Source organism: Pseudophryne corroboree, chromosome 2 (assembly GCF_028390025.1).
Source record: "Pseudophryne corroboree isolate aPseCor3 chromosome 2, aPseCor3.hap2, whole genome shotgun sequence".
Lineage (NCBI taxonomy): Eukaryota > Metazoa > Chordata > Amphibia > Anura > Myobatrachidae > Pseudophryne > Pseudophryne corroboree.
Genome location: NC_086445.1, coordinates 1,000,707,172 through 1,000,851,350, shown reverse-complemented (window position 1 = coordinate 1,000,851,350; position 144,179 = coordinate 1,000,707,172). Strand labels below are relative to the sequence as shown.

Below are 144,179 nucleotides of genomic sequence, written 5' to 3'. Positions count from 1 at the left end.
AAATTTACTAAGATGGGAGTTCTGTTTAAGATGGGATGTTGCCCATAGCAACCAATCATATTCTACTTCTCATTTACCTAGCACCAATCTAGAAGATACTGGGCCTCATTCAGTAAGGATAGCAGATGCTGCTAATCAGAGAATTTGCTATCCTTTGTATCGCATGGTGGGGGCTGCCATGCTGACCGGCACCTCCCCCAGTTGAACAAGCAGAAATTGCAAGGCGTTCACAGAAACTGTGGGAGCCTCCTGCCGGCGCAGCTTAGCTGCGGCCAGTGACTCCCCGCCAGTTTCCTGATCGCGGCGGCTGCGTGTGATGTCACGCAGCCGCCGTGATCACTCCACCGACACGCCCCCGTTCGTCCGCCTCTGCCCCCCATTCACGTCACCCCCCCCCGGCAATGCTCCGTCTCTCCTCCCTGGAAATGGAGCGTTGTCGCCCCCCCCCCCCCCCCCGCCCCCCGCCCCGTGGCCCCCTCTGCCTGATTGACAGGCAGAGGTGATCGCATTCTCTGCGCATCCCAGCAGAAAATGCGGGCTCATGTGCAGGACGGGTGCTGCGCATGTGCCCGCATCTTTTCAGCAAAAATTCCGGTTGGATCGCACACTGTGATCCAAACTGAATTAGCCCCAATACCTGGAATCTGATTGGTTGCAATGGGCAACATCTCATCTTAAATAGAACTCCCATCTTAGTAAATTTACCCCTATGTACCCAGCCTAAGTCTGTAGATTTAAAGTGGCAATAATTTAAAAGGCGAAATCAACATGGATCTGTCTTTCATATTATTACTGCTTTAAATCTGTGGTCTTATTCACAGAGATTGTGCCAGTTCACGGAACTCACACCCTGGGACAGTTGTATTAACCTGGAGAAGGCATAAGGAAGTGATAAAGCAGCCAGTCAGCTCCAATATTCTAAATGACAGTTAGGAGCCGATTGGCTGGTGTGTTTATCACTGATTACATCTGCCCCAGTATCTTGTATGTAGGACAGATGCACAGTAAGGTTACTCTAGTTCTACATGCTAAAATGGACTTCTAAATCTGCGTACATACAAGATGATCTGTGCACGTGTTTCTGTGAGGCAACTGAGTCCTGGAGAAGTAATAGACCTCAAACTGATGATATTGGCCTAACCCAGTGGTTTCCAAACTTTTTTGAATCACTGCGCCCTAGAATATTAGAATTTTTTTCACGGCACCCCTAGGCCAAAAGTTTGTTATTGAGAAATTTAGAAAGAAATATTACATTAAGTAGATCATGTTTATATATCATCCTTAGGGTCAGTTGTGTGGTGAGGGACAAGATTTGCTTCTGTTTGGCCACATATTTTATGACTGACAGCCACCAGCACTGGTTTTGCCTATTTATTGACCATGAATAATTTGAATTGGTCCTGGACCACCAACCCAGGGCACCCCTGCAAGTGTCCCGAGGCACCCCAGGGAGCCACGGCACACAGTTTGGGAACCTCTGGTCTAGCCTACAACACTGCCATGTGCATTCCTTACTGTACGACGGTGATCTCATATATTGGATATTACATCCCACGTGTCTCTTCCATGTTGTAAGAGATATCTGTATCCCACTTTACTCACTGCAGCAACATGTATTCAGGCACAAACGGTTTAATCAACACAACTTTTATTCCTTAACAACAATAACATATGAAAGACATGAATAATGTGCAAGAGGTATCAAACACAAAACTATATCAATGCATCCGCTAAAATCAGAGGTTCTTCAAGTACTTCCAACAGGCCATGTTTTGTGGATGTCTTTCATCCTGCACAGGTGGGTTACTCTATTTTGTTGGGTTAGTAATTATCCCACCTGCTCCCACAGGCAGACATCCTGAAAACATGACCTGCTGGGAAAACTTGAGGGTCGATGTTGAGAACTGCTGTGCTAAACGTCAGGTGGTTTGGGCGCCAGTCTAGATTTTTTTACTACCAAGTTACGATCTTCTTTTCACTGACAATCTCTCCATTGGGTGAATCAGTTCCAGGTGGGAGGAGAGCCAGATATACTGGTGTCACGGCTCCTTCATCAGGAGACTTGGTAGCTTTGGGACCAGCCATGTCGGTCCTCACCCACCCTGGGCAGCAGGCATTGAGGACAATGCCCTCTCCTTTCCTGGTCTCCTTTAGCCTACGAGCTTGGATTTTGGATAGAACCGTTACGCCAATTTTGGACACCCCATAAGCAGTGTTCGGCCAGCCTTGTTCTTGGTGGATGCCCTTCTTGGCGTCTTCTACAAACTTCTCCATGAGCGTCACCAGCTCCTCCTCTGTGATGGTCTCACTGCGGAATTTCTCCTGTAGTTCCGGGCTGCACTTTGGGAGGCTCATATAGCTGACCATACTGGACACATTAACCACCCTCCCTAAGGGAAAAATAAATAAAACCAACTGCATTAACATAAACATAATGTAGGGAAATTAACTTGAGGTGACACCAATTCCAGGGTGTACAAGCAGAATCATTCTCACGCCCACTATTGATTTACATTCCCTTCTTTATACATTATCCATGTACCTAGATGGACTACAGTTAAAAAGCTTAAACTGACAAGTTGTGTGTTATAAAGCTGTGCATGTACTGTCCTACAACTGGCCCGATCAGCCAATAATCATCTGATCGGGACAATATTTCTGCGACTGATCAGTAATTAACGGTCTTTGGACATGATGAAATAGTCCAACAAGTTCGATTGGTCAGACAATTGGTCGGCCGCATCTGGCAGTGTCCTTCAGTGTGGAGGAATGGGGAAATGTCTCCTCCCCAGAAGAGGATCCCAGATTTCGTGTGGCCAAACACTGTAAGACATCAGTCTGAGTCTCAGTGTTTGCTCAGCATTGGCCAACCTTGGGTTGTTTTGGTTATAGGCAAAGGAGTAACTAGAAGTGACTTGCCCTCGCCCTGACTGTAACTGTAACCACATAGCAACCTTTGTAAGAGGCCGACATTCCACTAAACTATGTCACAGGTCAATACCTTCTTTACGGTCATGCATGACTTTCATCAGGATCCGGTCAGGGGCGGAGGCTAGGTTTAGGTTGCGGGGGGACGGTTAGGATTAGGCTACGGGAAGGGCAGTGGGGGTTAGGTTTAGACTGCGGGGTGGGGGGGGGGGGGTTTATGTTAAGGCACCATCGGGGAGAGGTGGGGGGGGGTAAGATTAAGCTGCAGGGTGAGGGTTAGGCTTAGGCTGCTATAAGGGAGGGTTAAAGTTATTGGGTTCTAAATAGCGGGATGCTGCAGTCGGTATTCTGACCGCTGGGATTTCAGCCCCAACCTCTTCCAACACGTGCAAAATTCCAAACTGGGGGAACTATAAAATAACTTTGCAAATGGCTGGATTTTACAGGCAGTGTAAGTTTGCATGTTCCAGCGCGATGTAAGGGCGATTTGCAGTACGTATAAATTCCCTACATGCGATAGGCTTACATTGTGCATTTTCCAGGGATGCTGTGCCCAATTGGCAAGAATAAGTTATTTCCACCTTCTAGCTACAAGTCAACCTGCCACGGCTGTAGTCTGTATTTTACACCCAACTTCCCAAACTCCTTCACACACCCTATGGGCATGGCTGCTCCATTACACCATAAATTAGGAAAACACCTTAAAAGAATAGGATACCGTGTAACCTTGCCGCTGTATTTATAAAGGGGACAATTAAACAAACTGCTGGATCCTGTGAAACGCTTATATCAAATATGTGCTCTGCGGACCAAACGTTCACTTGAAATGCAATATGATCATTTTTACTGACTAAGGAAAAGTATGTGTAAGACTAAGCAAAACTTATATGGAAAATAAAATATTTATTACCAGTCATTTACATAGTGCACACATATTCTGCAGCTCTTTACAGGGAATATTTGGCCATTGACATTAGTCCCTGACCCAGTGGAGCTGACAATCTTATGGGCCTGATTCGTGTTTCTAAGTAAAGCAAATCTCTAAATCTCTCTGCACATGTTACATCTGCCCCACCTGCAGTGCAACATGGTTTTGCCCAATTGCTTGATAATTTGCTTTAATTACATAAATGTACATGAATCAAGTCCTATATTCCCCACCACATGTACACACACACACACACACACACACACACACACACACACACACACACACACACAAAGGTCAATACTTGTCGGGAGTCATTAATCTACAGCACCAGTATATTTTTGGATGAGTTCATTGACATCAACTTACCATTTGGTTTAATGAGTGGAAGTAGCTCATTGCAAATATCTCTTGTGGCAAAGAAGTTGGTTTTCAGCGTTACTTCAGCTTGTGTGCCAAAAGGGGTTGTGTCAGCAGCTGGAAATACCCAAAAACAGGACATTATTAGAACATGGTCTAACAGTACGTGAACTGAATGTAAAAATGTAAATTGGTATTAATAAAACATCAGTTACAAGCTGGTTGGTTGCTTTTGGCAACTTCTCCACGGCTTGATACATCCCCCCCATCGAGATGTAAATAGGACACAAGACAGATGGAGACAACAGGACAGGAGATGACCAGAGTCGGCCACAGAGGAGAGAAACTACAGAACAGGAGATAACAGGATTGCGCAAAGTAGGAATAGGCTCAAGGAAGGCAGGACAACGTTGGGCTGGAGACGGCAGGACAGGATAACGTTGGGCTGGAGAAGGCAGGACAACGTTGGGCTGGAGACGGCAGGACAGGATAACGTTGGGCTGGAGAAGGCAGGACAGGATAACGTTGGGCTGGAGAAGGCAGGACAGGATAACGTTGGGCTGGAGACGGCAGGACAGGATAACGTTGGGCTGGAGACGGCAGGACAGGATAACGTTGGGCTGGAGAAGGCAGGACAGGATAACGTTGGGCTGGAGAAGGCAGGACAGGATAACGTTGGGCTGGAGAAGACAGGACAGGATAACGTTGGGCTGGAGAAGGCAGGACAGGATAACGTTGGGCTGGAGAAGGCAGGACAGGATAAAGTTGGGCTGGAGAAGGCAGGACAGGATAAAGTTGGGCTGGAGAAGGCAGGACAGGATAAAGTTGGGCTGGAGAAGGCAGGACAGGATAACTTTGGGCTGGAGAAGGCAGGACAGGAAACGTTGGGCTGGGGAAGGCAGGACAGGATAACGTTGGGCTGGGGAAGGCAGGACAGGATAACGTAGGGCTGGAGAAGGCAGGACAGGATAACGTTGGGCTGGAGAAGGCAGGACAGGATAACGTTGGGCTGGAGAAGGCAGGACAGGATAACGTTGGGGTGGAGAAGGCAGGACAGGATAACTTTGGACTGGAGAAGGCAGGACAGGAAACGTTGGGCTGGAGACGGCAGGACAGGATAACGTTGGGCTGGAGAAGACAGGACAGGATAACGTTGGGCTGGAGAAGACAGGACAGGATAACGTTGGGCTGGAGAAGGCAGGACAGGATAACGTTGGGCTGGAGAAGGCAGGACAGGAAACGTTGGGCTGGGGAAGGCAGGACAGGAAACGTTGGGCTGGGGAAGGCAGGACAGGATAACGGGCTGGGGAAGGCAGGACAGGATAACGTTGGGCTGGAGAAGGCAGGACAGGATAATGTTGGGCTGGAGAAGGCAGGACAAGATAACGTTGGGCTGGAGAAGGCAGGGCAGGATAACGTTGGGCTGGAGAAGGCAGGGCAGGATAACGTTGGGCTGGAGAAGGCAGGACAGGATAACGTTGGGCTGGAGAAGGCAGGACAGGATAACGTTGGGCTGGAGAAGACAGAACAGGATAACGTTGGGCTGGAGAAGGCAGGACAGGATAACGTTGGGCTGGAGAAGGCAGGACAGGATAACTTTGGGCTTGAGAAGGCAGGACAGGAAACGTTGGGCTGGGGAAGGCAGGACAGGATAACGTTGGGCTGGGGAAGGCAGGACAGGAAACGTTGGGCTGGGGAAGGCAGGACAGGATAACGTTGGGTTGGGGAAGGCAGGACAGGATAACGTTGGGCTGGAGAAGACAGAACAGGATAACGTTGGGCTGGAGAAGGCAGGACAGGATAACGTTGGGCTGGAGAAGGCAGGACAGGATAACTTTGGGCTGGAGAAGGCAGGACAGGAAACGTTGGGCTGGGGAAGGCAGGACAGGATAACGTTGGGCTGGGGAAGGCAGGACAGGATAACGTTGGGCTGGAGAAGGCAGGACAGGATAACGTTGGGCTGGAGAAGGCAGGACAAGATAACGTTGGGCTGGAGAAGGCAGGTCAGGATAACGTTGGGCTGGAGAAGGCAGGGCAGGATAACGTTGGGCTGGTGGAGAAGGCAGGACAGGATAACGTTGGGCTGGTGGAGAAGGCAGGTCAGGATAACGTTGGGCTGAAGAAGGCAGGACAGGATAACGTTGGGCTGGAGAAGGCAGGACAGGAAACGTTGGGCTGGGGAAGGCAGGACAGGATAACGTTGGGCTGGGGAAGGCAGGACAGGATAACGTTGGGCTGGAGAAGACAGAACAGGATAACGTTGGGCTGGAGAAGGCAGGACAGGATAACGTTGGGCTGGAGAAGGCAGGACAGGATAACTTTGGGCTGGAGAAGGCAGGACAGGAAACGTTGGGCTGGGGAAGGCAGGACAGGATAACGTTGGGCTGGGGAAGGCAGGACAGGATAACGTTGGGCTGGAGAAGGCAGGACAGGATAACGTTGGGCTGGAGAAGGCAGGACAAGATAACGTTGGGCTGGAGAAGGCAGGTCAGGATAACGTTGGGCTGGAGAAGGCAGGGCAGGATAACGTTGGGCTGGTGGAGAAGGCAGGACAGGATAACGTTGGGCTGGTGGAGAAGGCAGGACAGGATAAAGTTGGGCTGAAGAAGGCAGGACAGGATAACGTTGGGCTGGAGAAGGCAGGGCAGGATAACATTGGATAGAACAGGACATGTGAATATCATATAGGAGACAACAGAGCAATAAAAGAGAAGGGAGGAGATGATGATGTAGGATGGTGCAAACAAGAGGAGTGAATAGGACAAGATATTGCGGGTACATAGGGCCTAATTCAGCCCTGATCACAGTACAAAATGTGTTAGCTTTTGGACAAAACCATGTGCACTGCAGGGGAGGCAGATATAACATGTGCAGAGAGAGTTAGATTTGGGTGGGGTATGTTCAAACTGAAATCTAAGTTGCAGTGTAAAAACAAAGCAGTCAGTATTTACCCTGCACAGAAACAATATAACCCACCCAAATCCAACTCTCTCTGCACATGTTACAATGCCCCCCTGGTTTTGCCCATTAGCTAACAAATTTGCTGCTGCGATCAGGTCTGAATTAGGCCCAGAGTGCGCAATAAAGTAGGTAACAGTGGAGGAGCATGTAGGAGCAGGCTGGGGTGTACGATACAGAAGTGAGATAGATTTCCCTGCGTTGTGTGCAGCATCCAGTTATGACGAGAACAGTTACGTTATATGGGCAGTATATTTCACTTTGTATTATACAAAATGTATTATGATGTCTCAGCAAAACAAACAAAAAAAGATTTTAGAAAGGTGCAGAGCCTTCCTAAGCTAGTTTGGTCAACAGCCCGGTGCACCTAACTGCATGGGGTACCAAAACGCCTTGTGTCTGCGACTCTTGTTAGTTTAGCATACTTATGTCTGTGCAATGCTGCATGTTTAGCAGAGCAAATTAACAGGGAAATACCTGCTACACGTTGCTGCAAGAGTTACTTGTCCAGCAGCATGACCACCAGGATGCCCCGGTTACAGGGCAGGAGTGACCGGTGATATACAGTAGGTATGCAGGGCGGGATGAGTAGCAGTAGGGGTGGTTTGGCAGGAGATGGGAGGGTAATACTATTACACTGCTCATATATCACAATCAGAGGTGAGCTACATGTAACCGCCTCACACCAGGCTGCCAGGAGCGGTCACCACTGAACACAGTGCACCCAGCTTCCAGCACAGCACGTCTGACAGACCGGGTTGTGCTATCGGATCTGGGTGTGGTACAGCAGATAAGACAGTGTCTAGTAACCAGTCAATAGATACACACCACGTGTAAGATAATCAAAAAGGTAGACAGGGTCAAAAGGTAGACATGAAAATGGTCGACATAAAAAAAGGTAGGTACCATTTTTTTTATTTTTCATTTTTGGGGCTTGTTTGGATAATTTTGTCATCTGTGACCCCCAATTGTAGAATGGCATCCGCTGGCCAGAAGGTTTATAACCAACTCTATGCCGACATGGATAGAGGAGGTATGAAAAAGTCCAAAAACATGAAAATTAAAAAAAACTGTCTACCTTTTTTTTTTTTTATATATCAACAATTTTCATGTCGACATTTTGTCCCTGTCTACCTTTTTACCCAGTCGAGTTTTTGTACTGTCTACCTTTTTTCATGTACCTTTTGAAACTGTCGACCTAATGTCTGTCTAACATATAGGGTGGAATGTAGTAGGGTGTGAGAATCAGAAAGTGAGATTTTGTGAGAGTTCTGTTTTTTTTTTAAAGTGGCAATCGTTTACATGGCAAAACCAGGTTGACTGTGCCCTGTAAATGATTGTTACTTTTTTTAAAAACAGGAGAACTCTCGCAAAATCTCTCACGTTCTGAATCTCACACCCCATTACATTCCCCCTATGGTGTCTATCTATTGACTGTCTAATTAGACACTATCTATCTAACATCCGGACACCATGGGATCTTAGACAATCTGTCCTAGGTAAAAAAAAAAAAAAAAAAGTCCTGTAGTAGCCGTGGGCAGATCACACGGATTAATAAATCCAAGACTCAAGGTCCATACACACTTAACGATAAAATGAGCGACGTCGCTCATTTTCCCCCTCCTTGAGCGACGTCGCTCATTTTATCGTCAAGTGTGTATGCCGCCAGCAACAACCGATGTGCGGCCCCGCGGGTCGGCAACGATCGTCGCTGTCGGTAGGGCATGCATGAAGGATGTGGACTGTCGTCCACGACCTTCATGCAGGGCTGGCGGGGGCGTGACGTCACCGAGCGATATGAGCGGTCATATCGCTCAGTGCGTACAGGCGGCCGCCGACCGGCCGGCCCGGGAGGGGGAAACATTAGACGATGTCGCTCACAGAGCAACATCGTCTAATGTGTATGGGCCTTTAGTTGTTTTGATTCTAACAATATTTACTGTAAATTCCAACCCCATATAAACCTAATTATATAACAGATCCTTATATTCAGGTCAGTTACTGACAGTGATTGCTTATTTTTCTCAGATCAAGTCGCAGAAATTACAACTGCAGCTTCAGCATAGGATGGTTCACCTATTGTTGTTGAACTACAAGTACAATCATCCTTTGTTAGCCAATGTCTGTTGTCCCGTCTGATAACAAGTCACATAGTTGCGATGGCAATTCAGCGGATCCTCATTTCATACGGGGTAGGGCATGCTGATACGAGTAGTTCACCAGCGGCTGGATAGCCACAGGACATCTGTGCTTACGTGAGTTGTAAAATTAAATTTCATTGTATGGGGGCAATAAAATAATAAGTCTAGTGCTTTACATAATGTGATAGATTATTGTAAGATTTGAATTGTTTTTTTACTAGTTTTGCGCAATACTGTACATATAACTTCACATAAGTAGAATGTGTTGCAGTGTTGTGCATCGTGCATAGGGGGAGATGTATCAAGCCTTTTATCTCTTTCCAAGGGGTAAAATTACTAAAAATAAAGTGTCATTGCTGCACATGGCAACCAATCATATTCTGTATATGATTTATTGGGTGCAATAGAGAAATGATAGGTAGAATATGATTAGTTACTAAGGGCAACATCACCACTTATCATTTTTTTTTAAGCTTTAGTAAATCTACCCCCAAGGCTTGATAAAACTCCTCTATAATGGGTAATTACCCCTGCCAGGCAGTGCACAACACATGGCACAGGACAGTGAGTGGGTAAGACACCAGACCCGTGGGGACTTACCTTTAAATGCAATGCCAGCATTATTGATGAGGACATCCAGACCTCCATACTTTCCTTTCAGAAAGTCGCGGAGAGCCCGGATACTGCTCAGGTCATTGATGTCCAGCTGGTGGAAGTGAGCGGATAAACCTTCCTTCTCCTTTAGTGCCCTGATAGCTTCCTCCCCCAGCTGGGGGTTCCTGGCGGTCAGATACACGTCTCCCTGGAACTGCTTGCACAAGGCTCTCACTACAGCCAGGCCGACCCCTTTATTGCCCCCTGTGACTACTGCCACCCGTACCCCAGCCATGCTGTCAGTCAGTGTGTACTGCACAAAACCTGGAGATGATCTGACACAGCCAGTACATTACACAGGAGCCTGGTATTTATTAGTCTAGCTCCACCCAACAAAGGTACATGACAGATCAAACCCACCCCCAAGCACAGGGAGAAACTGGGTAACAGGATAAACTGCTAATTATGCAACCACATATGAATACTTAGATTGCCATCTAGTGGTAAGAAAGAGAACTGCTCAAAAGTACTGTTTTGTTCCTTGCAGCACTAAGCAAACCATCAATACGACACTTCTCTTCAAGCTAAATAATCTGTACCTGAGAGCCGAGCAGAAAAAGGGTATCTTTGCACCTTGGCAAAACCATGTTGCACTGCAGGTATATACTATCAGTGGTGATACAGTGTTCACACATGATATAGTTACAGTATAATCAAAATAATTCAGTGCCACATTTCATTTACTAGTTACCAACCCATCAAAATGACAGAACAACATAACAGTAACGTCAGCGCCAACGGGGCAACACTTGAATTGTTCCGTCGGGCGCCATCCAGTGGCCGCCAGCGCTCAAAACACTTGAATTCCCCCCACAGAGGTGAGGAGCAGTGTTAGCCTATTATATACACTAATCTGCTCACGGCTGCCACAGGCTATTTTTGTACACTAGTCAGAGGGCCCGATTCAGATGTATGATTTCGCCCACTGTCTACTTGCAAAAATGTGCTAATGACACCCACCCGTCGCACCTGGGACCTCAGGGCAACCCAATGCTGTCACAGACTGAGCCGCTCTTCTAAGACTCCGGGGCCTCTCCAGTTGCAAACAAATTTGCAGTAGCTGACTAGGGAACACCCAGAAAACAGTTCTCACACGCCTGCGTTTCCATTACCTCCCCCAAACGCTGACCGCCTCATGCTGCACTACAGATGGGGGAGATTTAAAAAGTGCACAGACGTTTAGATGTGAAAGGGCTGTGCCCAAACTCAAATTGCAGTGTATAAAAAAGCTGTGCAGCATGTGTGGGCTACATGCAAATGCAGCCAGTATTTACCCTGCGTGCAAACATAATAACTATATTCATTGCACCACTTGAAGTACAGCATGGTTTGCCCAGTAGCACAGTTACTATTTTTTCGCTCTCTTTCATCCACCCGGGGACAGTCCAAACCACAACTTGTGTCACGATATTCAGTCCCTCTCCTGTTCCCGTAGTTTCCATCTCTATTAGACCATTATTCTCCCTAACATTACCAAACACTTACCCGTATATCCTTATAATTGCCTTTTGTAATTCAACTTTATTACATTATACCCGTTCCACACAATTAACCCGGTATCGACCTGTGGTGTGAAAGGGGCATAGCCGAAATCCCGGGTCGCCTGACCCGGCAATTCAAGTGGGGGATAAGGCAGTGTTATACCCGGGTTGAATACCAGGTCAGTGGCTGCGTAAATGGGCTCCCGGGTCGATGCGTCCCGGGACCCGTTTACTACAGCAGGGAGAGGCGGCGCAGAGATGATCTCATCCGTCAGCGCCGCCTCTACCCCCGCTGCCGGCTCCGCCCCCGTTGCTACGGCAACCCGCCCGGCATATTGCCGGGTCGGGGAAGCCAGCAGCAGCGGCCAATGCCGGATCCCACCTGGGAAAGACCCGTTTCCTATTCCCGGATGGGATCCGGCATTGGCGGTGTGAAAGGGGTATCATTGTTACCTTGCTTGCATCATCACTTGTAATTGCTTTTTTAAATTCTATTTTTATTGTGTTTTAGTTTATGTGATTTAGGTCTACCCTGTTTGTACTACTGTTCTGTACGGCATTGTAGAAGTTTGTGACCCCTATAAACCCTAGTAAAAATAATACTCTGGAAAGAAAACCACTTATTTAAGCAAAGTAACTTTATTTATACACAAGTATGACAAAGGGACATTAACTCAGGATAACAGTAAAGGCTTCCATAGGTTAAGGCTGAATGTGGGCATAAAGTTTTGTCAGGCTGGAATCTCACAAACACTAATTGGGATTTCGCATCTACCAGGCCAAGACTTTCTTTTCACTGACCAGTTCCCCATAGGGTGATTCAGCTCCTGGTGGGAGGAGAGCCAGATATACCGGTGTCTCTGCCCCTTCATCAGGAGACTTGGTAGCATTAGGACCAGCCATGTCGGTCCTCACCCACCCTGGGCAGCAGGCATTGAGGACAATGCCTTCTTCTTTCCTGGTCTCCTTTAGCCGACGAGCTTGGATTCTGGATAGCACCGTTACCCCAATTTTGGTCACCCCATAAGCAGTGTTCGGCCATCCTTCTTTTTGGTGGATGCCCTTCTTGGCGTCTTCTACAAACTTCTTCATGAGTGTCACCAGCTCCTCCTCTGTGATGGTGTCACTGCGGAATTTCTCCTGTAGTTCCGGGCTGCACTTAGTTAGAGCCATGGAACTGGCCACACTAGATACATTGACCACTCTCCCTAGAAGTACAGGACATACAGAGTCAACAGATAGTTACAGTCTCATAGGTAACACAGAAAACCTTGTATCTCAGCATAGCCTATTATTGTGCAGGGAATAAGTTTAAGTTTAGACTGCAATCTCTTTAGGAAACATGTATCTCTGGTGGGTATTTAATTACAGGAATGTTATTCCATATTAAAGAACCCAAAATGATGTCTTTATATATTTTATTCAATTAAAAAGTGGGCGCTACAGATTTTAGATAAAATAATTATATAATGAATTAATAAACGGCAGCTCACACAGCGAGGATCTGGATATCCACAAATTATAGGACACGAGGTCCAAAAAATTGATATATCAAGTGTGAGCGCACTAGTATAATTGCGAACATAAAATTTGATCAAAGGCTGCTGGTTTAATAAAAATACCTTTATTTATCTCCTAAAAACAATGAATTATAAACACATCTCAATATGATAACAATCAAGACTGAGAAAAAAATAATAAATGTAGTATAAAATATATGAGCTCTAGCCAATTGGACTTTTAGGTTAATAAATAACATGCATACCGGTATGTTAGTTTGTTAGAAAAGACACAGCACAGTTCTTATCATATAGTCCTGCTGGCTAATATAGCTGTTATTTCCCTCCAGGGGACTTGTCAGTATCAGCGTTGGAAAGCTGTTAAATAACCATGACTTGTATTAAGAAAAAGAGTTACAGTCCCGTACTGTTTACTGCTGGGATAATTATTCACTTTGGCAGTTTTGTTCAAGTAATGATGCTAGCAGCAGTTGAATAATTTCGTAATGTGATGCTGGTGTTTACTTATTCCCCGGCATGACACTCCTGCGGGCAATGCTTACCCCTCCACACTGCGGCGGTTCTGGTGTCTTAAGCCTGACTTGGGGTACCGGCTTAGTGCAGCTGTCTCCGGCTGAGCAAGAGACGCTGTAGCGTGTGGTATAGCAGGGAGCGCTTGGTCGCGGACCGCGACTTACGGGTTTTTCGGAGCTTCCGTGTTCCGGTGCGTTCCACCTGACGTTTTCTATCACCTGACGCGTTTCTCCACCTTCAGTGGGTGGCGGTTTCCTCAGAGGTTATTTTGCATGTTATTTATTAACCTAAAAGTCCAATTGGCTAGAGCATTTATTATTTTTTTCTCAGTCTCGATTGTTATCATATTGAGATGTGTTTATAATTCATTGTTTTTAGGAGATAAATAAAGGTATTTTTATTAAACCAGAGCCTTTGATCAAATTTGATGTTCACAATTATACTAGTGCGCTCACACTTGATATATCAACTTTATATATATTGCTGTGTGTGCATCAATTGACCCTTTTATTACGACACAAGTAATACAATATATGACAGTGAACAGTCCATGACCACCACTATAAACTTACCATTTGGTTTAATTAGTGGTAGTAGCTCGTTACAAATGTCTTGAGTGCCAAAAAAGTTTGTTCTCATGGTTACTTCAGCCTGGGTACCAAACGGGGTGGTGTCAGCCACTGGGGAAATACAATTTCGAAGGAAACATCAATGATCAAATAATAATAATAACAACTAAGTTTCATAGGTGTAATAAACAGGTGTGTTTCAGCGTTACCGCTCGATGTGAGTTTTAGTAAATGATACATGACCTCCTAACCCCCGGTAGTTTTTGTTTAAAACACAATACTGCGCTATTCCACCTACAACGGTCAGCCCTCATCTTCTTTTGGCAACAGATCTAGTAATACAGTAAATATTTATCTTCCGGTTGATCTGGTTACACTTGGTGCCTCACAGGAATGATCCATTAAACTTAAAAAATGCACAAAATTTCAAAAGTTTAAGTGTCAGGTCCCCTTTGAGGTGTTAAAGTGGCAAAGTTATTTTCTCTTTGCCTTGAAGGTAAAAGCGGCAGTGCTATTTTCATACATCATTTGCTATTATGAAGCATATTTATCACAGTCCGCATTTTTAATACAAATGTGAGTTTTAATGTAAATTTGCATCATGAAAATACACCGCAAATACTGTATTAATTGATAAATAGGTCCCTAAGTATTAATATTCTGAAGTTTACCATTATTACACCTGCAATTCCAATGATAAGGGAATAGTAATAGGATAATACAGTATTTCACCTATATAATATTCATTCTAGCACCCTGCACCTGTCACAACCCGTGCAGTTCCTCTTTCCTGCCTGGAGTGATGCTCTCTGCTCTGGTGCTTCTAGCACACTCTGGTCTGTATCTCAGCGCTGACAAGCAGAGAGTGGCACATCAAGCAGCACAGAGGAACTGCAGGGGTGGTGACAGGTGCAGGCTGCTAAAATGAGCACTACTTAGGTGAAAGTTGCCAAAAGGCGGAAATATTAAACTTGGGAAACCCAGTAAGGTGGGTTAGTCCCAATTGTACGAATAGGTGATTAGGGTGTAATAATTTGTTCAGGGTTTAGAGAAAGGGAGTTTGTGATGTTGTAGTTTAGGGCAGGCATGTCCAAACTGCGGCCCTCCAGCTGTTGTGAAACTACATATCCCAGTATGCCCTGACCCAGTTTTGCTGTCAGAGAATGCTAAAGTTGTGTCAGGGCATGCTGGGATGTGTAGTTTCTCAACAGCTGGAGGGCCGCAGTTTGGACATGCCTGGTTTAGGGAAACTGGTTGGAAGTCTACAAGAGTCAGAAAGAAGCAAGCTGTGTTATGTACCCATCACCTACTGCACCCCCTACTGGTGAGCGGGTGTCACACCTATTACCAACAGAGAGAGCAATCTATTTCCCAATATAAGATGCAGGGTGAAGCAATGACATACAAAGTGCAGATGGCACAGACCCCCCAAAAATGTCTGACCGTGTTACTGTAGCTGAACACTGCCCCCGTATGCCTAATCCTCACCCACCCATATCTCTGGCAAAGCCAACAAAACAAGCAGAGGTCTGATGTGGCCATATAGTATAATCACCCCCTCCTATGGCTAGCCGCTGTCTCTGCCTGTGGTAGGGGAAGCCCAGTTATGTGACGACGCCATCATACCCACTATATGCCAACTATTAAATACAGGCCTGGGGGAGGGGATGTTTTTAGCCTTGCTGGCATTGCTTCATTTTGTGTCAAAACAGGTCTGGTGTACACTGCATATACAGAACATCATAATAATAATACTTTCATACAATAATTACAGGGTATTGTGCAGACAGACGGGTCAGCATGACTGAAATCTACAATGGACCATGTACACTGTGCCCATACTCCAATCACCAAATATATCAGCAGTTTATATATACAGCACATTTACTGTGTGACACCGACCTTGTTTCCCTCACCTCACCCTATTCCCACATTGCATGTTAATTTACACTTATTTCACATGATTTGTAGCCCCATGCAACATTACTTAAGTCTATCTATGGTCCGTTACGTGTTTTGTTCTTGGTACTTTGCTGGAACTTTCTAACTTCATAGACAGACATGCAGAGTTGTAGAAGTGTGGCACACTGTATATCAATCCCAGGGCAATTCACACACTTAAGGTGGGAATTCGATTGCTGGTGAAGGGTGTGAATTTCCGTTGCCGCAGTGGTTAAACATCGGCTACGAAACCCCATCTCGCACCCTTCGCCAGGTCAACCGAATGCCAGATTTGCACGTAGTGCTAATTACCCTATGAAGCGATTCAGCTGTAATTGAATTCCCCCCCTAAGGAATAGATACAATTAGTCGCAGGTTGAGTCGCACAGTCTATTCCCACGGCAGAAGTATCCTGGGATATTTAACTGCAGGACCACAATCAACCTGCGAGCACATAACATTCCAGGCAGCTGTTAACGCTAATTTCTGCATGTACCTCCAGAGGGCGCTGTACAGGCTGCATAACTTAATGGCTAATTGAATCTGCACACATGTGGGGTGACCCTACTGAGATAAGCCCTTCTTCCTGAGCTTTCACTGGGGAAAGTCTAATCTCAGCTTCTCACAGTTTGAGCGTTAACCTGCAGAGAAATCACAGACGCCTCCTGTGCTAGCTCTCTGTCTGCCCCCATATACCTCTATGAGGATGGAGTCAGTGTCACAATCACTGAACAGCATTGTACCGCCGCTAGCTAACGCCATCTCAGGATGACATTAGTTACGCCATACAAGGCATTGAAATGTGCGTCAGGCTCCAGGGGGTTGATTCAGATGTGGACGGAGGTGCAATCGCCGCTGCTTACATAGAAGCAGCGGCGATAGCTTAAATATGGTAATGGGGAAGGAGGCATCACGTCTCCTGCTTACATTACTGATCTGTGCTGCGTCCTAGACCACCACAGATCCAACAGGGAGGCCAGGAAATGTCTGTCTTCCAATGGAGATCCTGGCTTTAAGGTTAGGCTGCGGGAGGGGAGGTTAGGGTTAGGCTGCCTGGAGGGGAGATTAGGGTTAGGCTGCCTGGAGGGGGGATTAGGGTTAGGCTGCGGGAGGGGAGGTTAGGGTTAGGCTGCGGGAGGGGAGGTTAGGGTTAGGCTGCCTGGAGGGGGGATTAGGGTTAGGCTGCGGGAGGGGAGGTTAGGGTGCCTGGAGAGTGGGTTAGGCTGCGGGAGGGGAGGTTAGGGTTAGGCTGCGGGAGGGGAGAGTTAGGGTTAGGCTGCGGGAGGGGAGGTTAGGGTTAGGCTGCGGGAGGGGAGGTTAGGGTTAGGCTGCGGGAGGGGAGGTTAGGGTTAGGCTGCGGGAGGGGAGAGTTAGGGTTAGGCTGCGGGAGGGGAGAGTTAGGGTTAGGCTGCGGGAGGGGAGAGTTAGGGTTAGGCTGCGGGAGGGGAGGTTAGGGTTAGGCTGCGGGAGGGGAGGTTAGGGTTAGGCTGCGGGAGGGGAGGTTAGGGTTAGGCTGCCTGGAGGGGGGATTAGGGTTAGGCTGCGGGAGGGGAGGTTAGGGTGCCTGGAGGGTGGGTTAGGCTGCGGAAGGGGAGGTTAGGGTTAGGCTGCGGGAGGGGAGAGTTAGGGTTAGGCTGCGGGAGGGGGGATTAGGGTTAGGCTGCGGGAGGGGAGGTTAGGGTGCCTGGAGGGTGGGTTAGGCTGCGGGAGGGGAGGTTAGGGTTAGGCTGCGGGAGGGGAGAGTTAGGGTTAGGCTGCGGGAGGGGAGGTTAGGGTTAGGCTGCGGGAGGGGAGGTTAGGGTTAGGCTGCGGGAGGGGAGAGTTAGGGTTAGGCTGCGGGAGGGGAGAGTTAGGGTTAGGCTGCGGGAGGGGAGGTTAGGGTTAGGCTGCGGGAGGGGAGGTTAGGGTTAGGCTGCCTGGAGGGGGGATTAGGGTTAGGCTGCGGGAGGGGAGGTTAGGGTGCCTGGAGGGTGGGTTAGGCTGCGGGAGGGGAGGTTAGGGTTAGGCTGCGGGAGGGGAGAGTTAGGGTTAGGCTGCGGGAGGGGAGGTTAGGGTTAGGCTGCGGGAGGGGAGAGTTAGGGTTAGGCTGCGGGAGGGGAGAGTTAGGGTTAGGCTGCGGGAGGGGAGAGTTAGGGTTAGGCTGCGGGAGGGGAGGTTAGGGTTAGGCTGCGGGAGGGGAGGTTAGGGTTAGGCTGCCTGGAGGGGGGATTAGGGTTAGGCTGCGGGAGGGGAGGTTAGGGTGCCTGGAGGGTGGGTTAGGCTGCGGGAGGGGAGGGGAGGTTAGGGTTAGGCTGCGGGAGGGGAGAGTTAGGGTTAGGCTGCCGGAGGGGAGGTTAGGGTTAGGCTGCGGGAGGGGAGGTTAGGGTTAGGCTGCGGGAGGGGAGAGTTAGGGTTAGGCTGCGGGAGGGGAGAGTTAGGGTTAGGCTGCGGGAGGGGAGAGTTAGGGTTAGGCTGCGGGAGGGGAGAGTTAGGGTTAGGCTGCGGGAGGGGAGAGTTAGGGTTAGGCTGCGGGAGGGGAGAGTTAGGGTTAGGCTGCGGGAGGGGAGGTTAGGGTTAGGCTGCGGGAGGGGGGTTAGGGTTAGGCACTTAGGGTCAAGCACCACTTTAGGTTTAGGCACTAAGAGGGAGGGTTAGGGTTAGGCTGCTGAAAGGGGGAAGGTTAGGGTTTGGCACTAAGGGGGGAGGTTAGGGTTAGGAACTGAGGGGGGAGATTAGGGTTGGGCACTAAGGGGGAGGTTAGGGTTAGGCTGCAGTAAAGGGTTAGGGAGGTCTGTGGGTGGTGATAGAATACTTACAGTACCTCACCCCTGTAGGAATCATGACCTTCGGGATGAAAGTGTCGGTATTGTGACCGCCAGCATCCCGTCCGCCGGTCACATTAACACTCAATGGAACCTTTCAGCTAGCTACAGTGACATTGCACCCTGGGAAAGCTGCTTCTGTGAGGTAAACAGAGAGACTTGGTTATGGCTGAACAGGCCAAAGCTCTGGTAAAGGAAACCAGTGGGGGGCGTGTTTCCTCAGCCACCCTTCTCAATGGCTTCTGGAGGATAATCCCTATAGTAGCAGAACTACGAGGGTGACAAAGCACCAGTCCAGACACAGCAAGCATTGTGCATTTCCACCAGTGTATCAGCGGCGACCATCCCTATCCATGTAAACTGGAATGAGCGGCGTTGTTTAGCTTCCAAGCTGTGTCCTATCTGTGAGTTATCTTAGTGTTTAATATCCTGTTTAGCTGTACGGGTGGGATCGCATTTCATGCTGCAGGGAAACTGATAGGAATCCCAAGCTGCTAAAGAGTTTTCCCTATATCTGATTCTGCCTCTTATTTCCCTCACGGTGCGGGCACTCACCTGGGCATCTTATATTTATATCACGTATTTGTCCTTCACTTTACACCATCCGTGGGGCAGCACAGATGGCGTAGTGGTTAGCGTTACTGCCTCACAGCACTGAGATCATGGTGCATTTGTGTGCAGTTTGTATGTTCTCCCTGTATTTCCTCTGGGTGTTCCAGTTTCCTCTCCCAGACCAAAAACATACTGGTACAGTAGGTTAACTGGTATCTGATAAGAATGAACCCTAGTGTGCATGTGATAGGGACTATGGATTGTAAGCTCTGCTGGAGCAGGGGCTGATGTGAGTTATACCCCTTTCAGACAGAAAGTGAAATTACCGGGTGAATCAGTTCCACCCGATAATTTCATGAAACACACGGGTCCTTTTTCTGTATGAAAGGGTCAACCAGTGTTGTAATTCCCGGGACTTCAACCCTGGAATTTACCAGGGTCGGAGACACGGGTTGACCCTTTCACACAGGCAAAATACCCGTGTTTATCTGCAAATTACCGTGTCGAAATTCTCGACCTGGTAACTTGCATGTCTGTGTGAAAGAGGGGGGGGGGGGGGGGGGGGGGGGTCAGGCAGGTTACGGCAAAACTACTGGGACATTTCTGTCTGAAAGGGGTATGACTGAGATATTACCTGTACAGCGCTACGGAATATGTGTACGCTATATATAAATGAAATAATAAACAGATGAAACCAGCTAGAGAGTTAGGGTGTGTACACACGGTTCGTTTTAAACTAATAATAATGATGGTTATATCTCTTTATACAAAATGTAAAATGTTACCGTAATAGAAATCACCATTGCAGCACACATGATAACATATACTGTAACGTTCCGCTGGGATAAGACGGACTCCTTGCCTGGCATGCTGCAACACAGGGCCGGCTCCAGGCATGTTCGAATAGAGCGGCCGCGCAGGGCGCCACCCTTAATGGGCGCCGAGCGCTGGCGCCGCCATATTCGTACCTGGAGCCGACCCTGCTGTGCAGCTCTCCCCAAGTCCCCGGCCTTTAACTGTTGTGCGCGATATGTGTGCCGCGCAGCGCGCATACAGCACACCGACCACCGCCTGCAGACAGCCACACTCCCCCTCCCCGCAGATCACACCACCATTGGAAGAGTCCTCCGGTCCCGGCCCGCGCCCTCTGACAGCAGCAGTGCCTCCCTCCCGCGCCGCAGGTATTGTGGGGGGCATTTATTTATCTGGCACTGTGGGGGGCATTTATTTATCTGGCACTGCGGGGGGCATTTATTTACCTGGCACTGTGGGGGCATATCTGGCACTGGGGGCATTTAATGTATCTGGCACTGTGGGGGAATATCTGGCACTGGGGGCATTAATGTATCTGGCACTGTGGAGGCATATCTGGCACTGGGGGCATTTAATGTATCTGGCACTGTGGAGGCATATCTGGCACTGGGGGCATTTAATGTATCTGGCACTGTGGAGGCATATCTGGCACTGGGGGCATTAATGTATCTGGCACTGTGGGGGCATATCTGGCACTGGGGGCATTAATGTATCTGGCACTGTGGGGGCATATCTGGCACTGTGGGGTCATCTGCACTGTGGGGGCATTTATGGATCTGTCACTGTGGGGGCATTTACGGATCTGTCACTGTGGGGGCATATCTGGCACTGTCGGGTCAGCTGCACTGTGGGGGGCATTTATGTATCTGGCACTGTGGGGGGCATATCTGGCACTGGGGGCATTTAATGTATCTGGCACTGTGGGGGCATATCTGGCACTGGGGGCATTAAGGTATCTCTCACTGTGGGGGCATATCTGGCACTGGGGGCATTAATGTATCTATCACTGTGGGGGCATATCTGGCACTGGGGGCATTAATGTATCTGGCACTGTGGGGGAATATCTGGCACTGGGGGCATTAATGTATCTATCACTGTGGAGGCATATCTGGCACTGGGGGCATTAATGTATCTGGCACTGTGGGGGCATATCAGGCACTGGGGGCATTAATGTATCTGACACTGGGGGGGGGGGGGGGCAATAATGTATCTGGCACTGTGTGGGCACTTATGCATCTGGCACTGGGGGCATTTATGTATCTGAACTGTGGGTGCATATCTGGCACTGTGTGGCAATTTATGTAGCTGGCACTGCTGGGAGGCATGTCACATGTAGCTGGCACTGCTGGGGGGGGCATATCACGTGTAGCTGGCACTGCTGGGGGGCATGTCACGTGTAGCTGGCACTGCTGGGGGGCATGTCACGTGTAGCTGGCACTGCTGGGGGGCATGTCACGTGTAGCTGGCACTGCTGGGGAGCATGTCACGTGTAGCTGGCACTGCTGGGGAGCATGTCACGTGTAGCTGGCACTGCACATTATGTGTATCTGGCACTATACTGGAGACATTGTGTGTAAGGAACACTACTGTGGCTATGTGTAGCTGGCACTGCTGGGGGGCATGTCACGTGTAGCTGGCACTGCTGGGGGGCACTGTCCATGCTTTGGCATATAGGTATGGAAACAACAAGCAGTATGTACATCATTTTGCCCTCCTAACTTAAAAATGTGCCCTCCCTGTGATCAGCACCCTGCCCTAAAAAGTGAACACTATCATGTGTAGCTGGCACTGCTGGGGGGCATATTGTGTGTAGCTGGCACTGCTGGGGGGCATGTCATGTGTAGCTGGCACTGCTGCGGGGCATGTCATGTGTAGCTGGCACTGCTGCGGGGCATGTCATGTGTAGCTGGCACTGCTGCGGGGCATGTCATGTCTATCTGGCACTGCACATTATGTGTATCTGACACTATACTGGAGACATTGTGTGTAAGGAACACTACTGTGGCTATGTGTAAGGCTGCTAATTGTGATCATAGAGGGGGTGTGAAAACATATTTACAGTTTGATGATATGAAGGTACGAGGTCACGCCCACTTTTCCAGAGGCCACGCCCACTTTTCCGGAAGCGCGCGCATGGGGGGGGGGGGGGGGGGGGGGGGGGGGGGGGGGGCGCTTTTACATTTTCTCGCTCAGGGTGCTAGTAGGCCTGGAGCCGGCCCTGCTGCAACATATACTGTATACTAACTCAGTGACTGCCAGGCAGTGCAGCAAGACATGGCACAGTACAGTGAGTGGGTAAGACACCAGACCCCGGGGGGACTTACCTTTAAATGCAATGCCAGCATTATTGATGAGGACATCCAGACCTCCATACTTCTCTCTCAGGAAGTCGCGCAGAGCCCGGATACTGCTCAGGTCATTGATGTCCAGCTGGTGGAAGAGGGGGCACAAACCTTCCTTCTCCTTTAGTGCCCTGATAGCTTCCTCCCCCAGCTGGGGGTTCCTGGCTGTCAGATACACGTCTCCCTGGAACTGCTTGCACAAGGCCCTCACTACAGCCAGGCCGACCCCTTTATTGCTCCCTGTGACTACTGCCACCCGTACCCCAGCCATGCTGCCAGTTCTGGAGACGATGTGACACTGGCAGAGCCACTAGTCCTAAGGATTGTTATGGAAGAAGCACTGTATGGGCTCACAGCTCCTCCCTATAAGGCTGGGACTAGATGCAACATCACTCACAAACAGGCAGCATGTAATGTCCCCCCACCACATACCCAGACATGCTTCCTCCCTCTCATAACAAACTGTGCAATGCTCCTGCCATCTAGTGGTCACAAGAAGAACTGCTGCAACTCTTTCCCTGTTACACACTGTGGGGGTTATTCAGAATTGTTGACAAACCAAAAAAGCACACTAATGAGCAAAACTATGTTATACTGCATGTGGGGCAGATGTAACATGTGTAGCGAGATTTAGATTAATGATGGCCATCAATGATTTCTAATCATCAATGGTTTATGGCCGATCTTGAATGCTTTTTCCATCGATGGGACAGAATCATATGGTTTCCATCCATCAATGGCACAGCATAAACGAATATATATATTTTGTTTTTCAAGGTGGCGGGACTTGAAGCATAGCTCCGCCCCCAACACCCATGAAGCCCCACCCCCGGGCTGGCCCACAGGTCATTCACAGAAGTGTCAGGGATTACCACCGATAGGTGAAACTATCGATGGTCTCCCATAGCATATTTTAGTGACCATCGATTCCCACTTACAGTTTCACCGTCGATTGCAACCATCGATGGTGAACACACCGATAACCATCCCCAATTTAGATTTGGGTGGGTTATATTGTTTATGTGCAGGGTAAATACTGGCTGCTTTATTTGTACACTGCAATTTAGATTTCTGTTTGAACATACCCCACCCAAATCTAACTCTCTCTGCACATGGTTTTACTCATTAGTGTGCTTTTTTGGTTTGATAACAAACCCCTGAATCATAGTTGCCTACCCTCCCTCATTCTGCAGGAGACTCCCTGAAATAGCAGCAATCCCCCTGACTCCCTGAATAGACCAGCAAGATTGTTCCTTACCCCCATTATGTAGCTGTTACATTCTTTAGGGTGGGGAAATAAATCATATATATATATACACATTCAAATGGGCCATTTCCCTGCATTGGTTATAAGGCACAATGATCCCTATGGCTACATGCATTTTAAATAAGGTTCCTCATGGCCACTTACAGCACAGGTTCTCAAACTCGGTCCTCAGGACCACACACAGTGCATGTTTTGCAGGTCTCCTCACAGAATCTCAAGTAAAATAATTAGTTCCACCTGTGGACCTTTTAAAATGTGTCAGTGAGTAATGACTACACTTGTGCACCTGCTGGGTGACCTTCAAAACATGCACTGTGTGGGGTCCTGAGGACAGAGTTTGAGAACCTGTGACAGTTACAGTATATGTGTATACCACCAGTGGTAGCCAACCCTGGTCCTCGAGAGCTACCAACAGTTCACGTTTTCCAGGTCACCCAGCAGGGGCACAGGTGCAGTCATTACTCACTGACACATTGTAAAAGATCCGTAGATGGAATTAATCACTTAACTTGTGATTCTATGGAGACCTGGAAAACATTAATGGGCCCTACACACTACGTGATTTCAGTGGAAGATATGAACGATCTCGTTCATTAATGAACGAGATCCCGTTCATATCTTTCAGTGTTGAGGCACCAGCGATGAACGATGCGCGGCCACGCGCTCGTTCATCCCTGGTGCCCCGTCGCATGTGCATGCAGGCCAATATGGACGATCTCGTCCATATTTGCCTGCACTTCTATGAAGTCGGGTGACGGGGGGAGTGAAGAAACTTCACTCCCCCCGTCACTGCCCTCCCGCCGCCGGGTCGCCCGTATCCGCCGTCGGGCAGCTCGGCGGCGGATAACTCAATGTGTAGGGCCCATAACTGTTGGTAGCTCTCGAAGACCAGGGTTGACTAACTCTGGTGTACAGTATATTTACTTTGGGGCTCATTATTTTCATGACACGCCTCTCAAATGTAGCAGAACATGTCCGTGCTGATACTTTCACAATCGCCCTGAAAAGCTTTTTCAAAAGTAGGCAAGTGTGCCCTGAATAAGGCAGTGTGTAACTGGGATCAGTATGAAAAACCGGCGGAACGCATACCGTGTAACTGATACAGAACTAGGAGGAGCACAGCACAAAAAGGAGTAAAGGGGCCCACACATCAGAAATTGAATGGGGCAATTTTCCTTTCTGCCCAGGGGCGTAACTCCCAGAGGCAATGGAGGCGCCTGCCTCCGGGCTCCAAGCCCTGAAGGAGCACCTGCATGTACAGCAGCACCTGTGTGGTTCACAGCAGGATCCAAGTGTGACCGCTGCTCTTCCAGCGGAACTCTGCGGTGCACCCGCTGCTGCATAGACAATTGGCTCTATCCATGGAGCCCTGCTAACACCTGCAATATGGGACAGGAGGGCTCCCACCTAGTACCATTCAGCCTGCACTGCAGAGGCAACGGTGCGCCCGCCTCTGCTGCCGGACTGTGAGATGGGACCAATGGCGCCGAGAGGGGGGGTATTCTTCACCCAGGCCCGGGTCCCGCTGCCCCCCCTTCCTTCCCTGTTGTGGGCAGCAGCACTAGGAGTGGGGAGAGAGAGGAGTGACTGATGCAGCAACAGCCTCTCTCCCCAGCCCAGCACACATGCTGCTGTGTGCTGCGCTGGGGAGAGAGGCAGCTGCAGAAGCAGTGTCCTCTCTCTCCTTGCGTGATGTGGATGTCGCCCATTTTTCTCCCATGCCGGCGGTTGCACAAAACTAAAACTTTTAGTATTTCCAATGGAAGGGGGCTGAGCAGACTCACCTGCAATGGACACGTTCCCTCCGATCACCTGGGCCTGGAAGGGACCCACCGGTGAATGCTGATTTTGCATGCTGCAGACGACTGAATCTCGGGTACAAAGTGGATTGCCGCTCAGCGATGGATTTGTGCGAAGGATCCGTTTCCATGGGCGATCGCAAGGAGATTGACAGGAAGAGGGCGTTTGTGGGTGGCAACTGACCGTTTTCTGGGAGTGTTTGGAAAAACGCAGGCGTGTCCATGCATTTGCAGGGAGGGATCCTGACGTCAATTTCGTTCCTGAACAGCCTGATGTGATGGCAGCGGCTGAGTAAGTCCTGGGCTGTGCAGGGACTGCACAAGGTCTGTTTGTACAGCTCTGCTACACATGCGTTCGTACACTTGCACAGCGAAAATACACTCCCCCTGTAGGCGGCGTCTATCTGATCGCAGCAGTGCAAAAATTGCCTGCTAGCGATCAGGTCTGAATTAGGCCCAATGATTGTATTGAATGATTTGCGAACGCCAATATGTTGGACAATTTCACATTGCCAATTCCCACCCAATAATGATAGGTATAGCCAAGTGGGGGATTTATAACACATTGGATTTTTCCTATAACCCTGCGATCAGTGAATTGGGAATTTGCCCGATTGATGTATGCGCTATATAAATTCATACCTTGGCGGAACCATGTTACACTGCAGGCGGGGAAGATTTAAAATATGCAGAGAGATTTAAATAGGGGGGCAGGGGGGGTATCTGAAATCTTAATTGCAGTGCAGATAATAAGAATTTACTTACCGATAATTCTATTTCTCGTAGTCCGTAGTGGATGCTGGGGACTCCGTCAGGACCATGGGGATTAGCGGCTCCACAGGAGACAGGGCACAAAAGTAAAAGCTTTAGGACTAGGTGGTGTGCACTGGCTCCTCCCCCTATGACCCTCCTCCAAGCCTCAGTTAGGATACTGTGCCCGGACGAGCGTACACAATAAGGAAAGATTTTGAATCCCGGGTAAGACTCATACCAGCCACACCAATCACACTGTACAACCTGTGATCTGAACCCAGTTAACAGCATGATAACAGAAGGAGCCTCTGAAAAGATGGCTCACAACAACAATAACCCGATTTTTGTAACAATAACTATGTACAAGTAATGCAGACAATCCGCACTTGGGATGGGCGCCCAGCATCCACTACGGACTATGAGAAATAGAATTATCGGTAAGTAAATTCTTATTTTCTCTGACGTCCTAAGTGGATGCTGGGGACTCCGTCAGGACCATGGGGATTATACCAAAGCTCCCAAACGGGCGGGAGAGTGCGGATGACTCTGCAGCACCGAATGAGAGAACTCCAGGTCCTCCTCAGCCAGGGTATCAAATTTGTAGAATTTAGCAAACGTGTTTGCCCCTGACAAAGTAGCAGCTCGGCAAAGTTGTAAAGCCGAGACCCCTCGGGCAGCCGCCCAAGATGAGCCCACCTTCCTTGTGGAATGGGCATTTACAGATTTTGGCTGTGGCAGGCCTGCCACAGAATGTGCAAGCTGAATTGTACTACAAATCCAACGAGCAATCGTCTGCTTAGAAGCAGGAGCACCCAGCTTGTTGGGTGCATACAGGATAAACAGCGAGTCAGTTTTCCTGACTCCAGCCGTCCTGGAAATATATATTTTCAGGGCCCTGACAACATCTAGCAACTTGGAGTCCTCCAAGTCCCTAGTAGCCGCAGGCACCACAATAGGTTGGTTCAGGTGAAACGCTGACACCACCTTAGGGAGAAACTGGGGACGAGTCCGCAGTTCTGCCCTGTCCGAATGGAAAATCAGATATGGGCTTTTGTGAGACAAAGCCGCCAATTCTGACACTCGCCTGGCCGAGGCCAGGGCCAACAGCATGGTCACTTTCCATGTGAGATATTTCAAATACACAGATTTAAGCGGTTCAAACCAATGTGATTTGAGGAATCCCAGAACTATGTTGAGATCCCACGGTGCCACTGGAGGCACAAAAGGGGGTTGTATATGCAGTACTCCCTTGACGAATGTCTGGACTTCAGGAACTGAAGCCAATTCTTTCTGGAAGAAAATCGACAGGGCCGAAATTTGAACCTTAATGGACCCCAATTTGAGGCCCATAGACACTCCTGTTTGCAGGAAATGCAGGAATCGACCGAGTTGAAATTCCTCCGTTGGGGCCTTCCTGGCCTCACACCACGCAACATATTTTCGCCAAATGCGGTGATAATGTTGTGCGGTCACCTCCTTCCTGGCTTTGACCAGGGTAGGTATGACCTCTTCCGGAATGCCTTTTTCCCTTAGGATCCGGCGTTCAACCGCCATGCCGTCAAACGCAGCCGCGGTAAGTCTTGGAACAGACAGGGTCCTTGCTGAAGCAAGTCCCTTCTTAACGGCAGATGCCATGGGTCCTCTGTGAGCATCTCTTGAAGTTCCGGGTACCAAGTCCTCCTTGGCCAATTCGGAGCCACGAGTATAGTTCTTACTCCTCTCCGTCTTATAATTCTCAGTACCTTGGGTATGAGAGGAAGAGGAGGGAACACATACACTGACTGGTACACCCACGGTGTTACCAGAGCGTCCACAGCTATTGCCTGAGGGTCCCTTGACCTGGCGCAATACCTGTCCAGTTTTTTGTTGAGGCGGGACGCCATCATGTCCACCTTTGGTTTTTCCCAATGGTTCACAATCATGTGGAAGACTTCCGTGTGAAGTCCCCACTCTCCCGGGTGGAGGTCGTGCCTGCTGAGGAAGTCTGCTTCCCAGTTGTCCACTCCCGGAATGAACACTGCTGACAGTGCTATCACATGATTTTCCGCCCAGCGAAGAATCCTTGCAGCTTCTGCCATTGCCCTCCTGCTTCTTGTGCCGCCCTGTCTGTTTACGTGGGCGACTGCCGTGATGTTGTCCGACTGGATCAGCACCGGCTGACCTTGAAGCAGAGGTCTTGCTAGGCATAGAGCATTGTAAATTGCCCTTAGCTCCAGTATATTTATGTGGAGAGAAGTCTCTAGACTTGACCACGTTCCCTGGAAATTTCTTCCCTGTGTGACTGCTCCCCAGACTCTCAGGCTGGCATCCGTGGTCACCAGGATCCAATCCTGAATGCCGAATCTGCGGCCCTCTAGTAGATGAGCACTCTGCAGCCACCACAGAAGAGACACCCTTGTCCTCGGAGACAGGGTTATCCGCTGATGCATCTGAAGATGCGATCCGGACCATTTGTCCAGCAGATCCCACTGAAAAGTTCTTGCGTGAAATCTGCCGAATGGAATCGCTTCGTAAGAAGCCACCATTTTTCCCAGGACCCTTGTGCAATGATGCACTGACACTTTTCCTGGTTTTAGGAGGTTCCTGACTAGCTCGGATAACTCCCTGGCTTTCTCCTCCGGGAGAAACACCTTTTTCTGGACTGTGTCCAGAATCATCCCTAGGAACAGCAGACGTGTCGTCGGGATCAGCTGCGATTTTGGAATATTTAGAATCCACCCGTGCTGTTGTAGCAGTACCCGAGATAGTGCTACTCCGACCTCCAACTGTTCCCTGGACTTTGCCCTTATCAGGAGATCGTCCAAGTAAGGGATAATTAAGACGCCTTTTCTTCGAAGAAGAATCATCATTTCGGCCATTACCTTGGTAAAGACCCGGGGTGCCGTGGACAATCCAAACGGCAGCGTCTGAAACTGATAATGACAGTTCTGTACTACGAACCTGAGGTACCCTTGGTGAGAAGGGCAAATTGGGACATGAAGGTAAGCATCCTTGATGTCCCGGGACACCATATAGTCCCCTTCTTCCAGGTTCGCTATCACTGCTCTGAGTGACTCCATCTTGAATTTGAACCTTTGTATGTAAGTGTTCAAAGATTTCAGATTTAGAATAGGTCTCACCGAGCCGTCTGGCTTCGGTACCACAAATAGTGTGGAATAATACCCCTTTCCCTGTTGTAGGAGGGGTACTTTGATTATCACCTGCTGGGAATACAGCTTGTGAATTGCTTCCAATACTGCCTCCCTGTCGGAGGGAGACATTGGTAAAGCAGACTTCAGGAACCTGCGAGGGGGAGACGTCTCGAATTCCAATCTGTACCCCTGGGATACTACCTGTAGGATCCAGGGGTCCACTTGCGAGTGAGCCCACTGCGCGCTGAAACTCTTGAGACGACCCCCCACCGCACCTGAGTCCGCTTGTAAGGCCCCAGCGTCATGCTGAGGACTTGGCAGAAGCGGTGGAGGGCTTCTGTTCCTGGGAAGAGGCTGTCTGCTGCAGTCTTTTTCCCTTTCCTCTACCCCGGGGCAGATATGACTGGCCTTTTGCCCGCTTGCCCTTATGGGGACGAAAGGACTGAGGCTGAAAAGACGGTGTCTTTTTCTGCTGAGAGGTGAGTTGGGGTAAAAAGGTGGATTTTCCAGCTGTTGCCGTGGCCACCAGGTCCGAAAGACCGACCCCAAATAACTCCTCCCCTTTATACGGCAATACTTCCATATGCCGTTTGGAATCCGCATCACCTGACCACTGTCGTGTCCATAAACATCTTCTGGCAGAAATGGACATCGCACTTACTCTTGATGCCAGGGTGCAAATATCCCTCTGTGCATCACGCATATATAGAAACGCATCTTTTAAACGCTCTATAGTCAATAAAATACTGTCCCTGTCCAGGGTATCAATATTTTCAGTCAGGGACTCCGACCACGCCACCCCAGCGCTGCACATCCAGGCTGAGGCAATCGCTGGTCGCAGTATAACACCAGTATGTGTGTATATACTTTTTAGGACATTTTCCAGCTTCCTATCAACTGGCTCCTTGAGGGCGGCCGTATCAGGAGACGGTAACGCCACTTGTTTTGATAAGCGTGTGAGTGCCTTATCCACCCTAGGGGGTGTTTCCCAACGCGCCCTAACTTCTGGCGGGAAAGGGTATAATGACAATAATTTCTTAGATATCAGCAATTTTTTATCGGGGGAGACCCACGCATCATCACACACTTCATTTAATTCTTCTGATTCAGGAAAAACTACGGGTAGTTTTTTCACACCCCACATAATACCCTTTTTTGTGGTACTTGTAGTATCAGAAATATGCAAAGCCTCCTTCATTGCCGTGATCATGTAACGTGTGGCCCTACTGGAAAATACGTTTGTTTCTTCACCGTCGACACTGGAGTCAGTGTCCGTGTCTGTGTCGACCGACTGAGGTAATGGGCGCTTTAGAGCCCCTGACGGTGTTTGAGACGCCTGGACAGGCACTAACTGACTTGCCGGCTGTCTCATGTCGTCAACAGTTTTTTGTAAAGTGCTGACACTATCACGTAATTCCTTAAATAAGACCATCCAGTCAGGTGTCGACTCCCTAGGGGGTGACATCACTAATACAGGCAATTGCTCCGCCTCCACACCATTTTCCTCCTCATACATGTCGACACACGCGTACCGACACACAGCACACACACAGGGAATGCTCTGATAGAGGACAGGACCCCACTAGCCCTTTGGGGAGACAGAGGGAGAGTTTGCCAGCACACACCAGAGCGCTATATATGTATAGGGACAACCTTATAAATAAGTATTTCTCCCTTATAGCTGCTATATATGTTTTTATATGCCAAATTAGTGCCCCCCTCTCTTTTTTACCCTGTTTCTGTAGTGCAGGACTGCAGGGGAGAGTCAGGGAGACGTCCTTCCAGCGGAGCTGTGAAGGAAAATGGCGCTTGTGTGCTGAGGAGATAGGCTCCGCCCCCTTCACGGCGGCCTTTCTCCCGCTTTTTATGAGGTAAAATGGCAGGGGTTAAATACATCCATATAGCCCAGGAGCTATATGTGATGTATTTTTTTACCATAAATAGTGTTTTCATTGCGTCTCAGGGCGCCCCCCCCCAGCGCCCTGCACCCTCAGTGACCGGAGTGTGAAGTGTGCTGAGAGCAATGGCGCACAGCTGCAGTGCTGTGCGCTACCTTTCTTGAAGACAAGATGCCTTCTGCCGCCGATTTCTGGACCTCTTCACTCTTCTGGCTCTGTAAGGGGGCCGGCGGCGCGGCTCCGGGACCCATCCATGGCTGGGCCTGTGATCGTCCCTCTGGAGCTAATGTCCAGTAGCCAAGAAGCCCAATCCACTCTGCATGCAGGTGAGTTCGCTTCTTCTCCCCTTAGTCCCTCGATGCAGTGAGCCTGTTGCCAGCAGGACTCACTGAAAATAAAAAAAACTAAGTCTATACTTTTATTCTAAGCAGCTCAGGAGAGCTACCTAGATTGCACCCTTCTCGGCCGGGCACAAAAACCTAACTGAGGCTTGGAGGAGGGTCATAGGGGGAGGAGCCAGTGCACACCACCTAGTCCTAAAGCTTTTACTTTTGTGCCCTGTCTCCTGCGGAGCCGCTAATCCCCATGGTCCTGACGGAGTCCCCAGCATCCACTTAGGACGTCAGAGAAATAAAGCTGCCCAATACTTATGAGTTGCAGGCAAAAGCAGCCAGTATTTACCCTGCATCAGTGTCCGCTCTTCCATTAGGCAGCTGCCTAAGGGTGCCAGGACCTGAGCGGTCAATCTGCTGAAGACATACCTCCCAACATCAGTGTGAAAGGAGGAGGGACATCAACCTCCGGTGCGCGTCCGAAATTCGGGGTGCGGCCTTGTGGTAAGGGGGCGTATCCTCGTGGTAAGGGGGCATGGCCTTGAAACAAGTTCCGCGATCGCAAGCCATGCCCCAGTTTTAGTCATTATGTGTGGGCATGGGCAGTACCCAGTGAGCTGCTACCCAAGCCCCCTGTCCCTCTCTGTCGGGTAATAGACACTGTGCGCATGCGCAGAGCATATATTTGCCTCTGCTCTGCTCAGAGCAGCGAGTGACAGGGGGGATCTCCAAACTCCCCCCCACCCCCACCGTGAGACACTGCGGCACACGGCTGGGACAGCGGGACAGATCGTGAAAAAGTTACGGGACCGTCCCACCAAAATCGGGACAGTTGGGATACCTGTGAGAAAGAAGTATTATGCTTACTGCTGGCGCAGCCGCACAAGTTATCCTTTATATATACCTGTTGAAGCCTGCCCCTCTGGCCATCAGTGTTATCAGCCGGGTGCTGCAGGCAGACAGCAGAGCGGGCATCACATTCCCATCCCTCCCCTTCCCCCTCACACAGCCGATTATACAAGCACTGCGTCCCAGGGTGTGCACCTGGAAAATGACTCATCCTATTGTCACAGAGGGCTAGATGCATCATCGCTTGGAAAGTGATAAAATGGAGAGTGAAAAAGTACCAGCCAATCAGGTCCTAACTTCCATGTCACATGCTGTGTTTGAAAAATGGCAGTTAGGAGCTGATTGGCTGGCACTTTTTCACTCTCCATTTTATCAGTTTCCAAGCAATGATGCGTCTGGCCCAGGCTTTGTTAAGTGTGGTTTTATGTATATGGATGGAAGGAGTGCTTTGGGGAATTAGGGGTGGTGATGTGCAGCTTTGCCTAGGGTGCCTAGGAACCTGGCACCGGCCCTGCCCTGCGTGCAAACAAAATAAATCCATTTGCAATCGGCTTTCATTACAGCATTGTGTGTTCAGGTGGAAACTTGCTACTTGGTTCGTTTTTTCTTGTTCTGTCTTGTGTGTGACAGTGTGTATCCACCTCATAAACATGAATACATTGGTGGTTATTGCACTGCAGCTGTGTATAGACGGGTTTATGATCATATTAGGGCTCTAACGCAGTGGTGTTGCATCGGGATACGATGCACGAAGAGCAGACCTCCTGATAAATACAGGGGTGTGGATAATTAGACCTACACTAAAAAAAGGTCTACAGTCAATAGGTCGACCACTACATTAGGTTGACTGGGTCAAAAGGTCAACATGGAATAGGTAGACAGTAGAAAAGGTTGATAAGGTCAAAATGTCTACATGAAAATGGTCGACACAAAAAAAGGTTGACACAATTTTTTTTATTTTGGGGGTGTTTTGTCACTTTTCGGCAATAAAGGGACCCCATTAGTGTACCGCGTTCCTTTGCATGGCTCGCTTTGTCACACCACCTGCTTGCATTACTGATCTGTGCTCTACGCCCTGGGGCTGCCACCAGCCCAACAAAGAGGCCAGGAAATCTCCATCTTCCGACAGAGATCCTGGCCTCATCACTCCCCCGCAACGGTGATGACACGTCTCAGTTTTGGGAAACGGAAGGCTGTCGCCGGCCCCGAACGGCATCAGACTGTCAGTCACCGACAGTCTGCTGCCATTCAGCGCCCAACATCGCAGGTCCGTACTGCGCATGTGCTGCATGGGTCCTGAACATGCGCAAACTGCCGAACATCGGTACTTTGTGTCATGAGCCGCAGCTACGTCGGTGGTAGGGTATATATACTGTAAGCTCCACTGGAGCAGGGTCTGATGTGAGTGACTGAGAGATTATCTGTACAGCCCCGCAGAATATGTGTGTGTTATAAAAATAAATAAAACTAGTAGTAGTGGAAAGCCATCGAAATCGACAGAATACTCTTCCTTCCCTCTTGTCTGAGACGTATAGTTGCAACTCATCGATCGATCACGCCTTCCAGTAAGGCTCTTACGTTTTTTTTGCTGTGGAGAAGACATTCTGCTAAGGGTAAGTATGTAATAAAGTATTTACTTTAGGGATGAGCGGGTTCGGTTCCAGAGGAACCGAATCCCCCCGTTGCGATTCGAGCCAGGATCAGAGTCCGGCTCGAGACTTTTCGCCTTACTCGGATCCCAAAGTGAGGTCGAACGTGATCTTCCCACTGCGGATTCTCATGGGTTTTGGATTCTAAACAAGTCCCGTGCATCGGCGCCATCTTCACTGCGGCTGTGGAGAGTGTACTGGACGGACGTGTCCGTCTCCAGTACTGTGTCTGGCGCGGTGTGGGGCCGGTGCTCTGACTGCTGTTTCTGAAAGGGTGTCCTGTCTGCTGTATCTGAAATGGGTGCTTTCTCTGCCTGCTGTATCTGAGAGGGGTGCTCTCTCTGCCTGCTGTATCTGAATGGGGTGCTCTCTCTGCCTGCTGTATCTGAAAAAGGGGTGCGCTATCTGTCTGCTGTATCTGAAAGGGGTGCTCTCTCTGTCTGCTGTATCTGAAAAAGGGGTGCGCTATCTGTCTGCTGTATCTGAAAGGGGTGCTCTCTCTGCCTGATGTATCTGAAAGGGGTGCTCTCTCTGCCTGCTGTATCTGAAAGGGGTGCTCTCTCTGCCTGCTGTATCTGAAAAAGGGGTGCGCTATCTGTCTGCTGTATCTGAAAGGGGTGCTCTCTCTGCCTGCTGTATCTGAAAAAGGGGTGCGCTATCTGTCTGCTGTATCTGAAAGGGGTGCTCTCTCTGCCTGCTGTATCTGAAAAAGGGGTGCTCTCTCTGCCTGCTGTATCTGAAAAAGGGGTGCTCTCTCTGCCTGCTGTATCTGAGAGAGGTGCTCTCTCTGCCTGCTGTATCTGAAAAAGGGGTGCGCTATCTGTCTGCTGTATCTGAAAGGGGTGCTCTCTCTGCCTGCTGTATCTGAAAGGGCTGCTCTCTCTGTCTGCTGTATCTGAAAGGGGTGCTCTCTCTGCCTGCTGTATCTGAGAGGGGTGCTCTCTCTGCCTGCTGTATCTGAGAGGGGTGCTCTCTCTGCCTGCTGTATCTGAAAAAGGGGTGCTCTCTCTGCCTGCTGTATCTGAAAGGGGTGCTCTCTCTGCCTGCTGTATCTGAAAAAGGGGTGCGCTATCTGTCTGCTGTATCTGAAAGGGGTGCTCTCTCTGCCTGCTGTATCTGAAAGGGGTGCTCTCTCTGTCTGCTGTATCTGAAAGGGGTGCTCTCTCTGTCTGCTGTATCTGAAAGGGGTGCTCTCTCTGCCTGCTGTATCTGAGAGGGGTGCTCTCTCTGCCTGCTGTATCTGAAAGGGGTGCTCTCTCTGTCTGCTGTATCTGAAAGGGGTGCTCTCTCTGCCTGCTGTATCTGAAAAAGGGTTGCTCTCTCTGCCTGCTGTATCTGAGAGGGGTGCTCTCTCTGCCTGCTGTATCTGAAAAAGGGTTGCTCTCTCTGCCTGCTGTATCTGAAAGGGGTGCTCTCTCTTTCTGCTGTATCTGAAAAAGGGTTCCTCTCTCTGTCTGCTGTATCTGAAAAAGGGGTGCGCTATCTGTCTGCTGTATCTGACAAAGGGTTGCTCTCTCTGCTGTATCTGAAAGGGGTGCTCTCTCTGCCTGCTGTATCTGAGAGGGGTGCTCTCTCTGCCTGCTGTATCTGAAAAAGGGGTGCGCTATCTGTCTGCTGTATCTGAAAGGGGTGCTCTCTCTGTCTGCTGTATCTGAAAAAGGGGTACGCTATCTGTCTGCTGTATCTGAAAGGGGTGCTCTCTCTGCCTGCTGTATCTGAAAGGGGTGCTCTCTCTGCCTGCTGTATCTGAAAGGGGTGCTCTCTCTGCCTGCTGTATCTGAAAAAGGGGTGCGCTATCTGTCTGCTGTATCTGAAAGGGGTGCTCTCTCTGCCTGCTGTATCTGAAAAAGGGGTGCTCTCTCTGCCTGCTGTATCTGAGAGGGGTGCTCTCTCTGCCTGCTGTATCTGAAAAAGGGGTGCGCTATCTGTCTGCTGTATCTGAAAGGGGTGCTCTCTCTGCCTGCTGTATCTGAAAAAGGGGTGCTCTCTCTGCCTGCTGTATCTGAGAGGGGTGCTCTCTCTGCCTGCTGTATCTGAAAAAGGGGTGCTCTCTCTGCCTGCTGTATCTGAGAGAGGTGCTCTCTCTGCCTGCTGTATCTGAAAAAGGGGTGCGCTATCTGTCTACTGTATCTGAAAGGGGTGCTCTCTCTGCCTGCTGTATCTGAAAGGGCTGCTCTCTCTGTCTGCTGTATCTGAAAGGGGTGCTCTCTCTGCCTGCTGTATCTGAGAGGGCTGCTCTCTCTGCCTGCTGTATCTGAAAAAGGGGTGCTCTCTCTGCCTGCTGTATCTGAGAGGGGTGCTCTCTCTGCCTGCTGTATCTGAAAAAGGGGTGCGCTATCTGTCTGCTGTATCTGAAAGGGGTGCTCTCTCTGCCTGCTGTATCTGAAAGGGGTGCTCTCTCTGTCTGCTGTATCTGAAAGGGGTGCTCTCTCTGTCTGCTGTATCTGAAAGGGGTGCTCTCTCTGCCTGCTGTATCTGAAAGGGGTGCTCTCTCTGTCTGCTGTATCTGAAAGGGGTGCTCTCTCTGTCTGCTGTATCTGAAAGGGGTGCTCTCTCTGCCTGCTGTATCTGAGAGGGGTGCTCTCTCTGCCTGCTGTATCTGAGAGGGGTGCTCTCTCTGCCTGCTGTATCTGAAAAAGGGGTGCTCTCTCTGCCTGCTGTATCTGAGAGGGGTGCTCTCTCTGCCTGCTGTATCTGAAAAAGGGTTGCTCTCTCTGCCTGCTGTATCTGAGAAAGGGTTGCTCACTCTGCCTGCTGTATCTGAGAGGGGTGCTCTCTCTGCCTGCTGTATCTGAAAAAGGGGTGCTCTCTCTGCCTGCTGTATCTGAGAGGGGTGCTCTCTCTGCCTGCTGTATCTGAAAAAGGATTGCTCTCTCTGCCTGCTGTATCTGAGAGGGGTGCTCTCTCTGCCTGCTGTATCTGTATAAGGGGTGCTCTCTATGCCTGCTGTATCTGAAAGGGGTGTTCTCTCTGCCTGCTGTATCTGAAAAAGGGTTCCTCTCTCTGTCTGCTGTATCTGAAAAAGGTGTGTTCTCTCTGCCTGCTGTATCTGAAAAAGGGGTGCTCTCTCTGCCTGCTGTATCTGAAAGGGGTGCTCTCTCTGCCTGCTGTATATGAAAAAGGGGTGCTCTCTCTGCCTGCTGTATCTGAAAGGGGTGCTCTCTCTTTCTGCTGTATCTGAAAAAGGGGTGCTCTCTCTGCCTGCTGTATCTGGAAGGGGTGCTCTCTGTCTGCTGTATCTGAAAAAGGGTTGCTCTTCCTGTCTGCTGTATCTGACAAAGGGGTGCTCTATCTGTCTGCTGTATCTGAAAGGGGTGTTCTATCTGTCTGCTGTATCTGAAAGGGGTGCTCTCTCTGCCTGCTGTATCTGAAAAAGGGTTCCTCTCTCTGTCTGCTGTATCTGACAAAGGGGTGCTCTGTCTGCTGTACCTGTAAAGGGGTGCTCTCTCTGCCTGCTGTATCTGAAAGGGGTGATCTGTCTGTCCATCCAAGGGCTTTGACCCGGTATAAAATCAAAATAATAAAAGCTAAGAACAAAAGCCTAAAATTATAATTATAAAGAAAAAATGATGTTTGTTTTTGTGCTGTAACCCAGTGTACTATACAATTTTTATTTTATTTTCATAAGTACTGTGACACTGCCAGTCAGACCGCAGTATATTATTTCCTACTCATAAACGTATCGTGCGACGCTGTCGGTGAAGTCAACCGCAGTGTGTAATTATTATATATATTTCTGACTCATTTGTGCGACACTGTAACTGCCGGTGTGTGATATAAAAAAATAATACATATTTTTTACTCATTTGTGTGACACTGGAACCGCAGTGTGTGATATAAAAAAATAATATATATATATATCTTTTTATTTAAATTAATATTTTGTGCTGCTCCGTCCATCTAGGGGTGTTCTGTCAGTCCACCCAAAATAAAAAAACATCCTTTTTTTTAATATATTTTGTGCTGTATCCTCCGAGTATACATCCAGGTGTGCTCCATCCATTTCAGGGTGCTGTATCCATAGCTCATATTCTTACTGTATGTTAGAACTTATTGTCCTATTTTCATAATTCTTCTTATCACCACATTGTGAGTAATTAAAATTAATAATAATTATATATTAACTAAATGTAAAAAAAAAAAAATAACTAAACCCTCCACACTTGTATAGAGAACCTTCTGAATATCAAAGATGTTTTCGAGGAACAGAAGAACTTGATAAAAAATAAATTAAAATCATGATTACAGCATCTAAAATATTGTCTTATTTTTATTCTTCTTTGCCTTAATCATCTTTTTGTGAACTAAAATCTTGAGGCTTGCCTAATGCGGTTTTTTAAATACATTAATTTTTTTTTTATATTTGTGCTGTATCCTCCCAGCATACATCCGGGTGTGCTCCGTCCATTTCAGGGTGCTGTGTCGGCATTTAAAAATATATTGTTAACTGCCAGGTGTTTGCTGCCCACTGCTGACGCTTAGCTTAGTCATCCAGCTACCTCAGTGCAACCTTGTGGCCTAAACTGGATATAAGCGATATTGTGAGCTGTGAGGTGTTCAGAATAGACTGGAAATGGTTGGAAATGAATGCTATTGAGGTTAATAATACTGTAGGAACAAAAACACCCCCAAATTCTGTTATTTTAGCTGTTTTTATGAATTAAAAAAAAAAAATACAGGTCCAAAACCAAAACCAGCAAGGGCGGTTTTGGCAAAACCAATACAAATCCAAAACACGAAGGCGATCCAAAACCAAAACACTAAACCCGAAAAATGGCCCGACACACACACACACCCCCTACTTTATGACTGATCACAGAACACCATGCACACACCAAGCCTGACACTGCACTGAGTGCCTTATGTAGATAAAGGCAACGATCCCCTTCTCAAGGTAAACATATAAACTGGATATATTAAATCTAATGGTAGAGCAATGTTTACATTACTAGCGCACGCGTCTCCCATAGTCTTTATATGGGAACTTTGGTGCTACGCAACGCCCGAACCGTTGCCCCAATCTCATTTTTCTCTTTGACTGGCACATCTAAATGGTAAGACCTTTATTTTAATACCTCAACCATATTTTTACGTTCAACCGTTCTATCAAAATAGGTCTCACGGTAAAACCTTATAGAATTAATATATGCTGTAGATTATAAATGGATGGAACCAGCTAGAGAGATAGGGGTACATTTACTAAGGTGGGAGTTTTTTAGAACAGGTAATGTTGCCCATAGCAACCAATCAGAATCTTTTATCTTCTAGAAGCAGCTAGTTAAATGTTACGTAGAATCTGATTGGTTGCTATGAGCAATATCCCTAGTTCTAAAAAAACTCCCACCTTAGTAAATTTACCCCATAGTATCTGCAGCTTTAACATTTATTCCAAGAAAATGAATAGTTATTTCTGTGCCAGTGGTCCCCGCAGGAAATACAGCAGATATCAGCGATAACTTTCTCCAGGGTTCATTTTAAACTAATACTAATGATGGTTATATCTCGTTATCTGCATTAGAAATGTCACCGTAACATAAATCACCATTGCAGCACACATGATAACATATACTGTAACGTTCCGCTTGGATAAGACTAGTTCCATACCCGGCATGTTGCAACATATACTGTATATTAACTCAGTGACTGCCAGGCAGTGCAGCAACACATGGCACAGTACAGTGAGTGGGTAAGACGGTTCCGGTATGAATGGTCGACCATGTTATGGTCGACAGTCATTAGGTAGACCACTATTGGTTGACATTGACATGGTCGACACATGAAAGGTCGACACATGAAAGGTCGACACGTGAAAAGGTCGACATGAGTTTTTTAACTTTTTTTTGTGTCGTTTTTTTGCGTAAAGTGACTGGGAACCCCAATTAGTGCACCGCGTCCCCTCGCATGGCTCGCTTTGCTCGCCATGCTTCGGGCATGGTGCCTTCGCTCAGCTACCGCTTCGCTCGGCACACTTTACCGTTCCAATCGTAGTCCATGTGGATCGTAAAGTATGGAAAAGTTCCCCAAAAGAAATAAAAAAAACAAACAAACTCATGTCGACGTTTTCATGTGTCGACCTTTTCATGTGTCGGCCATTTTCATGTGTCGGCCACGTGTCCATGTCGACCATGTCAATGTCGACCAATAGTGGTCGACCTAATGACTGTCGACCATAACATGGTCGACTATGTGAACGGATACCGGGTAAGAGACCAGACCCCGGGGGTGGGGGGGGGGAACATACTTGTAAATGAAATGCCAGCATTATTGATGAGGACATCCAGCCCTCCATACTTCTTTCTCAGGAAGTCGCGCAGAGCCCGGATACTGCTCAGGTCATTGATGTCCAGCTGGTGGAAGAGGGGGCACAAACCTTCCTTCTCCTTTAGTGCCCTGATAGCTTCCTCCCCCAGCTGGGGGTTCCTGGCGGTCATATACACGTCTCCCTGGAACTGCTTACACAAGGCCCTCACTACAGCCAGGCCGACTCCTTTATTGCTCCCTGTGACTACTGCCACCCGTACTCCAGCCATGCTGCCAGTCAGTGTGTGCCGCACAAAAGCTGGAGACGATCTGCAGGATCTGATACAGCCAGTACACTACACAGGATACACTGGTCCTGCAGGTATTTATTATAATAGCTCCACCCAACAAATGTAACTGTAAGATTTTCCCCATCCTCCACGCACAGAGAGAATAAACTGCTGCCTGTACAACCAGACATGAATGCTTATATTGTCACCTAGTGGTAAAAAATAAGAATTTACTTACCGATAATTCTATTTCTCGTAGTCCGTAGTGGATGCTGGGGACTCCGTCAGGACCATGGGGATTAGCGGCTCCGCAGGAGACAGGGCACAAAAGTAAAAGCTTTAGGACTACCTGGTGTGCACTGGCTCCTCCCCCTATGACCCTCCTCCAAGCCTCAGTTAGGGTACTGTGCCCGGACGAGCGTACACAATAAGGAAGCATTTTGAATCCCGGGTAAGACTCATACCAGCCACACCAATCACACTGTACAACCTGTGATCTGAACCCAGTTAACAGCATGATAACAGCGGAGCCTCTGAAAAGATGGCTCACAACAATAATAACCCGATTTTTGTAACAATAACTATGTACAAGTATTGCAGACAATCCGCACTTGGGATGGGCGCCCAGCATCCACTACGGACTACGAGAAATAGAATTATCGGTAAGTAAATTCTTATTTTCTCTGACGTCCTAAGTGGATGCTGGGGACTCCGTCAGGACCATGGGGATTATACCAAAGCTCCCAAACGGGCGGGAGAGTGCGGATTACTCTGCAGCACCGAATGAGAGAACTCCAGGTCCTCCTCAGTCAGGGTGTGCCCCTGACCAAGTAGCTGCTCGGCAAAGTTGTAAAGCCGAGACCCCTCGGGCAGCCGCCCAAGATGAGCCCACCTTCCTTGTGGAATGGGCATTTACATATTTTGGCTGTGGCAGGCCTGCCACAGAATGTGCAAGCTGAATTGTATTACACATCCAACTAGCAATCGTCTGCTTAGAAGCAAGAGCACCCAGTTTATTGGGTGCCTACAGGATAACAGCAAGTCAGTTTTCCTGACTCCAGCCGTCCTGGAAACCTATATTTTCAGGGCCCTGACAACATCTAGCAACTTGGAGTCCTCCAAGTCCCTAGTAGCCGCAGGTACCACAATAAGCTGGTTCAGGTGAAACACTGACACCACCTTAGGGAGAAACTGGGGACGAGTCCGCAGCTCTGCCCTGTCCGAATGGACAATCAGATATGGGCTTTTGTGAGACAAAGCCGCCAATTCTGACACTCGCCTGGCCGAGGTCAGGGATAACAGCATGGTCACTTTCCATGTGAGATATTTCAAATCCACAGATTTGAGCGGTTTAAACCAATGTGATTTGAGGAATCCCAGAACTACGTTGAGATCCCACAGTGCCACTGGAGGCACAAAAGGGGGTTGTATATGCAGTACTCCCTTGACGAACTTCTGGACTTCAGGAACTGAAGCCAATTCTTTCTGGAAGAAAATCGACAGGGCCGAAATTTGAACCTTAATGGACCCCAATTTGAGGCCCATAGACACTCCTGTTTGCAGGAAATGCAGGAATCGACCGAGTTGAAATTTCTTCGTGGGGCCTTCCTGGCCTCACACCACGCAACATATTTTCGCCACATGTGGTGATAATGTTGTGCGGTCACCTCCTTCCTGGCTTTGACCAGGGTAGGAATGACCTCTTCCGGAATGCCTTTTTCCCTTAGGATCCGGCGTTCAACCGCCATGCCGTCAAACGCAGCCGCGGTAAGTCTTGGAACAGACATGGTACTTGCTGAAGCAAGTCCCTTCTTAGCGGCAGAGGCCATGAGTCCTCTGTGAGTATCTCTTGAAGTTCCAGGTACCAAGTCCTTCTTTTTGGCCAATCCGGAGCCACGAGTATAGTTCTTACTCCTCTACGTCTTATAATTCTCAGTACCTTGGGTATGAGAAGCAGAGGAGGGAACACATACACTGACTGGTATACCCACGGTGTTACCAGAGCGTCCACAGCTATTGCCTGAGGGTCTCTTGACCTGGCGCAATACCTGTCCAGTTTTTTGTTCAGGCGGGACGCCATCATGTCCACCTTTGGTCTTTCCCAATGGTTCACAATCATGTGGAAGATTTCCCGATGAAATCCCCACTCTCCCGGGCGTCGGAATGAACACTGCTGACAGTGCTATCACCTGATTTTCCGCCCAGCGAAGAATCCTTGCAGTTTCTGCTATTGCCCTTCTGCTTCTTGTGCCGCCCTGTCTGTTTACGTGGGCGACTGCCGTGATGTTGTCCCACTGGATCAATACCGGCTGACCTTGAAGCAGAGGTCTTGCTAAGCTTAGAGCATTGTAACTTGCCCTTAGCTCCAGTATATTTATGTGGAGAGAATTCTCCAGACTTGATCACACTCCCTGGAAATTTTTTCCCTGTGTGACTGCTCCCCAGCCTCTCAGGCTGGCATCCCTGGTCACCAGGACCCTTCCTGAATGCCGAATCTGCGGCCCATTAGTAGATGAGTACTTTGCAGCCACCGCAGAAGAAACACCCTTGTCCTTGGAGACAGGGTTATCCGCTGATGCATCTGAAGATGCAATCCGGACCATTTTTCCAGCAGATCCCACTGAAAAGTTCTTGCGTGAAAACTGCCGAATGGAATCGCTTCGTAAGAAGCCACCATTTTTCCCAGGACCCTTGTGCAATGATGCACTGACACTTTTCCTGGTTTTAGGAGGTTCCTGACTAGCTCGGATAACTCCCTGGCTTTCTTCTCCGGGAGAAACACCCTTTTCTGGACTGTGTCCAGAATCATCCCTAGGAACAGCCGATGTGTCGTCGGAAACAACTGCGGTTTTGGAATATTTAGAATCCACCCGTGCTGTCGTAGAACTACTTGAGATAGTGCTACTCCGACCTCCAACTGTTCTCTGGACCTTGCTCTTATCAGGAGGTCGTCCATTTTCTTTGAAGAAGAATCATCATTTCGGCCATTACCTTGGTAAAGACCCGGGGTGCCGTGGACAATCCAAACGGCAGCGTCTGAAACTGATAGTGACAGTTCTGTACCACGAACCTGAGGAACCCTTGGTGAGAAGGGCAAATTGGGACATGGAGGTACAGTAAGTATCCCTGATGTCCCGGGACACCCTATAGTCCCCTTCTTCCTGGTTCGCTATCACTGCTCTGAGTGACTCCATCTTGATTTGAACCTTTGTAAGTGTTCAAATATTTCAGATTTAGAATAGGTCTCACCGAGCCTTCTGGCTTCAGTACCACAACATAGTGTGGAATAATACCCCTTTCCTTGTTGTAGGAGGGGTACTTTGATTATCACCTGCTGGGAATACAGCTTGTGAATTGTTTCCAATACTGCCTCCCTGTCGGAGGGAGACGTTGGTAAAGCAGACTTCAGGAACCTGCGAGGGGGAAACGTCTCGACTTTCCAATCTGTACCCCTGGGATCCTACTTGTAGGATCCAGGGGTCCTGTACGGCCCCAGCGTCATGCTGAGAAACTTGGCAGAAGCGGTGGAGGCTTCTGTTCCTGGGAATGGGCTGCCTGCTGCAGTCTTCTTCCCTTTCCTCTATCCCTGGGCAGATATGACTCTTATGGGGACGAAAGGACTGAGGCTGAAAAGACGGTGTCTTTTTCTGCAGAGATGTGACTTAGGGTAAAAACGGTGGATTTTCCAGCAGTTGCCGTGGCCACCAGGTCCGATGGACCGACCCCAAATAACTCCTCCCCTTTATACGGCAATACTTCTTTGTGCCGTTTGGAATCTGCATCACCTGACCATTGTCGTGTCCATAAACATCTTCTGGCAGATATGGACATCGCACTTACTCTTGATGCCAGAGTGCAAATATCCCTCTGTGCAACTCGTATATATAGAAATGCATCCTTTAAATGCTCTATAGTCAATAAAATACTGTCCCTGTCAAGGGTATCAATATTTTTAGTCAGGGAATCCGACCAAGCCACCCCAGCTCTGCACATCCAGGCTGAGGCGATCGCTGGTCGCAGTATAACACCAGTATGTGTGTATATACTTCTTAGGATATTTTCCAGCCTCCTATCAGTTGGCTCCTTGAGGACGGCCCTATCTGGAGACGGTACCGCCACTTGTTTTGATAAGCGTGTGAGCGCCTTATCCACCCTAAGGGGTGTTTCCCAACGCGCCCTAACTTCTGGCGGGAAAGGGTATACCGCCAATAATTTTCTATCGGGGGAAACCCACGCATCATCACACACTTCATTTAATTTATCTGATTCAGGAAAAACTACAGGTAGTTTTTTCACACCCCACATAATACCCTTTTTTGTGGTACTTGTAGTATCAGAATGATGTAACACCTCCTTCATTGCCCTTAACAAGTAACGTGTGGCCCTAAAGGAAAATACGTTTGTTTCTTAACCGTCGACACTGAAATCAGTGTCCGTGTCTGTGTCGACCGACTGAGGTAAATGGGCGTTTTAAAGCCCCTGACGGTGTTTGAGACGCCTGGACATGTACTATTTTGTTTGCCGGCCGTCTCTGTTGACATTATCACGTAATTCCTTGAATAAGCCATCCATTCCGGTGTCGACTCCCTAGAGAGTGACATCACCATTACAGGCAATTGCTCCGCCTCCTCACCAACATCGTCCTCATACATGTCGACACACACGTACCGACACACAGCACACACACAGGGAATGCTCTGATAGAGGACAGGACCCCACTAGCCCTTTGGGGAGACAGAGGGAGAATTTGCCAGCACACACCAAAAACGCTATAATTATACAGGGACAACCTTTATATAAGTGTTTTTCCCTTATAGCATTTTAATATATATATAGTCATATCGCCAAATAAGTGCCCCCCCTCTCTGTTTTAACCCTGTTTCTGTAGTGCAGTGCAGGGGAGAGCCTGGGAGCCTTCCCACCAGCATTTCTGTGAGGGAAAATGGCGCTGTGTGCTGAGGAGAATAGGCCCCGGCCCCTTTTCGGCGGGCTTCTTCTCCCGTTTTTCTGAGACCTGGCAGGGGTTAAATACATCCATATAGCCCCCAGGGGCTATATGTGATGTATTTTTAGCCAGAATAAGGTACTATCATTGCTGCCCAGGGCGCCCCCCCCAGCGCCCTGCACCCTCAGTGACCGCTGCTATGAAGTGTGCTGACAACAATGGCGCACAGCTGCAGTGCTGTGCGCTACCTTATGAAGACTGAAAAGTCTTCTGCCGCCGGTTTCTGGACCTCTTCACTTTTCGGCATCTGCAAGGGGGTCGGCGGCGCGGCTCCGGGACGAACCCCAGGGTGAGACCTGTGTTCCGACTCCCTCTGGAGCTAATGGTGTCCAGTAGCCTAAGAAGCCAATCCATCCTGCACGCAGGTGAGTTCACTTCTCTCCCCTAAGTCCCTCGATGCAGTGAGCCTGTTGCCAGCAGGACTCACTGAAAATAAAAAAAACCTAACAAAACTTTTACTCTAAGCAGCTCTTTAGGAGAGCCACCTAGATTGCACCCTTCTCGGCCGGGCACAAAAATCTAACTGAGGCTTGGAGGAGGGTCATGGGGGGAGGAGCCAGTGCACACCACCTGATCCTAAAGCTTTTACTTTTGTGCCCTGTCTCCTGCGGAGCCGCTAATCCCCATGGTCCTGACGGAGTCCCCAGCATCCACTTAGGACGTCAGAGAAAAGGGAACTGCTCAAAAGTACTATATTGCACCTTGCTACACAAATCTAACTCTCTTTGCACATGTTACACCTGCCGCACCTGCAGTGCAATATAGTTTTGTCCAATTGCTAACTTTTTTGGTTCGCTAACGAACCTTGGCAGATGGTCTAAAACCCGATATGTGAAAATAAACCCATACTATCAGATGAATTGTCTGTGCTGGAAGCTGGCCTCACTACAGGTGCAGGAGATTAAAAAAGTACAGAGAGATTTAGGTTAGATACAAGCTATACTATAAACCCTTGCAGAGTGCATTAATGACGTGGTGGCTGGTTGCGTTATATCTGCACTGGCCCGTGCTATGCAGCCCCGCGCTGACAGCGGGTCACCCCAACATTGTTTTCAACTAAAACTGGTAGCCAAAGGCAGTCCAATGTGGGACCAACCTGTGGGGGCACACACCCCCAGGCTCAGCCCGCCCCTGTTGACATCATAAATGTCAACATAAAACACAATACAATTATATTGAGTTCATCTGTGAAGAAATCAAATCAATTTGCACTTAACAAATGAATTGAGCAATGTTTTAAGATGACGGCTTGATTGGTTAGACCCCAGGTAGGGGATGTGGTCATGTGACCACCACTTGGGATCCCAAGCGATCAAACGCCCGACAGTCCGCATGCCAACTAACAGGGACTATTCCCACTTGTGGGTGTTCATGACACCCATGGAGTGGGAATTGAACCAAACCCACAAGGGGCTCTGTTGCATTCTGCGGTCGGGATTCCGGGGTCGGTATGCTGACCTCCGGGATCAGTGGCGTCGAGAGAGGGGGAGGGGGGGGAGATGGTACAAATTACCTGGGCCCAGGTCTGACAGAGGGGCCCAGAGGGGGCCCAAGTTCACACCTCCTTTGATTAGGCCATTCCCCCTGAAAAGTACCTGGGCCCAGCCAGGCTCTATACTACCTTGGCTGGGAGTCATGCCATGCTTCTGTGAGTGGGTGCTTCTCATGTGCTAGACACGCCACCAAAGTGGGGGCAGGGGGGCCCAGGAAGTTGTTGTACCGGGCAGAGACGGCCATAGGCATAGGCAAACTAGGTTAAAATGATATGCGGCATACCTGTAGTCTGTGTGTAGCATTTCATATGCAGATACAGCCAGTCTCACACAGTATATAGGCATGCTGCATATCATTTTAATCAGTAGAAGCTGCTTGTGCATCCTAGCCACATAGCAATGCAAATAAGATGCATTTTCATTAAAAAAATGTACCAGATGTTAACATTGAGGCAGTATTTATTTATTTATGAGGACACATCTGTATCCAAGGGTGGTATTCAGTATGCCGGCTGTCGGGATCCCGGTGCACAGTATACCGGCGCCGGAATCCCGACAGCTGGCATACCGACACTTATTCTCCCTCATGGGGGTCCACGACCCCCCTGGAGGGAGAATAAAATAGCGTGATAGCGCGCCACCGTGCCCGCAGCGCGGCGAGCGCAGTGAACCCGCAAGGGGCTATTTTGTGCTTGCCACACTGTCGGTAAGCCAGCGGTCGGGCTCCCGGCGCCGGTATGCTGGTATCTGTACTTTATTCCATTTCACATTAAAACAACAAACATGCCACTTCTTGGTTCAAGCAACATAACATATTGGAAACACAAAAAGGATGCACCTTAGCATACAATGTAACAAAGATAAATTGCATCAATTAGTATTTTATCAATTGTAACAGAACATTACTTTCATTGGGCGAGATTCAAATCTTCTTGACGTCTGCACCCGCTAGATGGCGGCGAACGGAGATATTCAAATGTAGCTCCATTCGGGAGCAATTGGCTGCTGGTGTCTACATTTCAGCTCGCACCCACCTGGGGTGGCGAGCTGAAATGTGTGAAAAGTGATCCGCCACTTTTCCCGATCGCGCCTATTAGTTTAGCCGGGTTTAGCCGCTTTGCGCTGTTAATCTCGACACTAATGGGCGCGATCAGCGTGTTAGGTGGCATCAAATGAATATCGCCCCCTGCAATTTCCCATCACAGAAGATCGGGGGCGATGACATTTGAATCCCCCCCATCGTGTATCAATCTCCTCCATAAATTCATTTATCTTGGTAGATTCCCCTGTAAGTCTTGTACAGAATATTGAATCAATAAATATAAAAGAATGTTCCAGCCAATGATCTTTAGGATTTCAGATTTGGATAATAAATGTACCCTCAATCACGTATTGTCAAGGCTGTGTTTATTTGGCAATGTATATAAAGATTCTAGGGTGGTATTCAATTCTTTTCACCCCCTTACACACCCGTTCTGTTTCTGCTGACGGGGTAGTGAGGGCACCCAACCCTTTATGCAGCTAAACTTGATTACTATGGGCGTGATATGCGCGATAACAGGGATCACTTATCTTGGGCATGATATATCATTTGAATACCGCCCATAATTTGCAACAAGACATAAAAAACTAAAATTTAGGCAAAAGTATATAAATATATATAGATGAGAGAGTTAATGATATAAAGCGAGGAATCTGCTTTTATGCAGTAAATCTCACCCTCAGCCCTGTTGGGTATACCAGCACAGGTAAATGGGGGGGAATATCGCACAATGAGAGTTCCTCAGAAATAAGAAGTAATCGGTAACTAGACAAAGGATAAAATGTTTACAGCAAAAAAATGAAAAACTTATGCAATATTGGCCCTCATTCCGAGTTGTTCGCTCGGTAATTTTCTTCGCATCGCAGCGATTTTCCGCTAATTGCGCATGCGCAATGTTCGCACTGCGACTGCGCTAAGTAAATTTGCTAAGAAGTTTGGTATTTTACTCACGGCATTACAAGGTTTTTTCTTCGTTCTGGTGATTGTAATGTGATTGACAGGAAGTGGGTGTTTCTGGGCGAAAACTGGCCGTTTTATGGGTGTGTGTGAAAAAACGCTACCGTTTCTGGGAAAAACGCGGGAGTGGCTGGAGAAACGGGGGAGTGTCTGGGCGAACGCTGGGTGTGTTTGTGACGTCAAACCATGAACGAAACTGACTGAACTGATCGCAGTGGCAGAGTAAGTATCGAGCTACTCAGAAACTGCAAAGAAATTTCTATTCGCAATTTTGAGAATCTTTCGTTCGCAATTTTGATAAGCTAAGATTCACTCCCAGTAGGCGGCGGCTTAGCGTGTGCAATGCTGCTAAAAGCAGCTTGCGAGCGAACAACTCGGAATGAGGGCCATTATGTAGTTCTATATTGTATCCCATGGTTTGGATCCTCTATCTGGGAGTTTGAGAGTTAGTAAGCTGTATGTAGTCTAATTGTATTATGTAAACCCTAAATATTTTAACAAAGGCAAAATTTCTGTCTCCAGTAATATGTGCTATGTGAGGTCATACCTCCTTATGTAATTATATTTGGGAATACACATCTTAAGGATAGGCAGAGCTAATTGCATACAATAGGAATGGTTTCATACCAGTAAAAAAAAAAAAAAAAAGAGAATGTCTCTAGAGAATGGAATAGAAAAAAAGGAGAGATTAGATTTTAGAAGAAAATTATATGATACTTAGTTATCAGACAGTCAGGGCTCCGATCTGGTCCTGTGCACAAAGACCAGTGATGCCCGGGTAGGTTGCAGGACGTGCGTTTTGCCCAGTAAGGCTTGTTCACTGAGGTAGCCATTTCACTACCTCCTCCCAAATTTCCGGGGGTTGGAGCAGCAGACACGGAGGCATTGGATATGACCAGCGAAACCCCAGCTGGCTGCGGTTGCATCACAGGTGACTACGCCAATTAAGTGGTCAATGCAAACCAGTACTGAACACAATATACACATTATCCACATCTTATCTATATGGCTAATCAATGGCACACACTACGTAATCAATCAATCAATCAATCAATCAATCAATCAGAGATGCCATAATGAATGCATCTTGCACCAGTAATAGCCATGTCCTCAGGATATCGCTAAAAGCACAGCTACGCCATATGGACGTGTCATATTCTCCTACCCAGTGGAGGCAGCCATATTGTGGGAGGAACCAAGTGTTTAAAATTCATACAATCAATTAACGAGGAAGCAATGACATCACTGAGACATGAAGTTAGAATGCATCCTGATGTCATCGGGTACTAATAAATGGTTAGCTGCAATTTAGAAATATTGGTTCAGTACAGAACATTGACGTCTCCGTTGTGAGTAGGGGAGGGGCACCCTTTAAGGCTAAATAAGATTTTCTTTTTCCCCCAAAAATCTTATTTATTGAAATAACATGTATTAAAACAAAAGGTGAGAGTGAGATATTACAATGAATGATGCAAACTAAGAAAGATCAAGATAGACTGAGAATACAAATTATATGATCACCAAACACAGGATATAAGCAGCAGGCACTAATGGCTTATAGAAGTATGAATGTACTGAACAATAATCAGAAAAACAGTAACTATAACAAATAAAAAGTCCCGCTTCCACTTTGCTCCACCCACAATGTAAAACAAGAACATTCCCCTACTCAAGTCCCACCCTAATGTGATACCAATCACCAAGAGTAGCAAAGACTAACAGGGAGATTTATCAAAGCTTAGAGAGAAATAAAGTTACCAACCAACCAGATCCTGTTATTTTTCAATCACAGCCTGTAACATGGCAGTTAGGAGTTGATGGTTGTTGCCTGGTCTCTCCCCACATTATCTCTCTCCAATCTTTGATAAATCTCCCCCTGAGAATGGAACATATTTCATATCTGATGCTTCACCCCCTCTTTCCCCCCCCCCCATGACCTTTGTCGCTGTATATTGTCCGTGGCTTCCTCACTTGGCAAACTAATCTGCCCATCCCTCCTTAGAAATTCCGATTATCTCTCTGGCAACCCATCCTGGATGCTTCAAAATGTTCAAAAGCTAAATATGTACAAAATCAAGTTTATTGTCCTCTACCTCAATGATGATAACACCACAATCTCATCATAGGTTACCCAAGTCTGCAGCCTGGACTTCACCCCCCCAATATTTAGCCCATCTCCCTTTGTCTCCATCTCTGGATCATCACCAGGAGTAGACCCTTCTTCTCCCTCAATGCTGCCAAAACACGTATTCCATATATCAGGGCTGGCCAAACCGGTCCTCGAGATCTACCAACAGTTCATGTTTTCCAGGCCTCCCGGACATCTGTAGAATTGTCAGTTAGGAATTAATGCAGCACATCTTAATTAGTAATGACTACACCTGTGCACCAGCTAGGTGGTCTGGAAAATGTGAACTGTTGGTAGATCTCGAGGACTGGTTTGGCCAGCTCTGCCATATATCCTTAGAATTGCCTTTTTGTTATTCTATTACATTATTGTTACCTTGCTTGTGATTGCTTTTATGAAATTTATATTTTTATTGTATTGTAGTTTATGTTATTTAGGTTTACCCTGTTTATACTACTGTTCTGTATGGCATTGTTGAAGTTTGTGGCACTTATAAACACCAGTAATAAAAAAAAAAGAAAACCACTTATTATTTAAGCAAAGTAACTCTTTATTTCTATAACAAAGAATGACAAGGATAACAAAGGGATGTTAACTCAGAATATCAGTAAAGGCTTTCATAGGTTAAGTCTGAAAGTGGGCATACAGTTTCGGCAGGTTGGGATCTCACAAACACTAAAATGCCAAGACTTTCTTTTCACTGATCAGCTCCCCATAGGGTGAATCAGCTCCTGGTGGGAGGAGAGCCAGATATACTGGTGTCACGGCACCTTCATCAGGTGACTTGGTAGCATTGGGTCCAGCCATGTCGGTCCTCACCCACCCTGGGCAGCAGGCATTGAGGATAATGCCTTCTCCTTTCCTGGTCTCCTTTAGCCGACGAGCTTGGATTTTGGATAGCACCGTTACGCCAATTTTGGACACCCCATAAGCAGTGTTCGGCCATCCTTCTTTTTGGTGGATGCCCTTCTTGGCGTCTTCTACAAACTTCTCCATGAGTGTCACCAGCTCCTCCTCTGTGATGGTGTCACTGCGGAATTTCTCCTGTAGTTCCGGGCTGCACTTAGCTAGAGACATAGAGCTGACCATACTGGACACGTTGACCACTCTCCCTTGAAGTACAGGACATACAGAGTCAATAGATTGTTACAGGACAGTAATTACATGTTCAGAGCTCATTCCTTCATACTGAAAATCCTAAGCTGCTCTGTAGGGTGTAGTATGAGTGTCTGGTGGCCGGGATCCCAGGGACCAGCATACCAGCGCCGGGATCCCGACCGTCGGCATACCGATAGCTGGCTGAGCGCTAATGAGCCCCTTGCGGGCACGGCGGCACGCTATTTATTCTCCCTCCCTCCCTTGTGGACCCCCATTTCACAACACAAAGAAACTACCACATTACAGATCAGATACCCACACTTTAGTGACACGGGTTTAATTGCGAACAGAGCGCAGGAATCCAGCGACCCATTTGAATTCTGCGTTGGGTATGCGTTACCGGTCGCTGGGATCCCGGCGGTCAGAAATTCAACCCGGGATTCTGGCAGCGCAACAAAGCCCCTTGTCGCGGACACCCACGAGTGGGAATAGAGGCTGTGTGTCGGCATTCCGTGTGGCCGCATTTCGAACATTCGGAATTCCGGTGTTCGCACGCTGATTGCCAGGATCCCAAGCGCCGGTCAGATAAACGCATCCCTGAATTCTAACCTAATAACATACAGTATATGTTGCAGGATATGTATATATAATGTAATATAAACCAGATGTATGCTTGCATTGCCTTTGAATGAATGTATTAGTGTAGCAGCGTGTAAGGACAGTGGATTTCCATCACTGTGTGTATTTAGGCTCACCGTACAAACTTGCACCTGCCCTATGACAAGCGCAGTTTCTCCGTCCTAGTACGGCCTAATGTGTGAGCGGCGGTGCGTCTTTGAATGCAGAACTATGAGCGTCACCCCCACATCAGCCTCGCCACCCCCATTACATCCCCAAACGCCCACTAAAATTCTCAGACCATGCATCAGATTCTGTGCTGCGTCTCTGTGTGCGGATAAGTGTGACGCATTCGCCGTGCAACTCGGATGCATGCACAGCCTTAACACATTGGGGGGTCATTCCGACCCGATCGCAGGCTGCACTTCTTCGCATCCGTGCGGTCGGGTCAGAACTGCGTATGCGCGGCGTCCGCGCTGTGCAGGCGCGGCGTTGCCGTCGCCGGGCAGCGACGCCACTAACGAAGAAAGCAGTCGCACCGGCGACCGAAGAAGATTGACAGGAGGAAGGCAGAATCGGGCGTAAAAATACCGCTTCCTGGGTGTGGAGATTCAAACGCAGGCGTGTCGAGGTGTTTGGAGGATGGATGTCTGACGTCAACTCCGGAACCTGTAACGCTGGGTTCATCGCACAGGGTAAGTAACTCTTACCCTGGTCTTGTTCTACACAAAACTTTTTTTGCATAGCAGGGCTGCACAAGCGATCGCAGCCCTGCTATGCAAAAATACACTCCCCCCATAGGTGGCGTCTAGTTGATCGCACGGGCAGCAAAAAGTTGCTACGTGCGATCCACTCGGAATGACCCCCATTGGCCATTTGCGGGTGTTGGTGTTATCTCTTGTTTAGAGACCCCAAATTAAATCTTTACATATTTTGCTGCGTGTGCATCAACTGGCCCTTTATTCCGAGGGTGGTTCAGTAAGCGAGAAAACCTCTCACGTGTGTAATGTTCTCATTTTCAGGCAAATTTCCTGCCAGGCCAGAGCAGGTAGGCCGCTTCTTCCCCTCACGGCATTACACTGCGCCTCATATCAGTCATACTGTCCCAACAACAGCTGTAAGATGGCGGGGGCTGGCGGAAACATGGTCACACATTGAGGTGCGTAGTGTGATCAGATTTCTGCATCTAAAGGGCACTTCAGCAGCTGAGATTCATCGCTGATTTGTCCAGGTGTACGGCGATAGCGTCATGTGACGGACACAGGTTTGGGTTTGGTGGACTTTGATAACGGCAGGACAGACGTTCAAGATGAGCGGCGCTCCAGCCGGCCAAGCACGCCCAGCACAGGTGGCAATTTGTGCCGCACTGAAGATCGGATGCAGGAGGACAGACACTTTGGTGATATTGCTGATTAAGGGGCCATTTGAGTAAGGATAGCGGATGCTGCTAATCAGCAGAATTTGCTAACCTTTAGCACGCATGCTGGGGGCCGGCCAGCGCTGGGCAAGGCCTCCCAGCATGCTGACCGGCGCCTCCCCCCTGCTACAAGCAGAAATTGCGTTCGCTTCGCAATTTCTGCTTGTTAGCAGAAATTAAGGATGACTCCTGCCGGCTCAGCTTAGCTACGGCCACAGGAGGCCCGACGCCATTTTTCCTGTCGCATCGGCTGCGTGTGACGTCACGCAGCCACCGCCCCCCGACCCCCCCCCCCCCCGATTGTGCGTACCAGCCCACCGTTTTGGCTGGCACGCCCCCGCAACGCTCTGTTTCCTCCCAGAAAACGGAGCGTTGCCGCTCCCCTCCCGCAGAAAATGTGGGCGTATGCGCAGTAGGGCCCGTTGCGCATGCGCCCACACAACCTCAGCAAAAATTCTGTACGAATCGCTACTTGCGATTCCTACTGAATTTGCCCCTAACTGAACATCTCAGAGGCTGCTGTGTATAACATCTGGCTTCAGGAGATGACACGGATTTCTTCTATGCCGGGATAGATGTCTCGGTGTATCCTTGGAACAAATGCTTAGACCAGTATGGGGACCATGAGGAAAAATAATCTGTACCAAGGACATACTATTAATGATATATATTTGTATGAGTTGGATCAGTTTACGCAGTCGTTACCTTATTTACTGAACCACCCTCGTACAACACTGGTAATATATGACAGTAGACAGTCCGGGACCACCGCTATAAACTTACCATTTGGTTTAATTAGTTACTATGAACAGACCATGGGGGGTCATTCCGAGTTGATCGCACGCTAGCTATTTTTTGCAGCGCTGCAATCAGATAGTCGCCGCCTATAGGGGAGTATATTTTCGCTTTGCAAGTGTGCGATCGCATATGCAGCCGAGCGGTACAAAAAAGTTTTGTGCAGTTTCTCAGTAGGTCTGAACTTACTCAGCCGCTGCTATCACTTCAGCCTGTCCGGTCCCAGAATTGACGTCAGACACCCGCCCTGCAAACACCTGGACACGCCTGCTTTTTTCCAAACACTCCCAGAAAACGGTCAGTTGCCACCTATAAACGCCCTCCATAAACGCCCTCTTCCTGTCAATCTCCTTACGGTCAGCTGTGCGAATGGATTCTTCTTTAAATCCATCGCACAGCAACGAACCGCTTTGTACCCGTACGACACGCCTGTGCATTGCGGTATATACGCATGCGCAGTAGTGACCTGATTGCACGCTGGCGTTTTTTTTGCAGCGCAGCGATCAGGTCGGAATGACCTCCCATGACCACCGCTATAAACTTACCATTTGGTTTAATTAGTGGAAGTAGCTCATTACAAATGTCTTGAGTGCCAAAAAAGTTAGTTCTCATGGTTACTTCAGCCTGGGTACCAAACGGGGTGGTGTCAGCCACTGGGGAAATACAAGTTTATGAAAACATCACCGATCAAATAATCAAATTGTTTAACAAAGTTTTATATATTTAATAACAGGTGTATTTCAGCTTTGCTGATCACTGTTAGTATTAAGTAAACCATACATGACCTCCGACCCCGGCAGTTTGTACGCAGCATATAAAGAATGAGAGTTTATATATAATTATCTCGCTCGCACTATGTTATAATCGCGGGTCCATTTAGATTTTGCTGCCGAACTGTGTTTCCTGCGCTTTGTATTCTACAAATGCATCCTCATACATCCAGCATCAATACGCCATGCAGCGCGAGAAGCCTGGCGTGAGTCGCCGGGCGAGGGGGGTGCAGCAGGCTGCCCGATCACTGCTGGTCACAGTAACCGGGATGCGGCTGTTGAAATAAAATAATAATAAATAAATTAAGTGCAGCGTTTGAAGAGCCGTTGTGAGATGACGTTATATAAAATAATATTTAAAGGAGTTTTTATTTTACGTTTTCATGCTCGCTGAATAGCAAAAAATGTTAGATAGCTGTAGAGCAATACTTGCTCTCTACGTATCCGGACGACAGATCTACACAGTCTAGCCAGATAGTCAATAGGTTTACGCCATATGGGCAACAGGTCCACGTGGACTACGATTGGGAATAGTAACCTGTGGCGAGCGGCAGTGGAGCGAACGTCCATGTTTGTACTGACGGTGGTCACAGAACATAAAAATAGGATTTTAATACCTACCGGTAAATCCTTTTCTCCTAGTCCATAGAGGATGCTGGGGACTCCAAAAGGACCATAGGGTATTAGACGGGATCCGCAGGAGACATGGGCACACTATAAGACTTTGAATGGTTGTGAACTGGCTCCTCCCTCTATGCCCCTCCTCCAGACCTCAGTTATAGGAACTGTGCCCAGGGAGACGGACATTTCGAGAAAAGGATTTTTGTTAAACTAAAGCCCAGTACTCACGGGCCGATCAAGGAGAGATGCGTGCTGAGCGAACCGCTCAGCACACATCTCTCCTGCCGCTCAGCACAGCGCGATCTGTGCTGAGCGTGCGGGGGGAGACGGGGGGGCCGCTCACTTCACCCAGCGGGTGAAGTGAGCGACCCGCTAGATTGGCCTGCATGCAGGCCAATCTAGCAGCGGCGATAGCGATGTGCGGGGCCGCGCATCGCTATCGCCGAGGGGGCTACACACGGAGCGATCCTGCCGATATTCTAAGCAATCTAGTCAGATTGCTTAGAATATCGCTCCGTGAGTACCCCCCTTAAGGGTGAGATACATACCAGCTCACACCACAAACACACCGTACAACTGGATTAGCAGGAATACCAGATAACAGTATGAACAAAAAACAGCAACAAGCTGAACATAACCGATACACAACCTTCGTGTAACCGAAAACAACAACTAACAATACAACTGCAAGGAACAGTCCGCACTGGGATGGGCGCCCAGCATCCTCTACGGACTAGGAGAAAAGGATTTACCGGTAGGTATTAAAATCCTATTTTCTCTAACGTCCTAGAGGATGCTGGGGACTCCAAAAGGACCATGGGGTCTATACCAAAGCTCCAAACCGGGCGGGAGAGTGCGGACGACTCTGCAGCACCGATTGAGCAAACATGAGGTCCTCATCAGCCAGGGTATCAAACTTGTAGAACTTAGCAAAGTGTTTGAACCCGACCACGTAGCTGCTCGGCAAAGTTGAAGTGCTGAGACCCCTCGGGCAGCCGCCCAAGATAAGCCCACCTTCCTGGTAGAATGGGCCTTCACCGACTTCGGCAACGGCAATCCAGCCGTAGAATGAGCGTGCTGAATCGTATTACAAATCCACCGTGCAATAGTCTGCTTGGAAGCAAGATTTCCAATCTTGTTGGAAGCGTACAGAACAAACAGAGCCTCCGTTTTCCTAACAAGAGCCGTTCTGGCGACATAAATTTTCAAAGCTCTTACGACATCGAGAGATTTTGGCACCGCCACGGCATCCGTAGCCACAGGCTCCACAATAGGTTGATTTATGTGAAACGAAGACACCACCTTCGGCAGAAATTGTTGACGAGTCCTCAATTCCGCTCTATCCACATGGAATATAAAATATGGGCTCTTGTGAGACAAAGCCGCCAATTACGACACCTGTCTGGCGGACTCCAAGGCCAAAAGCATGACCACTTTCCAAGTGAGAAATTTCAACTCAACCTTTCGCAAAGGTTAAAACCAGTGAGACATAAGAAATTGTAACACCCCGTCAAGATCCCACGGTGCCACAGGTGGCACAAACGGAGGATGGATATGCAGCACTCCCTTCACGAAAGTCTGAACTTCAGGAAGGGCAGCCAATTCTTTTTGAAAGAAAATAGATAAAGCCGAAATCTGCACTTTGATGGAACCCAATTTCAGGCCTGCATCCACACCTGCCTGCAAAAAATGGAGGAAACGACCCAGCTGAAACTCCTCCTTCGAGCTTTCTTGGCTTCACACCACGACACATATTTTCTCCAAATACGGTGATAATGCTTCGCCGTGACCTCCTTCCTAGCCTTAAGGAGAGTGGGGATGACTTCCCCGGGAATACCCTTTCGAGCTAGGATTTGGCGTTCAACCTCCACGCCGTTAAACGCAGCCGCGGTAAGTCTTGAAATACACATGGCCCCTGCAGTAACAGGTCCCCTCTGAGAGGAAGCGGCCAAGGATCTTCTATGAGCAATTCCTGAAGATTCGGATACCAGGCCCTCCGTGGCCAATCTGGAACGACGAGTACTGCCTGAACCCTTGTTCGTCTTATGATCCTCAACACTTTTGGAATGAGAGGAAGTGGAGGGAACACATATACCGACTGAAACACCCAAGGAGTTACCAGGGCGTCCACTGCACTGGCTTGGGGGTCCCTTGACCTGGAACAATACCTCGGAAGCTTCTTGTTGAGGCGAGACGCCATCATGTCTATTTGAGGAATGCTCCAACGCCTTGTCACTTCTGCAAATACCTCTTGATGAAGAGCCCACTCTCCTGGATGGATATCGTGTCTGCTGAGGAAGTCTGCTTCCCAGTTGTCCACGCCCGGAAGGAAGACTGCTGACAGAGCGCTCACGCGTTTTTCCGCCCAGCGGAGAACTCGTGGCCTCCGCCGCTCTGCTCTTTGTCCCGCCCTGGCGGTTTACGTACACCACCGCTGTTACGTTGTCCGACTGAATCAGGACAGGTAGACCTCGAAGAAGGTGTTCCGCTTGCAGAAGACCGTTGTAAATGGCTCTTAACTCCAGAACGTTTATGTGGAGACAAGTTTCCTGGCTTGACCATTTTCCCTGGAAACTTCTTCCTTGTGTGACTGCTCCCCAGCCTCGGAGACTTGCATCCGTGGTCAGCAGGACCAAATCCTGGATCCCGAACCTGCGTCCCTCTAGACGGTGAGAACTTTGCAGCCACCACAGGAGAGAAATTCTGGTCCTGGTAGATAGACTTATTTTCCGGTGCATGTGCAGGGGAGACCCGGACCATTTGTCCAGCACATCCCACTGAAACACCCGGGCATGAAACCTGCCAAACGGAATGGCTTCGTAAGCCGCAACCATCTTCCCTAGAACTCGAGTGCATTGATGAATCGACACTCTTGCCGGTTTCAGAATCTCCTTGACCATGCATTGGATTTCCAGAGCTTTTTCCGCCGGAAGAAACACTCTCTGCAGTTCCGTGTCCAGGAACATGCCCAAGAAAGGCAGCCGAGTTGTCGGAATCAACTGAGACTTTGGCAAATTTAGAATCCAACCATGATGTTGCAGAACCGTCAGGGAGAGTTCCACATTTCTTAGCAACTGCTCCTTCGATCTCGCCTTTATCAGGAGATCGTCCAAGTACGGGATAATTGTGACACCCTGCTTGCGTAGGAGTACCATCATTTCCGCCATCACTTTGGTGAAGACCCTCGGGGTCGTGGAAAGCCCAAACGGCAACGTCTGAAATTGGTAATGATAATCCTGCACCGCAAATCTCAGGAAAGCCTGATCTGGAGGATATATCGGGACGTGTAAGTAGGCATCTTTTATGTCGACTGACGCCATAAAATCCCCCCCTTCTAGACTGGAGATCACAGCTCGAAGAGATTCCATCTTGAACTTGAAAGTTTTTAAATACAGATTGAGGGATTTTAAGTTCAGGATCGGTCTGACCGAGCCGTCCGGCTTTGGCACGACAAAGAGGCTCGAATAAAACCCTTCTCCCCGTTGGGACGGGGGTACCGGGACAATGACACTCTGGAGACACAGCTTTTGTATCGCAGCACTCACTACTTCCCTTTCTGGGATAGAAACTGGCAAGGCTGATTTGAAAAATCGGTGATGGGGGGGGGCACCTCCTGAAACTCCAGTTTGTACCCTTGAGACACTATGTCTAACACCCAAGGATCTAGGTCCGAGTGAAACCAGACCTGACTGAAGAGTCGGAGACACGCCCCCACCGGCACGGACTCCCGTAGGGGAGCCCCAGCGTCATGCGGTGGACTTGGCAGAGGCCGGGGAGGATTTTTGGTCCTGGGAGCCTGACACAGCAGGTGACCTTTTTCCCCTTCTCTACCTTTTGAAGCAAGGAAGGACGAGCCTCTTCCTTTTTTGTCTTTATTAGGCCGAAAGGACTGCATCCGATAATGGGGAGCTTTTTTCTGTTGTGCTGGAACATAAGGAAGAAAAGATGATTTACCCGCTGTAGCGGTAGACACCAGGTCAGCAAAGCCGTCACCAAACAAGACACTACCTTTATAAGGGAGAGCTTCCTTAGCTTTCTTGGAGTCGGCATCAGCATTCCTTTGATGAATCCACAGTGCTCTCCTGGCCGAGACTGCCATGGCATTGGCCCTTGATCCCAAGAGGCCAATATCCCTCGCCGCATCCTTTAGGTAAGCTGCAGCATCCCTGATATAACCGAGAGTCAAAAGAATGTTATCCCTATCCAGGGTATCCATGTCAGATGCCAAATTATCAGCCCACTTAGCTATAACACTACTCACCCATGCCGACGCCACGGCAGGTCTGAGGAGTGCACCCGTAGTGACATAAATGGCCTTTAATGTCGTTTCCTGCTTAGGATCCGCAGGATCCTTGAGGGCAGCAGTGTCGGGAGACGGAGCTAATGGTGTCCAGTTAAAGAAGCAGAGCCTTTTACTCAGAAGAAGTAGGTCTGACTTCTCTCCCCTCACTCCCACGAAGCAGGGAGCCTGTAGCCAGCGGGTGGTCTTCTGTATGCCAGCGGTCGGGCTCCCGGCGCTCAGTATACCGGCGCCGGGAGCCCGACAGCCGGCATACCGACACTTATTTTCCCTCGTGGGGGTCCACGACCCCCATAGAGGGAGAATAAAATAGTGTGGCGCGCGCAGCGCGCCACCGTGCCCGTAGCGTGGCGAGCGCAGCGAGCCCGCAAGGGGCTCATTTGCGCTCGCCAAGCTGTCGGTAAGCCGGCGGTCGGGCTCCCGGCGCCGGGATGCTGGTCGCCGGGAGCCCGACCGCCGGCCAGCCGTAGTGAACCCGTAGCCAGCAGGTCTCCCTGAAAATAAAAAACCTAACAGAAAGTCTTTTCAGAGAAACTCAGGAGAGCTCCCCTAGTGTGTGTCCAGTCTCTCTGGGCACAGAATCTAACTGAGGTCTGGAGGAGGGGCATAGAGGGAGGAGCCAGTTCACACCCATTCAAAGTCTTATAGTGTGCCCATGTCTCCTGCGGATCCCATCTATACCCCATGGTCCTTTTGGAGTCCCCAGCATCCTCTAGGACGTAAGAGAAATATACAATATGTGGCCAACCCCCCCCCCCCCCCCCACAAAAAAAAAAAAAACAGCCGACCATTTTTATGTCGACCATTGTATCTCGCAGGGGAGCAAATTTCACCTCTAAAGAGCTTTCCCCGTATCTGACCCTGCCTCTTATTTCCATCATTGTGCGGGTATTCACCTGCGCATCTTGCACATATTTGTCAGCACAGATGGTGTAGTGGTTAGTATTCCTGCCTCACAGCACTGAGGTCATGATCCAGCTGTGTGTAGTTTGTACGTTCTCCCTCTATATGTGTGCATTTCCTCCGAGTGTTCCAGTTTCCTGTCCCAGTCCAAAAACATACTGGTAGGTTCATTGGTATCTGATAAGAAAGGAACCCTAGTGTGCATGTGGTAGGGAATATTGGGGCTAATTCAGACCTGATCGCTCGCTAGCTATTTTTTGCAGCGCTGCGATCAGATAGTCGCCGCCTATAGGGGAGTGTATTTTTGCTTTGCAAGTGTGCAAACGCCTGTGCAGCCAAGCGGTGCAAAAAAAAAAACTTTGTGTAGTTTCTGAGATGCCCAGAACTTACTCAGCCGCCGCGATCACTTCAGCCTGTTCTTGCCCGGAATCAGGGCCGGACTGGCCATCTGGCACTTCTGGCAGATGCCAGAAGGGCCGATGGCCACGTGGGCCGGTCCAGCGGTCACTGAGACGCGCTGCCGCTCAGACCGGCGGCAGCGCGTCTCAGCTGACAGGATAGGAGAGCTGTGAGGGACGGGGGTGAGAGCGCCGGGCGCCCGCCAGCACGGCAGTGTCTGGCGCGGCGCGTATAGCAGACTTCAAAGCAGCCGCCGGTTCGTGAGCCAATCAGAGCTCGCGGACCGGCAGCCAATCAGAAGCCGCCGGTCCGCGAGCTCTTATTGGCTCACGAACCGGCGGCTGCTTTGAATGCTATACGCTGCCGCACCAGAAACAGCCGCGCTGGCGGGCGCCCGGCGCTCTCACCCCCGTCCCTCACAGCCCGGAGGAGGAGGAGGAGCAGCAGCAGCAGCAGCAGTGCAGCAGCGGTAAGTAGCTGCAGCACTGGCTGCTGTGGGGGCAATTGTATACCTGGCACTGTGGGGGCAATTGTATACCTGGCACTGTAGGGGCAATTGTATACCTGGCACTGTGGGGGCAATTTGCTGGCACTGTGGGGCATTTGTATACCTGGCACTGTGGGGGCAATTGGTTGGCACTGTGGGGCATTTGTATACCTGGCACTGTGGGGGCAATTGTATACCTGGCAGTGTGGGGGCATCTGTATACCTGGCACTGTGGGGGCATCTGTATACCTGGCACTGTGGGGGCATTTGTATACCTTGCACTGTGGGGGCATTTGTATATCTGGCACTGTGGGGGCATTTGTGGATCTGGCACTGTGGGGGCATCTGTATACCTGGCACTGTGGGGGCATTTGTTTACCTGGCACTGTGGGGGAATCTGTATACCTGGCACTGTGGGGGCATTTGTATACCTGGCACTGTGGGGGCATTTGTATACCTGGCACTGTGTGGGCATTTGTATACCTGGCACTGTGTGGGCATTTGTGGATCTGGCACTGTGGGGGGCATTTGTGGATCTGGCACTGTGGGGGGCATTTGTTTACCTGGCACTGTGGGGGCATTTGTTTACCTGGCACTGTGGGGGCAATTGTTTACCTGGCACTGTGGGGGAATCTGTATACCTGGCACTGTGGGGGCATTTGTATACCTGGCACTGTGGGGGCATTTGTATACCTGGCACTGCACTATCGGGGGCATATAATGTAAATTTCGGCTCATACCGGGTGCTGTAATGTGAATTTTGGCTCATACTGTGTGGTATAATGTGAAAGGGGCAGCAGTACTAGATAGTATAAGGGGTCCTACTATCGTGGTGCATAATGCGTGGGTGTATGGTGTGGTAAACTACACTGAAGACCACGCCCCCTTTGAGTGACCACGCCCCCTTTAAGTGGCCACACCCCCTTTTCCGGAGCGAGCGCGCGCCTTCGGCGCTCGCTTAATTACAAACCTCACATTTCCTTGCCCCCACTTACAAATTTCCACTTCAACCACTGGTTGAGTATATTTTAATAGAGAATGATGTACGCCTGTATGTTGTTAGAATATTAATTATATTTGTAAGAACATAGACGACTAAGTGGGAGGAGTCAGGAATAGTAAGGGGAGGAGTCACAGAGGTGGGCCTGTGTGCTTCAAAAATGCCAGGGCCTATTTTTAGTCCCAGTCCGGCCCTGCCCGGAATTGACGTCAGACACACGCCCTGCAATCGCTTGGACGCGCCTGCGTTTTCCCAAACACTCCCAGAAAACGGTCAGTTGCCACCCACAAACGCCCTCTTCCTATCAATCTCTTTGCAATCGGCTGTGCGAATGGATTCTTCGTTAAATCCATCGCTCAGCAACGATCCGCTTTGTACCCGTACGATGCGCCTGCGCATTGCGGTGCATACACATGCGCAGTTCTGACCTGATCGCAGCGCAGCGGAAAAACCTAGCGTGCAATCAGGTCTGAATTAGCCCCATAGATTCTCTCCAGTGGGGCAGGGACTGATGTGAGTGACTGAGATATTACCTGTACAGCGCTGCGGAATATGTGTACGTTATATAAATAATAAGATTTTTCTTACCGGTAAATCTATTTCTCGTAGTCCGTAGTGGATGCTGGGGACTCCGTAAGGACCAAGGGGATAGACGGGCTCCGCAGGAGACATGGGCACTTTAAGAAAGAATTTAGGTTCTGGTGCGCACTGGCTCCTCCCTCTATGCCCCTCCTCCAGACCTCAGTTAGAGAAACTGTGCCCAGAGGAGCTGACAGTACAAGGAAAGGATTTTGGTAATCCAGGGCAAGATTCATACCAGCCACACCAATCACACCGTATAACGTGATAACAACCAGTTGACAGTATGACAAATAACAGAGCATCAGGTCAAACCCTGATGTAACCATAACTTAACCCTTAATGAAGCAATAACTATATACAAGTATTGCAGAAGAAGTCCGCACTTGGGACGGGCGCCCAGCATCCACTACGGACTACGAGAAATAGATTTACCGGTAAGTAAAATCTTATTTTCTCTAACGTCCTAGTGGATGCTGGGGACTCCGTAAGGACCATGGGGATTATACCAAAGCTCCCAAACGGGCGGGAGAGTGCGGATGACTCTGCAGCACCGATTGAGCAAACAAGAGGTCCTCCTCAGCCAGGGTATCAAACTTGTAGAACTTTGCAAAAGTGTTTGAACCTGACCAAGTAGCAGCTCGGCAAAGTTGTAATGCCGAGACCCCTCGGGCAGCCGCCCAAGAAGAGCCCATCTTCCTAGTGGAATGGGCCTTAACTGATTTTGGCAGCGGCAATCCAGCCGCAGAATGAGCCTGCTGAATCGTGTTACAGATCCACGAGCAATAGATTGCTTTGAAGCAGGAGCACCAAGCTTGTTGGATGCATACAGGATAAACAACGACTCAGTTTTCCTGACCCTAGCTGTTCTGGCTACATAAACCTTCAAAGCCCTGACCACATCAAGCAACTCGGAATCCTCCAAGTCACGAGTAGCCACAGGCACCACAATAGGTTGGTTCATATGAAAAGATGAAACCACTTTCGGCAGAAATTGTGGACGGGTCCGCAATTCTGCTCTATCCATATGGAAAACCAGATAGGGGCTTTTATGTGACAAAGCCGCCAACTCTGACACACGCCTAGCCGAAGCCAAGGCTAATAGCATGACCACCTTCCACGTGAGATATTTCAACTCCACCGTTTTAAGTGGTTCAAACCAGTGGGATTTCAGGAAACTTAACACCACGTTAAGATCCCAAGGTGCCACTGGAGGCACAAAAGGAGGCTGAATATGCAGCACACCCTTTACAAACGTCTGAACTTCTGGTAGAGAAGCCAACTCCTTTTGAAAGAAAATGGATAGGGCCGAAATCTGGACCTTAATGGAGCCCAATTTTAGGCCCAAATTCACTCCGGACTGTAGGAAGTGAAGGAAACGGCCCAGCTGGAATTCCTCCGTAGGAGCATTCCTGGCCTCACACCAAGAAACATATTTTCGCCATATACGGTGATAATGTTTAGATAATGTTCCAGAATCATGCCCAGGAAAGGCAGACGAGTCGTAGGAACCAACTGCGACTTTGGAATATTTAGAATCCAGCCGTGTTGCCGTAACACTTCCAGAGAAAGTGATACGCTGTTCAGCAACTGCTCTCTTGATCTCGCTTTTATGAGGAGATCGTCCAAGTACGGGATAATTGTGACCCCTTGCTTCCGCAGGAGTACCATCATTTCCGCCATTACCTTGGTAAATATTCTCGGTGCCGTGGAGAGACCAAACGGCAACGTCTGAAATTGGTAATGACAATCCTGTACCACAAATCTGAGGTACGCCTGATGAGGTGGATAAATGGGGAAATGAAGGTATGCATCCTTTATGTCCAGAGACACCATAAAATCCCCCCCTTCCAGGCTTGCGATGACCGCTCTTAGCGATTCCATCTTGAGCTTGAACCTTTTCAGGTATATGTTCAGGAATTTTAAATTCAATATGGGTCTCACCGAACCGTCCGGTTTCGGGACTACAAACATGGTCGAATAATAACCCCTTCCCTGTTGAAGGAGGGGAACCTTGACCACCACCTGTTGAAGATACAATTTGTGAATTGCAGTTAACACTATTTCCCTCTCGTGGGGGGAAGCTGATAGGGCCGATTTGAGGTATCGGTGAGGGGGCATCTCTTCGAATTCCAGCTTGTATCCCTGAGACACAATTTCTATTGCCCAGGGATCCACCTGGGAGTGAACCCACTTGTGGCTGAAATTTCGAAGACGTGCCCCCACCGGGCCTAGCTCCGCCTGTGGAGCCCCAGCGTCATGCGGTGGATTTTGTAGAGGCCGGGGAGGACTTCTGTTCCTGGGAACTAGCTGTGTTGTGCAGCTTCTTTCCTCTGCCCCTGCCTCTGGCAAGAAAGGACGCACCTCGGAGTTTCTTGTTTCTTTGTGATCGAAAGGACTGCATTTGATAATACGGTGCTCTCTTAGGCTGTGAGGGAATATAAGGCAAAAAATTTGACTTTCCAGCTGTAGCTGTGGAGACCAGGTCCGAGAGACCCTCCCCAAACAATTCCTCACCCTTGTAAGGTAAAACCTCCATATGCCTTTTTGAGTCGGCATCACCTGTCCATTGCTGAGTCCACAGGACCCTTCTGGCAGAAATCGACATAGCATTTATTCTAGAACCCAGTAGACTAATGTCTCTTTGAGCATCTCTCATATATAGGACAGCGTCTTTAATATGCCCCAGGGTAAACAATATAGTATCCTTGTCTAAGGTATCAATTTCCTCAGATAAGGTATCCGTCCATGCTGCTACAGCACTACACACACAGGCCGACGCAATTGCCGGCCTCAGTAAGGTACCTGAATGTGTATAAATGGACTTCAGGGTAACCTCCTGTTTGCGATCCGCAGCATCTTTGAGGGTAGCCGTATCCTGTGACGGCAGGGCTACCTTCTTGGATAAGCGTGTTAAAGCTTTGTCCACCCTAGGGGAGGATTCCCAGCGTAACCTGTCCGTTGGCGGGAAAGGATACGCCATAAGAATCCTTTTGGAAATCTGCAGTTTTTTATCTGGAGATCTCAAGCCTTTTCACATAACTCATTCAGCTCGTGTGAGGGGGGAAAGGTCACCTCTTGCCTTTTCTCCCCATACATATAAACCCTGTTGTCAGGGACTGGGGTTTCCTCTGTGATGTGCAACACATCCTTAATTGCTATAATCATATAACGGATGGATTTAGCCAATTTTGGCTGTAACTTTGCATCATCGTAATTGACACTGGAGTCAGAATCCATGTCGGTATCTGTGTCAACAATTTGGGATAGTGGGCGCTTCTGAGACCCTGACGGCCTCTGCGACATAGGATCAGGCACGGGTTGAGACCCTGACTGTCCCGAGGCTTCAGCTTTGTCTAACCTTTCATGCAAGGAATTAACATTATCATTTAAAACCTTCCACATATCCATCCAATCAGGTGTCGGCGCCGTCGGCGGAGACACCACATTCATTTGCTCCCGCTCTGCTTCCACATAGCCTTCCTCATCAGACATGTCGACACAAGCGTACCGACACACCACACACACAGGGAATGCCCGTTCTGAAGACAGTTCCCCCACAAGGCCCTTTGGAGAGACAGAGAGAGAGTATGCCAGCACACACCCCAGCGCTATAACCCAGGAATAACACAGTAACTTAATGTTAACCCAGTAGCTGCTGTTTATATTGTGTTTTGCGCCTAATTATGTGCCCCCCCCCCCCCCCCCCTCTCTTTTTAACCCTCTTCTACCGTGTGTCTGCAGGGGAGAGCCTGGGGAACTTCCTCTCAGCGGAGCTGTGGAGAAAAAATGGCGCTGGTGAGTGCTGAGGAAGAAGCCCCGCCCCCTCGGCGGCGGGCTTCTGTCCCGCTTAAATATGCAATTCTTGTCGGGGGCTCATACATACATACAGTACCCAGCTGTATATATGTTTAACTTTGCCAAATGAGGTCCCAAATGCTGCCCAGGGCGCCCCCCTCACCTGCGCCCTGCACCCTTACAGTGACCGGAGTATGTGTAGGTGTGTGGAGCAATGGCGCACAGCTGCAGTGCTGTGCGTTACCTCAGTGAAGATCACGGAGTCTTCTGCCGCCTGTGAAGTCTTCTTTACTTCTCATACTCACCCGGCTTCTGTCTTCCGGCTCTGCGAGGGGGACGGCGGCGCGGCTCTGGGACCGGACGGCGAGGGTGAGATCCTGCGTACCGATCCCTCTGGAGCTAATGGTGTCCAGTAGCCTAAGAAGCAGGACCTAGCTTCAGAGAGTAGAGCTGCTTCTCTCCCCTCAGTCCCACGATGCAGGGAGTCTGTTGCCAGCAGATCTCCCTGAAAATAAAAAAACTAACAAAATACAAAATACTTTCTCTCAGCAAACTCAGGAGAGCTCACTGAAAAGCACCCAGCTCTTCTGGGCACAGTATCAAACTGAGGTCTGGAGGAGGGGCATAGAGGGAGGAGCCAGTGCACACCAGAACCTAAACTCTTTCTTAAAGTGCCCATGTCTCCTGCGGAGCCCGTCTATCCCCAGGGTCCCTACGGAGTCCCCAGCATCCACTAGGACGTTAGAGAAAATAAGAATTTACTTACCGATAATTCTATTTCTCATAGTCCGTAGTGGATGCTGGGAACTCCGAAAGGACCATGGGGAATAGCGGCTCCGCAGGAGACTGGGCACAAAAGTAAAAGCTTTAGGACTACCTGGTGTGCACTGGCTCCTCCCCCTATGACCCTCCTCCAAGCCTCAGTTAGGATACTGTGCCCGGACGAGCGTACACAATAAGGAAGGATTTTGAATCCCGGGTAAGACTCATACCAGCCACACCAATCACACCGTACAACTTGTGATCTGAACCCAGTTAACAGCATGATAACAGAGGAGCCTCTGAAAAGATGGCTCACAACAATAATAACCCGATTTTTGTAACTATGTACAAGTATTGCAGACAATCCGCACTTGGGATGGGCGCCCAGCATCCACTACGGACTATGAGAAATAGAATTATCGGTAAGTAAATTCTTATTTTCTCTGAGGTCCTAGTGGATGCTGGGAACTCCGAAAGGACCATGGGGATTATACCAAAGCTCCCAAACGGGCGGGAGAGTGCGGATGACTCTGCAGCACCGAATGAGAGAACTCCAGGTCCTCCTCAGCCAGGGTATCAAATTTGTAGAATTTAGCAAACGTGTTTGCCCCTGACCAAGTAGCTGCTCGGCAAAGTTGTAAAGCCGAGACCCCTCGGGCAGCCGCCCAAGATGAGCCCACTTTCCTTGTGGAATGGGCTTTTACAGATTTTGGCTGTGGCAGGCCTGCCACAGAATGTGCAAGCTGAATTGTACTACAAATCCAACGAGCAATAGTCTGCTTAGAAGCAGGAGCACCCAGCTTGTTGGGTGCATACAGGATAAACAGCGAGTCAGATTTTCTGGCTCCAGACGTCCTGGAAACATATATTTTCAGGGCCCTGACTACGTCCAGCAACTTGGAATCCTCCAAGTCCCTAGTAGCCGCAGGTACCACAATAGGCTGGTTTAAGTGAAACGCTGAAACCACCTTAGGGAGAAATTGAGGACGAGTCCTCAATTCTGCCCTGTCCGTATGAAAAATTAGGTAAGGGCTTTTATAGGAAAAAGCCGCCAATTCTGAGACACGCCTGGCTGAAGCCAGGGCTAACAGCATTACCACTTTCCATGTGAGATATTTTAAGTCCACAGTGGTGAGTGGTTCAAACCAATGTGATTTTAGGAACCCCAAAACTACATTGAGATCCCAAGGTGCCACTGGAGGCACAAAAGGAGGCTGTATATGCAGTACCCCCTTGACAAACGTCTGAACTTCAGGAACTGAAGCTAGTTCTTTCTGGAAGAAAATCGACAGGGCCGAAATTTGAACCTTAATGGACCCTAATTTTAGGCCCATAGACAGTCCTGTTTGCAGGAAATGCAGGAAACGACCCAGTTGAAATTCCTCTGTAGGGGCCTTCCTGGCCTCACACCACGCAACATATTTACGCCAAATACGGTGATAATGTTGCACAGTTACATCCTTCCTGGCTTTGATCAGGGTAGGGATGACTTCATCCGGAATGCCTTTTTCCTTCAGGATCCGGCGTTCAACCGCCATGCCGTCAAACGCAGCCGCGGTAAGTCTTGGAACAGACAGGGTCCCTGCTGGAGCAGGTCCTTTCTTAGAGGTAGAGGCCACGGGTCCTCCCTGAGCATCTCTTGAAGTTCCGGGTACCAAGTCCTTCTTGGCCAATCCGGAGCCACGAGTATAGTCCTTACTCCTCTCCTTCTTATGATTCTCAGTACCTTGGGTATGAGAGGCAGAGGAGGGAACACATACACTGACTGGTACACCCACGGTGTTACCAGAGCGTCCACAGCTATTGCCTGAGGGTCCCTTGACCTGGCGCAATATCTGTCTAGTTTTTTGTTGAGGCGGGACGCCATCATGTCCACCTTTGGTTTTTCCCAACGGTTCACAATCATGTGGAAGACTTCTGGGTGAAGTCCCCACTCCCCCGGGTGGAGGTCGTGTCTGCTGAGGAAGTCTGCTTCCCAGTTGTCCACTCCCGGAATGAACAGTGCTGACAGTGCTATCACATGATTTTCCGCCCAGCGAAGAATCCTTGCAACTTCCGTCATTGCCCTCCTGCTTCTTGTGCCGCCCTGTCTGTTTACGTGGGCGACTGCCGTGATGTTGTCCGACTGGATCAACACCGGCTGACCCTGAAGCAGAGGCCTTGCTTGACTTAGGGCATTGTAAATGGCCCTTAGTTCCAGGATATTTATGTGAAATGACGTTTCCATGCTTGACCACAAGCCCTGGAAATTTCTTCCCTGTGTGACTGCTCCCCAGCCTCTCAGGCTGGCATCCGTGGTCACCAGGACCCAGTCCTGAATGCCGAATCTGCGGCCCTCTAGAAGATGAGCACTCTGCAACCACCACAGGAGAGACACCCTTGTCCTTGGAGACAGGGTTATCCGCTGATGCATCTGAAGATGCGATCCGGACCATTTGTCCAGCAGATCCCACTGAAAAGTTCTTGCGTGGAATCTGCCGAATGGAATCGCTTCGTAAGAAGCCACCATTTTTCCCAGGACCCTTGTGCATTGATGCACTGACACTTGGCCTGGTTTTAGGAGGTTCCTGACTAGCTCGGATAACTCCCTGGCTTTCTCCTCCGGGAGAAACACCTTTTTCTGGACTGTGTCCAGAATCAACCCTAGGAACAGCAGACGTGTCGTCGGAATCAGCTGCAATTTTGGAATATTTAGAATCCATCCGTGCTGTCGTAGTACTACTTGAGATAGTGCTACTCCGACCTCTAACTGTTCCCTGGACCTTGCCCTTATCAGGAGATCGTCCAAGTAAGGGATAATTAAGACGCCTTTTCTTCGAAGAAGAATCATCATTTCGGCCATTACCTTGGTAAAGACCCGGGGTGCCGTGGACAATCCAAACGGCAGCGTCTGAAACTGATAATGACAGTTCTGTACCACAAACCTGAGGTACCCTTGGTGAGAAGGGCAAATTGGGACATGGAGGTAAGCATCCTTGATGTCCAGAGACACCATATAGTCCCCTTCTTCCAGGTTCGCTATCACTGCTCTGAGTGACTCCCTCTTGAATTTGAACCTTTGTATGTAAGTGTTCAAGGATTTCAGATTTAAAATAGGTCTCACCGAGCCGTCCGGCTTCGGTACCACAAACAGCGTGGAATAATACCCCTTTCCCTGTTGTAGGAGGGGTACCTTGATTATCACCTGCTGGGAATACAGCTTGTGAATGGCTTCCAATACCGCCTCCCTGTCGGAGGGAGACGTTGGTAAAGCAGACTTCAGGAACCGGCGAGGGGGAGACGTCTCGAATTCCAATTTGTACCCCTGAAATACTACCTGCAGGATCCAGGGGTCCACTTGCGAGTGAGCCCACTGCGCGCTGAAATTCTTGAGATGGGCCCCCACCGTGCCTGAGTCCGCTTGTAAGGCCCCAGCTTCATGCTGAGGACTTGGCAGAAGCGGGGGAGGGCTTCTGTTCCTGGGAAGAGGCTGCCTGCTGCAGTCTTTTTCCCCTTCCTCTGCCCCGGGGCAGATATGAGTGGCCTTTTGCCCGCTTGCCCTTATGGGGACGAAAGGACTGAGCCTGAAAAGACGGTGTCTTTTTCTGCTGAGAGGTGACCTGGGGTAAAAAAGGTGGATTTCCCAGCCGTTGCCGTGGCCACCAGGTCCGATAGACCGACCCCAAATAACTCCTCCTCTCTTCAGTCTTCTGGCTCTGTAAGGGGGCCGGCGGCGCGGCTCTGGGACCCATCCATGGCTGGGCCTGAGATCGTCCCTCTGGAGCTAATGTCCAGTAGCCTAAGAAGCCCAATCCACTCTGCACGCAGGTGAGTTCGCTTCTTCTCCCCTTAGTCCCTCGATGCAGTGAGCCTGTTGCCAGCAGGTCTCACTGAAAATAAAAAACCTAAAACTAACTTTTCACTAAGCAGCTCAGGAGAGCCACCTAGTGTGCACCCTTCTCGTTCGGGCACAAAAATCTAACTGAGGCTTGGAGGAGGGTCATAGGGGGAGGAGCCAGTGCACACCAGGTAATCCTAAAGCTTTTACTTTTGTGCCCAGTCTCCTGCGGAGCCGCTATTCCCCATGGTCCTTTCGGAGTTCCCAGCATCCACTAGGACGTCAGAGAAATATAAAATAATAAATGGGCGGAACCAGCTAGAGAGATAGTATCTGCAGCTTTATCATTTGTTGCAAGAAAACAAAATGCAAAATGCAATTTCTGTCCCTATGGTCCCCACACAAAATACAGCAGATATCAGCGATAACTTTCTACAGGTTTTGATTTAAATGAATAATAATGATCAGAATCTCCCTTTATCTGAATTACAAATGTCACTGTAATATAAATCACCATTGCGGCAAACATAATGACTGGGGGAGATGTACTAAGCCTTGGAAAGAGATAAAGTACCAGCTAATCAGCTCCTACCTGCCACATTACAGGCTGTGTTTGAAAAAATGACAGTTGGGAGCTGATTGGTTGGTACTTTATCTCCGTCCACTTTATCTTTCTCCAAGGCTTAGTGCATCTGCCCCACTGTATACTCATTACCTGCCAGGCAGTGCAGCAAGACATGGCACAGGACAGTGAGTGGGTAAGACACCAGACTCGGGGGGACTTACCTTTAAATGCAATGCCAGCATTATTGATGAGGACATCCAGTCCTCCATACTTTCCTTTCAGATAGTCACGCAGAGCTCGGATACTGCTCAGGTCATTGATGTCCAGCTGGTGGAAGAGGGGGCACAAACCTTCCTTCTCCTTTAGTGCCCTGATAGCTTCCTCCCCCAGCTGGGGGTTCCTGGCGGTCAGATACACGTCTCCCTGGAACTGCTTGCACAAGGCCCTCACTACAGCCAGGCCGACCCCTTTGTTGCCCCCTGTGACTACTGCCACCCGTACCCCAGCCATGCTGCCAGTTCTGGAGACGATGTGACACTGGCAGAGCCACTAGTCCTAAGGATTGTTATGGAAGAAGCACTGTATGGGCTCACAGCTCCTCCCTATAAGGCTGGGACTAGATGCAACATCACTAACAAACAGGCAGCATGTAATGTCCCCCCACCACATAACCAGACATGCTTCCTCCCTCTCATAACAAACTGTGCAATGCTCCTGCCATCTAGTGGTCACAAGAATAACTGCTGCAATTCTTCCACGCAATGTGGGGCAGATACAGAATTATTACTGTATTATTATTATTATCATCATCATTTATTTATATCGCGCCTCAAGGGATCCGCAGCACCTAATTATAGAGTACATAACTGAAAAATCAAAACACAAATATTTCACAACCCCACGCATTTTATTGTAGCTTACAGCCTGTGCAATACTGTATATGTCGAAACTCTACTGAGATGAATTGCCCATTGAAATGAATGGGAAAGCACTTGTAATGAAAATGTAAAAAACAAGCAATGTGCCTGCCGCCCACTCAGATTTACTATGCGTCCGGTTTACAATGCTGGCTTTGAATAAAACGGATTTCAATATTTATCAATGCTACAGTAATCCACGCTAATATAACGTTATCACTGCCCTTTGTAAACTCAACCGATAGCTATTCTACTAGCCGCATTATTACATAGCCTGGGTTTGGTTATTTTGGCCGCAAAAATAAATAGGTCACTATGTATTAATATGTTTAGTCTATCTACATATATTCAGATAAACTGTAAAAACAAAAAAAATGTTGTTAAATAAATCAAATCCTAGCAACATTATTCATGTTAGAAAGCATTAAAATATGGTTGATCAAGGTCTCCAATACATGATTCCATTTTTTTTTATTAGAGTATTAATGCAAAAAGAAAAAAATAATTGGTTTAAATAAAATAAATAAGATTTTTTAAACCTACCGGTAAATCTTTTCTCGTAGTCCGTAGAGGATGCTGGGGACTCCGTAAGGACCATGGGGATAGACGGGCTCCGCAGGAGACATGGGCACTTTAAGAAAGACTTTAGGTATGGGTGTGCACTGGCTCCTCCCTCTAAGTCCCTCCTCCAGACCTCAGTAAGGGAAACTGTGCCCAGAGGAGATGGACAGTACGAGGAAAGGATTTTAGTTAATCCAAGGGCAAGATTCATACCAGCCCACACCATTCACACCGTATAACTTGTGTATTTATTAAACAGTTAACAGTATGAAAAAACAACGTAGCATCAGTCCAAAACCGATGTAACTATAACATAACCCTTATGTAAGCAAAACCATATACAAGTCTCGCAGAAGTAGTCCGCACTAGGGACGGGCGCCCAGCATCTTCTACGGACTACGAGAAAAAGATTTACCGGTAGGTTTAAAATCTTATTTTCTCTTACGTCCTAGAGGATGCTGGGGACTCCGTAAGGACCATGGGGATTATACCAAAGCTCCCAAACGGGCGGGAGAGTGCGGATGACTCTGCAGCACCGATTGAGCAAACAGGAGGTCCTCCTCAGCCAAGGTATCAAACTTATAGAACTTTGCAAAGGTGTTTGAACCCGACCAAGTAGCAGCTCGGCATAGTTGTAGTGCCGAGACCCGTCGGGCAGCCGCCCAAGACGAGCCCACCTTCCTAGTGGAATGGGCCTCGACCGATTTTGGTAACGGCAATCCAGCCGTAGAATGCGCCTGCTGAATCATGTTACAGATCCAGCGAGCAATAGTCTGCTTTGAAGCAGGGGCGCCAACCATGTTGGCTGCATATAGGACAAACAGTGCTTCTATTTTTCTGACTCTAGCCATTCTGGCCACGTAAATTTTCAAAGCCCTGAACACATCAAGGGACTCGGAATCCTCCAAGTCTCACGTAGCCACAGGCACCACAATAGGTTGGTTCATATGAAAAGATGACACCGCCTTAGGCAAGAATTGAGGACGAGTCCGCAATTCCGCTCTATCCATATGGAAAACCAGATAGGGGCTTTTATGAGACAAAGCCGCCAATTCCGACACTCGCCTAGCCGAAGCCAAGGCTAACAACATGACCACCTTCCAAGTGAGATATTTTAACTCCACCGTTTGAAGTGGTTCAAACCAGTGCGACTTAAGGAAACTCAACACCACGTTAAGGTCCCAAGGCGCCACCGGAGGTATAAAAGGAGGCTGAATATGCAGCACTCCCTTCACAAAAGGCTGTACTTCTGGGAGAGAAGCCAATTCTTTTTGAAAGAAAATGGATAAGACCGAAATCTGAACCTTAATGGAGCCTAATTTTAGGCTCAAATTCACTCCAGTCTGTAGGAAGTGAAGGAGACGGCCCAGGTGGAATTCTTCCATAGGAGCATTTCTGGCCTCACACAAGAAACATATTTTCGCCATATACGGTGATAATGTTTTGCTGTCACGTCCTTCCTAGCCTTTATCAGCGTAGGAATGACCTCATCCGGAATGCCTTTTTCCGCTAGGATCCTGCGTTCAACCACCATGCCGTCAAACGCAGCCGCGGTAAGCCTTGGAACAGACAGGGTCCCTGTTGCAACAGGTCCTGTCGTAGAGGAAGAGGCCATGGATCTTCTGTGAGCATTTCCAGCAGATCCGGATACCAGGTCCTTCGTGGCCAATCTGGAACAATGAGAATTGTTCTCACTCCTCTTTTTCTTATTATTCTCAACCCTTGGGTATGAGAAGAAGAGGAGGAAACACATTGACCGACTGGAACACCCACGGTGTTACTAGGGCGTCCACAGCTACCGCCTGAGGGTCTTTTGATCTGGCGCAATACCTCTGTAGCTTTTTGTTGAGGCGGGACGCCATCATGTCTATCTGGGGCAGTCCCCACTGACTTGCAATCTGTGCGAAGACTTCCTGACGAAGTCCCCACTCTCCTGGATGCATGTCGTGTCTGCTGAGGAAGTCTGCTTCCCAGTTGTCAACTCCCGGATTGAACACTGCTGACAGTGCGCTTACATGATTTTCCGCCCAGCGAAGAATCCTGGTGGCTTCTGCCATTGCCACTCTGCTCCTTGTGCCGCCTTGGCGGTTTACATGAGCCACTGCGGTGATGTTGTCTGACTGGATCAGAACTGGTTGGTCGCGAAGTAAGGTCTCCGCTTGACGTAGGGCGTTGTATATGGCCCTCAGTTCCAGGATGTTGATGTGAAGACAACTCTCTTGACTCGTCCAAAGTCCTTGGAAGTTTCTTCCCTGTGTGACTGCTCCCCACCCTCGGAGGCTCGCATCCGTGGTCACCAGGATCCAGTCCTGAATGCCGAACCTGCGGCCTTCTAAAAGGTGAGCACTCTGCAGCCACCATAGGAGAGATACCCTGGCTCTGGGGGACAGGGTGATCCGCTGATGAATTTGTAGATGTGATCCGGAACACTTGTCCAATAGGTCCCATTGGAAAGTCCTTGCATGGAATCTGCCGAAGGGAATGGCTTCGTATGTTGCCACTATCTTTCCCAGGACTTAATGATGTACTGACACTTGTTTTGGTTTCAATAGGTTTTTGACTAGAGTCATGAGTTCCTGAGCTTTTTCTATCAGAAGAAAAACCCTTTTCTGGTCTGTGTCCAGAATTATGCCCAAGAAGGTCAGATGGATCGTAGGAACCAGCTGCGACTTCGGGATGTTGAGAATCCAGCCGTGTTGCTGTAACACCCTCAGGGAAAGTGACACGCTGTTCAGTAACTTCTCTCGTGATCTCGCTTTTATGAGGAGATCGTCCAAGTATGCGATAATTGTGACACCCTGCTTGCGCAGGAGCACCATAATTTCCGCCAATCTCAGGTACGCCTGGTGGGGCGGATAAATGGGAACATAAAGGTATGCATCCTTTATGTCCAGAGATACCATAAAATCCCCCCCCCCTTCTAGGCTGGCGATGACCGCTTTGAGCGATTCCATCTTGAACTTGAACCTTTTCAAGTATAGATTCAGGGATTTTACAGTTAAAATGGGTCTGACCGAACCGTCCGGTTTCGGGACTACAAACAGAGTTGAGTAGTAACCCTTCCCTCTTTGAAGCAGGGGAACCTCGACCACCACTTGTTGAAGACACAATTTGCGAATCGCATTTAACACTAACTCCCTTTCTAGGGGAGAAGTCGGTAGAGCCGATTTGAAAAACCGGCGAGGAGGCACCTCTTCGAATTCCAGCTTGTATCCCTGAGAAACAATTTCTATTGCCCAGGGATCCACCTGTGAGTGAACCCAGATGTGGCTGAAAAGTCGAAGACGTGCCCCCACTGGGGCGGACTCCCCCAGCGGAGCCCCAGCGTCATGCGGTGGATTTTGCAGAGGCCGGGGAGGACTTCTGTTCCTGGGAACTAGCTGTGTTGTGCAGCTTCTTTCCTCTGCCATTACCTCTGGCAAGAAAGGACGATCCACGTACTCTTTTGCTTTTATTGGAACGAAAGGACTGGATTTGATAAAGTGTCGCTTTCTTATTCTGTGAGGGAACATAAGGCAAAAAATTTGATTTACCTGCCGTAGCTGTGGAGACGAGGTCCGAGAGACCTTCCCCAAACAATTCCTCACCCTTGTAAGGCAAAACTTCCATATGCCTCTTCGAGTCGGCATCACCTGTCCACTGCCGGGTCCATAAGACTCGCCTAGCAGAAATAGACATAGCGTTTATTCTGCAACCCAGTAGACTAATGTCTCTTTGAGCATCTCTCATATATTAGACAGCATCTTTTATATGCCCTAGGGTCAATAAAATGGTATCCTTATCCAGGGTCTCAATATCCGCTGATAATGAATCTGTCCATGCTGCTACAGCGTTACAAACCCAGGCCGAAGCAACCGCCGGTTTGAGTAAAGTACCAGAATGTGTGTAAATGGACTTCAAGGTAACCTCCTGCTTGCGGTCAGCAGGATCCTTGAGGGTAGCCGTATCTTGGGATGGCAGCGCTATCTTTTTTGATAAGCGTGTCAATGCTTTATCTACCCTAGGGGAGGATTCCCACCGCATCCTGTCCGTTGGCGGGAAAGGATACGCCATAAGAATCCTTTTGGGAATCTGCAGTTTTTTGTCTGGAGATTCCCACGCTTTTTCACACAACTCGTTCAACTCATGTGAGAAGGGAAAAGTTACCTCAGGTTTCTTTCCCTTATACATGTGTACCCTCGTGTCAGGGACAGCGGGTTCCTCCGTGATATGCAAAATATCTTTTATTGCAATAATCATATAACGAATACATTTAGCCACTTTTGGCTGTAACTTTGCATCATCGTAGTCGACACTGGAGTCAGAATCCGTGTCGGTATCTGTGTCTCCTATTTGGGATAGTGGGCGCTATTGAGACCCCGAAGGTCCCGGCGACATAGGGACAGACATGGGTTGACTCCCTGACTGTTCCCTAGCTTCAGCTTTGTCTAATCTTTTGTGCAATAAATTGACATTAACACTTAAAACATTCCACATATCCATCCAGTCAGGTGTCGGCGCAGCCGACGGAGACCTCACATTCATACGCTCCCCCTCCTCCCTAGGCGGGCCTTCCACCTCAGACATGTCGACACACGTGTACCGACACACCACACACACAGGGAAACTCGTATCTGAAGACAGGTTCCCCACCAGGCCCTTTGGAGAGAGAGAGAGAGTATGCCAGCACACACCCCAGCGCTATATGACCCAGGAAAAAACACCAAATGTTTACCCAGTAGCGCCTTTTTATATGTATATGCGCCAATTATGTGCCCCCCCCCCCATCTTGAAAACCCTCTGTCACCGTGAGTAAGCAGCGGTCGGGGAGCTTCCTCTCAGCGCTGTGCTGTGGAGAAAATGGCGCTGGTGAGTGCTGAGGGAGAAGCCCCGCCCCCTCGGCGGTGGGCTTCTGTCCCGCTCAAAATTCTTAAAAAACTGGCGGGGGCTCTTTATATACATGTACAGTGCCCAGCTGTACATGTATATATGTCATTTTGCCAAAGGAGGGGTTTATATGCTGCCCAGGGCGCCCCCCCCTGCGCCCTGCACCCTTACAGTGACTGCCGTGTGTGAGGTGAATGGGAGCAATGGCGCACAGCGGTACTGCTGTGCGTTAACTCTGTGAAGATCAAGAAGTCTTCTGCCGCCTCTGAAGTCTTCTTTTCTTCTCATACTTACCCGGCTTCTATCTTCCGGCTCTGCGAGGAGGACGGCGGCGCGGCTCTGGGACGGACGGCGAGGGTGAGATCTGCGTACCGATCCCTCTGGAGCTAATGGTGTCCAGTAGCCTAAGAAGCAGAGCCTTGAAACTCAGAGAAGTGGGTCTGTTTCTCTCTCCTCAGTCCCACGATGCAGGGAGTCTGTTGCCAGCAGAGCTCCCTGAAAATAAAAAACCTAACTAAAATTCTTTCTAACAGGAAACTCAGGAGAGCTCCCTGTAATGCACCCAGTCTCCACTGGGCACAATATCAAACTGAGGTCTGGAGGAGGGGCATAGAGGGAGGAGCCAGTGCACACCCATACCTAAAGTCTTTCTTAAAGTGCCCATGTCTCCTGCGGAGCCCGTCTATCCCCATGGTCCTTACGGAGTCCCCAGCATCCTCTAGGACGTAAGAGAAAAAGGTTTAATCCCCCAAAATGTTTTTTTTTTTTTTTTTTTAACCTGTGTTTTTCTAACCCTGGTTTTAAATAAACAGCACGGACAGTGTAATGGTTAGCATTACTGCCTCACAGCACTGAGGTCATCATGGATTAATTTCCCACCATGGCCCTGTGTGGAGTTTGTATTTTCTCCCTGTACTTGTGTCAGTTTCCTCCCACAATTCAAAAATATACAGGTAGGTTAACTGGCTCCAAAAACAAAATAAACTGTAGCGTGAATGTGTGTACGTGTGGTAGGGAATATAGAGTGTAAGCTCCACTGGGGCAGGGACTGATGTGAATGGCCAAATATTCGCTGTAAAACGCTGCGGAATATGTGTGCGCTATATAAATAACGGGGTAAATAATAATAAACAGACTGAGGTAAGGTTGCCTGTGGCTCTCAAATTGTTGTGGAACTACAAGCCACAGCATACCATGCCAATGAGGAATGATTTTACTTCCACAGAAGCTGGTAAACTACAGGCGGTATCTTGACACCTTAAGTTGACACCAGAAATAGGTTGACACGGCCAACAGGTCGAAGTGAACAAGATCGACATGAGTTTTTCACTTCTTTTTTTTTCCATTTTTTAAACTTAATACTTTACGATCCACGTGGACTACGATTGGGAATAGTAACCTGAAGCGAGTTATACAAGGGGACACGGTGCACGTCACATGCAGCCGCTGCTACAACAAAAATGGCGCCGGGACTCCTGCGGCCACAGCTAAGCTGTTCGCAATTTCTGCTTGAAGCAGGGGGGAAGCGCCGGTCAGCATGCTGGCGGCCTTGCCCAGCGCTGGGCGGCCCCCAGCATGCGTGCTAATGGTTAGCAAATTCTGCTGACTAGCAGCATCTGCTAACCTTACTGAATTGGCCCCTGTGTCCACTGTTTTTAGCGTCTGTGTCCAAACACAGCGGGATATGCAGTCCGCCTCGTTTCGAAGCCGCGCGTATCCGTACCCTCATGCCACCATAATGGCCGGCGACCTGCTAACCGGGACGCCGGCTTAGTACTCACTACGCTTCATTCTTCTGGCTCTGTTAGTGGTGGCGGTGTGCTGAGGGAATGTACGCTTGCCGTGGTGAGGCTTGCAAATAGTTCCCTCAGGAGCTAGTGTCCTGTCAACGGGGAACGGGACAATTAAACCCCCCCCCCCCCAAGTCCCACGAAGCAGGCAGGCTGGTGCCAACCAGTCCTGCCTGAAAATAACATACATATAAAATAAATGCAGAAAACTCTTCGGGAGCTTCCAGAGACGTGACTGGCTCCTCCGGGTACATTTTCTAAACTGAGTTTGGTAGGAGGGGCATAGAGGGAGGAGCCAGCGCACACTATCAAATTCTTAAAGAGCCCATGGCTCCTAGTGGACCCATCTATACCCCATGGTACTAAATGGATTCCCAGTATCCCCTAGGACGTAAGAGAAACATAAAAAAAAATCATGTCAACCTTTTCCCACGTAGACTTTGTTCATGTCGTCCTATTTCTGGTGTTGACCTAAGGTGTGTCGACCTAGACACTGTTGACCCTGAGTCCCAGACCCCTACAGGCTGCCTAAGAATGATTATAGCTAGCACACAAATGTCTGAAGCTGGAGAACTAAAAAAAAGTTCAGTGCAAGGCACACTCCCTGCACTAGCTCCCTTGGTGCTACACAATTACATTTATTTTATCATTTAAAGCTAGTAGGTGCAGGAGATCCTTTTTGGGTTAAAATAAGTGCAGCAATGATGGCGGCCTGCAGCACTGCAGACATTCAGGACGGCGATTGTATATTACACGGTGGCATTTGGTTTCCCTTCATGGAGAGGACCTTTCCCATAAGCCCCTGGGTCCATAGATAAAACGAAATAACCTCAAACGACCGGAGAATGGATAAAACATTTAGGAGCTGTAAGGGCGGAAGTTCTCGCCTGCCCTCTCGTTACGTTACTTCCTGGTCCTGATCACGAAGAGAAAATAAGAAAATATACAGTTTCTCTTCGTGGAGAGGACCTTTCTCATATGCCCCTGGGTCCATGTCACAAACTATTTGGAATAGTAACCTGTGGCGAGCGTAGCGAGACACCGAGCCCGAAGCGTGGCGAGCGTCCAGTGGTGCATAGATAAAACGAAATAACCTCAAACGAACGGAGAATGGATAAAACATTTAGGTGCTGTAAGGGCGGAAGTTCTCTCCTGCCCTCTTGTTATGTCACTTCCTGGTCCTGATCACGAAGAGAAAACATACACAACCGTGCTGCTGCTGCTGGTCTCCGGCTGTGCATCCATGACTGCAGACAAATGCCCCAGTTATGAGAAGCATGTGCATGTAATGATGGTAGGCATCTATTGCGAGTTGTATGAGCCGCATGATAGTTTAAATATACTGGGTGGGTGTTATTTATGCATTTAGCAGCCACCATCAATGCATGTAATATTAATGTATAGGGAGGTGCTGCTAAATGGGCAAATGCTTCAATAAAACAGCACACTGCTAGTTAGGACATGAGCGTGGTCATCTCATGTACAGAACATCACGGTCTATGATGGTAATCTGCTGTTATGCATTTTTATTAAGGCATATTCGTGGTGCAAGCGAAAGAAAATATGATCAAAATCTGTTCTGAAGACACTATATATGAAACCTAAAAGGGGGCGCACGGCACGGCGCAGAGCGAAGAACGTTGGAGAAAGATCTGCAGGTACTGCACATATTTCTTATTTACAATGGTCTACAAATTAATGTGGTTTATACGGTCCGGAATCAGTCTCTCTGGAGTTATAACTCTAAAAAAAATAATGTAATGTAGCCATGTAACTTTTACCGGGTGTGGTATGTTATGCCGGCTGTTGGGATCCCAGCGCCAGGATCCCGACCGCCGGCAGCGTGGCGAGCGCAAAAGAGCCCCTTGCAGGTTCGGTGCCCTCGCCATGTTATGGGCTTGTTGGCGCGATACGCGTGCCGCGCTACTTATTCTCCCTCCAGGGGGGTCGTGGACCCCCCGAGAGGGAGAATAGTTGTCGGTATGCCGGCCTTATCAATGGATTTTGTTTCAACTGCCTCCCGCAGGCAATGCAGAATCCCCGGAAACAGCCCCGTTTTTGTCCAAAAACGGGGCTATTTCACCCGAAAACACACAGGTTTCACTGAGCCTGTGTGTTATCGGGAGATCAGCTTTTTTTTTTTTTTTTTTCTTTTACGGCAGATCCATTTTGGATAGCCTGTTAAAAAAAAAAAAAAAAAAATCTGTGAAACATCAGACAAAGGTCAGGAAAACGTCAGTTTTTCGGACCCAATGTTTTACCTGGGATAATTGGATATCCCCCTTAGTGTGTAAGGAGAATTAATAGGAGCTCATTGAGCTCCTTTTAATATAACATGTGTAGAGTAACCCGCGGAACTGGGGTACAAAACCCAGGTAGACCCATTCACACCGACGCATAACCTGGGGTTTTCCCGTGTCCACGTGAGTGTGAAAGGGGTATAGGGGGCAAATGTATTAAGCCTGGAGAAGGCATAAAGAAGTGATATTGGTGATAAGTGCAAGGTGATACTGCACCAGCCAATCAGCTCCAATATGTAAATGGTCAATTGGCTAGTGCTTTATCACCTTGCACTTATCACTGATTTATCGCTTCTCCAGGCTTAATACATCTGCCCCAAGGTGCCTTATGCATTAGACAGATACACTTTATGTGGTGAAGAGTGGATACAGGCACAATGTTACCAGTATTATTACATATGCTAAACATTGCACATGTTCTTTAGTTGAAATATGACTAAATATTGGGGAGTTCCTACAGCGATCGCACAAGGATTTAAAACTACGTTTGTCACCATATGCATTGACATTTCGAACCACGGACCCAAAAATTTAGCCAATGCGCTCGTTTTTATTGCTGTAGTCACAGCTGTGACTTTGTGTGAATGCTGGTAGGAGCCCTTCCCCCTGGTGTACAAGTCTGCATCTGAATGCGCAAGGGCTGTGACGCCCACATTGTGCGGCTGAAATTTAAGTCCTTAGCTTGTTGCAGACTCTCCGTCAGAGCATGGACTCCAATGTATGCGACTAAGCGTCTGAGTTCTCAACCACTCATACGAAGCAAGCTCTGTATCCCTCCACCCCTGGTTCCAGTTGGAGATGTTCCTCTGCTCTAGATTCTCTTGTCATGTCTGGTGGGATTGCCTTCGTTTATCAAATTTCTGGGCTGACGTTATTGCCAGCTTGTAGCAAATGTTAGGTACTGGAGTAACTAAAGACCCCGCATTTTGGTTACCTAGCCACTCTTTGATACCGGAGCATAAATATATAAAAAAAAACATTACTCCGGCATCTTGGTAATGCAGCTCACTTGGTTATCCTGGTATTGTGGAACTCTCCCAAACCTCCCACACGCAAGGAATTGATTATTTTATGTCAATGGAGGACACCTTGGTTTCTTCAACGGACAAACCTTCTGATTTTGCTAGCACCTGCTTTCCTTGGCTGGAATAGACGTCCTCAGCTGACTATAAGACTTGCATGTCCACGATCCCTCAAGACACATTGGGTGAAATGTAATAGGGTGTGAGAATCAGAAAATTAGAGATTTTGGTCAAATTCTCCTGTTTTTTTTTTAAAGTGGCAATCATTTACATGGCAAAATCAGCCTGGTTTTACCATGTAAATGATTGCCACTGTAAAAAAACAGGAGAATTTGACCAAAATCTCAAATTTTCTGATTCTCATACCCTATTACATTTCCCCCATGGGTCAACTGACTGCCTGTCGGGATTGCGGCGGTCAAGATACCGATGCCGGAATCCCAACACCCGCTGAAATACTAGCGGTCGGACGCCTGACCGCCGGCTAGTTACCCCTATTGGGTGGTGGTCCACACCACCACCCGGAGGGGAATAGAAACCTGACGGACGCTACCGGGCCCGAAGCATGGCGAGCGCAGCTTGTACTGATCACCCCCATGATCTGAGTTCCTAAGTCCTTTGATTCAATCCATTCTTCTCCGTTATATTCATGGACCACCGTGTTTTTTTTTTTTTTTTTTTTAAATAATCTATGGCGGCTGATGCTTCCCTTATCCCTTTTTTACCATACCCCCTCTCCTCCCCTTTCTTCTTCCTGCCTTTTATTTCTTCTTTCTCTTCTTCTTAGTTACTTCTATTCTTTATAAGATTAATTAAGAATAAGTCACTGACTGAAGTACTTGGCGTTGCCTGGGTTTAAATTAAGTTATCAATGAGTTGGATGTTACTGTCCACATTTTTATAATAATTAACAGCTCTTTCTTTTTATTTTTTTAATCTTTTTTTATTTATTTTTTTATTGAGGAAACATGGAACAGGTGCATGTAATCAAACAGTAAGAACTGTTCTACTTTCTTTTCCTTCTGCAGAAGAGTTTCCACCCAGTCCATTTTAAATAGGAAGTAAAGTTTATTAAAACATAATGGCAAATGGAGGGGTGAATTATCCAGCCAGCTCTGTAATATTGTTTTCCTACCTGCAACACTTATGGCCAGTAATAGTTTTTTACTCCCCAAGGTCATTCTTTGTTCAGGGTTAAACATTCCAAAGATGCCCCATTCTGGGGTAAATGGGACATACTGTAGTTTATCAGTTTCAATTCCGCATATCTGTGCACTAAATGCCAAAAATATTGTACAATTGGGCAAGACTAAAGGCAGTGGTAATTATCTGCCTTTTCTTGGTGGCACCTAAGGCAGTTGTGATCAATTGATCGGCAGATCTATCTATCAGTGTGTACCCACCTTAAGGCTTTCGCAGCAGCAGCTTCAGCTGAGTAAATGCCGGTGATCTTGCCGTGCGGTGCGGTGTTATACCATGGAGAATTCAAATGTGGCATGCGGGCGGCAGTCGGTGATGGCCGTGCATCAGCTCTCTGCCCTACACCCCACACTATCATTTCCCCACTGATATTACACAGTGACACAGGTGGGGAAATTACATGCTAGTGCCGAGGAGCCTTTACACAAGCGGTTTTGGGGTATTTACTGCAACCATCTCGGTTCTGCTCAGGCATGGACTGGCCCTCAGTGGTACAGGGGAAACCACCGGTGGGCACCACTGCCTGGGGGCCCTCCTCATCCTCTAGGGATTTGGTTCTAGACTGCAAAAATTATACATTATACATATGTTATCTTATACTACACAGGAATATGGTGCATTCTCTACTGTACAGTGCTGTTATTAATCTGGTACATTATTATGCATGCACTAGCCGTATTTACTATATACTAGGTGCTTCATCGCGCCCTACGGGCGCTCTTCACACCGTCGGAAGGGGCTACGCCCCTTTAACCCCTGCACGCCTTTCTGGGGTTCAATATATGGAGTATTCCCTGCATTCCTAGTTTTGTTAGTGTTTGAATATTGCACAATGAAAGGCCTTCCGATGGTGAAGGGGGCGTAGTCCCTTGCAACAGGAAGGGGTTTGGGGAGTGGGGACCGCGGATGGGGGAGGGGGTATGAAGGCGCTGTGGGTGGGGAAGGAGCAGGGGTGTCGCAGGTGGGGGATGGCAGCTGCAGGGCTGTTGCGGATGGAGGAGGGGTTCCGAAGGCGCTGCAGATGGGGAAGGGGTGGGTGCGGGTGTGCAGTGGATGGGGGAGGTGTCCAGGGGGCGCGGTGGGTGGGGGAGGGGTGGATGCGGGGGTAACGTGGGTGGGGAAGTGGCGGGTGCGGTGCTGTTGCGAATGGTGTAGGCGATGCGGATTGGGAAGGGCCTGCTGCGTGGGTGGGGTAGGGGATCCAAAGGTGCAGCGGGCGGGGGAGAGCCAGATGCGGGGTGTGGCGGATGGGGGAGGGGGTCCGGAGGTGATGTAGGTGGTGGAGGGGCGGGTGGCATAGGGGGTCTGGAGGCGCCGCGGGTGGGTACCGGGGGATGGGGCCGGGGGGGCGTTGTGTGTGGGGGAGGGGCAGATGCTGGGCTGGATGGGGGAGGGGTTCCAGAGGTACTGCGGGTGGGAAAGGGTGTGGCGGGTGGGTAGGAGGTGTGGAGGCGTTGCGGGTGGGAGAGGGGGGGGTGCAGTGAATGGGGTTAGGGGTCCGGAGGAGGGAGGGTCCGTGTGTGTTGAGGTGTGGGGTCCGTAGGCGCTGTGGGTGGGGGTGCCACGGGTGGTGGAGGGACAGGTGTGTGGATTTGCGGTGGATGGGGGAGGGGGTCTGGAGGTGCTGCAGGTGGTGGAGGGGTGTGTGCGCGGGTGGGATAGAGGGTGGGTGCGGGGGTGCAGCGGATGGTGGAGGTGGTCCGGGAGTGTGGGAGAGGTGAGGTGCTGTGGGTGGGGGAGAGGCGGGTGAGGGGCTGTTGCGGATGAGGGAGGGGTTCCGGAGGCGCTGCAGGGTGGAAGGGTGCAGGTGTTGCGGGTGAGGTAGGGGGCCTGGAGGCGCTGCGGGTGGGGGTGCGGTGGATGGGGAGGGGCTGCAGGTGGTGGAGGAGCGGGTGGTGTAGGAGGTCCGGAGGTGCAGTGGGTGGTGGAGGGGTGGGTGCTGAGGGTGGGGTAGTGGGTCCGAAGGTGTTGCGGTTGCTGGAGAGGTGGGGGTGTAGGGGATGGGTCAGTGGGTGCAGCGGATGGGGGAGGGGTGAGTGCAGGGGTTCAGCGGATGGGGAGGGGGTCAGGGGATGCGGGAGGGGTGGGGGTGCTGTGGGTGGGGGAGGCGGGTGAGGGGCTGTTGCGGATGGGGGAGGGGTTCCGGAGGCGCTGCTGGTGGAGAAGGGTGCAGGTGTTGCGGGTGAGGTAGGGGGCCTGGAGGTGCTGCGGGTGGGGGAGGGAGGGAGGGGGGGTGAGGGTGCGGTGGATCGGGAGGGGCTGTAGGTGGTAGAGGAGCAGGTGGTGTAGGGGGTCCGCAGGTGGAGTGGTTGGTAGTGGGGTGAGTGCTGCGGGTGGGGTAGTGAGACTGAAAGTGTTGCGGTTGCTGGAGGGGTGGGGGTGCAGGGGATGGGTCCGGGGGTGCAGCGGATGGGGGAGGGGCTGCTGCAGATGGGGGAGGGGTTTGGAAGACACTGCGGGTGGGGTAGGGGGTCCGAAGGCGCAGTGGGTGGGGGTGCCACGGGTGGTGGAGGGGCAGGTGCAGGGGTTTGCGGGGGATGGGGAGGGGTCCAGGGGCGCTGCAGGTGGTGGAGGGGCAGATATCAGTGCACATAGTCTCTGTGGTAGTTAGTGAGGGTTGGTGATGGTGTAAGAGGGGTGAAGGCCAGTACACAGACAGGCAGTTAGAGAGCAGGATGAGGGTGACAGGGCATAGTGACGGGGAGTACTTAGCAGATATAGGGGTGGGCTACAGGTGTGATGTCACAGTGTGTGTACCTTTGCTGTCATGTGTGAGGTATGTGAGGTATATGTGAGGTATGTGTGAGGTATGTGTGAGGTAAGGATGTGCGGGTCGTGGTGGCCACTAACGTCCAGGCTGCTGCTGTGAGATGGTGACTGCAGAGGGAGGGAACTCCGACCCAGCAGCAATGGGTTGTGGTCAGCATTCCTTCCTGGCCCCGTTCCGCCGCACACTGTCCGCCCCGTCTGACGGGCGTCATTCCTCCATCCTGCATGGCAGCGTCAGCTGCTGTGATCGCGGAGCATAGGTAAGCGTCCGGAGCCCTGTGGGCGGGCAGGCATGGTGTTTCCCTGGAGAGGTGCGGCGCGCGTCCTTAGGCTGCAGACGGAGGGAGCTCCGGCCCAGCAGCAATGTTGATTAGTGCGTGTCCCGTCCTGGCGCTGTCCCGCTGCACATGCTCCGCACCGCTTGCCGCTGAGCATGGCAGCCCTTGTGTGTATGCTGCAGATGCTGATCTAGCGGTGCCTGAGCTAGCGCCCTCTCCCTGGGGTGTGGGTGTCAGGCGGCAGGTATGGTGTGTAGGTGGGAGAGGAGCTGCGGGCGGCGACTCGCTGCCTGCAAGTACCCTCCATATCAGCGCTGTTCCCCTCCCTGCAGTTAGTATCAGTGGCCGTGGTGTACTTTTGCTACTGGTGGCCTGTGCCGGTGCTAGGGTGTTCGGCGCCCCCCTGCAAACTATGAATTTTGCGCCCTCCCATATTCCTTTGTTGTGCATCGGGAAAAGTGGTGTGGTCTCACAATAGTACCCCCATTTAAAATTACGCCACAATGTAGCACAATCTTATTCATCTTATACGTAATGCCCCACCCGTAGTAGTAGCGTCCTTATACGTAATGCCCCACCCGTAGTAGTAGCGTCCATATACGTAATGCCCCCCCAATAGTAGTAGTGTCCTTATACATAATGCCCCCCCAGTAGTAGTAGCAGTTATATGTAATGCTCCCCAACAGTAATAGTAGCGTCCTTATACATAATGCCCCCCCAGTAGTAGTAGCATCCTTATACATAATGCCCCCCCAGTAGTAGTAGCAGTTATATGTAATGCCTCCCAACAGTAATAGTAGCGTCCTTATACGTAATGCCACCCCTGTAGTAGTAGCATCCTTATACATAATGTGCCCCCAGTAGTAGTACCGTCCTTATACATAATGCCCCCCCAGTAGTAGTAGCATCCTTACATGTAATGCCCTCCCAGTAGTAGCGTCCTTATATGTAATGCCCCCCAGTATTAGTAGCCTCCTTATACGTAATGCCCCCCTATAGTAGTAGCGTCCTTATACGTAATGCCCCCCCATAGTAGTAGCGTCCTTATACGTAATGCCCCCCCTATAGTAGTAGCGTCCTTATACGTAATGCCCCCCTTATAGTAGTAGCGTCCTTATACGTAATGCCCCCCCTATAGTAGTAGCGTCCTTATACGTAATGCCCCCCCTATATTAGTAGCGTCCTTATACGTAATGCCCCCCCTATAGTAGTAGCGTCCTTATACGTAATGCCCCCCCTATATTAGTAGCGTCCTTATACGTAATGCCCCCCCTATATTAGTAGCGTCCTTGCATGTAATGGCCCCCCCAGCAGTGGCGTCCATAAAGTGCGCACACACAGACATACCTCACACACACACAATTCACACATATATACAAACACACACACCCCACCATATATATACACACACACACACACACACACACACACACACACACACACACACACACACACTATATATACACACACGCACACACATTTCTCTCTCACCCTCCACTTACCAAGTCTGGCTGGCCGTCACTGCAATGCTGATTCCACCACTGTTCAGCTGTCTGGTCCCGTGTAGCTCGGGCCCTCTATTCCATGTAGCTCCGCCCCATCGTGACGCCGTAGCTCCGCCCCCTTTTAGGGATCCGATTCCGCACTGCACAGCACACAGCCCGCTGTCACAGGTGATTGGGGGGGGGACGACAGGCACAGCAGCCGGCAGCCAGTGGCCATCCTCACCTCCTATACTGTAAGGTAGGGACTTGCACCTGACTGCTGCTGGCGCTGGGTATGGGGTAGCTCCCTGCAGCAGATGCAGTTGACTCTGCCCAGCTCTGTGACTCCGCCCAGCGTTACGGGCACAGAGTCACAGATTAAGGCAAATATATAGGAGATATTTATCAAGGGGCTTAGACTATACACTCTCCAATGATTAGACAAGCCTCTGCGGTGACTGGCCACACCCCACTAGAGACTGACCTCACCTCTAAGTATGGGTCCCTACCACTGCATCCCCCCGGTGGGCCCTTCATACCCCAGTCCAACACTGGTTCTGCTGCTGGACCCATTGAGCTCAACTGTCATTGCTGCTGCCATCAATTGGTGATCTCTGTGGTGACCGCTGCCAAACATTATACCATTATATGGAATATCTATCTATCTATCTATCTATCTATCTATCTATCTATCTATCTATCTATCTATCTATCTATCTATCTATCTATCTATCTATCTATCTGTGTGTATATATAGATAAATATACCCTATATATTCAAATATCATTGACTTTTGGATTGCAATTTGACAATTTCTCTTTCTCTAACGTCCTAGTTGATACTGAGAATTGAAGATTAACATGGGTCATTGGAGCCTGGCACTTTAAGAAATGAATAGTGTGTGCTGGCTCCTCCCCTCTGTGCCCCTTCTAGCAGACTCAGTTTAGAAAAATGTGTCCAAGGAGCAGCGGCGTTTCTAGAGAGGAGGGGACCCGTGTGCAGACTCCGTGTGTGGGCCCCCTCCTCTCCTGTAGCCGTCACCGCCGCTGCTAGCGCTGTCATCGCTGAGACTCTGGTACAGTGCCAGAGTCTACAGCGCATGCGCAGGACAGCGGAAAAATGGCCGCCACGTAATTTTTCCGGAGTCCTGCGCATGTGCTGTAGACTCTGGCACTGTGCGCTAGCAGCAGCGGTGACGGCTACAGGAGAGGAGGGGGCCTACACACAGTCGCCGGAAAGGTAAGTATAGGAGAAATGGGTGCAGTGTGTGCGGTGTGTGCGATGTGGGCCTCCTCTGGACCCAGGGGCCCGTGTCCACCACACACACTGCACCCATTATAGATATGCCAGTGCCAAGGAGCCGGGTGCATGCTGTTGCTCTCCAGAGAGTTTTCTTCAGAACTTTATTTTAGTTCATTATTTTCAGGCAGCACTGGCTAGCACCAGTCTGCCTGCGTCGTGGGACTTAGGAGGGGACCGAAGAAACTTCCTTAGAGTTAATGGTTCGGATCACCGCTGACTGGACACTGAGCTCCTGAGGTGATGTTCTCTTACCCCTCGGGTTTGAGCCCACGCCGGCAGCATGCCACCACCCCTAACAGATGCCGAAGATGCGGTGCGGTGAGTAATACGTTGGGGTCCCGGTTAGCGGGTCCCCGGTGCAATTGGCGGCATGAAGGGACAGCAATCACTCAGCTGAGATGCCCTCTGAGTACCCACACTGGCGATTAGATGGAAAAAGAGGGTTTGCGCACTCACTTTTTACAATGTAATGGAGACGCCAGTATAAATAAATCAGAGGGGCCGTGCGCCATTATGGGGGGCGGGGCTTCCTGGAGAGCGGGGCCAGAGGCTCTGAGGCACCATTTCCTGCTGCTGTACAGGCTGCATGTGAACTGCTCCTCCACAGGACACACTGAATCACCAATGTTAACTGGTAACAGGGGGTTACAGTGAGGGGGGGAGCGCATTGTCAGCGGTTTTACTGCTGTTGGGTAAATTACACATAATATATACCTGGCGGGGCGCTGCTCTGACTGAGGTATCGTGTGCTGGTCCAAACTCCTCTCGGTGTCACTCCATTCAGGGTTGTCTAGAATGATTGTGCTGTCTCTATAATACTGCACTGTGTTTTTCTCTATTAACTCTGTGTTTTCTACAAAAGCATGTGTACTAATAAGTCTGTGTGGACTGCATGCAAGGTTAGGTTTACACCTTCCTCACAAGGGTCTCTAATATGTACCCAATGTTCACTACCTTCACAGGGTAGTGATGTGAAGGAACCTGAGTGGATGGATTCCTTTAAAAATATGATTAAAAACATAAATTCAGAGTTAGCCATGGCTAAACAAGAGGCACATCCTGAAACAGTCAATCGACACTTTCATGTTAACCACTACTGACCACAAGTACTTTTGCCCGGGGCGCCGCTGTCCCGGGGGAGCTGCCGCCATGGCAAGAGCTGCTACTAACTAGGATGGCGGCAGTGGTGGTTTTGAAAAAGTCCTCTCCGCGAAGGGAATCTAGATGCACAGTGAGGGGTAGCGTCTAGTTTCTCTTCGCGGAGAGGACCTTTCTGTGCAGTGCTATGGGAGAGACGTCATGACGTCTCTCCCATAGATCAGAGGAGCGGCGGCGGAGACAGAGTGCAGTGGTCGGGAACAGGAACGGGGCTGGTAAGTATTTTTTTATTTTTTTTTACTAGGTGCACAGCTATTTGTGGGCACAACTAATGGGGGCACAGCTGCAGGGGGCACAACTAATGGGGGCACAGCTGCAAGGGGCACAACTACTGGGGGCACAGCTGCATTGGGACACTAAGGGGGCACAACTACTGGGGGCACAGCTGCAGGGGGGCACAACTACTGGGGGCACAGCTGCAGGGGGCACAACTGCTGGGGCCACAACTAATGGGGGCACAGCTGCAGGGGGCACAACTACTGGGGGCACAGCTGCAGGGGGCATAACAGCTACTGATGGCACAGCTGCAGGAGGCACAACAGCTACTGGGGGCACAGCTGCAGGGGGCATAACAGCTACTGGGGGCACAGCTGCAGGGGGCATAACAGCTACTGGGGGCACAGCTGCAGGGGGCACAACAGCTACTGCGGCCACAGCTCTACAGGGTGCACAACGCTACAGGGCAAAACTACAGGGAGCAAAACTGACCACGCCCCTTTCCTATGAAGCCCCCACTTTTTTACGCGTGCCGAAGGCGCGCACTAACCCTATTTCGGCGTCTCGGGGGGGGGGGGGGGGGCAAAGGAAACTTTCGCCCTGGGAGCCACAAGGTCTACAACCGGCCCTGCTCCTCTGCCCCCCCTGTTGGTCTCTCATAAATGCACTCTCCCACAGGTATTGCAGTCTGGCTCTGATTCTGAATTACCAGAATTAGATAAGGACGAGTTAGGGGCGGACGAGGATAATTGCCTGTCCCCGGGAGTTGAGGCCCTAATTTTTGCTATAAGGGAGGTTCTCAATATTCCAGATAAGGAAGCAGAACCTACAGAGGAATTGCATTTTAACGTAAAGCCAAAATTCTCTTCAACTTTCCCATTTTCTAAGGAATTAGATTATCTGGCAAAGGCAGCGTGGTTAAATCCTGACAAAAAATGTATCACTCCTAAACGTATACTAAATTCCTTCCCGTTTCCTATAGACGATAAGAAAATCTGGGAAAACCCCCCGACAGTGGATACGTCTGTGTCCAGGCTGTCATGTAAAATTGTGCAACCTGTACCTGGGGCCATTTCTCTCAAAGAGCCTGCTGATCGCAAAATTCAGACGACTCTTAAGTCTGTTTATTCTGCAGCAGGTGTAGCCCAACGCCCTACCATAGTGTGCGGCTGGATTTCCAGAGCCATGGTCAAATGGTCTGATGTTATTTTAAAAGGGTTGCTCACACTACCTACAGATGGAGCCTTGCTCATCTACCCTTCTCTGCTGCGCCTAGGTGCACCAAGGCATATTAGCATAAGCCTTTCATCTATTGTTCTCAGCTGCAATACAATACAGAGAGAACAATACAGCAGGGGATTAAGTCCGACTTCCCTGGCTCAGTTTATCCTATTAAAAGCAAAGATGAGGAGGGCTCCATCTGTTACACTACTTCAACATATCCAAGTATCCAGGTCCCTCTCTGCAGTCCTTTCGTGTGGCCAGATTTAGAGGCAGAGCCTCCAATGCTGCTAGAGGAACTCGCGGTAAGTCCCGTAAACCAGCGGCTACTGGAACTTCGGACCGGGCCTCTGGATCCTCTTCCACAAAGCCCTCCGCGTTACGGGTGGCCCCAGCTGCAAGGCGATTTTCAGGTAGGTGCTCGCCTTCAACACTTCGCCCACATATAAGCAGAGTCCTGCCGGGATCCTTGGGTGAGGGATCTCGTATCCCAAGGGTACCGGCTGGAATTCCAGGAACTCCTTCCTCTCAGATTCATCAAGTTGGGCTTACCAGCTTCACCTATAGCAAGAGTTACCTTGCAAGAGGCAGTTCAAAAACTGTTTTCAACAGGAGTTATTGTCCCAGTACCTCCTCAACTTCACACAAAGGGGTTTTATTCAAGCCTCTTTGTAGTCCCGAAACCGGACGGCTCTGCCTGAGCCGCAGATTTACGGAAAAGCTCCCATTCAAGCCAACCTGCTCAATAGCAGCGCAATGTTCTTGGTGCAATCGCACGGGTTGCTAATTGCTCCATGCCGGCCTGATCAGCTGCCAAACATAAAGAGGACATGGGTCACCCACTAACTCCGCCTGAGGAGCCAGTGCATGAAACCTAGGCTAATCAAATCTAGAAAGCGCGTCTGCAATTACATTTTGAACCCCAGGCACATGTTTTGCTACAAACTGAATGTTAAGGATAAGGCAGCGAAGGACCAGCCTGGACAGCAAACGAACAACCGGCAGAGAGGAGCAACTCTGACCATTAATTACCTGCACAACTCCAAGGTTGTCACACCAAAAAACAATGCTAGAGTTGCTCAAACGGTCCCCCCACAACTCCAATGCCACCACTATGGGAAACAGTTCAAGCAACAGCATTTTCCTTGTCAACCCCTCCCGAATCCAGTCTGCCGGCCAAGGTGCGGCACACCAAGAACCGTTGAGAAAAGCCCCAAAGCCGGACGCCGCCGCAGCATCAGTAAAGAGTTGAAGTTGCAAGTTGCTGCAGGCGGGAGCTGGCCAAATCAGTACGCCATTGAACTGGGAAAGAAAGACATCCCAAATCCTTAAATCTCGCTTTACCTCAGCTGACAACCTTACAAAATGGTGCGGCAGCGTAATGCCGGATGTGGAGTGCTCCAGTTTCCTGCAAAACACCCTACCCATGGGCACCACCCAGCAAGCGAGGTGAAGTAGGCCTAGCATGGACTATATCTGACACAGCTTGAGCTTACCAACTGACAGCGCCATTGTAATAGCCTCACGCAACTTATCTATCTTCTTGCGAGGAAGACGACAGCAGCCAGCTAGTGTATCAATCTCGATACCCAAAAAGTACAGCCTCGTCACCGGCCCTTTGGTCTTATTGCGCGCCACCGGGACCCCAAAAAATGCAAAGAGCGCCTGTACCGAAAACAGTAGCTCACCGCAACGGGGCGAATCTGCCGGCTCAATGCACAGGAAATCATCAAGGTAGTGAGCCACCCCGCGTTCCCTGGTGCCAGCCATCACGCACCAGTGTAGAAAAGTGCTAAAACGTTCGAAAAAGGCGCACGAAATAGAACAGCCTATGGGCAAGCACTTGTCAACGTAGAAACCGCTAGACAAGCTAAAGCCCATGAACCGAAACGACTCAGGATGTAGCGGCAGCAGGCGAAAGGCAGATTCCACATCAATCTTGGCCAACAAGGATCCCTGACCAGAAGCTCTAACCAGATCCAATGCCTGATCGAACGACTGATATCGCACCCGACACAATTCTGCAGGAATGACATCGTTTACAGAGGATCCCCATGGGTAAGACAAATGCTGTATCAGCCGATATTTACCTGGTTCCTTCTTGGGGACAACACCCACCGGAGACAGAACCAGGTCGGCCAAAGGGGGTGATGGAAAAGGTCCAGCCATTCGGCCCAACGTGACCTCCTTTCGCACCAACGTGACCTTCTTTCACACCCTCTCCAACACCACCTGCGGCAATTCCCTTGCAGATTTCAAATTTTTTGGTAACCCCACCGGGACCACCCCAAAAATTGGCAACCGAAGACCGTCTCGAAAACCTGAATACAAAAACTCAGCCTCAGCCCTGTTGGGATACATCCTCAACCAACGCTCCATCCGGCTGAGTCGGATTGGAGATGCGGCCTTACTTAGACCCGCCCCCTGTGGAAGGTCGGGCGGTGGCAGGCCCTGCTTTTGCGCGCAGGCAGTCTTTAGTGGGGTGCGAACCTCCGCAGCGGAGGCAAGCATGCCTAAATCTACAACGGGTTCCTGCCGGACAGCTGGAATTGTTGAAGGCATAACACCTACCCGGATTTGGCGATGGAGGAGCCCCTCGAAAGGGAGGTTGCGGACGCCGCGGTGCGGGGACTGCCTGGGCAGAAGTTGACCGTGGAAGCTCCAGCCACACCTCAACATCTTTTTTTTTTTTCCAAAAGTTTTTTTTATTGATAGGTGAACATCAATAGTATACAACATAATAGAATAATAACACGTTGTACATGAAAACATTTAGAGATATAAAGTCTCGTATTAGTGACAAATGTTGTTATTGTAACATTATCCCACGTGGCTCCCTGGTGATATCAAAACTATGCACTCAAAGAGGCAAACAAACATCGAGTCAGCAATAAGGGGCGACATTAATTAGGTTAGTTGAACATTTAGGATCGGTGTAATCAGAAGGGGGGTGTGGAGTCAAGCGACTCTAAAAGATACCATTTAGTATCTTTAAAACATTTTCTTAGTGCCTCTTTTATGAGTGGGGGTAGAGTCAGAATATAAGGTAACCAGGTTCGGAAATACTGTGCATTCAGTTATTCCTTCTGTAGGGTGGTATTTGTCCAGTCAAGATGGAAAAGGTGAGAGATTCTAGGGTGTACTAGTGAGATGGGTACGGGGTCGGCAGAGACCCATTGGGAGAGGATCGTCTTCTTGGTGGCTGCTGCTAGTTTAATCAATAAGATACGTTGTCCTTTAGTTAGCCTGGTAGGAGAGGATTTCGGATATATGCCCCAAAATGCCCACGTTTTAGTAATGTCAAAATGTATCTGTAAGTCTGTTGTGATATATGACTGGAGCGCTGTCCACAGTGACTGCACCTTAGGGCAGGACCATAGACAATGAACCAGATCTGCATCTGGGGCAGCGCATTTGAAACAATGAGATGAGGAGGCAGCTCCAATAAGGTGTCGCAACTTTGGAGTGACGTATGCTCTATGTAAAACTTTTTGGTGCATTTCTGAATATGAAATGGAGCCCAATGTTTTATCTAAATAAGCGTTGGCTTCTAGGATTAATTTTAAAGTAAGATCCGGGAATTCTATTCTCCACTTCATAAGTCCCACCGAGCCCGACTCTATGTTTAATAAGGTGCGAGAGTGTGAGTGTATGAGGGCTGTGGAGAAGTTGCTATGCGCGGTTAGGCGCAGTGTTTTATCTAAATTGTGAGATTTGTCCTGTTGTGTTATTAAGGACAGGATTTTCTGCACATAGCTGCAGGCCTGAAGGAAGGGAAATAATGGTATCTGTAAATGTGGGAAGCGTGTTATGACCTGTGAGTGTGTTAGAAGGGTCAAAGTTTCGATAGTCAAAAATTGATGGATATATTTCAGGCCTCCATCATGCCAAGTGTAAAATATGCGGGAGGTAGTGTGTGGTTGAAAATCTGGGTTACCCCATAGAGGTAAGAACAGTGATTTGTGTCGTGAGAGTCCAAGCCGGGAACGGACTAACCGCCATGCTGCACAAGTAGAGGACAGGAGTAAATTGTCCTTTACCCTATTTGGCATAGAATTGGGGGTTGCATGTAGTAAGGCTACCAGATTCCAAGAGGGTGTAAAGGATTGTTCTAGATATGTGTTTGCATATATGCTCTGTCCGCCGATCCAGTCCAAAGCAATCCTGTAATTAGCTGCTAGAGCGTAGGTATATAGGCACGGCAAATTCAATCCGCCAAGTGATCTTGGTTGACGTAATTTAAACAATGAGAATCTGGGGCGTTTCCCCGCCCAAATAAATGAGGATAGTGCTTTATCCAATTGAGTGAATGTGTCCCTGGACGGAATCAGCGGAAGCATCTGAAGCACATATAGGAAACGTGGGAAACTAATCATTTTATACAAATGGCTCCTGCCCGTGTATGTGAGGGGAAGGTGAGCCCACCTAGCGAAGTCGCCATATGTTCTAGTGAGTAATGGTGAAAAGTTGAGAGAGTATAGTTCGGAAGGATGACTAGAGAATACAATACCTAGATAGGTAATACGGTTATTTGAGGCCCAGTGAAATGGGAAGGTGGCGTCCCAGCCTAGTTTGGCAGAGGGGAAGAAGGCTAAAGCCTCCGTTTTAGCGGAGTTGATTTTGAACCCAGAAACTCGTTCAAAGGAGTCTAATATATCTAGTAGATGCGGTATGGCCACTCGGGGGTTGCTGAAGTAGAGTAAAATATCATCTGCGAATGCCGAGAATTTAAGTTCTCGGTCCGCTAGTTTTATACCCTGCCATCTAGTTTCTTTTATGAAGTGGCGAAGGAGTGGGTCTAGGGCTAAGTTAAACATACCTCAACATCTTTACACCCAAAGTCAATAACAGAGGTACCCGACTGCTTGCGCTGGAATTCCTCATCATAAGTCCGCCAAGAATTATCACTATCGGAGCGGAACATGGAATGTATCAAATGGAGATACTTGATGACATTCATGTGCTCCTGAGGCCTGGTCTCCATATAACATGCAGCGAACATGAAAAACCCAGCCTGCCATCTGTGATATGAACAATAAGTATCTTCGCCCACGCCACCTCGCCGCTTTGCTGCACTAAGCGCTTTATTATTCTTAGCTGTCAGCGCAAACAAATTAACGTACTTCCCCTTTTTAATTCTATCGAGAATACTACGGCGCTAACCCCGAAGCACTGCCGTATTATCGCAATGGACTACCTCCCCTCACGGGAACACCGGTGACCCAGAACTGCTTTCACTGGAGGAGCGGGGCCTCCTAGCCCTACGACTAGAACGGCGACGGCTGCGCCTTGACCGTTTTGCACCCTTCCTTTCTGAGCTATCCGAACTGGAACTAGAGGAAGAAGACGACGATACTGCCTGCTTGCTGGATCGCTTGGCAGGCGCAGAAGACCCACCTGTAGGACCTTTAACCGCATCATCTTCTGCCGCATGACCTGAATCGGCTTGCGCCTCCACCACTACATCCGGGGTAGCACCTGTGGAGACATCCGGAAAAGGAGCGGACAACGAGGCATCGAAAGAGACAGTGGGAGCAGAAGTCCTGGTATCAAGCTGGGCGGAAGAAAGGGGCGTCTGAACCCCCAACACAGCAAGCACCTGACCAGTAAGGGTAGCTAGCTGTTCCTGTCCATGCGCCATCTGCAAAGATGTAGTATCCGGACCAGATTGCCCAGCTGCCGCGCCAGTTGCCTGCGAAGGTAACCCCGCCAACAATGGGGCCAAAACTTCTGCCAGCGACACCAACTTTTGGACCACCTCCAACGCTTCGGAATGGTCAGGGGTAGCATTCGCCGATGCGGTAGTGACGGTGACAGGGAGCGCTGGCGTGACCCCGGGGGTGGAGCACCTCTGAGGAATTAAACGGGAGCGCTGTAGCCATGCCTGCTTAGCCCTGCGCAATGCAGACAGCACCCGAGGCGGAGCTAAAGAAGGTGCTGTGCCTACGCAGCCCTCCCGGACCCCTGTAACCTGGGTCCGCGGTGACTGCTCGACCCTATCCACCATGACTGATGTACTCGGGAGCCCAGGTGCCAGTCCTAGAACGGCAATACGGTGGAACGCAGTAGAAGACACCAAATCCGTGGTCCCAACCGCCGCTCAACCCTGTGAATGCCCCCCATGACTCACCGCCTCGCTATACAGTGGGACGCTAGTGGCAGCCCCTACTATCCTACTGGACCCGTCAGCCCCCTGTTCCAGGCTGTGGCCGCCTGCAGCCCCCTGATTGTCCCCCTGCACTGGAGGCTTATCATAATTAGCCCTAATACCTCTCCCCCGCCTGCCCCCCCTATTCTGTGGCACCACAGCAGAGGGAGAAGCCTGCCTTGCCTGTCCCCTGCTATGGCAAGCAGCCACAGCCTCCCCCTCCTGGGAGCCCCGCCCCCCTCTACTGCCCAGATCTCCGGAGGGTGGACGTCCGTGTCCTGATCCCCTTGCAGCGGCCGCCGCCGAGGAGATCCTGTGTAGCCTGCGCTGCTGCCTGGACCCGGCGGCCGCGGTGCTCGGCCGTACGGGCAAAGCACTTACATTAGCCGCAGGGGCAGCCCGGAGAGCGTGGGAGCACGAACGCCCGCGCCCGGACCCTCCAGCAGCACCCCCGCCGACCGCCGCCGCCGGGGAGATCACCACTCAACCGCGCTCCCACTGGGACCCACCGTTAGTAGCGCCGGCTCAGACCTGCGAGCGCGGCGGGGAGCTGTGCCGAAGCCAGCAGCCGTAGCCGGGAGAAGTACCCGGGGAATGCTGCTCGCTTCACAGGAACTGGCGGCAGGGGCTGTAGGCAGACGAGGCCGCACGGGCTCGGATACCAGAGCCGCCTGGCGACCGCTGCTGGTAACAGCCTGGGAGCCAGCAGCTGCCTGGCCCCCAATAGTATAAGCATCCATAAAGTGGGTGGGGGGGGGGGGGAGAGAGGCGCTGGGGGCGTGACATCATGAGAGGAACAGGGAAAGAATAGAGATGATATATATAGTGAAGAATAGGAGATGAAACAGAAGGTAGTAAGAAATGCAAAAGAAAATCAAAGATTAGGAAAACAGCACAGGGAAAGAATTATCAGTGACTATGAGAGCCCAGAATGGAGTACTTCTCTGTCCAGAAAAACAGGAACCAAGAGGCAGATAATCTGCCTCAGCCTAGTTTCAAACAAAACTCTCCTCCCCACTTGACCACCATTGGCTGACCCCTAATCATGCCATAACAAACAAAAACAACCATAACACATCCTTAAAGTGGCAACCCTCAAAACCCCTTGTGGTTTAATATGACCTCAGTGCTTACATATATATATATTCAGCCTTCGGTCGGACTTAGCGTTGCTTTCCTCTATTGGTTCGTTACCTCATAGCTTTTTGTGTTATATTCTTCTCTCAAAGTATGTCCGTCTCCTCGGGCACAGTTTTCCTAGACTGAGTCTGCTGGGAGGGGCATAGAGGGGAGAAGCCAGCACACACTATTAATTTCTTAAAGTGCCAGGCTCCAGTGGACCCGATCTATACCCCATGGTAATCTTCAATTCCCAGTATCAACTACGGACTACGAGAAAAGGAATTACCGTTGGGTATTAAATTCTCCTCTTTTTTGTTAACTTATTTTTTAGAAACAAGGTAATGATAACTACATGAACACCCAATGCATACCTCCCAACTTTTCTATTTAAGTAATCGGGACCCTCACGCGGCCGAAAGGGGTGTGTGGCCTCTGGTGGGCGTGGCCTTGTTTTCGCACAGCAGCCGATCAGGTCTGAACTGCGCATGAGTCGGTGTCGCAGTGCGCCGGCACATGCCAGACAGCTATCTCAGCCCTGGGATCGCCTCTGCCTGATTGACGGGCAGGGGCGGTCGCTGGGCGGGCCTCCGCCATTTTGGGGGGCGGTCCGGACAACACAGGCGTGCTCTGGCCGTGCGGGGGGCAGGCCGCAGCGGCTGCGTGACGTCACATGCGGCCGCTGCGACCCGAACAGCGACGAGTATCTCCCAGCCAGCGCGCAGGTGCTGCGCAGGTAGGGAACTACTCTTCAAGTACAAAAGCATCGCCACTGTGCGATGCTTTAACTTGTGCTGGGGGTTCGGGCCTGATATGTGGGACAGACTAGTCCTGTGCTGGGCGTCCCCTCGCATGTCTGTGTGATTGATCGTAGATGTGCTAAATTTAGCACATCTACGATCAGGTCTGAATTAGGCCCATTGTTTGTTTGTTGGCAGTTGTTGATAGCTATGCCCAGTGTACCAGGCGGCCATGTTATGTCCCCTGACTGAGGAGAGTTCTGTGTGCTTTATGTACAGATGAAGCAGAGTTTATTGCAGTGAAAGACTGATTGTAGCACAGTGTGCTTTTGGTCATTCAAATGTGCCCTCCTCACAGCTCAGCTGATCAGAGATCTCTCACAGTGTAGTATGGATCCTTCCGTTTAATCCTTATCCATGACGCACCAGTAGTTGCAATAAACTCTGCTTCATCTGTATTAGCATTATATGTTTATAGTAGTAATTAGAATGTACAGGCATCTATGGCTTTTTGCATATTGTTTGTTCTTGTCCCCTGTAGTGAATCACAGTCTGGAAAAGAAGTATATTCAGCTGAGGAGATGGCTGAAGGAGAGAGGCTTCCGGGAGAAACAGCTGAGGGCAGCACATTTTCCAGGTACGGACTCATTTGCTGGATCTTGCTGGCTGTAACAAAATACACTAATATTAATTTTTTTAAATATAGCAAATGCTCTCTTTTGCGGAGCTAACTAATATACCTACAACACATCACATCAGGGGTGCTCAACATGCAGCCCTCCAGCTGTTGTGGAACTACACATCCCAGCATGCCATGCCAAAGTTTTAGTATTCTGTAATAGCAAAATATTTAAAATTACCTAAACATATCGGCCATCTTTCTTGCTTGTCTCTGCAGTAGGGTGCCATGTAAGGATGGAGGTACTGTACTTCTCTAACTGAGCAGGCAAAGGGTGAATGACAGGCTTGCAGTCTTGCTCCATGTGGATTGGTAGGTTTATACACGAGGACGGGACCTGTGAAGTCTCAGTATCACCAATGACTGCAGTCTCAACTTTTGACCAGGAGATCCCAGCAGAACACTGTCCTTAAGATATGGGACGTGGTGTTGACTGTCTGTTTTAGAGTCAGTTATTTATTTACACGGGTGCAGCAGTATATACATGTGGGCATTATACACGGGTGCAGCAGTATATACATCTGGGCATTATACAAAGGTGCAGCAGTATACACATGTGGGCATTATACACGGGTGCAGCAGTATATACATGTGGGCATTATACACAGGTTCAGCAGTATATACATGTGGGCATTATACACGGGTTCAGCAGTATATACATCTGGGCATTATACACGGGTGCAGCAGTATATACATGTGGGTATTATACACAGGAGCAGCAGTATATACATGTGGGCATTATACACAGGTGCAGCAGTATATACATGTGAGCATTATACACAGGTGCGGCAGTATATACATGTGGGCATTATACACAGGTGCAGCAGTTTATAAATGTGGGCATTATACACAGGTGCAGTAGTATATATACATGTGGGCATTATACACAAGTGCAGCAGTATATACATGAGGGCAGTATATACATGTGGGCATTATACACAGGTGCAGCAGTTTATAAATGTGAGCATTATACACAGGTGCAGCGCTCTATATACGGTACATGTGGGTATTATACACAGGTGCAGCAGTATATACATGTGGGCATTAAACGCAGGTGCAGCAGTATATACATGAGGGCATTATACACGGCTGCAGCAGTATATACATGTGGGCATTATACACAGGTGCAGCAGTTTATAAATGTGAGCATTATACACAGGTGCAGCGCTATATATATACGGTACATGTGGGCATTATACACAAGTGCAGCAGTATATACAGTACATGTGGGCATTGTACACAGGCGCAGCAGTATATACATGTGAGTATTATACACAGGTGCAGCAGTATATACATGTGGGCATTATACACAGGGGCAGCAGTATATACATGTGGGCATTATGCACAGGTGCAGCAGTTTATAAATGTGGGCATTATACACAGGTGCAGCGCTATATATACGGTACATGTGGGCATTATACACAGGTGCAGCAGTATATACATGTGGGCATTATACACAGGTGCAGCAGTTTATAAATGTGGGCATTATACACAGGTGCAGTAGTATATACACATGTGGGCATTATACACAAGTGCAGCAGTATATACATGAGGGCATTATACACGGCTGCAGCAGTATATACATGTGGGCATTATACACAGGTGCAGCAGTTTATAAATGTGAGCATTATACACAGGTGCAGCGCTATATATACGTTACATGTGGGCTTTATACACAGTTGCAGCAGTATATACATGTGGGCATTATACACAGGTGCAGCAGTTTATAAATGTGGGCATTATACACAGGTGCAACAGTTTATAAATGTGGGAATTATACACAGGTGCAGTAGTATATATACATGTGGGCATTGTACACAAGTGCAGCAGTATATACATGTGGGCATTATACACAGGTGCAGCAATATATACATGTGAGCATTATACACAGGTGCAGCAGTATATACCTGTGGGCATTATACACAGGTGCAGCAGTATATACTTCTGGAAATTTGGGGAGTTTTGATCAGACATGCAGACAGGGGAGGCACTGGCTCACTTATCTTAGGGCCTAATTCAGATCTGATCGCAGCAGCAAATTTGTTAGCTAATGGGCAAAACCATGTGCACTGCAGTATGTATGTATGTATATATATATATATATAGAGAGAGAGAGAAATAGAAAGAAATTATTGCGCCACGTGTGTTCACCAACGTTTACTTATCCTGAATGTGATTTATAACAAACAAATAGATCTGACACTCCCTAAGAATTTAAAAGGGCGTCTGCTTACCCCCAAACAGGGATGGCGGTTCCCTGTATCGTAAATTTGGTACACAATTGGGGGGAGGGGGTTTAGCGACCAATGGTGTCTAAAAGAACTCACACTTTAGGTGAATAATTAAAAATATAAAATACAATTTATTCACGTATAAATTTAAAACAACAAATCTTTTTCTAAAAAATGGGATAAAAAGGATACACACATACAATATAATACCAGTTAAAATGAATAAATAATAAAAGATTCCTTAACTTGGTATGCAGTCACTGCCAGATAGTCCAACGCGTTTCGTCAATCAGACTTCATCAAGGGGTGTTAGCAGAGTGGGACCAGACTTCTATTTATACCAGTATTCATCTAATACTAATTATGACATCACTTCCTGTTGTTACCACATGGTGTTGTATGATAAGCTAAAACCTATTTGTTTATATAAATGAGTAACATGATTGGGTAGTATAAAACTGTATTAAGTTCACTGTAAGTATAAAAAACGGGTTTGGAGCATGAAAAGCTGTAAAACTATCTTAGAAAGATGCGCCGATGCGACTTCCGCCCCACTTCCGGTTTAACGGCGTCGCGTCACTTCCGCCCCATTTCCGGAAACGGGACCGCGCATGCGCCCGCGGTTTCCACTGGTTCAAGTGTTCCTAGAGGACTTGGTAGTTGGTTTCAGTTTGCTCTAGCGGCGGCCATCTTTGTAGGGTTTTTCCTTTAGTTTCTTTATGTGGTGGCCATATTGTTGGAGATCAATATTGTGGACATTTAAATCCGTCCTCCATGATGCTCAGCATAAAAAATAAATAAAGAAAAAAGGATCAATACATGATAAAACGATCTAATAGCAGTTATTAGTAGTGCAGTGATGTATATAGAAATGATTAGGTTATTAACAACATAGGGAAATACATTTTGCAAAATACTTAGGATATTTGTTTTTAGAGAATGTAATTGCTCAGTGCAAAATTTATACGTACATATTTTATGCTGAATAAGTGCGTTTTTAAGGTGCATATTAGTATATTAAAGTGCATACTGGAATATTAAAGTGCATATATGTGTGATAAGGTGCATGTATGGATACACTAATTAAAGTGCAATAAAGTGCATAATGGGATTTATTAATTTAATACTGACATGCTCATGTAGGCTTTTTTGAGAACTAGTTTAGTTACAGTACCTGATCTTCCCAGGTGGTCTCCCTGTTCTGGTACTGATCAGGCCCGACACTGCTTCGCTTCCAAGATCGGGCGAGATTGGGCATGTCCAGTGTGGTTTGACTGTAAAAATCACTTACCATACATGTGTCAATATTAGTTCAAAGTGTGACCGACCTAAGGCTAATAGTAATTTAAAATAAACAGTGATATGGGAGAGATAATAGTGGGGGGGGGGGGGGTAGTGGGTGTGTGTGTGGGGGGGGAGGTGTTGGGGTGGGTGGGGGGGTGGGGGGGGGGGGGTTGTAAGCCAGTGCTCGGGGTAGGATAATGCGGTTGATTGAGGATCCGACCGTGTGATCCTGATGCCAGGAACGAGTTTACAGGAACGGAGCAATTTCATAGTAATCGTTGAATCCCTTTGGGTGAAGTGTCTGCAGTTGGAATATCCAGTACATTTCTCTGCGTGAAAGTCTGTTGGCCAGGTCGCCACCTCTCTCTCCCAGTTTCACAAGTTCGATTGCTTTAAAAGTCAATGCTTCTGGGTTGGAGTCATGTGCTTTGTTGAAATGTCTGGATACCGCATGAGTTTCTATTTTGTTCTTTATATTGCGGACGTGTTCTTGGATTCTTATTTTGAGGGGTCTCTTTGTTTTTCCCACATACTGCTTTCCGCATCCGCATTCTAATAAGTAAATCACCGATTGGGTGTTACAGTTAATGAAGTCTTTGATTTTGTGAACTTCCCTTTTTTCCGTGTCCGTGAATGTCTTCCTTACTGGGTGTAAATACCTGCAGATGTTACATCGGCCGCACTTGAAGGATCCAGTGCATTTTGGCATTCGTAGATCTTCTTTGGAGTCCTTACGTAACATACTGGGGGCTAGTGTATCTTTAAGATTTTTTGATTTTCTGAAGATGATCTCGGGGCGAGGAGGCAGAATCTCTTTAAGTACTGGATCCATTAGTAGGATTCCCCAATGGTTCTTGAGTGAGTCTCTAATGGTTTTTTCATGACGGTTATATGTGGTGATGAAAGAGATAGAGTCCTTTTTGGTTTCTTTGGTCTTATACTCTAGCAGTGTAGATCTTTCTAGTGCTTTTGCTTTGGTAGCTGCTTCTTCCAAGATATTGGATGGGTAGTCTTTATCCTTAAATCTGTGTTTGTACTTCTTGATTTGGGCTTCACATTCTTCCTGATTGCTGCAGTTTCTCTTTATCCTGTTAAATTGGGAGAAGGGGATGTTATTTTTCCATTTCTTTAGATGATTACTTCTGTAATGCAGGTAGCTGTTTGTATCAACTTGCTTGATGAAGTTCTTTGTCTCGATTTTACTGTCCTTACCCATTAAAACCAGATCCAGAAATTCAATAGACTCTTGGTTGATTTTAGATGTAAAAACGAGATTCATATCATTGTTGCTCAGATATTCAAGGAATTCATAAAATCTTTCTTCTGTTCCATCCCAGATGATTAAAATGTCATCTATGTAGCGACGGTAAAAGATTAGGTGTTCCTTAAAATCATGGTTGCCATAGATAAAATTCTTCTCCCAGCTGCCCATAAAAAGATTTGCGAAACTTGGTGCAAAAATTGTTCCCATGGCGGTCCCACATCGTTGTAGATAAAAGTCATCTAAAAATTTTAAATAATTGTGTTAAAGGATAAAAAACATGACATCGCAAATAAAATCTTTATGGGAGGTTGTTAGTGTAGTATCATTCTCCATAGATTCCATAGGTAGCTGTTTGTATCAACTTGCTTGATGAAGTTCTTTGTCTCGATTTTACTGTCCTTACCCATTAAAACCAGATCCAGATATATATATGTGTGCGCAGAGAGTTAGATGTGGGTGGGGTGTGTTCAAACTGAAATCTAAATTGCAGTGTAAAAATAAAGCAGCCAGTATTTACCCTGCCCAGAAACAATATAACCCACCCAAATCTAACTCTCTCTGCGGATGTTACATCTGCCCCACCTGCAATGCACATGGGGGGGGTCATTCCGAGTTGATCGCTCGCTAGCAGTTTTCAGCAGTTGTGTAAGCGCATAGTCCTCGCCCACGGGGGAGTGTATCTTCGCTTTGCAGGAGTGCGAACGCCGGTGCAGCAGTGCGCCTGCAAACACATTTTGTGCAAAACAAGACCAGCCCTGTAGTTTCTTATCCTGTGCGATGATTGTTGTGACTTGTGACACGGTAATGACGTCAGATACCCACTCAACAAATGCCCAGCCACGCCTGCGTTTTTCCAAACACTCCCAGAAAACGGTCAGTTGACACCCATAAACGCCCTCTTCCTGTCAATCTCCTTGCGTTCGGCTGTGCGATTGGAATCGTCGCTAGAACCAGTGCAAAACTACAAAGGACTTCGTACCCGTACGGCACGCGTGCGTATTGCGGTGCATGCGCAGATTAGCTGCTTTTTCCAGTGATCGCTACGCAGCGAACAACAGCTGCTAGCTATCAACTCGGAATGACCCCCATGGTTTTGCCCATTAGCTAACAAATTTGCTGCTGCGATCAGATCTGAATTACCCCCATACTCCAGAGTGTTCATTCTAATAATTATTAGAATAATACACAGAAAATATTTACAATATATTCTTTGTATTTTTCATATAATTTTTTATAGCCAAATCTCTGGAGTATGACTGGAGAGGCTCTACCTCACCTGACTGCTAGTCTGTGACTACCTGGGGATCCACTGTTGAACGAGCGGTAAGGAAAGTCTCAATACCTCGGGGATTGGACTGAGTTAAACCACAATATGGACCCTCCCTTTTTCCTGGCAGGGGTAACAGGACAAAAAGAAAATGATCTTGGTAGGAGTAGCACACAGATACAAGTTCCTTATGTTTTCTTCGATACTGTAATTATCTGCAGAACTGTTTCTCGTCATTGCATGTTATTGTAATCACGCTGAGAACTGTGACAGTATGTTTCCACTGCAATCTAACATCTTAAAGTTCCTGCATACCACAACATTATGCTTATTTACACTACTGGCCATCTATGTCATTATATTTCTTATTTTAATATACATTTTTGTTGCACATTATTATATGTTACAAAATTATTATTTTTTATAAAACCATCACCCTACTCACTTGCGCACACAGGGGGGGTTTCCGAATACCTGGAAACCCCCCCTGATGAGACAAGTTTTTTATTTTTGAGACGGAGACTGCAGTGTCTCCGTCTCAGTAAAAGCCGCGATCGCGACCGCGGACCTGCTGCAGTAGAGAATGTCTGGGGGGAGCTACTGGCTGCGCATGCTCAGCCACAGCAGCTCCCTCCGTCCTCACTCAGTGCTACTGGTTTGCCCCCGCCTTCTATGCCCTGGTGGTACTGTATGTAAGTATAACACATACAGTATGTATACTGTATATGAAATTTGAATGTGTGTTTGTGCTTGTGTGTTTATGTATGTATGTATGTATGTGTGTTTGTGTATGTATGAATGCGTGTGCTATGTGTGTGTGTATGTATATATATATATATATATATCTCATATATATATATATATATATATATATATATATATCTCATATATATATATATATATATATATATATATATATATATATATATATATATACTACTCAAAAAAATAAAGGGAACACTAAAATAACACATCCTAGATCTGAATGAATGAAATATTCAAATTAAATACTTTGTTCTTTACATAGTTGAATGTGCTGACAACAAAATCACACAAAAATTATCAATGGAAATCAAATTTATTAACCCATGAAGGTCTGGATTTGGAGTCACCCTCAAAATTAAAGTGGAAAAACACACTACAGGCTGATCCAACTTTGATGTAATGTCCTTAAAACAAGTCAAAATGAGGCTCAGTAGTGTCTGTGGCCTCCTCGTGCCTGTATGACCTCCCTACAATGCCTGGGCATGCTCCTGATGAGGTGGCGGATGGTCTCCTGAGGGATCTCCTCCCAGATCTGGACTAAAGCATCCGCCAACTCCTGGACAGTCTGTGGTGCAACGTAGCGTTGGTGGATGGAGCGAGACATGATGTCCCAGATGTGCTCAATTGGATTCAGGTCTGGGGAACGGGCGGGCCAGTCCATATCATCAATGCCTTCGTCTTGCAGGAACTGCTGACACACTCCAGCCACATGAGGTCTAGCATTGTCTTGCATTAGGAGGAACCCAGGGCCAACCGCACCAGCATATGGTCTCACAAGGGGTCTGAGGATCTCATCTCGGTACCTAATGGCAGTCAGGCTACCTCTGGCGAGCACATGGAGGGCTGTGCGGCCCCCCAAAGAAATGCCACCCCACACCATTACTGACCCACTGCCAAACCGGTCATGCTGGAGGATGTTGCAGGCAGCAGAACGTTCTCCTTGGCGTCTCCAGACTCTGTCACGTCTGTCACATGTGCTCAGTGAGAACCTGCTTTCATCTGTGAAGAGCACAGGGCGCCAGTGGCGAATTTGCCAATCTTGGTGTTCTCTGGCAAATGCCAAACGTCCTGCACGGTGTTGGGCTGTAAGCACAACCCCCACCTGTGGATGTCGGGCCCTCATACCACCCTCATGGAGTCTGTTTCTGATCGTTTGAGTAGACACATGCACATTTGTGGCTTGCTAGAGGTCATTTTGCAGGGCTCTGGCAGTGCTCCTCCTGTTTGTCCTTGCACAAAGGCAGAGGTAGCGGTCCTCCTGCTGGGTTGTTGCCCTCCTACAGCCTCCTCCACGTCTCCTGATGTACTGGCCTGTCTCCTGGTAGCGCCTCCATGCTCTGGACACTACGCTTACAGACACAGCAAACCTTCTTGCCACAGCTCGCATTGATGTGCCATCCTGGATGAGCTGCACTACCTGAGCCACTTGTGTGGGTTGTAGGGAGGTCATACAGGCACGTGGAGGCCACACACACTACTGAGCCTCATTTTGACTTGTTTTAAGGACATTACATCAAAGTTGGATCAGCCTGTAGTGTGTTTTTCCACTTTAATTTTGAGGGTGACTCCAAATCCAGACCTCCATGGGTTAATAAATTTGATTTTCATTGATAATTTTTGTGCGATTTTGTTGTCAGCACATTCAACTATGTAAAGACCAAAGTATTTAATAAGAATATTTCATTCATTTAGATCTAGGATGTGTTATTTTAGTGTTCCCTTTATTTTTTTGAGCAGTGTATATATGTATATATATGTATTCGGGTGTGTGTGTGTACACACACACACACACACACACACACACACACACACACACACACACACACACACAATATGTATATATACAGAGTAAATATATATATATATATATATATACACACACTGACACACACAGTATATGTATATACAGAGATATATATATATATATATATATGTACTCTGTATACCTGCATACACTCACACCACGGTGGAAACCCTCCTTACTAAATCCTGCGTTTACCACTGCTACTATATGTGTGGATCTGTTTTCCAGAAGGATTATTTAAATATTTAATAGGAAATTATTTCCAGGGGGTACACACCAGCGCAGTGTTGGTTTTTATTTACTGGGTTGGAGGAAATCAGCCATTTCTGATCCTGCTAGATGCAGGTTCATACTTTAAAACTGACTTTAAGTTGAGTATTTTACTTTTTGATTTATTACTCCTGTTTTAGTTGTGGTGGTGTTCCTACTCTCTCTTTGCTGTGGAGCCCTAAATTGAATCTTGTTTATTTTTTAGATACAGGAAGGGGACTGATGACCACACAATTACTGCAGGTTAGTAGCTGACATATTTATACTACTAAATCCATATAGTAGTTTACCATTTTTGCATAGAAAGAAATGAATATCTCTGTTCCTTCTCCATCACTTTTAAGCTCGTTTCAGCATATGGATTCCAGACAATATATTCACACCAGAGGGGCATATTCAATTGGCCGTGTCACTTTTGCTGCAACAATTAACACGGTTATTACAACCATTTTCTTATTACCGTGCCTATGCGCGCTCCCAATTGCCACACTATTCAAATTAAAAATAAATTGGTTGCTAAATTTGTTTCACCGAAAACCCACGGAAAATGTAAAAAAAATTGTAGAACAGCTTGTATCCTAAAAAAAAAAAAAAAAAAATGTTTGGGTAACAGTAATTATATTTGGGTGGTATTCATGTGACCGCCGGTCAGCTGTCCGACAGTCACATGACCTTCTCCACCAGCCCGACGGGTCACTGTCCCGATGGTCGGCATGCCGACCAACAGGGACTATTTCCACTCTTGGGTGTCCACGACACGCCCCGCAAGGGGCTTGCTGCACTCGCCCCTCCCCGCCGGGATCCCGGCGTCGGTATGCTGCCGGGATCCCGGCGTCGGTAAGCTGACCGGCAGTCAGCCGTACTACACCCTTATATTTGACTGTCCCTAAGAAAAATATTTTGATCTTTTAAATAGCTGATTTGTGGATTTTATTTAAAATGTAAAAAAAAAATATAAAGCAAACTTTTTATCATTAAATACAAATGATAAAGGTAAAATGGGGGAAATGTCAGGTCGCTTTTATTTTACTTTTTTTAAATGATAAAAAAAAACAATAATTTTTTGTTTAAATGCTGTCATTAAATTTGGGGTGCCTAAACTAATGAAAATGTTAATTTTGGGGTAATTTGAGGCAATTTTTCTTTCACCCCCAATGAGGACATACAGTATAATTATTGGACCAGTTAAGCAAATTGAAAAATTCAAATTGCCTAATTAGTAATTAGAGCGGGTGTCCAATGGGTTCTGAAGCAAGTCCTGATATTTTTACTTTAAAATTGGGATTTTTACTAACTTTGAACATGCTCTTTATCTGCAAGAAATAAGCCGCATTGATTCCTGTCAAAATTACTGTGGCTGAATTTCTCGCAGCCTATTCAATAAATCCAAAAACCTGCGCCGTGGGAAAACATTTTTTCACTTGCATTTGAATATGCCCCAGAGTGTTGACATATTTGGAATGTTGACATTTAGGATGTCAATGTAATGTCGACACATGCAGTTAGCTTTATGCCACAATTAGGCTTTGGGTTAGGCTACAATTAGGGTTAGTTTAGACTACTGTCATTATTTACAATGTCCACGTTATGTTAGTGTTGACATTGTGAATGTTGACATGTCATCTGTCGACATACCCAACCGCTTAGCCACATATATAGGAGCAGTCTGATCACACACAGGAAAGGTTGGGTCAGACTCTAGATAGGTGAACATCAGGTCAAGCCACATGATCTGCAAGATGCTCAGTGGACTCTTGTTCGCAGGTGACCACAGACAACTGCCGACACGATTATCTGCCGACCACTCATTCCTTCCTGATATAGTTATATCACATTTTGATAAGTAGTTTTGCACCTATACAACTGGTGATATTGGCCTATGATGGCTGGCCACCTTGTCTTCTCCACACTAGTGAGACATACGTGATGATTTACCTCGTACGCAAGTAATAAGTACAGCATGCATTTGTCTTATTTAGGGGTCTATTCAGGAAGCAGTAAAAAGAGTGGTGAAGTGAGCCAGTGGAGAAGTTGCCCATGGCAACCAATCAGTTGCTACGTATAATTTTTATAGAATGCATTTTATAAATGTTACCTCAGCACTGATTGGTTGCCATGGGCAACTTCTCCCCGGGCTCACTTCTCCAGTCTGATGTTGGCTCATTCAAGCTTATACATTGAAGTTCTATGACCCCTATAAAGCAATATAGAGGCCTGCTTCCTATTCTGACACTCTGTTAAAGAGCCGAGTGGAAAGGGGCGAAGCAGCGTGTACATGAGGCCCAGTGCATGCTATGTCAGCTCACCCGCATTCTGTTTCCCTTTCCAGCCAGGGGAGTTGATCATCTCCTTACCGGAGTCCTGTCTGCTCACCACCGACGTTGTCCTCTTAAGTTACCTTGGTAAATACATTACAGGGTGAGTGTTTCCTTACGTCATTCCTGGTGCTTCCAGGTAACACCCCAGCAGTGACCATGCTCCGTCCTTCACTATATGGAATCAAAAGTAAAGCGGATAACTCGCCTGAGCTCAGAGCCCTCCTTGTGCATTATGTTCTGTCACATGATCCGTGTTTGGAATCACATGTTCTCTTATGGCGTCCTCCATGTTTGCTGTTCTATATGTCTATCATGTGTCCTCATTTCTGGTGCTATCCGTGACCAGATCTAGTCAGTGACTAACAACCCCCTGCAGATTCCACCGGGAGGAGTGACTGAATAATGAGGGAAATGACCCTGTGTAATCTTTCTAATGCCTTGTTACTCTGTTCATACATAGGGCCTGATTCCAGTGCAGTCGCAATGCTGCTATTGTACGCAAATCAGTAAATGTTTTCTTACTGCGCATGCATCTGAGCCGCAGTGCGCATGTGCAGAGAGTGAATTGCGATGACGGTCACAACGAGAAATTAGTCGCAGAGTGAGTGACAGGAAGACAGCGTTTGGGGAGGGAATGAGGAGTGGTCGGCCAAACGCAGGCGTGTCCTGGACGTTCAGACGGCATTCTCTGGGCGTGCATAAATAATCAGTTGCGATCATACTTGCTACTGGAGAGCCCTCTGCGATCCAGGAGAGCAGCTCAGCCTGCGCGTCTACAGGGGCACTCAGACTCTGCCACATGACCCGATTTGCGACAATGGAAAATAAGATTTTACTTACCGGTAAATCTATTTCTCGTAGTCCGTAGTGGATGCTGGGGACTCCGTAAGGACCATGGGGAATAGACGGGCTCCGCAGGAGACATGGGCACTTTAAGAAAGAATTTGGATACTGGTGTGCTCTGGCTCCTCCCTCTATGCCCCTCCTCCAGACCTCAGTTAGAGAAACTGTGCCCGGAAGAGCTGACAGTACAAGGAAAGGATTTTGGAATCCAGGGTAAGACTCATACCAGCCACACCAATCACACCGTATAACTTGTGATAACTTTATCCAGTTAACAGTATGAGCAATCACAGAGCATCAGATAAACTCTGATGCAACTATAACATAACCCTTATTTAAGCAATAACTATATACAAGCATTGCAGAAGAAGTCCGCACTTGGGACGGGCGCCCAGCATCCACTACGGACTACGAGAAAAAGATTTACCGGTAAGTAAAATCTTATTTTCTCTAACGTCCTAGTGGATGCTGGGGATGTAAGGACCATGGGGATTATACCAAAGCTCCCAAACGGGCGGGAGAGTGCGGATGACTCTGCAGCACCGAATGAGCAAACACAAGGTCCTCCTCAGCCAGGGTATCAAACTTGTAGAACTTTGAAAAGGTGTTTGAACCTGACCAAGTAGCCGCTCAGCAAAGCTGTAATGCCGAGACCCCTCGGGCAGCCTCCCAAGAAGAGCCCACCTTCCTTGTGGAATGGGCCTTAACTGATTTAGGCAGCGGCAACCCAGCCGCAGAATGAGCCTGTTGAATCGTGTTACAGATCCAGCGAGCAATAGTTTGCTTTGAAGCAGGCGCCCCAAGCTTGTTGGAAGCATACAGGATAAACAAAGATTCTGTTTTCCTGACCTTAGCCGTTCTGGCTACATAAACCTTCAAAGCCCCGACTACATCCAGTGACTCGGAATCCTCCAAGTCAGTAGTAGCCACAGGCACCACAATAGGTTGGTTTATATGAAAGGATGAAACCACTTTCGGCAGAAATTGTGGGCGGGTCCGCAATTCTGCTCTATCCGCATGGAAAAAGAGATAAGGGCTTTTATGTGACAAAGCCGCCAATTCTGACACACGCCTAACCGAAGCCAAGGCTAATAGCATGACCACCTTCCACGTGAGATATTTTACTTCCACCGTTTTGAGTGGTTCAAACCAGTGTGATTTCAGGAAACTCAACACCACGTTAAGATCCCAAGGTGCCACTGGAGGCACAAAAGGGGGCTGAATATGCAGCACTCCCTTTACAAACGTCTGAACTTCAGGCAGAGAAGCCAGTTCTTTTTGAAAGAAAATAGATAAGGCCGAAATCTGAACCTTAATGGAACCCAATTTAAGGCCCAAAGTCACTCCCGACTAGGAAGTGAAGGAAAAGGCCCAGCTGGAATTCCTCCGTAGGGGCATTCCTGGCCTCACACCAAGCCACATATTTTCGCCATATACGGTGATAATGTTGAGCCGTCACATCCTTCCTAGCCTCTATCAGCGTAGGAATGACCTCATCCGGAATGCCTTTTTCTGCTAGGATCCGGCGTTCAACCGCCATGCCGTCAAACGCAGCCGCGGTAAGTCTTGGAACAGACAGGGCCCCTGTTGCACAAGTCCTGTCCTAGAGGCAGAGGCCACGGGTCCTCTGTGAGCATTTCTTGCAGATCTGGATACCAAGTCCTTCTTGGCCAATCCGGAACAAAGAGTATTGTTCTCACTCCTCTTTTCCTTATGATTCTCAGCACCTTGGGTATGAGAGGAAGAGGAGGAAATACATAGACCGACGGGAACACCCACGGTGTCACCAGTGCGTCCACAGCTATCGCCTGAGGGTCTCTTGACCTGGCGCAATATCTCAGCAGCTTTTTGTTGAGGCGGGATGCCATCATATCCACCTGTGGCAGTTCCCACCGACTTGCAATCTGCATGAAGACTTCTTGATGAAGTCCCCACTCTCCCGGGTGGAGGTCGTGCCTGCTGAGGAAGTCTGCTTCCCAGTTGTCCACTCCCGGAATGAACACTGCTGAAAGTGCGCTTACGTGATTCTCCGCCCAGCGAAGAATTCTGGTGGCTTCTACCATCGCCACCCTGCTCCTTGTGCCGCCTTGGCGGTTTACATGAGCCACTGCGGTGATATTGTCTGACTGAATCAGAACCGGTTGGTCGCGAAGCAGGGACTCCGCTTGACGTAGGGCGTTGTATATGGCCCTAAGTTCCAGGATGTTGATGTGAAGGCAAGTCTCCTGACTTGACCACAGCCCTTGGAAATTTCTTTCCTGTAAGACTGCCCCCCACCCTCGGAGGCTTACATCCGTGGTCACCAGGACCCAGTCCTGAATGCCGAATCTGCGACCTTCGAGAAGGTGAGCACTCTGCAGCCACCACAGGAGAGACACCCTGGCCCTGGGGGATAGGGTGATTAACCGATGCATCTGAAGATGTGATCCGGACCACTTGTCCAGTAAGTCCCATTGGAAGGTCCTCGCATGGAACCTGCCGAAGGGAATGGCCTCGTATGATGCCACCATCCTTCCCAGGACTCGAGTGCAGTGATGCACTGACACCTGTTTTGGTTTTAATAGATTCCTGACCAGTGTCACGAGCTCCTGAGCTCTCTCTATCGGGAGATAAACCCTTTTCTGGTCTGTGTCTAGGATCATGCCTAGGAGAGGCAGATGAGCTGTAGGAACCAACTGCGACTTTGGAATATATAGAATCCAGCCGTGTTGCTGTTACACTTCCAGAGAAAGTGATACGCTGTTCAGCAACTGCTCTCTTGATCTCGCTTTTATGAGGAGATCGTCCAAGTACGTGATAATAGTGACACCTTGCTTCCGCAGGAGCACCATCATTTCCGCCATTACCTTGGTGAATATTCTCGGGGCCGTGGAGAGACCAAACGGCAACGTCTGAAATTGGTAATGACAATCCCGTACCGCAATTCTGAGGTACGCCTGATGAGGTGGATAAATGGGGACATGAAGGTATGCATCCTTTATGTCCAAAGTCACCATAAAATCTCCTCCTTTCAGGCTTGCAATGACCGCTCTTAGCGATTCCATCTTGAACTTGAACCTTTTCAGGTATATGTTCAGGGATTTTAAATTCAATATGGGTCTGACCGAACCGTCTGGTTTCGGGACTACAACATGGTCGAATAATAACCCCCTCCTTGTTGAAGGAGGGGAACCTTGACCACCACCTGTTGAAGATACAATTTGTGAATTACAGTTAACACTGTTTCCCTCTCGTGGGGGGAAGCCGTCAGGGCCGTCGGTGAGGGGGCATCTCCTCAAAGTCCAGCTTGTATCCCTGAGACACAATATCTATTGCCCAGGGATCTAACAGGGAGTGAACCCACTTGTGGCTGAACTTACGAAGGCGTGCCCCCACCGGGCCTAGCTCCGCCTGCGGAGCCCCAGCGACATGCGGTGGATTTTGTAGAGGCCAGGGAGGACTTCTGTTCCTGGGAACTAGCTGTGTTGTGCAGCTTCTTTCCTCTGCCCCCGCCTCTGGCAAGAAAGGACGCACCTCAGACTTTCTTGTTTCTTTGTTCGAAAGGCTGCATTTGATAATGTCGTGCTTTCCTAGGCTGTGCAGGAATATAAGGCAAAATATCAGAATTACCTGCTATAGCTGTGGAGACCAGGTCCGAGAACCCTTCTCCAAACAATCCTCAGCCTTCCATATGCCTCTTAAGTCGGCATCATCTGTCCATTGCATATTCTACAGGACACGTCAAGCAGAAATCGACATAGCTTTGACTCTAGGACCCAGTATACTCATGTCTCTTTGGGCATGTTTTATATATATATATATATATAATCTCTTAAGACAGCATCTTTAATATATATATATATATATATATATATATATATATATATATACATACTAGGGTCTCAATCTCTGCTGATAAGGTACCTGACCACGCTGCTACAGCGCTATAAACCCATGCCGACACAATCGCCGGTCTGAGTAGTGTACCAGAATGTGCACGCTATCTGCAGGATCCCTGAGAATAGCTGCTACGTCAGGGCTACCTTTTGGGCAAACGTGACACCCTAGAGGAACATTCCCATCATATCCTGACCCTAGTGGGGAAAGGATACTGCCTGAGAATTCTTTGTGGGAAACTGCAGTCTTTTGTCTGGAGATTCCCGCTCTTTTTCATCATGAGAGGAGGGAAATTTACCTCAGCTTTCTTCCCCTTAATCATGTGTTCCCTTGTGTCAGGGACAGATGAGTCATCAGTGATATGCAAATCATCTTTTATTACAATAATCATATATTGAATACTTTTCTGCCATTTTGGCTGTAACTTTGCATTATCGTAGTCGACACTGGAGTCAGACTCCGTGTCAATATCAGTGTCTATTATTTTGGATAGTGAGCATTGAGAGACTCTGAAGGTCTTTTGACATAGGGACAGACATGGGTAGATTTCCTGTCTGTTCTCTAATCCTTTGTGCAATAAATTCACCTTAGCACTTAATTACACATATCCAAACAGGTGTCGGCGTTGTCGACGGAGACACCCTCTCACACACACATTTGCTCCATCTCCTCCTTAGGGGAGCCTTTTACCTCAGACATGTCGACACACACGTACCGACACACCACACACTCAGGGAATGCTCATCTGAAGACAATTCCCCCATAAGGCCCTTTGGAGAGACAGAGAGAGAGTATGCCAGCACACACCCCAGCGCTATTAACCCAGCAATAACACAGTAACTTAATGTTAACCCAGTAGCTGCTGTTTACATTGATTTTTGCGCCTAATTATGTGCCCCCCCCCCCCCTCTCTTTTTACCCTCTTCTACCGTGTTACTGCAGGGGAGAGACTGGGGATCTTCCTCTCAGCGGTGCTGTGGAGAAAAAACATGGCGCTGGTGAGTGCTGAGGAAGAAGCCCCGCCCTATCGACGGCGGGCTTCTGTCCCGCTTTCATTTACAATTTTGGCGGGGGCTCATACATATATACAGTGCCCAACTGTATATTATGCAAACTTTTGCCAAAGAGGTCTCTAATTGCTGCCCAGGGCGCCCCCCCTGCGCCCTGCACCCTTACAGTGACCGGAGTATGTGGGTGTAGTGTGGGAGCAATGGCGCACAGCTGCAGTGCTGTGCGCTACCTCATGTGAAGACTGGAGTCTTCTGCCGCCGATTTCGAAGTCTTCTTGCTTCTTTCACCCGGCTTCTGTCTTCCGGCTCTGCGAGGGGGACGGTGGCGCGGCTCCGGGATCGGACGACAAAGGGTGAGATCCTGTGTACGATCCCTCTGGAGCTAATGGTGTCCAGTAGCCTAAGAAGCAGGACCTATCTTCAGAGAGTAGGGCTGCTTCTCTCCCCTCAGTCCCACGATGCAGGGAGTCTGTTGCCAGCAGAGCTCCCTGAAAATAAAAAACCTAACAAAATACTTACTTATAGCAAGCTCAAGAGAGCTCACTAAGTAGCACCCAGCTCGTCTGGGCACAGATTCAAACTGAGGTCTGGAGGAGGGACATAGGGAGGAGCCAGAGCACACCAGAATCTAAATTCTTTCTTAAAGTGCCCATGTCTCCTGCGGAGCCCGTCTATTCCCCATGGTCCTTACGGAGTCCCCAGCATCCACTAGGACGTTAGAGAAATGTCATTATATGCCACCGGACGGAAATGATGGGACAGCAGCGGGTGTCCCTATGCTCAGGTTAGCTTCTGCCCATATTATAAACACACAGACAACAGCGCTTATTAAAAAGGTGTGTGCTTTTAATACCACAATTAAAAAATTAAACAATTGTTAATAACAAATCTCATCGCAAGTGCCAGTCATTCCTGCAAAGCATTACATTTCAAAAGACAGTTCAATTCTGAGCCTTAATGATATTATTAGTACGCAAGCTTTTCAAGCACAGCTGGTTAATTAGTCTCTTGACTCTTTAGATGTTATAAAGTCATTTGTAGAGCAATAATTATTGCTGCTAGTAATAGCTGATTAGTTAGTTGCAACAGGCATTCAAAACGGTGTTAGTTAGTACAGCTTGCTGTTTCTTATATTATATTGACTTTAAAATAGCAGTGATCCACGCTGTTAAATTAGTATATAACCTACTTCATGGATCTGGAAATTGATCCTTCGGTCCAGTGTAGTGGTGACTCCCGGCTCCTGGTGCTTTGTTTAACCCATTAAAGGTGCCATATCTGGAGTGTCCAAACAGTGGTCCAAATGCCTGCAGGTGAGTGGAAATTCAGACCGGTACCGGACAAGAATACTGGAGACCTCTTGCGCGTTTCTCCGCCTCTAATAAGTTCAGCGGCTTCCTCAGAAGACCAGGAGCCGGGATAAATTACTTTATAACATCTAAAGAGTCAAGAGACTAATTAACCAGCTGTGCTTGAAAAGCTTGCGTACTAATAATATCATTAAGGCTTGGAATTGAAATGTAATGCTTTGCAGGAATGACCGGCACTTGCGATGAGATTTGTTATTAACAATTGTTGAATTTTTTAATTGTGGTATTAAAAGCACACACCTTTTTAATAAGCGCTGTTATCTGTGTGTTTATAGTGTGTCTTTCTAAGGGTGGAGTACGCTCCCTTTTTTTAACAGCTGCTATTGATTTGTGTGTTCTTTTTTAGTTTTCTAATATATGTGCATGAATTCTATTTAGCGGGGAGCGCCAAGTCGTTTTTTGTTCTGCCCATATTAGTATATAATTGCAATTGCGTACGGCAAAAGATAGCAACAGCAGCACAAGAACAATCGCACCTGTATCAGGCCCATAGTATTTATAATACTGTATTTACTTAAAAAGGGGAAGATGTACTAAACCTTGGGGAGCGATAAAATGGAGAGAGATAAAGTACCAACCAATCCGCTCCGAAAGGTGGTTACACACTGGAAGATATATCTGCAAATCAATTGATCGGCAGGTATATCTATGGACGGATCGGACAGTGTGCTGTGCATACACACTGCCCGATCCATCAGGGACTGACGTCATGACGCCCGCCCAGTTCAGCTGTCAATCACCGCCGGCCGCCGCAGCATGTGTACGGGTGGTCGGCCGACCGCCCGTACACACACAGCGACGCGCCAATATATCAGTAGATATATTGTCCGTCGGCTGTGCTGCGGGGCTGACGCGATACGACTGTGAACGATGGAGTTCACAGACGTATCGGCCGTACACACTGGCCGATGGACCCGCGATAGATCGGCCGTTCAAGAGAGCGGCCGATATATCGGCCAGTGTGTACCCACCAGACCTCATTTTTCACAGCCTGTAACATGGCAGCTAGAAGCGGATTGGTTGGCAGTTTGTCTCTGTCCACTTTATCACTCTCCAAAGCTTAGTAAATCTGTCATATCTGCTGCAGAGTTTTCCAAAAATTCCAGGTTTTAAGGATATCCCTACTTGAGCACAGGTGACTTGGGGGATAATTCAGATCTGAACGCTGCTGTGCGTTTTCGCACAGCGGGTGATCAGGTACTAAATGCGTATGCACCGCAATGCGCAAGCGCGTCGGCCAACAACAACAGGGATCGCCGGTCAGCGACGGGATGGTGCGAAAAATCCGTTTGCACGGGCGTATGTAAGGTGATTGACAGGAGGAAGCCATTTGTGGGTGGCAACTGACCGTTTACTGAGAGTGTTCTGGAAAACGCAGGCGTGCCCAAGCGTTTTCAGGGAGGGTGTCTGACGTAAGCTTCGGCCCCGATCAGCCTGTTATGATTGGACTGTAGGAGTAAGTCCTGGGCTGCGCACACACTGCACACAGTGAATTTTAGCAGCTTGGCGTACACATGGAATCGCACACTTGCACAGTGAAAATACACTCCCCACGTAGGCAGCGACTTATTCGCAGGACAGCAAAATTAGCAGCCCAGTGATCAGGTCTGAATCACACCCTTAGTACCTCAGATGATTTAATTTAACCATCTGGACTTAAGCATGGATATCCTTTAAAACCTGGACTGTAATGGTGGAGTTTGTGAATCCATGGTCTACAGCAGGGGTGGCCAACCAGTCAGGGGCAAAGAGCCAGAAAACATCCGTAGTAAAGGGCAAGAGCCGGCACGCGCACAAAAATGGGGGCGTGGCCTCGTTTTCACAAAGCCACACCCCATTTTTGTGCGCGCACCTTTCGGTTTGACATTTGTAGGAGTATGACCTTGTGTCATAACCCCGTTTTTAGTCATGTTGTACAGTGCCACATACATATAATGCCCCAGTACAGTGGCGCATACATATAAAAGTGCCAATAAATGGGTGCCTCCACAGTGCCAGATACATATACCCCCCTCCACAGTGCCGGATACACATATGTCCCCACAGTGCCAGATAAATATATGCCCCCAGTGCCAGATACACATGCCCCACAGAACCAGATACACATGCCCTCACAGTGCCAGCTTTGCCCCCAGTGCCAGATACACATGTCCCCACAGTGCCAGCTGTGCCCCCAGTGCCAGATACACATGCCCCCACAGAACCAGATACACATGCCCCCACAGTGCCAGTTATGCCCCTAGTGCCAGATGCACATGCCCCCACAGAACCAGATACACATGCCCCCACAGAACCAGATACACATGCCCCCACAGTGCCAGCTATACCCCAGTGCCAGATACACATGTCCCCACTGCCAGCTATGCCCCCAGTGCCAGATATACATGTCCCCACAGTGCCAGATACACATGTCCCCACAGTGCCAGATATGCCCCCCCCCCCAGTGCCAGATATACATGTCCCCACAGTGCCAGATATGCCCCCAGAGCCAGATACACATGCCGACACAGTGCCAGATATGCCTCCAGTGCAGATACACGTCTCCACAGTGCCAGCTATGCCCCGGTGCCAGCTATGCCCCCAGTGCAGATACACATGTCCTAACAGTGCCAGATATGCCCCAAGTGCAGATACACATGTCCTAACAGTGCCAGATATGCCCCCCAGTGCCAGCTACACATGTCCTTACAGTGCCAGATATACCCCCAGTGCAGATACACGTCCCCACAGTGCCAGCTATGCCACCAGTGCAGATACACATGCCCCCACAGTGCCAGCTATGCCCCCAGTGCAGACACACATGCCACCACAGTGCCGATGCAGTTTCACACAAGGTCTAGCGACGCTTTTCAGTCGCACTGCTGATCGGTGAGTGATTGACAGGAAAGGGGTGTTTCTGGGAGGTAACTGACCATTTTCGGGAGTGTGCTGAAAAACGCAGGCGTGTCAGATAAAAACGCAGGAGTGGCTGGGGAAACGGGGGAGTGGCTGGCCGAACGCAGGGCGTGTTTGTGACGTCAAAACAGGAACTAAACAGAGTAAGTCTCGAGCTACTCTGAAACTGCACAATCTTTTTTTGTAGCAATGCTGCGATCCTTTCGTTCGCACTTCTGCTAAGTTAAGATACACTCCCAGAGGGTGGCGGCCTGGCGTTTGCACTGCTGCTAAAAGCAGCTAGCGAGTGATCAACTCGGAATGAGGGCCATTGTGTGTAGAATTTGGAGGGAAAAAAATGTATTTGTTCCATTTTGGAATAAGGCTGTAACATAACAAAATGTGGAAAAAGTGAAGCGCCGTGAATACTTTCTAGATCCACTGTTTGCATGTCCATACTATGAATAATATAATAACTAATAATTGCTATACTTAAACATGAGATGCTCTATCCTAAACCTGAAAATAGAGTAACCTTGTTACCATCGCCAGGCTGTACACTTTTAATTAACATTAATTGGCACAATTACTGCATTTTACATATTGCTTCTAATTGCAAAATACATTGTATATTGTAAAATGTATTTTGCTGAGAATTCCGTGTTGATTGATGTGTGTTTGATTTTCCTTTTTAAGATAAATAATCCAGTGTGTTTTGCGTTCATGACTAGGTGGCGTTCCCCTATCTCCCCTCTGCTTGCCTTGTGCACTTTCCTAATCACTGAGCGGTATGCGGGTGATCGGTCGCCATGGCAACCATATCTAGACGTATTGCCAAGCACCTATGACTGCCCTGTGTACTGGGAGCCAGAAACTGTGGACTTTCTGCCTGATCCTGTGAAAGAGAGAGCCATAGAGCAGAGGAGAATGGTTCATGAGCTCTACTCCTCAGCTTTGCCCTTTTTCCAGTCCCTACAGTCCCTATTTTCAGAGAACACAGAGAACATTTTCTATTACGATGCTTTGCGGTGGGCCTGGGGCACTGTGAACACCAGGACGGTGTACATGAAACATGCGCAGAGGGACTGCTTCTCTGGGGAGCAGAACGTTTATGCCCTGGCCCCATTCTTAGACCTGCTGAACCACAGTCCAGGAGTACAGGTAACGGCTTAGATTCCAGGCAGGTTCCTAAGTACCAGACTGGTACCTCATATACTCCATGCACCTGCAGGCGCTTTCTAGTCCATGCAGTGTGATTTCTCCATGTGTAATGTCACTGGTAGACGTCCAACCATTGATAAAGCCGACCATGCACCTAGAGATTATCTGTTCAACCATCCATCTGGTTGGCATGACAATCTTGTAACGTATGGGAGCATATGACGACCATTTACTACCAAACGCTGGAAAACAGACAAAAACGGTAGTTCAGTTTAATTAAATCCATTTGATTGAACTTATTTGTCTGAGTTATCATTTTTGTCTATTTCTGGCTTTTGGGAGTATATGGTTGATTGTCATATGCTCCCAAAAAGTGACATCTTTTCTTTCCAACCAGCCCACCAGTTGGCTGGTTGGACAGATAATCTTAAGGTGTGTGGCCAGTTTAAGTTGTATTACCACAGCTAAACACATGGCTGCCTGTTTCATTATTGTAAATATTTGTAGTTACTGTGGCAACCGCTGTTTACACTGAAAGACAGATATGGAGGTATCCAGGAAATTTGTTGGTGATGGGCTACTGTAATAAGGGGTAAATTGTGCTTCAGCACCTCGCGAGCCAACATTGCACACAACTGAATTGCCCACTGGTGTCGCTAGGGTTGTGCGGACCACACCCTGTTGTCACGCTTCCGGCTGATGAAAACGGGAGTATGTTGGGAGGCCACCCCCCCCCCCCCCCCCTCTCCCACGCCTTCAGCGTTCCCATGGGGAACTACAGTATGTATGGCACCGAGTGTCACCAACCCCAGTGACGCCATTGGAATTGCCCTTTAATTGAAATCAATGAATCTACAGAATGTGTGGCCTGAGCAGGAGGTAACAGTCAGTCACTTCCAGAAAACATGCATGCAGCTGAATAGCGAAGACCTGTAATTGATTGACAGTTCCCACACCTCAAATTACCGATGAGGCCTGTGTAATTTAAATAAATAAAACCAGGCAATGTCCATATTATGCTTTGGGACCTAATGCAATGAAATACGTTTCCTTTGGGGGCTAGGATATTTAACCATATGGACCCCTGAAGTAGCGCCTTTGCATCCCCAGTGACTCAATTATAGTGGACCCAGTTGTCTAGAACTTCTGACCGTTTTAGCAAATGACTAAATAAAACCTTTACAACATTTTAAAATGAAGTTTTATAAAATGCTCCTTATAAAAAAAAAAAAAAAAAAACATTAAAAATCCACATAAATCCATGTAAGGGGACTCCGAGCTACTCTGTCCTATTCATTCATTAGCGGTCACTTGTATACAGTATGTTTTGTTTTTTTATATATCAAGTATTTTTTATTGTTTTTTTTACAACATAATAATAATAAAAAAAATACAAAACACAACAAAAAAGACAGGATAGACATACAGTAAAAATGCCGTCACAGGGCACATAGACCTAGCGTATAGGTAGTCTTGTATGGTTATGCAGTAACACAACAGCACAATAAATCAGGGTGAGCAATGCATAGGAAGCGATAAACAAATGAGGAACAAGGTATGATCACATCCTAAAGGATCAGAGAGCTGTGGGATAAAATCTCAGTCGCATAAACCCATCATGCCCAGGGGAAACCGTAACCAAAGCCGCAATGTGAACCAGGCCGCAAAGCGAAACCAAGAAGGCGCCACTCAAGCCTGCGGTGTATTCACTCAATCCTATATTAGTGTTCCCTCTAGAAATTGTAGAGGGCAGGGCGCCAGACAGCGGGAGCATGCCGCGGCCATGCAAATTAGGGGGCGTGGCCATGCAATGCCATTTAAGTGGGCAGTGCGGCCCACAGGCGTTACTACAGGGGGTCGTGGGTGGCCAGAGGCATCACTGTTGGGGGCGTGCCCATCACCAACGGAGGTGCTGGGCTTCCCCCAAGCTCTCCCATAGCGTGAATGCGCATGGCATCTTTACACACTGGGAGGGCAGGAAGCGGACAGCTGTTTTAGCAGGGTACCGCAGAAAGGGCAGGGCGGATTTTGCCCTTAAAAAATCGTGCTAAAACAGCCTAGCGTGAACACTATATATAATAAAAGGCTGTTCTGCTCCTCACCTCTGTTATGTGTACCGATGGCTACTAGAGGCTGCCCCACAGACCACATGACTCCTTTTGTGTGCTGAAAATGAAAGTGATAATACAGAGAGATGTTACAGCCTGATACTGATCTGACTGTGCTGGGGGGAGAGTGAGGGCAGGGGTAGGTTTTTGGTGTGGCAGTTGCAATTTATAACGAGCTCCGTCCGGAACACACACATCCCCTATGTACACTACACCCCCCACAATATACTGCCTCTATATACACAATGTACTCCCATACCTCTCCATATAATGCCCCCTATATACATTACCCCCCTCCATATACTGCTCCCGCCATATACCACATACTCTGCACCCTCTCCTCCATATGCTGCAACCCCAGGGTACTTGCCATCCCGGGACTCAACAACAAGTAGCGGCAGTAACCAGGAAATGGATGCAGGAACCACCAGATGGTCCCGCAGTGCTCAGGGTGGAGGCACTGGGACACGTGTAGCCACTTACAGGCGGGGGGAGAAGGTGAATCAGTCCAGCAGGAAGGGGTGAGACCCTGTGTTGGGGCGGGGTCCTGTTTTTGCCCCTCCTACACCCTGAACAGGCCGTACCCAGAACCTTCCGGCCAGCTGCTGTGGTGGCTACTGGTGTACTCTACCCCCAGACTGGCCAGGAGCTGTGTGGGGACTGGTGAGCTTACACGTGCCAGTACTGGTGTATATAGTGCAGCATCATTATGTCCTGCCCATTACACATATACAGCATATAAAAGGCTAATGCTACACACTCATTGGGTCGACTATGATAGGTCGACATGTGTTAGGTCGAAATGGGCGTTAGGTCGACCTGTACTAGGTCGACAGGTGAAAAGGTCGACATGAGTTTTTGGATTTTTTTTGCTGTCGTTTTCTTCATAAAGTGCTCCGCTTCGCTCGCCATGCTTCTGCAAGGTACCTCGCTTCGCTCGGCACAGGTTACTGTTCCGCTTATAGTCCATGTGGATCAAGTATGGAAAAATCCCAAAAATTTAATTTTTTTTTTTTAAAACTCATGTCGACCTTTTGATCTGTCGACCTGGCACAGGACGACCTAACAACCATGTCGATCTAGTTACCCTGTCGACCTAATGCATGTCGACCTATCGTGGTCGACCTAACGACCGTATCCCCTGCGGATGTGCCCGAGAGAACACAATCACCAACTTGCTAATCAAACATCAGCGCCACGCTGCCGTAAGCATACTAAACGCTGGGACCATAGAGTAAGGAAATCTAACCCTAACCAAATACACTGAGGGGGGGAATCCAATAACCCACGATGTAATCACAGGTGCGAGTAAGTGTGGCTGTATGCCACACTTGCGGTACCTCCGAACCATAAGGTTGCGAGCAAAAATGTGAAGGGGCCGCACAGGGTGCGAGATCAGGTGCCGTTGCCGGCGGTTACACACTGCTACAGTAGCAACTCGCACCTTTCGCCCTAAATGTGAAAAATAACAAACCGTCCCAACACGCATACCGCCCTGTATAACCACCTCACACTATGACACAGGTTCTTAAACTCGGTCCTCAGGACCCCACACGGGTTATGATTTGCAGGTCACCTGTAGATTTTTGAAATGTGACAGTTGGTGATATACAGTGCAGCTCCTGGGTGACATGGAAAACATAAACCGTGTGGGGTCCTGAGGACCGAGTTTGAGAACCACTGCACTATGATAAACCTGGAGCCCCAAACTAAACTACACTAACAACCTAAGTAACCACCCGCTGTATGGTCTGGGTGGCTTAGCGGCCGGCAGATCAAGCTGCAAAGACCGCCACGCAAACCATAGGGGGAAAAAAACAAAATGAAAATAAAAAGCTAGAGGCTAAGAATCTCCAACTATTGCTAGAAAGGCTCCACAGTATTGGAGATCCCAGTACCAACCGTTGTTCCCCATTTATAAGAGTAGCATAGGTAAAAAGGTTCCTACAGTATCAATACACAGCCATATGTAACAAAATAGTCCTCAGTAAAGGACAATACTGCAAGGAAATTGGGAGAGATCAGGTGGGTGCGCCATTCTTTGTATGTGTGAATAAACCCTATGATCTATTATGTAGCCTGTGCGTGAAATAGCCATGGACCTAGTAGTGGGTGGACATTTTGTGCAAAACAAGACCAGCCCTGTAGTTACTTATTCTGTGCGATAATTGCTGCGACAAAGGTCCCGGAATTGACGTCAGACACCCGCCCTGCAAACACTCCCAGAAAACGGTCAGTTGACGCCCATAAACTCCCACTTCCTGTCAATCTCCCTGCGATCGGCTGTGCGAATGGAATCGTCGCTAGAAGCAGTGCAAAACAACGATGCTCTTTGTACCCGTACGGCGTGCGTGCGCATTGCCGGTTTTTTAAATGATCGCTACGCAGCGAACAACGGCAGCTAGCGATCAACTCGGAATGAGGGCCATTGTGCGTTAGATGTACATAGCTTGGTAGTGTAACTGGCCTTACACCCATGTACAGTACCTAATAGAGTGCATGCCTAGCCAAGTACTATACCCGCTGTATGTATAGTTGGCCCAGCTTCCATTTACGTTCTCTCTCCTTACCAGGTGGAAGCTGCATTCAGTGAGGAGAAGCGCTGCTATGAGATAAGGACTAACGTCCAGTACAAGAAATATGACCAAGTGTTCATCTGCTATGGACATCATGACAACCAGCGCCTCCTGCTGGAGTATGGCTTTATGGCAGCCCGTAACCCTCATAGAAGTGTTTATGTGACAAGAGGTTGGTATAGCCTAGTACTGTGTGTGCATTACTCTGCATGTATGGTAATATAATATAATTACATTTTGGATCACCTTTTTAGTATACGATTATTTTTCAAATACATTTTTTTCTTTTCTAACCTCTCTAGATGTCATCCTTCACAATGTGTGCTCTGCGGATAAACAGTTACAGAAGAAATGGTCACTGCTGAAGGAAAATGGGTTCTTAGAGTAAGTTTTTGGCTGTCTTCTTCGGGTTTTAAACTCTTTTTTAAAAAATGTTTTATTTATTTATTAACCTTTTGGTGTAGCAGCTATGAAGTTTATAAGATTAAAAGTTCCCGTAGCCAGAGTTGTAGCATATTCACAAGGCTGGCCAATCAGAACATGGAACTTTCACAGGACTGGCCAATCAGAACATTAGAAAATTCACAGGACTGGCAAATCACAACATAGAAAATTCACAGGACTGACCAATCGGAACATTCATAGAGCTAAACCAATCAGAATAGTAACAGGACTAGACCAACCCAATAATTAGTCAGGGCGTTAGAACATTGATAACCATGCTCTGTTAATTTGTCTCCCACTTTGGGTAATTGTTACTTTATATGGGTACTTTTGGTATTTGTTACTTTATAACTTTTTGTTAAATCTGATATGCCAATGTATTCGCAGCCTGCACAATATCTTGGTGACAGGTGAAAGGTTTGTGGACTGTGTTTGTCAGCAAGTCCCTCAGTAACGTTACCGTGCGCACAGGAGAGATTATATGACTAATAATCGTTTCTCTTTTCAGGAACTTGACGTTCGGACAGGACGGACCCTCCTGGAAACTCTTTACTGCTCTCAAGCTACTGTGCCTTGGAGACGATGAATTGTATGCCATACTTTCCATCTGGAAAGGCTAATTTCTAAATATAATTTGATTTATTTAAAAGTTACATTGTACATATCACAAGTTAGGCCTTGTACAACAGTAAACAGATTGCTTTCTGGCAGGTACATTGTGGGGGTGAGGTGGTGGGTGTAGTGGGTGCTAATTACCTGGGCGAGGGGCCTGTGGAGGGGTCGGGCATCAATTTATTTGTTCATTTTTCTGGGAGGAGGTGTGGCCTTAGCTCCCTCAGTAGGCCACACCTCCCTCAGTACCCTGGCTCTGCTGATGTCTTAACGGCCCTGTACGTATGTAATATGGTCCAGAGCTGTTCCTAAAACTTGCTTTATGTGTTCATTAAGGCCATGTAAACATTTGATCATTGTATCCTTATAAAATAGTCCCCCAAGGAGGGGGCCCTATTACTGAATCAGTATACTGTATGCGGAGTGTACCATTGTTTCATTATCATCCGTGTTTCAGTACAACCTGCAGCCAGTAGTGAGGAGCTGTAATTATAAGTGAACAGGTGGTTGTGTGGTGGTAACCTTTGACCCCATGTTCTGAATCCTGCACTTAAAATGTTCCCCAGAATAAAAATCGCCAGGTTTTACTGGTTTTAATTTGCTTATATTATTGCTAAAGAAGAGAAATCATCCCACTCTATAATAGAGAAAATGATGGTCATTTAACATCCATATAAATACGTGTTGCTTATTAAGCAGCGGCATGACGGGTGGAAGTTCTTGGCTAAGGGACCTGTTTTCCAGTGAAAATGAATGTGGCAAAAATACATTCCACATATGTTTCTTCTTCCTGTGCAACACTCGCCTCCTTGTTACACATATAATCCCCCAATGTTTTCCTTTCAGTAAATCCTGGAAAAAGGTTCTTCTGGGAAGTTTTGTTTCCGAGTCCAATGAACGGAACAGCTTGGACCTGGTGAGAAAGATCTGTCTCCAGTTACTAGAACAGACCTCCCATGTTCTACAGGCGGTGAGTCACAGAAATGATGAAATTTAGCTTCCAAAAAATAAAACTAATTGGCCATTGGAAAGCTACAGCCCTGAGAGTTCACTATGTGTCTTCTGCTCCACTTTTCATCAGGGATCTAACTCTGGGTATCCAAAGAATAAACCTCTTACCCAGTGCAGTTGGAGGCAGCCATCTTTGTCTCCTGATAGGAAGTGATGTCACATCTTGGTTTCCGCAGTGTTATTATTATCTATAGTCCCAATGTGAGTGCTGGTCTGACGTTGGTACCTGCGTAGAGGATGGGATGGAAGGTTGCAGCATGTTTATGACGTGACGGTCACCTTGAACAATGTATCTTCAGCCAAACATCAATAGTTATGACTGTCATCCAAATAAACTGCGCTCTTTATGATGTTTTCTTTTTCAGTCAATGGGATTTAGTTTGAGTGTATGAACTAATTATTACAGATACAGATCTGAAGCACCAATGTGTATTTCATATATGTGATCTTTTAAATCTACTTCCAGAACCTTTTATATCTCCTCTATCCTTGTCCGAGTCCTCAGTCCTCCATTTTATCCTCTTCCCCTGCGTTAAAGTGAAGATATGTTATAGAGGACAGTTACCTCTTTTGCGGTATTATTTTACCTTTTTATTAAATGTACAATTTAATAATGAAGTTGACCAAAGAACACTGCCATATTTCTGGTAAAGCCTGTCCCACATCTCTAGCACTTTAATCAATAAACTTTCCTGTTTAGCAGAAATTTATGATGTAGCCGATTTTGTAGCATCCTTCACCAAATAGCCACTAAAAACAGGACGTCAATCTTAATATTTTGTTAAGATCTCTCCACCCCTGTTCCTCAGAATGTTACTCGCCGTGCTGTGATTGGCTGATGACCCAGGGAGGGCCTGTGAGAGCATACATAGGTTGTGTCGCTGGTGCGTGCCTCCCCTACATCCTGGCCCAGCTGCACACTACCTCCTGCAGTGATTGCTGTGACAGCGACGGCAGTTTGTGCAGTGATTGATATTCAGCGTGTGCGGACTGATTCGTGGTTTCATCACATTCAGCAGTACTTGTATCCGCAGTGTCCTGCATATACATGCTTACTGAGAAAGGAATTCTATTGTACTAATAACTATTTATAATTATCTAATGCAACACATTGTATTTTTCAGATTTGCACCTTGAAACCTGAGAAGACAAGTGACCCCCACATTGCCTTAGTGGAAGCTTTAAGGTTGGAAGAAAGGAATCTACTGCAAGGTTCAGCCAGCGTTCTCCAGTACGGACACAATGTAACGCTCTGATCGCGTGCACGTCCGTCTGTCCATTGGCCAGGCATTGAGTGGCCTGAGCCCACACTATTCAGCTTGTCTTCTATCCGTTTACTAGGAACCTGTAACATCAGTGAGACATGAGGTGCCATTGGTGCCTCACTGATTACTAGGCCGCCTTATCAGCTCTGGAAATTGCTACCTGACGGTAATGGGGACAATATAACGCTATCCAGAAATTTTTTTTAACTTTAACATAGTTGTTCTTTTTCTTTGTTCTGTTATTAAACACAGAATCATATCTGGCGACTAGAGGGGCTTATTCTGCGTCGAACGCATGTGTGGCCGCTTTTACGTACAGCTGCCGCATCTACTTACTTTTATATGCAAATGCGAGATTCCGCCGCTGTGTGCGGAAAATCCGTGCGACTGACAGTGGAAGCCTGTCCCGCCAACTGGGTTTCCATCGGCAGACGTGACCGCCATCACTAGTGTCTAAGACTACTGCACAATTTATTGATTGTAAGTCAATGTCATCACCACATATTATATCATTTTCATATAATATAGATATAGGGTCTAATTCAGGTTGGATCGCAAAATTTGCGATTCACAATCGGGCCAATTATCGAAGGACTGCGAATGCACAGCGTTTGCATTGCGTACTGCTGTTTGAGTGACAGGAAGCTAGCGTTTCTGGCTGGAAATCCGCCGTTTACTGGGTGTGTCTGAAAAAATGCAGGCGTGCCCAGGCATTTTTAAGGAGGGCCTCTGACGTTAGCGATGACCACTTCCAGCCTCTTGTTTAGCAAAAATTGAGGATGACCTTGCCTGGCGCAGATAGGAAACATCTTCGATGTTCCGGTAATTGCGTATGATTTTGCGATCAGCCCGCATATTGCGATGCATTCACAATTTTTACGATGGGCATTTTTTCTCTATTTGATCGCAGAAACTGCTTTTTAGCAGAAACTGCAATCCTTACTGAATTAGGCCTATAATGTAGATAATTTATAACCCACACACCTGTTAAATGTATTCATACCAATAAAAGAACTACCATCAATCTGAGTACTGAGAAATATTGGTGATGGGAATAAATATCAGAAAAGAGACTGCATTTTTATGAAACAGTCATTGAATAAATTAGAAAAGACTACATTTTTTATGACATTTATTTTCAAAAACATATCACTTACCAACAAATTTTTATGGAGTTCACAAATCTTATCTATAGAATCCCTATGTGACCAGGGCACACTATTCAATCAGTCAAACCATCACAGGTTACTAGTTACTCAGCATTCGATTGCATCTCTCTGGGAACACAGTGTTCTATGAGAATATAATACATCCTCTAACAAAGTAACGAATGGAGAGAGACTCTAATTCTGTCTGTCATACGTATCATTACGATACCACGTTGGTTAGATACTAAGTGACACTCCCCTTGATGACGTGTTAATGACGTGGCCCCATTCTGATAGGCTGCCGTGTCTTGACTATGATGTGGCAAATCCAGATTGGTTCCTTATTGGAAATAGAACCCCGTCTCCTGAGGCTCTGGTTAGTCTTGCTAAAGCTCATAGCGAAACGTGCGTCAGTGTCCCACTTTGTTTCTGTGTATCAAAATTGTAGAGCAAAGTATTGGCCAATCAGCTCCTAACTTCCATGTTAGCGGCTGTGTTTGAAAAGTGACAGTTAGGAGCTGATTGGCTGTTACTTTATCTCCATCCACTTTATCACTCTCCAAAACTCAGTACATCTGCCCTATATTGCAGTTTATGTTGGTTTGTATTATGAAAGGAATTGATGGTGCCCCTATATGTGATTTTAGTGTCTGGAGCGCTGATTCAGACACAGGCTTATATATACATGCCTGTGTGTACTGCATGTAGTGCTATTTTGGGTATAAGCCAGAGGCAGAACTAGTGGCGGTACAGCCGGTGCAAAGCACTGTGGGCCCGTTGCAGTGAAGGGGCCTACAGCCAGCCGCATTACAATGAGAGAAACTGACTCATTATATGCTGTTCACTACTGGCAACCAATCTTACTAACATAGAATGAGCTTAGCTGAGCTGCCGAAGATGCGGTCCGTCCAGGGCGGTCTGGGCGTCCGACTGTGATTATAAGACCGTTATCAGAGCATCCTCTTCCTGCCTCCTGGCTGTCTGTCATGCATGAAGGAGTCATGATTGGCTTCGGTACTAGAATGGCAGTCTTCTACAATGCTGATTGGTGAATGGCACTGGTGATGGGAGGGCTCCACACACTGATTGGTGGATGGCTGATGCTATCCACCAATCAGAGTGCAGTATGCTGAAGAGAGCAGCAGGCAGTCAGGAGACAGCAAGGGGCCTCAGGAAGAGTGAGCTATGTATTGAGTAGCCCCATCAGACTCAGACCCCAGACTTACATTGTGTACAGTAATTAAATGCAATATGTTGAAAAGACATTGGGGTTTTGATTTCACTGAAAATACAGAATATTTGTTTTAATCCATTTTTACTGGGAAAGGTGAGGTCAGACTGGGGGAGGAGGGGTTGAATTTAGGATTTGCTTCTTATTTTAATACAATTGTTGAAGCTCTATAAATATTGGGGTCTACAGATTCCCAGATCTGTGATATAGTTTTTAACAGAATGGGGGATGGGGATTGAGATTTGTGGTAACATTTTTATGGGAGGAAGGGGGATCTTGGAGTGAATTCAAATCTGGGTATGATTTTTAATAATGGAGATGGTAGGATTAAATCTAAGGTCTGATTTTCAACAAGTGGGTCAAATACTGTATGCATCTAATTGTTGAAGAGGGGGTCACGCGTGTGGGCTTTTTGAATGAGTTGGTCAGCTCTGGTGTTTGATTTTAAATGAGGGAATGGGAATCAGGGTCTGATGTTATTACACTTGTACTGATTCAAGCCATTGGAAATTATCATTATTTATTTGAAAGAATTTTTTTTTTGCTAGTATATTATATGTATGTGTAGATTACTTGTTTTTAATGTGTAAATAAATGTATTTTTTTATGCTAAGTCAGTGATATTATCATGTTTACATATAGGGCTGGATTGTGAGTTGCACGCACTGCCAATGTGGAACGCAGTGGAGCAATTTTTCCTATCCATTTGCACCCGTGTCTATGTTGCACTGCGCATGCTTCCAGATAATGTGCGCACAGAGTCGGAGTTGCAAATGAGGCACACGGAATATGCACTGTGTCAGAAATGTGGTAGCGCAGGCACAGAGGTCCTGTCGGGGTGCCCTAGCAAGTCCTGGGATTTTTCCATAATATTAACAATTTTAAGAAAAATCGGACCTGCTCTGGGGTGCGAGAAAAAAAAGCCGCAATCGCTGCCTCCCATTTTATCTTTTCTAATTGAATAGTAAAACCCTGCAGCTGCGGTTTTTTTTTAATTTCTTGCCATCAGTTGAATTCCCCCCCATAGTGTGGAACTTACTAACTACATTTATTAATCATAATTTTTAAACAGGTATTTTGTTCTGTGACCAGGCAAATCTTTGATACCATTATGTTTGGTACTAAGCGCCTTTTGTTCTTCTTTTGTGGGTGTGTGGTGCCGGCGGGGCGGGCAAAGCATATTGTTGCACCTGGGTCTGCCACTTCCTTGTTCCGACACTGACATACGTCCTATCTTCAATTGATTTATGTTACAAACCGTAATGCTGCCTTTGATTTATGCGTTATTACTAATTAATATATGTTATAACTGCTTTATACGGTCATATGATAAGGGCACCAATAATACCCCTTTCAGACCGCCAGGAATAACCCAGGTTATTGCACGTAAACCTGGGTTGCTGTGCGGTCTGAAAGGGTCCAGTAGAAATAATCTGAGTCGACTCAGTATTTCAACTCAGGTAATGACCAGGGTTGAATATGGCTTTAACCCGGGTCAATGCGACCCGTTCACTGTATAGAAACAGGCAGCGCTTGGAGATCATCTGATCAAAAAGTGCAGACTAGATGGGCCAAGTGGTTCTTATCTGCCATCAAATTCTATGTTCTATGTAAGTTGTATCTTCCAGGAGTAAGATCACCAAATATTGGTTATGTTTTCCAGTATTTAAAGAGTTGTTATGCATTTAATAATTATTTCTTCTGCATTCTGGTAATTGTCCTGTAGATGGCGCTGCTGACTTTTCCCCAACATTCACACACATTGTGAAACCTTTGAACTGCTGCAATTTATGAGCATCAGAGAGGAAATGGCTCACACTTTATCAAGTATGTAGCAGAGTATAAAGTGTTTCCCATGATGTCAGTTTGAAAGTAAAGTGCAGTGAATATTCCCGTACTTCACAGCAGGCTTTGGCAGCAGTAAGCCTTCAGCTTGGCATAAATCAGTAGCGGAGCTACTGTCTATTGAGAGGTGAGAGGTGGACGCTGAGGTTACTGCTGCCATAATACAGGAACACATTTCTGGCTGTTTCTCCTTTCCAAGCAGGCTGCTAGTATTATTATTATTGGGATGCGGTTATGTGACCGCCGGTCACATTACTGACGCTGGGATCCTGAACGCTCAATAGCCCGCCGGTCGGCATGTCGACCAACAGGGGCTATTCACACTCGTGGTTGTCCATGACGGTTCTGGTATGAATGGTCGACTATGTTAAGGTCGACAGTCATTAGGTCGACCACTATTGGTCGACATTAACATGGTTGACATGGACAAATAGTCGACACGTGTAAATAGTCGACACAGGACAGGTCGACGTGGATTTTTGAACTGTTTTTGGTGTAATTTTTTCCGTAACATGACCAGGAACCCCAATTAGTGTACCGCGTCCCCTTGCATGGCTCGCTTCGCTCGTCATGCTGCGGGCAAGGTGCCTCGCTCCGAAACCGCTGCGCCTGTCACAGGTTACTATTCCTAATCGTAGTCCACGTGGATGGTAAAGTGCGAAAAAGTTCAGAATCTATTTTCTCTGACGTCCTAGTGGATGCTGGGACTCCGTAAGGACCATGGGGAATAGCGGCTCCGCAGGAGACAGGGCACAAAATAAAAGCTTAAGGATCAGGTGGTGTGCACTGGCTCCTCCCCCTATGACCCTCCTCCAAGCCTCAGTTAGATTTTTGTGCCCGGCCGAGAAGGGTGCAATCTAGGTGGCTCTCCTGAGCTGCTTAGAATAAAAGTTTAGTTTAGGTTTTTTTATTTTCAGTGAGTCCTGCTGGCAACAGGCTCACTGCATCGTGGGACTAAGGGGAGAAGAAACGGACTCACCTGAGTGCAGAGTGGATCGGGTTTCTTAGGCTACTGGACATTAGCTCCAGAGGGACGATCACAGGTTCAGCCTGGATGGGTCACCGGAGCCGCGCCGCCGTCCCCCTTACAGAGCCAGAAGAGACGAAGAGGTCCGGTGAAATCGGCGGCAGAAGACATCCTGTCTTCAGACTAAGGTAGCGCACAGCACCGCAGCTGTGCGCCATTGCTCTCAGCACACTTCACACTCCGGTCACTGAGGGTGCAGGGCGCTGGGGGGGAGCGCCCTGAGACGCAATATAACAGTATATACCTTAGGTGGCAAAAAGAATACATCACATATAGCTCCTGGGCTATATGGATGTATTTTTTAACCCCTGCCATTTTTACACAAAAAAGCGGGAGATAAGGACGTCGTGAAGGGGCGGAGCCTATCTCCTCAGCACACAAGCGCCATTTTCCCTCACAGCTCCGCTGGAAGGACGGCTCCCTGACTCTCCCCTGCAGTCCTGCTTCAGAATCAGGGTAAAAAAGAGAAGGGGGGGCATTTTTGGCAGCAAATAACGATAATAACAGCAGCTATAAGGGAATAACACTTATATAAGGTTATCCCTGTATATATATATATAGCGCTGGGTGTGTGCTGGCAGACTCTCCCTCTGTCTCTCCAAAGGGCTAAGTGGGGTCCTGTCCTCTATCAGAGCATTCCCGGTGTGTGTGCTGTGTGTCGGTACGCGTGTGTCGACATGTATGAGGAGGAAAATGATGTGGAGGCGGAGCAGTTGCCTGTGTTGGTGATGTCACCACCTAGGGAGTCGACACCTGACTGGATGATTGTATTTAAACAATTAAGTGATAATGTCAGCAATTTGCAAAAAACTGTTGACGACATGAGACAGCCGGCAAATCAATTAGTGCCTGTCCAGGCGTCTCAGACACCGTCAGGGGCGTTAAAACGCCCGTTACCTCAGTGGGTCGACACAGACCCTGACACAGATACTGAGTCTAGTGTCGACGGTGACGAGACAAACGTAATGTCCAGTAGGGCCACACGTTACATGATCACGGCAATGAAAGAGGCATTGAACCTTTCTGACACTACAAGTACCACAAAGAAGGGTATTATGTGGGGTGTGAAAAAACTACCAATAGTTTTTCCTGAGTCAGAGGAAATAAATGAGGTGTGTGATAAAGCGTGGGTTTCCCCCGATAAAAAACAGCTAATTTCTAAAAAATTATTAGCATTATATCCCTTCCCGCCAGAGGTTAGGGCGCGTTGGGAAACACCCCCTAGGGTAGATAAGGCGCTCACACGTTTATCTAAACAAGTAGCGTTACCGTCTCCTGATACGGCCACCCTCAAAGAACCAGCTGATAGAAGGCTGGAAAATATCCTAAAAAGTATATACACACACACTGGTGTTATACTGCGACCAGCAATCGCCTCAGCCTGGATGTGCAGTGCTGGAGTCGCATGGTCGGATTCCCTGACTGAGAATATTGATACCCTGGATAGGGACAATATTTTGTTAACTATAGAACATTTAAAGGATGCATTACTATATATGCGTGATGCACAGAGGGATATTTGCACCCTGGCATCAAGAGTAAGTGCTATGTCCATCTCTGCCAGAAGAGCGTTATGGACGCGACAGTGGTCAGGGGATGCGGATTCCAAACGGCACATGGAAGTATTGCCGTATAAAGGGGAGGAGTTATTTGGGGCTGGTCTATCGGACCTGGTGGCCACGGCAACGGCTGGAAAATCCACCTTTTTACCCCAGGTCACTTCACATCAGCAGAAAAAGACACCGTCTTTTCAAACTCAGTCCTTTCGTTCCCATAAGTACAAGCGAGCAAAAGGCCACTCCTTTCTGCCCCGGGGCAGAGGAAGAGGAAAAAGACTGCACCATGCAGCCGCTTCCCAGGAGCAGAAGCCCTCCCCTGCTTCTGCCAAGTCTTCAGCATGACGCTGGGGCTTTACAAGCAGACTCCGATATGGTGGGGGCCCGTCTCAAGAATTTCAACGCGCAGTGGGCTCACTCGCAAGTGGATCCCTGGATTCTACAGGTAGTATCGCAGGGGTACAAACTGGAATTCGAGGCGTTTCCCCCTCGTCGGTTCCTGAAGTCTGCTTTACCAAAGTCTCCCTCCGACAGGGAGGCAGTTTTGGAAGCCATTCACAAGCTGTATTCCCAGCAGGTGATAATCAAGGTACCCCTCCTGCAACAAGGAAAGGGGTATTATTCCACGCTGTTTGTGGTACCGAAGCCGGACGGCTCGGTGAGACCAATTTTAAATCTGAAATCCTTGAACACTTACATAAAAAGGTTCAAATTCAAGATGGAGTCACTCAGAGCAGTGATAGCGAACCTGGAAGAAGGGGACTATATGGTGTCTCTGGACATCAAAGATGCTTATCTCCACGTCCCAATATACCCTTCTCACCAAGGGTACCTCAGGTTTGTAGTACAAAACTGTCATTATCAGTTTCAGACGCTGCCGTTTGGATTGTCCACGGCACCTCGGGTCTTTACCAAGGTAATGGCCGAAATGATGATTCTTCTACGAAGAAAAGGCATTTTAATTATCCCTTACTTGGACGATCTCCTGATAAGGGCAAGATCCAGGGAACAGTTAGAAGTCGGAGTAGCACTATCTCAGGTAGTGTTACGTCAGCACGGGTGGATTCTAAATATTCCAAAATCGCAGCTGATTCCAACGACACGTCTACTGTTCCTAGGAATGATTCTGGACACAGTCCAGAAGAAGGTGTTTCTCCCGGAGGAGAAGGCCAGGGAGTTATCCGAGTTAGTCAGGAACCTCCTAAAACCAGGCCAGGTCTCAGTGCATCAGTGCACGAGGGTCCTGGGAAAAATGGTGGCTTCTTACGAAGCGATTCCATTCGGAAGATTCCATGCAAGAACGTTTCAGTGGGATCTACTGGACAAATGGTCCGGATCGCATCTGCAGATGCATCAGCGGATAACCCTGTCGCCAAGGACAAGGGTGTCTCTCCTGTGGTGGCTGCAGAGTGCTCATCTACTAGAGGGCCGCAGATTTGGCATTCAGGATTGGATCCTGGTAACCACGGATGCCAGCCTGAGAGGCTGGGGAGCAGTCACACAGGGAAAGAATTTCCAGGGCTTGTGGTCAAGCATGGAAACATCTCTTCATATAAACATTCTGGAACTAAGGGCCATTTACAATGCCCTAAGTCAAGCAAAACCTCTGCTTCAGGGTCAGGCGGTGTTGATCCAATCGGACAACATCACGTCAGTCGCCCACGTAAACAGACAGGGCGGCACGAGAAGCAGGAGGGCAATGGCAGAAGCTGCAAGGATTCTTCGCTGGGCGGAAAATCATGTGATAGCACTGTCAGCAGTGTTCATTCCGGGAGTGGACAACTGGGAAGCAGACTTCCTCAGCAGACACGACCTTCACCCGGGAGAGTGGGGACTTCACCCAGAAGTCTTCCACCTGATTGTAAACCGTTGGGAAAAACCAAAGGTGGACATGATGGCGTCACGTCTAAACAAAAAACTGGACAGATATTGCGCCAGGTCAAGGGACCCTCAGGCAATAGCAGTGGATGCTCTGGTAACGCCGTGGGTGTACCAGTCAGTGTATGTGTTCCCTCCTCTGCCTCTCATACCAAAAGTACTGAGAATCATAAGAAGGAGAGGAGTAAGAACTATACTCGTGGTTCCGGATTGGCCAAGAAGGACTTGGTACCCGGAACTTCAAGAGATGCTCACGGACGAACCGTGGCCTCTACCTCTAAGAAAGGACCTGCTACTGCAGGGGCCTTGTCTGTACCAAGACTTACCGCGGCTGCGTTTGACGGCATGGCGGTTGAACGCCGGATCCTGAGGGAAAAAGGCATTCCAGAAGAAGTCATCCCTACTCTGGTCAAAGCCAGGAAGGACGTAACCGCAAAACATTATCACCGCATTTGGCGTAAATATGTTGCGTGGTGTGAGGCCAAGAAGGCCCCTACAGAGGAATTTCAACTGGGTCGTTTCCTTCATTTCCTGCAAACAGGACTGTCTATGGGCCTAAAATTAGGGTCCATTAAGGTTCAAATTTCGGCCCTGTCGATTTTCTTCCAGAAAGAACTGGCTTCAGTACCTGAAGTTCAGACATTTGTAAAAGGGGTGCTGCACATACAGCCTCCTTTTGTGCCTCCAGTGGCACCTTGGGATCTCAATGTGGTGTTGAGTTTTCTAAAGTCACATTGGTTTGAACCACTTTCCACTGTGGACTTAAAATATCTCACATGGAAGGTGTCGATGCTGTTAGCCTTGGCTTCAGCCAGGCGTGTGTCAGAATTGGCGGCTTTATCATATAAAAGCCCTTACTTAATTTTTCATTCTGACAGGGCGGAATTGAGGACTCGTCCTCAATTTCTACCTAAGGTGGTTTCTGCATTTCACATGAACCAACCTATTGTGGTACCTGCGGCTACCAGGGACTTAGAGGACTCTAAGTTGCTTGACGTTGTCAGGGCCTTGAAAATATATGTTTCCAGGACGGCTGGAGTCAGAAAATCTGACTCGCTGTTTATCCTGTATGCACCCAACAAGCTGGGTGCTCCTGCTTCTAAGCAGACGATTGCTCGTTGGATTTGCAGTACAATTCAGCTTGCACATTCTGTGGCAGGATTGCCACAGCCAAAATCAGTAAAAGCCCATTCCACAAGGAAAGTGGGCTCATCTTGGGCGGCTGCCCGAGGGGTCTCGGCTTTACAACTTTGCCGAGCAGCTACTTGGTCAGGGGCAAACACGTTTGCTAAATTCTACAAATTTGATACCCTGGCTGAGGAGGACCTGGAGTTCTCTCATTCGGTGATGCAGAGTCATCCGCACTCTCCCGCCCGTTTGGGAGCTTTGGTATAATCCCCATGGTCCTTACGGAGTCCCAGCATCCACTAGGACGTCAGAAAAAATAAGATTTTACTTACCGATAAATCTATTTCTCGTAGTCCGTAGTGGATGCTGGGCGCCCATCCCTAGTGCGGATTGTCTGCAATACTTGTATATAGTTATTGTTACAAAAATTCGGGTTATTATTGTTGTGAGCCATCTTTTCAGAGGCTCCTTTGCGTTTATCATACTGTTAACTGGGTTCAGATCACAAGTTGTACGGTGTGATTGGTGTGGCTGGTATGAGTCTTACCCGGGATTCAATATCCTTCCTTATTATGTACGCTCGTCCGGGCACAGTATCCTAACTGAGGCTTGGAGGAGGGTCATAGGGGGAGGAGCCAGTGCACACCACCTGATCCTTAAGCTTTTATTTTGTGCCCTGTCTCCTGCGGAGCCGCTATTCCCCATGGTCCTTACGGAGTCCCAGCATCCACTACGGACTACGAGAAATAGATTTATCGGTAAGTAAAATCTTATTTTTTTCTTTTTTTTTAAAAAGCCACGTCGACCTTTTCATGTGTCGACCTGCCCTGTGTCAATCAATTTCATGTGTCGACCATTTGTCCAATACTGGTCGACCTAGTGACTGTCGACTTAAGTAGGGTCGACCTGCCAAACGAATTACCGTCCACGACACCCATAGAGTGGTAATAGAACCTGTGGCTAGCCACTGAGCACACAAG

At 48.2% G+C, this 144,179-nt stretch overlaps 4 protein-coding genes and 1 pseudogene across 7 annotated transcripts; 1 reads left to right on the top strand and 4 right to left on the bottom strand.

Annotated features, from left to right (window-relative positions):
* Window positions 1–1,631: 1,631 nt before the first annotated feature.
* Window positions 1,632–10,283, bottom strand: LOC135050238 (carbonyl reductase [NADPH] 1-like). The gene is made up of 3 exons (XM_063956535.1): window positions 9,916–10,283; window positions 4,226–4,333; window positions 1,632–2,390 (listed from the first exon to the last, which is right to left on the bottom strand). The coding sequence occupies exons 1-3, from the start codon at window positions 10,202–10,204 to the stop codon at window positions 1,954–1,956; spliced, it is 834 nt and encodes a 277-aa protein (XP_063812605.1). The 5' UTR covers window positions 10,205–10,283; the 3' UTR covers window positions 1,632–1,953.
* A 1,787-nt stretch (window positions 10,284–12,070) lies between these two features.
* On the bottom strand, window positions 12,071–40,780 carry LOC135050236 (carbonyl reductase [NADPH] 1-like). Of its 2 annotated transcripts, none has more exons than XM_063956534.1 (3): window positions 40,421–40,780; window positions 14,056–14,163; window positions 12,071–12,658 (listed from the first exon to the last, which is right to left on the bottom strand). In XM_063956534.1, the coding sequence occupies exons 1-3, from the start codon at window positions 40,707–40,709 to the stop codon at window positions 12,222–12,224; spliced, it is 834 nt and encodes a 277-aa protein (XP_063812604.1). In that variant the 5' UTR covers window positions 40,710–40,780; the 3' UTR covers window positions 12,071–12,221. The 2 variants fall into 2 exon arrangements, with proteins under 2 accessions (XP_063812604.1, XP_063812603.1); XM_063956533.1 differs by lacking the exon at window positions 40,421–40,780 and adding an exon at window positions 22,484–23,205.
* An 11,080-nt stretch (window positions 40,781–51,860) lies between these two features.
* Window positions 51,861–73,971, bottom strand: LOC135050235 (carbonyl reductase [NADPH] 1-like). The gene is made up of 3 exons (XM_063956532.1): window positions 73,485–73,971; window positions 55,808–55,915; window positions 51,861–52,446 (listed from the first exon to the last, which is right to left on the bottom strand). The coding sequence occupies exons 1-3, from the start codon at window positions 73,771–73,773 to the stop codon at window positions 52,010–52,012; spliced, it is 834 nt and encodes a 277-aa protein (XP_063812602.1). The 5' UTR covers window positions 73,774–73,971; the 3' UTR covers window positions 51,861–52,009.
* Window positions 73,972–82,572: 8,601 nt separating this feature from the next.
* SETD4 (SET domain containing 4) lies at window positions 82,573–134,410 on the top strand. 3 transcript variants are annotated; one of them, XM_063956529.1, is made up of 11 exons: window positions 82,573–82,691; window positions 82,932–83,055; window positions 102,896–102,991; window positions 112,124–112,161; window positions 114,248–114,336; window positions 124,941–125,370; window positions 130,052–130,226; window positions 130,357–130,438; window positions 131,007–131,087; window positions 131,957–132,080; window positions 133,246–134,410. In XM_063956529.1, the coding sequence occupies exons 2-11, from the start codon at window positions 82,992–82,994 to the stop codon at window positions 133,375–133,377; spliced, it is 1,311 nt and encodes a 436-aa protein (XP_063812599.1). In that variant the 5' UTR covers window positions 82,573–82,691; window positions 82,932–82,991; the 3' UTR covers window positions 133,378–134,410. The 3 variants fall into 3 exon arrangements, with proteins under 3 accessions (XP_063812599.1, XP_063812601.1, XP_063812600.1); XM_063956531.1 differs by lacking the exons at window positions 82,573–82,691; window positions 82,932–83,055 and adding exons at window positions 88,782–88,948; window positions 109,050–109,135; XM_063956530.1 differs by lacking the exons at window positions 82,573–82,691; window positions 82,932–83,055 and adding an exon at window positions 88,782–88,948.
* LOC135051572 (5S ribosomal RNA) lies at window positions 106,427–106,546 on the bottom strand (annotated as a pseudogene).
* Window positions 134,411–144,179: the final 9,769 nt, after the last annotated feature.

Excerpts from the sequence above, each read along its gene's own strand:
- SETD4 (XM_063956529.1), top strand. The coding sequence starts at position 82,992 with ATGAAACCTAAAAGGGGGCGCACGGCACGGCGCAGAGCGAAGAACGTT. Across the intron at positions 102,992-112,123 it reads GAGGGCAGCACATTTTCCAG|ATACAGGAAGGGGACTGATG; the intron begins GTACGGACTCAT and ends TTTATTTTTTAG. Across the intron at positions 132,081-133,245 it reads CCTCCCATGTTCTACAGGCG|ATTTGCACCTTGAAACCTGA; the intron begins GTGAGTCACAGA and ends TGTATTTTTCAG.
- LOC135050235 (XM_063956532.1), bottom strand. The coding sequence starts at position 73,773 with ATGGCTGGGGTACGGGTGGCAGTAGTCACAGGGGGCAACAAAGGGGTC. Across the intron at positions 55,916-73,484 it reads TGCTGGCATTGCATTTAAAG|TGGCTGACACCACCCCGTTT; the intron begins GTAAGTCCCCCC and ends GTATTTCCCCAG. Across the intron at positions 52,447-55,807 it reads TCCACTAATTAAACCAAATG|GGAGAGTGGTCAACGTGTCC; the intron begins GTAAGTTTATAG and ends CTGTACTTCAAG.
- LOC135050238 (XM_063956535.1), bottom strand. The coding sequence starts at position 10,204 with ATGGCTGGGGTACGGGTGGCAGTAGTCACAGGGGGCAATAAAGGGGTC. Across the intron at positions 4,334-9,915 it reads TGCTGGCATTGCATTTAAAG|CTGCTGACACAACCCCTTTT; the intron begins GTAAGTCCCCAC and ends GGGTATTTCCAG. Across the intron at positions 2,391-4,225 it reads TCCACTCATTAAACCAAATG|GGAGGGTGGTTAATGTGTCC; the intron begins GTAAGTTGATGT and ends TTTTTCCCTTAG.
- LOC135050236 (XM_063956534.1), bottom strand. The coding sequence starts at position 40,709 with ATGGCTGGAGTACGGGTGGCAGTAGTCACAGGGAGCAATAAAGGAGTC. Across the intron at positions 14,164-40,420 it reads TGCTGGCATTTCATTTACAA|TGGCTGACACCACCCCGTTT; the intron begins GTATGTTCCCCC and ends GTATTTCCCCAG. Across the intron at positions 12,659-14,055 it reads ACCACTAATTAAACCAAATG|GGAGAGTGGTCAATGTATCT; the intron begins GTAAGTTTATAG and ends CTGTACTTCTAG.